The 141,401-nt window shown below is 39.5% G+C and overlaps 5 protein-coding genes across 26 annotated transcripts in view; 4 read left to right on the top strand and 1 right to left on the bottom strand.

Moving 5' to 3' along the window:
• The window catches only part of coro2ba (coronin, actin binding protein, 2Ba), a 46,635-nt gene extending 37,936 nt beyond the window's left edge, over positions 1 to 8,699 (top strand). For all 8 annotated transcript variants that reach the window (XM_040136088.1, XM_040136072.1, XM_040136080.1 and 5 more), the window contains 8 exons: positions 652 to 816; positions 2,201 to 2,317; positions 2,433 to 2,537; positions 3,373 to 3,469; positions 3,562 to 3,674; positions 4,179 to 4,269; positions 5,899 to 6,038; positions 6,689 to 8,699. In XM_040136088.1, the coding sequence (XP_039992022.1) occupies positions 652 to 816; positions 2,201 to 2,317; positions 2,433 to 2,537; positions 3,373 to 3,469; positions 3,562 to 3,674; positions 4,179 to 4,269; positions 5,899 to 6,038; positions 6,689 to 6,823 (963 nt within the window). In that variant the 3' untranslated portion in view covers positions 6,824 to 8,699. The remainder of the gene's footprint in view (positions 1 to 651; positions 817 to 2,200; positions 2,318 to 2,432; positions 2,538 to 3,372; positions 3,470 to 3,561; positions 3,675 to 4,178; positions 4,270 to 5,898; positions 6,039 to 6,688) is intronic.
• Positions 8,700 to 9,802: 1,103 nt separating this feature from the next.
• anp32a (acidic (leucine-rich) nuclear phosphoprotein 32 family, member A) lies at positions 9,803 to 16,171 on the bottom strand. Of its 3 annotated transcripts, none has more exons than XM_040158566.1 (7): positions 15,992 to 16,171; positions 12,288 to 12,437; positions 12,080 to 12,202; positions 11,780 to 11,978; positions 11,527 to 11,642; positions 11,371 to 11,425; positions 9,803 to 10,334 (listed from the first exon to the last, which is right to left on the bottom strand). In XM_040158566.1, the coding sequence occupies exons 1-7, from the start codon at positions 16,043 to 16,045 to the stop codon at positions 10,267 to 10,269; spliced, it is 765 nt and encodes a 254-aa protein (XP_040014500.1). In that variant the 5' UTR covers positions 16,046 to 16,171; the 3' UTR covers positions 9,803 to 10,266. The 3 variants fall into 3 exon arrangements, with proteins under 3 accessions (XP_040014500.1, XP_040012812.1, XP_040013686.1); XM_040156878.1 differs by lacking the exon at positions 15,992 to 16,171 and adding an exon at positions 13,284 to 13,364; XM_040157752.1 differs by lacking the exon at positions 15,992 to 16,171 and adding an exon at positions 13,284 to 13,364 and having other exon boundaries at positions 9,803 to 10,331.
• A 19,724-nt stretch (positions 16,172 to 35,895) lies between these two features.
• On the top strand, positions 35,896 to 88,801 carry glceb (glucuronic acid epimerase b). Of its 2 annotated transcripts, XM_040140588.1 has the most exons (6): positions 35,896 to 36,070; positions 63,601 to 63,715; positions 72,998 to 73,527; positions 79,225 to 79,470; positions 86,835 to 87,127; positions 87,823 to 88,801. In XM_040140588.1, exons 3-6 carry the CDS (start codon positions 73,011 to 73,013, stop codon positions 88,552 to 88,554), a joined length of 1,788 nt encoding a protein of 595 aa, XP_039996522.1. In that variant the 5' UTR covers positions 35,896 to 36,070; positions 63,601 to 63,715; positions 72,998 to 73,010; the 3' UTR covers positions 88,555 to 88,801. The 2 variants fall into 2 exon arrangements, with proteins under 2 accessions (XP_039996522.1, XP_039996609.1); XM_040140675.1 differs by lacking the exon at positions 63,601 to 63,715.
• Positions 88,802 to 100,581: 11,780 nt separating this feature from the next.
• paqr5b (progestin and adipoQ receptor family member Vb) lies at positions 100,582 to 110,355 on the top strand. Of its 2 annotated transcripts, none has more exons than XM_040133743.1 (8): positions 100,582 to 100,690; positions 101,294 to 101,421; positions 104,388 to 104,593; positions 105,132 to 105,258; positions 106,010 to 106,054; positions 106,883 to 106,979; positions 107,965 to 108,109; positions 109,298 to 110,355. In XM_040133743.1, exons 1-8 carry the CDS (start codon positions 100,637 to 100,639, stop codon positions 109,576 to 109,578), a joined length of 1,083 nt encoding a protein of 360 aa, XP_039989677.1. In that variant the 5' UTR covers positions 100,582 to 100,636; the 3' UTR covers positions 109,579 to 110,355. The 2 variants fall into 2 exon arrangements, with proteins under 2 accessions (XP_039989677.1, XP_039989758.1); XM_040133824.1 differs by having other exon boundaries at positions 100,611 to 100,690; positions 101,196 to 101,421.
• A 1,978-nt stretch (positions 110,356 to 112,333) lies between these two features.
• LOC120795364 (kinesin-like protein KIF23) lies at positions 112,334 to 126,457 on the top strand. Of its 11 annotated transcripts, none has more exons than XM_040137254.1 (24): positions 112,334 to 112,447; positions 114,257 to 114,323; positions 114,693 to 114,821; positions 115,641 to 115,746; positions 116,100 to 116,236; positions 116,337 to 116,449; positions 116,600 to 116,770; positions 117,137 to 117,178; positions 117,606 to 117,718; positions 118,114 to 118,235; positions 118,477 to 118,579; positions 118,719 to 118,798; positions 118,957 to 119,076; positions 119,413 to 119,572; positions 119,732 to 119,893; positions 120,159 to 120,325; positions 120,473 to 120,646; positions 121,484 to 121,696; positions 121,941 to 122,258; positions 123,846 to 124,079; positions 124,282 to 124,370; positions 125,069 to 125,129; positions 125,342 to 125,376; positions 125,509 to 126,457. In XM_040137254.1, the coding sequence occupies exons 1-24, from the start codon at positions 112,434 to 112,436 to the stop codon at positions 125,522 to 125,524; spliced, it is 2,946 nt and encodes a 981-aa protein (XP_039993188.1). In that variant the 5' UTR covers positions 112,334 to 112,433; the 3' UTR covers positions 125,525 to 126,457. The 11 variants fall into 11 exon arrangements, with proteins under 11 accessions (XP_039993188.1, XP_039993180.1, XP_039993206.1 ...); XM_040137246.1 differs by having other exon boundaries at positions 119,729 to 119,893; XM_040137272.1 differs by lacking the exon at positions 117,137 to 117,178.
• The last annotated feature ends 14,944 nt before the right edge of the window (positions 126,458 to 141,401 follow it).

Here is a 141,401-nt window from a genome sequence, read left to right as displayed (position 1 = left end):
TTAGCTCATCTCAGGTAGTTACTTTGTCATATTGAAAGTATTTTTAGTGATATACCATTGCGCTGGATTAGTCAGTTAGTTGATCTGAGGAAAATTAAACTAACAATTTTGTTAGTCGATAAATTGTTTACATCATTTATCAAGCAGCGGGGGCAACTAATTGCTGGTTCTAGCATCTTGAATGTGAGGACCTGGCACCTTTCTTTTCTCTTTAACATTGTAAATTGAATATTGCCGGGTTTTTGTCAGACCCAACACGAACCGTAAAGATGACACTTTGGGCTCTAACACTAAATATTTATGGATCAATAGATTTACCAAAACACTAATGTACACTAATATTAGTCAGTAATGAATATAATAATTTGTTGGAGCCTGTGTATCGACTTTCTCTCAACAGACGTGCATACTTAAATTAGTGATTTCCAAAGAACAGAGTTGGGATATATAGAACCCAGTTACTACTTAGGCTCTTTTGCAACGATGAGGCATTCTTCCTATTTCCCCTTTCACCTTATTCCACTGTTTGCAGCAGTAGCACACAAAAACAAAGCCCAATTTCACTCACAACCTCACTACATCATCACACCAGTGATCCACCAAAGCCATCCAACACCTCCGCCCCAACAATCTTTTACCTGACCGTGTCAGATCCTGATCTGGAACCTGGAGACCGGAGAGCCGGTGAAGATGATCGACTGTCACACTGACGTCATCCTCAGCATGTCCTTCAACACCGACGGCAGCCTGCTGGCCACCAGCTGCAAAGACAAGAAGCTGCGAGTCATCGAGCCACGCTCTGGGAGAGTCCTTCAGGTTAGAGGGAGGCGGCTGATATTTTTGTGTGGAGTGTGCATGGACAAATGATCTATTCACTGGCCATACGGACAGTATTCAGTTTGAATATTTATAATGCATTTTACTTCTACTGAACCTCTCATTCGCCACAGGAATTTAAAATAATGACCATATATTAGCTGTTAGCAAGTACACTACATGGCCAAACACTATAAAGTATGTGGACATGCCATTTGTGTACTTCTGGAATTTCTTTTCATTGATAAGGCCACGCACCGTAGTTCCAGTTAAAGAAAATCTTACTTTCACTCCCAATGCTGCAGCTTACAGGGATATTTTAGACAGTTTGCTTCCAACGTTGTGGTTTGTTTAGGACCCTTTTTTTGTTTTAACAAATAACGCCCTGGTGCACAAAGCAGAATCGAAAAACAAATGGTTTTTCTATGTTCGGGGAGCACAAACTTTTCTGGCCTGCACAGATCCCTGACCTCAAGCCCTCCAACACCTTTGGAACAAATTGATTCTTCCAATGTCAGTGACTGACCTCACTAATGCTCTTGTGAATGTACTGGGAGCAAATTTCTGCTTCCCCAGAAGAGCGAAGGCTGTTACAGCAGCAGATTAATGCCCATTCTGTCGGAGTGAGATATTAACCGTCACCTAATGTGTAATGTCAGGGTGACGGCATAAATACAATTTCACCATACTGTGAACTGTGTACAGACATTGGTTCTTGACCCCTAGAGGGCGATAGATAAATTGAAGCTCTATTAAATTTTCCCACTAATTCGATTTGTAAATCCAATATTTTTATTACATTCATTTCAAATTTACTCAGGAACTTTTAAGATATTCCCAGCTACTATAAAAAGCAAAAACTGGTCTGCCACCTCTTCTTAACCTCTAAATGTTTGACTTTGGTGATCCTGCCGCCTGATCCGCGTGCCGCTCCCCTGCTGCACCAAGTGGAGGTGATTGAGACAAGGCAGCAGGAGTGGGAAGAGAAAGAGGGACAAATCTTAAAAAAGTTCTGTTCCTGAAATACAGATTTACATTTAAAGATTCCAACAGAGCCATATTGTTGACTGTGGGATTAGTAAACGAGATATGATTATAATTATGCTCAATTGCAACACTCTCAGACTTACTGTATAAAAACTGGAAGCAGTCATACCATACTTCATGCCATTAATTTATGAGGGACCCCTGAGTAATTATAAAAATGAAACTGAAATTTTTCAAACGACTCTCAGCGGCTCAGTGTGAGTTTTCATGTCTTTATTCTCCACCGTCACAAGAATATCCTGAATAAATGCTCTTAACACATTACAGAAATAGCTCTTCCTGGCAGGTGTATGTAGCATTAAAGCGTCGCTCTGTCTTTTACCCACTGCTCCACCAGCAAACCAGTTGTAAGAACCACCGTGTAAACCGAGTGGTGTTCCTTGGCAACATGAAGCGGCTGCTCACCACAGGGGTTTCTCGCTGGAACACCCGGCAGATCGCTCTCTGGGATCAGGTCAGACAACACCTCCATATGGCTCATGCCTATAATGCCAGAGTGGGTGGAGCAAATTTGTGTGTGTGTGTGTGTGTGTGTGAGATTAATTCCCTGTGTGTGTTGCTCTTCCCAGGAGGATTTGTCCATGCCAATTGTGGAAGAGGACATAGACGGCCTCTCAGGACTGTTGTTTCCCTTCTATGATGCTGACACACACATGTTGTACCTGGCAGGCAAGGTTAGAACTGCCTTACTGCATCGCAGCATTGATTTTATTTTTGACTGCAGTAATATTTCCCTGATTTAATGTTGTTTACTACGTGTGAAAAGTACTATTTTTGATTGACAAAAATAGTGCACTGCCTTTATTTGCAGAAAATGTATTACCGGTAAACACTTCCGGTCTTTTGTCCCTCATCAAGTTATTGATATAGAATGTAAAAGGACCTGGAGAGACAGGTGGTCATTTGTGTAGGTAACAGTTTTCAGGCACTCAGTACAACATCAGTGTGGCAACTACGTAAACAAGTTATAAGCCGTTTCAAAGTCCAACAGTTAACACCAATAAATAATCAGATGAACTAAACTAAAGCTGCAAAATAAAGTAATAATTGTAATTTTCCATCTAAATAACACAAAATATTTGTCACTACCCAGCTCAAGGCTGGACAGAGAACGGCAGACCACACATCGTTGTGACTAAAATTAAGTTTATTTTACACAACTAAAAGGAAAATTAACCTATAGACAAACTAAACGCAACAAAACGAAATGGAGCAGAAAGGAAGGATTGGCTGACTGCCATCAGCTTTATATAGTGCAGCCAGACCAGGTGAGTAGGTGTCATTGCTTTACAATAGATGGAGCTTTGCATCTTCATCTACGGTATATTTACACAAAATCGAAAAACAGCACAGTTTTGCTTTGGGAATCGGAGCATTACAAGGCCACACAACACTATTGTGACCTTTTGAGCATTAAAATGCCTAATGTAAGAAGAAAGAAAAAAAAACGTCTTTCAAGAGCTACTATTTTGGTTGTAATGTAATAGCCACACTCTGGTGCCTTGGCAGGGGGACGGCAACATCCGTTACTTTGAGATTACCACGGAAAAGCCGTACATCCAATACCTAATGGAATTCCGGTCCCCGGCCCCTCAGAAAGGACTAGGTGAGTCATATGTCGTATGCTCTCACCCACTGAGATGATTCCATGTTGTCAAAGCGGTCCTGTCATCGCGAGCTTACTGTTCTTGGCTGCAGGTGTGATGCCAAAGCATGGGCTGGACGTGGCAGCCTGCGAGGTGTACCGCTTCTACAAGCTAGTCACCCTGAAGGGTTTGATTGAGCCCATTTCAATGATTGTGCCAAGGAGGGTGAGTGGGAATGAAACAATGGAATATAACTGATTCTACGCTATTCTCTCATTATTACTCATTTCTGCAATATAAACCATTATTCCAGCACTTAATGAGTTAAAAAACTGTTCATTTTTTGACTGAATTGAATCAACCTCTCTCGGCAACACTTTGACGCTATAGTATTGCGGCACGTAATAAAAAGAAATGTACGTGAGTAAGCGAGATAATAAAAAAGCTAACAGCAAACAAGGACAGGGGTGATAATGATAAGCTGAAAATTGGTTTGACTTGTCAACAGACATGTTGGTCGCTGGTAGCAAAACCCAAACAAGAGGCCAGCAAATGATAACATGATCACCGAGGCATTGATGTGGCTGAAGAATATTTTCAAACCCATGCAGAGAGGTTACATTTTATGCTTTGAGAAGAATAAATCTTGTTTAGGACACCATAAAATGACCCCCGCCCCCCAAACCAGACTTTAAAACGAGAATGTATGTGCTGTTTCCTGTTTTACAGTCAGACACATACCAGGAGGACATCTACCCCATGACAGCAGGAACAGAACCTGCGCTGTCCGCCAGCGAATGGCTGAGCGGCATTGATAGAGGTAAACTACACTTAAGACACGCACTGGATTGGCTAACGCTCCTTTGGTGGTTCATGAAAAAAAACGTTTTACCAGAGGCCACGTGTTACCAAATATAAACCCACGTTACGCAAAGATCTTAATCGAATACCAGAAAACCATCACATTTGACTTTGTGAATAACATGCTTGCATGCGAGACTGATGCGATGTGCTGGAACTCATTTCTTAGGCATGACAGATATTTCAAAATAAAGCTGCAGTAAAGCAGGGTAATGAAAGGTCACCTTCAATCACTGTGTCTTTTATTTTGTTCACTTCTTCTTCGTTGCCAACTCTTCACACCGCGTCAGGCGTGTCTTGTATTGTCACCAACATGGTGCAAACTGCCACAGATATTTTCTTTTAACCAGCATCATACAACTTGAACTGGGCTCTGATTTGCATTTCATTTGGGTCTTTAAATTACAGCATCATCCAATTGGGCATTAAATCCAGGAGGTAGTCTGTTTTGTTTCGCCTGATCACCTCAAATCGTCAGTGTCGGTCTGCACTCAACATGTGTGTATCTCATAACAAAGGCCTACGTCAAACTGCCTTTTTTTTCAAGTTTTTCTAATAGATAAGAAACATAATCTAACACAAGACAACATAATACAGTAAGTATGAAAAACAAAGATAAAAAAGGGGGCACAAAGTATGAATAAAATACCACATAATACAACATACATTGGGTAGCATGTTCTCATTATAAAAAAGTATGAATATTTATTGGGTTATGTTTCTTTCTTTATTAACTTTAAAAACTGAGACCAAACTTCATAAAACTTCCATTGATAATTATTAGTCGTTGCGATTGAAGATTCAAACGAGGCAACGTCCATCGTTCATTTTAACCGATCAGCAAAAACCGGCTTTGTCTGACTCTTCCAATGGTGGAGAACAGTCCTTGAAGCGCCAATAAAGCCTGCCAGCACAAGTCCAAATTTTTGTTTGGATACACCTGGTGCTAGGAGAGAGAAACTCCTAATAGACACAGCTGGGGGAGATTTATAAAACCCCTGTTTCCAAAAAGGAGAAACAAAAGAACGGTCCCACAATAAATTACGAAAGGTACCTGCTACCTTGTTTTAATTTTAACTGGTGTATATTTATAACTGTGTATAATTTGGTTGAGTGCGAATTTGCCCACGGCATCCCTAACTGACCGACCGCCATCAGCCTTTATTTTTTCCCACATACCTTCTTCTATGTTTGAATTAAGACTGCTTTCCAAAATTCCCAAAACAATTAAATGTTCACAGATGTCATACCACCTAGGCAAATTAAAACAGGCCTTCTGCCTTTTAATCGTTCTCCGGTGTCACCCCCTTGGAAATAATTTAATGCTTACCGAACTTTCGAAAACCCACGGAAGGATTCAATGAGATAAACTACAGATTCTTGTATGCAGACCAGTTTTTAGATGACCAAAAGACATATGGATGTCCATGGGCTAAAAAGATGTCATAGTTATCGGGGTTAGACACACCAAGTACAACACGGAGCAACAATAGATTCCCTGTGGTGGCCTGTGAAGGACTGAAGCCTCTTTGTGCATTGTGTTGGTTTTCATACGCTGAGGAGTGTTTTTGCTCCTTTGTGCAAACAGACCCAGTCTTGATGTCCCTGAAGGACGGTTACCGACGGCCCAACCAGTTAGTGTTCAAGGCCCCAGTGAAGGAAAAGAAGAGTGTGGTGGTGAATGGGATCGACCTGCTTGAGAACGTACCACCCAGGACAGAGAACGAGGTGTTTGAAGAACTAATGCTGTGAATGAGACTGTTATCTCTCAACTCTGCTCTTCCTCTATTAGAAAAGTACCAAATAAAACTAGTATTAAAAACCAGTGGCAAGGGCTCTGAAGGAGTCAGAATATTACAAATAATAAAGCAGTAAATAATCTCCAATAGCATATTGAATCATGAAGTTATGGCACTGATATACTATATATTATATTGGTATTTGTTTTTGTTGTACAACTGTGTGTGTGTGTGTGTATATATATATATATATATATATATATATATGTATATGTGTGTGTGTGTGTGTGTGTGTGTGTGTGTGTGTGTGTGTGTGTGTGTGTGTATGTATATGTACACACACAATATAAAAAATCTGCTAAATGGACCTTGAGGTGAGATTGATTTGTCAACCAACAGACTGTTTTCAAAAATAGAGAAGAGTTTATTCTATATAGTGGGTGCAGATCTGTTGTGAGGTGGCGTGTGAGTAATGTAAACCTGCCACGACTCTCTGTGGTGCCAACACATTTTACATCATGCAAATCTCCTCTGGCTTTTCATATTTTGCTCTTTTTTTCTAGCTCTTGATGCTTGTGTGAAAGTATATTCGTTACATGCATGTTCTTCCGTGTGTGTTTTGTCTTTTTGGTTACGAAGCTCCTGCGGATGTTCTTCCGGCAGCAGGATGAGCTCCGGCGGCTGAAGGAGGAGCTGACCACAAAGGATGTGCGAATACGCCAACTGGAGCTGGAGCTCAACAACCTGAAGAACGTTAGCCCCAACAACGTCTGACCTCTTAGCCTCCTGGACTGGCAAAGCTGCTTCCTTTGCCCCCAGTTCTGACCTCCAACAAGCTTCTGAGCCCTCGCCCTCCGCTTTTTTGATATATCATGTTATATCATAACTTCATTCCTACTGCCCCGCATAGTGCACACAATAATATGATAACTGTTGGATAATGTCTTAGCTGGTGCAATTACTGGAATATTGTAATAATGACAAATATGATACGTAAAGGGAGGCAAGGCAGTGTTCATGGATCGCCAGTTTAACATGAAATCAATGATAGGGAAAGTTTGAGATCCAGTCAGTTTTGGTATTGTCTGTTTTTACAAATGAATATTCTTGATCTATCATAGTCTCAAGTGTTTTGTTCAGTTATTGCATATTTTCGGCCAGACCGCCTAGTTTTTTTTGTCTCACTATGCCTTTTTGTTGAGGCAAAACTGAAATATATTAAGACTGTCACTGGCTCCTATTTTTTCTTCCCCAAGGCCTTAGACCCTGCTGCAGACACAGTTTGGAGCGAGCTGCAACATCATCTCAAAATGGCTGACATGAAGTAGTTTTGCACCAAACAGACAAAAAGAGCATTTCGAGACATGGATCGTGTTTTCCACAGAGCTGCTTTATCACGTTACTTCTTTTCTCATCTACAAACGTTGGCTATATATTTACTTCACAACACTGACACATAGAGTAGCTACCCAAATGCCGTATTATCCCAAGGAGTGGACACTTCATTCACTTAAAGAATTTTTATTCTTTATTTAGACAGTGGGAAAAGCAGCTGGGGAGACATGTTCCAGAGGTGGTGGACTTGCGTAACTACTCAAATATAGTCTCAAGGGAAGCTTTGCAGGTTTTTTTTGTTTTGTTTTGTTTTTAGGGCTAATTTTGAGGATGGGCGATAATGTATATATTGGCTTTTATTTATTTGTCACATTGTACCTCTTTAGCTAATAACATGTATAAATTGTTTAATCCCATTTGTCTTTGTATGATGTGGCTGCGCAAGTATTGATTGTGATGCTTGACAGATTTTGCTGAATGTCTCCAGTTGAAATGGTGCAAGATTTGTGTGAAACTGCACCGTAAATGGTATTAGTTTAACTCCAACAACGTAACTTGAGATAAGGTGTGAATATATATTCTTGCCTGTTCATAACAGTTTAGAAAACTGTAATAATAACCATCCTTTTACTTTTAATCTAAGTATATTACTATTACTGAGACGTGTTTACCGTAGATGTGTATTTTGCTCCAGACTCAAGGTCATTTGTCTCTCCTCTTCCACGTATATCATCAATACACTTAGGCTAGATTGGATTCAAATGCTTGTACCATCAAACAGGTTTTTTTTTCCTACACTCTGAAATTGAAGAGAATTGGGTACTGGATTAACATTTGATTGGCTCTATTATACCGGCCAGGTTCAAGCAGTTACCAAAAAGATTCTGCTAAACAGGCCGCGTGTTTTGTAATCCAAGCCCAGTCACGTCCCGCGGGGTGTTATTACTTACTCTGCTCTTGGTGGACTAAGACAAGTAAAAATATGAATCCACTGCATGGAATTTTTACCCTGAGTAAGTAAAAATTAAGTTGAGGACTGAAGGTCACAAGTCTTCCTGATAGCATAACGGCAGGTGCACAAAAGGGTCTAAAGCTTTATAGCTTCAGTTAAAACCATCAGGAAAAAAAACCAAATGAACCCTTTAAAAGGTATAGACATTAATGGTAAATGTATGTTTCTTCCAGGAAAAATAAAAAGGCTACAGTGAAAGTGGACAGTGTGGGAAAAGGATCTACCTGAGACTGACGAGCTACATTCAGAGATGGGCGAAGCCGCAGCGGGAGTTTTCATTTTAGGGCCTCTCGTGTAGTTGTACTAAAGACTAAAAAATCAGCCACTTGACGGCTCATTTTTGGGAGGGTAGGATAACAAGGTCTTTGAGAAAATAGTGTTACCATCGCTCCAAATTTGTTTGACACTGAACCTGATAAACTCTTTGAGAAAACAAGTGAACCGCAGCTTATATTTGCTCGGCCTGGTCTTTGTTAATGCTGGAGGTCTTGTACATCTAATGTGGCGCTTACAGTGTCACATCTCAGTCTACTGGAAAATGTATCCTGGATTGGATTTCCATGTGGAGAGAAAAAAAAAAATGAAGACTGTCATCAATACCCGATGACTTGAAACTGGAATTCTGTATACACTTCACTGTGTCATTGTACAAGGACCACAAAATTCAAAACGTATATAAAAGGGATTTATTGAAGTGAATGGAGGGGAAAAGAAAGAGAATTTGGCTGATGACAGTGGATTTAACAGGGTGAAAAATCACTGAGGTAGGCCAATTTGACCATTGCGTATATTAGTGAAAACAAAGTCCAAATAACTGACCGTTTACACTTTGAAACAATACATTTTCAATGCACATAAGTTGCAGTTGTAACCTCCATTTATAATCAATTACTTCTCTACACTACCACCACAAATTCAAACATTGCCACCTGTGTGTCACAGAAAAGAACATGGGAAAAGCAATCATGAGTTCTGATGTTGAACATTTCTCTTTATGGAAAGATTATGCATACAAAGTTATCTTCAAATTCAAGAAATTTCACACTGCGTATTTTAGATAAAGCAGCATACATATTTAATATCTTATTACAATTCATAGTTTCACCTCGGTTGTCTGTTTCAATGTCTGCCGTCATCAAAGAGAATACAAAAAAATAGATTTGGTCATTATTTACAAGAACACGTAATTTCCGAACTATCAAAGCTGAGGGTTTAAGGAGGAGGAGCAGCTTTGACAAGGGCAGACATTTTTTTGCTATATGATTTAAAAATATGCCCTGTGAGGGTCACACTGTGCATGTTCAGACAGAAGTTTCACACCAGGACAGCAGAGAGTATTGGCATACTGGTGACACTACAAACACATAACTTACATTTAAAAAAAAAAAAAAAAAAAAAGTACAATGCAAAAATAAGTTTAAGACAAGGAGAGAACAGCCATACATGAAATCCAGTAGTTGACTTTAAAATGTATCGGACATGCACTCTTTTTTTTTTTTTTGTTTCGCTTTTTGTTTTTTTCTTTTGAAGGGGAGTCTTAAAATACACAAGTCATCAGAAACTGGTCTTACACAAACAGTGAGAAAACAAAAACAAGTCTTAAAAAGGTTCATCTTTGCTATCGTTTGATATTACAAAATTGGTGTCCACAAAGCAGTCAAAAGTGGACAGTAAAGACTGAAACACGGGAGCATCAAAGATACATAAATTTAACTTATTTCTCCAGACAACCCCATCTACCTGACTGGCCAATAACAAAAACCACTCCTACTGCAATATGAAACTGGGGGGAAAAAATACATGGGGCTGTTGGGAAGTGACTGGGAGATACAAGTTTAAAACAGTTCACAACTTAGCTTCATGAGGACTCTCAATCATCTTCATCCTCCTCCCCTTCTTCGTCCACTTCCCTTTTTCTCTTCTGACCTCGCTCTTCTTCTAGAAAACAGGAGTCACGTTTAAAAAGATGCAGCCGCCAGAATCGAGCAAATAAACTGTCAAACTTCTCTTTCAGGTGTTTTGCGTCACGGCGACAGCAACGCCGGCTCAAACTGTTGGCAATTTTCACGTTTCAAGACAGGTTTGCATCGCTTTGTGATGGACAATAAAGGTTTTCTGAATCAAGCGGGTTAAGAGTATGTAGTGTGTTGACACCAGAAAAATGACTAAATTACGTAATCCCAAAACAAAACGAAAAAAAAAACAACTAAGAAAACCCCTGTTTTCTGAGTGTTGAAGGACACTATTCTAACACAATGAAGTGCACAAAGAAAATGGAGGATCTCCCTGCAGCTGGAAAAACTGTAAGGTAAGGTTGGATGGTACGACCATCACCCAGGAACACTTCAAGAAATACTTTGCTGTCATTTTGTATTTAATTAGACTTTTCATTCTTTTGTCACAATTCCACTGACCTTTACAGGGCGCACGTATCGTACCACTGGTACTATAAAAACAGTTAAGGGTTTCCCGTTGCGGTTCTGAACCACTCGTAGCGCTACGGAGCAATGTTTTTTGTATCGCGCGCACGCTAGAGGACACAAATGCACGTGTTCAATTCTCATTCCATCCCGTACAATGCAATTTTTCTTTTCCCCCAATTAGGCAGAGAAAAATTCTCCCCGATGAGAACGCAAGGCGATACAAAGTCCTGGCACTGGTTTCATGCTATTCTGCTGTTGCTGCTCGGCACCTGGTCTAGGTAACAGGCAAAGAAACGTGGCCGCGAACCAGCAGAAGCAGTAAACTAGCTGGCTAACTTGGATGTGAACAATGTACGATTTGAAGTACTTTTTAAAATCAGGCTCTGTAAAGGTTTTGTGTGGAAGGAAATGCATTCAAAAGGCCTAGATCTCTTTTATACTAGCTGCAAAAAAAAACAGTTTACTATAAAAGTATATGCTGTATACATTTAGCATGTAGTGTGGAATTGGGAGAAAGCTTCTGCGTTAAAGTCAGCCACCATTTTACTCACCCTCGTCATCCTCATCGTCAACCTCCCTGTCATTCAAATCTTCCTCCTCTTCCTCCTTTTTAAAAAAAAAAAAAGATGAGGCAAGGTTAGTATGGTTATTTCCGACTCAACATTTTAACAATTACGGAACGCAAATCTCATTCATTCTCATCCCACCTCTCCACTGAGGTCCTCCTCTTCCTCCTCTTCGTTCTCCTCTTCATCTTCCTCTCCCTCTTCCTCCTCCTCGTCTCCTGGTGCTGCATCTTCATCATACTCCTCCTCATCTACATCTGGGCGAAATCGGTTGGTGGTTAATTAACCGCCAAATGTTCAAATGCCAAAGTTAGCAACGCTGAGAGACGCTAGAAAGAACACAGCCATCAACATGGGGGTATGTGAAGCTCCTTGGCTGTAGCCTCAAACTCACCATCTTCATCTTCCTCGTCATCGTCCAAGCCCTCGGCGTAAACCTCAGCGTCAGAATCTGGTGCCTCCTTGTCGTCTTTGTCATACCCATCCAGGTACGTGAGCTGCGGTAGTAGCTTGAATACGTTGTCTCTGTATTCGTTCAGGTTTGTCACTTCGCAGTTGAAGAGATCTAGGCTTTTCAGGGTCCCCAATTCTTTCTGTCGAAGGAACAATCACGTTTGACAAATAATAAGCCGGCTGCTTTGTATGTGCCCCCCCCCACCACCACCACCACCGAGTATTTTCAGGTCTCGCTTACCAATGGTTCTATTGTGCTGAGGTCTTTAATCTTGTTGCCACTGAGGTTGAGATGTGTTAGGTTGGGGCACTTCTCCGCCAGAACTTCCAACCCTCCTGAGATCCTGTTATCGCTGAGTTCAAGCTGTTGATCAATTAAGCAGTCAAAAAAAATATGCAACACGTCAAAGCCTAAATTATAGACTTGTTTTCCACGGAAAGACACCCACCTTTTTGAGTTTATTTAGCTTTGGCAAGTGGGCAACTGTCGTCAGTCCAACATTGATTGTGCTTAGGAATTCCAGCTCCTCAAATTCATCTGTTAGACCCTCGATCTTGCCTTCGTTTGAGCGACAGTTGTCTAGCACGAGTTCTTTGACCTGTAGAACAAACACATATACCTGGTTAAGCATCTGTCACATTTGAGCATTCAAATGAAAAATCGATAAGAATATGTAAAAGGTTATAATGTTCAAAATATGTTAAGTGTGTGTCCATTTTTCTGCCTGGATCGAAACTAAATTTTAAGTTTTTGCTATTTAAAAGGTTAAAAGTCTTCGGATAAAATCTTTGTTTCAGTTGTTTTATCTGGGAGGAAAGCACTTAAGACTTTTTGATTACTTCTCACTCTGATTCCCACTGAGGCTGACTGCGACTTTACTTCTTCCGAGTCGCTTTGGAAAAAAAAGTGTCTGCGAAAAAAATACAACTTAAAAATGTATTGTAGTATTTAGCACAGCAACACGGGATGATCTACAATTCAACCTTAAAACTCTATCCGCAGTCAAAGTGTCTCATGGTCAGTACATAGTACATTTACTCAAGTACGTGTATGTTACTTGAGTATTACCATTTTTTTTTTTTTTGACACATCTAACTTCTTACCTCACCCGGAGGGAGATATTGTACTTTTTAAAATTCCACTACATTTACTTGACCAGTATAGTTACTACCTACTTTGTAGTTGAAGTTTTTTTTCTTTTTACAAAAAATATATATGATCAGCTTGTAAAATATGGTCCATTACCATCTATTGAACTGCCCAGCAGTAGTAGCTAAAACTGGCTCCACATTGACAAAATACCAAAATGCTCAGTGATACATCAGCAATAACAATCCAATAATGTACATTAGGACTGTAACTCATGATTATTTTCCTTATTTTTTTTCAATTAATTTTGTCTAAAAAATGCCAGAGTATATTGAAAAATGATTTCTCCACACACCAAGGTGACATTTTCAAGTGTCTTGACTTTGTCCGACCAGCAGTCTAAATCCAGAGACATTCAGTATATGAAACAGTAGAGCATCAAATCCTCACATCTGAGGAGGGCTGGAAACAGAAAAAACGTTTGGCATTTTTGCTTTAAAAAAATGACTAAAACGATTGTTTGAATATCAAAATAGTTTCTGTGGATCAACGAATCAATTTAAGTTACTTTTACTTTTTAAGTACATTTTGCTGAAATTACTTATGTACTTTTGCTTAAGTAAACTTCTGAAAGCACGGCGTTGTAATTGTAAGGCAGTATTTTTACTGTATGGTATTGCTATTTTTACTCAGGTAAAAAAAAGGACCTATGTTTCTCCCACCACTGTTATGGTTTCGTAAGACTGATTACACGCCACTTTAATTGAAAAAGATAGAACGCAAGTGCTAGGTGCTGTCGAAGAGATGCAGAAATCTTCTTCCGCCAACATAGTCCCTCAAAAATAGATAAAACAATGTTGTATGCGAAATTTAAGGCAAATTACATATTTTGTTGATTTATGAGGTGAAAAGGAGCAAATACAACCTCTGCAGCAAAGACACTTTAAAAATTTGCCTCGTTTTCAAAGGTTAATGTGCTTCTTATTCAACACACTTAAAAAAAAAAACAAGAAATTAAACCGTAATTGGGCACCCTACTATGTCAGTACTTAGTAACCCCCCCTTTGGCAGATATCACGACTTGCAATCTAAGAGCACTTCTACTCTTGATTTGGGAGTTTTCGCCCACTCCTCTGCAGCCCACTTCAACTTCTGCTGTATTTTTAGGCCGTCGTGCACACAACAGTATTGTTTTTAGATCCACCCACAGGTTTCCAGCGATGTTCAGGTCAGGGGCCTGTGAAGGCCTGCGAGGGCCCACTCCGACAGTGGTTGCATGGGGGCCTCCCATCGGTCTCGCTTCCCCCGGCCGACTGCAGGGCATTCGCATCCAGCATTTGACGGTATTTAGAGGAACCCAATTTTCCTGCCACAGAACCCCAGAGTAAGGGGGGGGGTACTGGCTACCTCTTTTCACTTCAGAAATCAACAAATAAAAAAATTTGCCCATGGGTGTCCAAACTTTTGCATGCAGCAGGGCAGTATATACCACAGTATATTGGGGGGGGGGGGGGGGGGCTCGGCTCATTGTTATCTAAATAGCCTGATATGCGGTCACAGGTGCGCTGCTGTCAGGTATTTTATCTAACGTGACTCAGCCAATCGGCACCGCGGAGCGGGACTACAATAATCAATAATCTGTCGACTGCGCACAGTCCAACGCTCTAGGTATCGCGATGCACCGACTCTCCTCCCTTTGCGTGAATATCACATTCAGCTACTTTTTTTTCCCTTCTTTTTTTTTTTCCTCCCCCCTTCCCTCCCCCAGTAGAAACAGACATACCACGGCGGGTCGTCGGGGTTTTATTTTTTATTTTCATTTTTTTTTTTTTTTCCCCCACTGCTCACCGAGCTCAAGTGTAACACGAGACGTGTGCGCGAGCGGCGGAGATGCACATTAGTCAAAACAAGTCGGGAGCCAAACAGACCTACGAGTCGTGCACAGGGTCATTTGTGAGTAGGAGGGGCGGCTAAAGCCGATTAGATAGCTGCCAGGCAAACGTTTCATTGTCGCTCGTGCTAAACGGTAGCCGATCGGATTGATGGCGCGTGTAGACGTCTGTTAATGAGAAGGTATGATGAGTCGTAACGTCTTTTGTGTCGAATGAACGGGGGATGTTCGCTGTGTTTCGGTTTGCCTTTGTTTCTCGGTAAAATGGCGGCTTGTCCTAGTTCTGGAAAACTGGAGCGACGGCGCGGCTCGGCAGTTTGTTGTCGTTGAGGCAGGATCCCGCGGGCCGACGACGACGGCGGGGAGTCCGGGTGAAAACGGCCCGAGCGAACACGCGGCAGCTTAACGACGGCGCGGGGCTCGTTTGCGCCTCGCGTCTCCGCCCGGCCCGGTGGCCGGTAACGGTCCGCGCCGCCGCCGCTTTCTCTCGGCCGTCTGCGCGCACTGTGGCTGAGGGGCTGCGGCGGGCTCGCCGGCGCGAGCCGTTCTGAACGCCACTTCCCGCAGAAACGACCGAGTTCGGCGGGACCAAGCGGGCAACCGTGGGTCCGGGATGCCGTGGCACGGCGATGGGTCGAGGCTTTTACGCATCGCCGATAATTCCACGACTCTGAGTATCCGCATCCTTCACGCGCCAAGTGCGCGGCTCGAAAGGTGTCGGTAAATGCGTTTCCCAGCCAAAGCATGCAGATGGCACATCAGACAACGGGTGAATAACAATACCACGGGTTTTAAACGAAAAGGGGCGCGTTGGCAGATCAAAAGTTGCAAATATGGCTCCTCACACTGCTTGCCTCGGTTATACTGCTGGCATATATGTGTGTGTGTGTATATATATATTATTAAAAAAAAAAAAAAAAAAAAAAAGCCGTGCTGCATTCTCAAAACTGCACATCCCCAAAACGTGAGCTCGGAGCCGCACAAAAGTTGAACCGGCGTAGCCGCCGCACCTGCCAACTGTAAACACGATCGCGAAGCAACAATGTGACCCCGCGTCTCCATCATCCTTTAACTTGTAGGAAACTTTGTATCCCCACGCCAAGACATCGCACGAAAAGATTCTCCATTAGCCGAGTGCGAAACGTTACCAGCGACGTGTGAGGCCAACTTACATCCGAGGGAGTGCGGTTCCGCAACTCTAGGTGGATTCTTTTCTTCATGTCCATCCTCGATCAGCGCACCCGTGATATGATACACACTTTTAATAATTACTGCAAATGCAACTACCACCTCCAGAACAGACTGCTGTTGTTCATTCAAACTTGATCCGCTCGGTGGGCGGGAGCACGGCGCGGGATTGTCGTCACCGCCGACCAATGGCAGCGGCCAAATAAAGAGGGAACGGATTTACAGACACGCGGGCCAATGAAGCCGCCCTTGTAAAACTGGGTGGGGTTTTTGTTGTTGAAGTTTGGTTGTTTTTTTTTTTTTTTTTTATTTTTTTTTAAGTTAAGTTTACATGGATAATGCTGCACTTACGATGCCGAGCGGTGCTACGCGCCGAGATACGTGCCGCGGGAAAGGGATGCCGCACGTTTGTCTGCGCGTAATGAAGCTCCATCTCCCTGGAAGACCGTGTCCGGCCGGGACGCGGAGCTCTTTGATTTCGTTGGGGTTTTTCTTCTGTCAGAAAAACAACGTGCACACGAGATGCGCTCGCCCCGATATTCTCAAAACAAGAACCAAAAAAAAAAAAAAAAAAAAGGCAAGAAAAGAACCAAAACAATCACAAATCCCATCCCACATGGCACACGTAAAGAAAATAAAATGGGGGGGGGGGGGCAACAATACATAGTATGTAAGACAAACAAGGTGTTGTGACAGGAAAAGAAAACACAAAATACAAATTTACTCCTTTTTTTGTTTTGTTTCCCTATTTGTTTCTGGAAAAGGCTGATAACTGCCGTTGCATTCAATACTACAGAACAGGACCGAAATCAATTACAGTCACAAAGTTATTATGGAAAGTATAAAAATGGGGGGCTGGTGACGATGAAACTACATTTTCACGTGGAATATTTTGTCATTTCCTCTAAACCACATAATGCCAACAAACTGTAACGCATCCTGACTCATTGGATCAACGGGGATAGAGCTCCCCAAGCACCGTCAACCACCAAACGCCGCCCCCCCCCCGAGCACGGGAACAGGAAAACCGGCGCAGGGGCCGGTCATCGTGGGAAGCCGGACCTCCGCTGGCGAGGCAAAACACTCGCTGCGAGCGTCCCTCCCGCCGGTATTGGCGGGCAAGAGAGCTCGGTCCGGGGCCGCAAAGAGGTGTGTCCACAAGGGGGAAGCAAAGCCGCTGGTCTGGAGCCACCGGTCGCCAGCAGGGTGTGTGAATAGCCATTTTCAGTTGAACTCCTGATGCGAGTGTTTTTTTGGTCGTTTTTAAATAAAGAAATAATGGTTGCAACGGGGGGGGGGGCTCTAGTCCCGTCCCAGCCACAATCCACCGGGCGATCAACGGTAAACCGGTCTCACGAAGCCACAGGTGTTTTCCTTGCTGAATTAAAAACGCGATGTGATGAGCAGATGATGAAATGTACTGGATTCGTCGGAGAGGAGCGCAACCAGGCTGCCAAATAGAGACGCGTGCCAGTGGTTATCGGGAGGGAGCACGGCGGCACCCCGCGTCGCCGTCTCACTCCCTGTCCGCGCGACGCTATTAAAGTGATTAAATAATGTGCATATTCTTGATAAGAAGAGGCGCGTAACCGCCAGTAACGGCATTATTGGGACTTCTCGCCCGCCTGGGCTACGCGTCAGGGCCGCAACTAACAGCAGCTTCTAGTATCGATTAACCTGCTGGTTATTCTCTCAGTTAATCGCCGGAGTGCTTTTAATCGACTAGCCGGTTAATCGGCTAATCGTCGCAGCGCTCTGCCCCTTTAGCGTCAAATAAACTGCATCATGAGGGCAGCACACCTGCGTGATGCAGCCTTAACGAAGGGGCGGAGCACCAGCCGTCTTGACGGTTCAGTCTGTTACGAATTTGGTATAAATAATGGACAGGTAGCGACTGCAGTTCGGGCGAAATAGCCATAAACCGGGGCTTCGTCTGCTTCACCAAGACCATCAAAGTCGCCTAAGATCGACTGAGATCTAGTCCGAGGTTTTAAATACTAAGTGCAGACTTAAGCTCATCCAGTTTCCCCTGATGTTTCCCCTCGTGTAGCTTTAACACTGGAAAGAAAGATTTAATTGTCCATCAGTATCACACAATGAATTGTTTTCCAGTTTGCTCCTGCTTCTTCAATGAAGCTGTAGGACGGTTACACTCACTGAGTGAGGCGTGCAATCGTTCCATCGGACGCACATCGTTTTTACAAATACTCCCACGAAATCGGCCGGACATATTTAGTGTCTCGGGAAATGCAGGAATCTTAAGCAGGATTTAAAATGTTTGTCTGACGGCGCCGAACAAAGTGCGCGCAGCACAGCACGAGCTCGCACTGACTGACCCTCGGGTTGATTTGTGGGAGCCGAGGAGAGAAGGGGTCAGAACTCCGCCGCCAGAGGGCGACTCAGTCCTTTTCCACCATCAGATGTCACCCTGGGCCCCTATTTGTTTTTTGTTTTTTTTAGCAAACTGCTAAAAGTAAAAAAAAATTGGGCTGAAGTCGAAGATTAAAGGTAACAATTCCTCACTTTTACTCCCCACAAACTTAAGAAATAAAAAGCTATTAATTAAAAATCAATATGCTCCAGGGGTTTCTCAATAGTAAGAAAAATAATACACTGGCTGAATCACTGAGAATAGTGATTTGTCTGGGGTGTAAACAAACAAGTATAATCACCCTCATTGTCTGCACTTTGTCAGTGTGGTACTAAATTCTCCTCATTGTATGATTCTCTGACGTACCTCGTCTACCAACAGCTCAGCGTCTCGAAAGCAGAATTTAGTTTCCATTTCAACAAATTTTTATCCCTACGTATGTATTCATACAATATAAATGTATTACATTGTTGTTCAGTTTGCCACGTTAATTTTTCCTGGGGATTTAAAGAGTCCACACAAATAAAATGGAACTTTTTAAAGAGATGACTATTAAACATGTTCTTGCAGAATAACATACCACTGAATAAACTGGTAAGGCTTTTGTTTTTTGTTTTTGTTTTTGAGGAGAAAAATGTACAATATGGCAGATGTAGGGTCAGTCTGTGTCTCTGATTGGCCTATTCCGTCTCTGAGCATACCAGTGATCGTGCGAGTTGCTCTTGAGCGACTTTTACATCTTGCTGTAAGTCACCTGATAAATGTCGTGTTGGTCACACTTTTAAGTTGGTAGTTTAGAGCTTCCCAAAGTGCAGATGTCTTTTTAAGTTTGATAAATACAGGCCCTGGAAAACACCCGCTGAGAACTGACTGAGCCCTGATCAACAACTATTCACTAACTATTAGTGTTGCAAATATCCAATGAGTCACACGGGGCGGCTGGATGGCATATTTTTTTGCCTCTGAAACCAGTGTTGGTGGATAATTTGGGAAAAGTTGGACGACGTTTTCAGAACAACCATGAAAAGCAAGACCTTGACAACTCAGTGAAGTCGTCCAACCGGTTGTGGGGAGGCTTTATGTTTATTCTCTCATCAGCGCCATCGTTCTTGATTCACACAGACAGCCCTACATCTCCATACTGCAGTCACAGCGTGTCAGTGTAGAAACTCGTTTGTCGTGTATTGGACAGAGCTTTGTAAAGCCGGCCGCTGAACAACCTTGTCGGGAAACTTTTTTTTTAGTGCACCTGAAGCTTTCAGCTCAGAGTCAGACTAATAAAATACACAGCATAGAAACTTCAACAGATAAAAACAATCTATATTAAGCCTCAATTTTGAGGTGCCTGTGTAGTCTTCTTTATTCTTCAACTTGACTACAGTTCAGAGGGAAACGTTGTGCTTTTTATTCCACTGCATTGAATTGACAGCTTAGTTACTAGTTACTTTACAGATTAATATGTGACATAAAAAATAGTGCGTGATAATCTTATAAAGCAGGACGCGCTGTTTGTAGATCAAACTACCCGACAGTATATGAAATAGTTTAAATGAGCCCCACCTCGTTCAGCCGCAACAGTAAAATGCTACTTAGACATTAATGCATGCGTAATAATAGTGTATAATAGTAAACCAGGGTCATTTGTCAGAATGCTGTGTACTTTTATTTTTGATACAAAATGTACTGAAAGAACATACAAAGTCAGCAACAGACAATCGTGGTTCTCAGACTGTACATCCTAATAACTTTGGTGATGACCTTTCCTCATTTGTCTCAACAGCCCTGAAATTTGGTACAGACATTAATTTTCTCCACAGGAATAATCAGTACCACTTTCTGATGAGGCATCTTTTATGAAAGAGTTAAAATAGTTTTTTTTTTTTTTTTAATGGTTAATACATCATTTGCTAATCCTGTACAGGAACGTAGAAGAGCTTTTATGTTGCCAAATTGTGGAAAATCCTCCTCCAACACGACACTTTGCTAATCTTTTAGCTCTTTAATTCATTCAACTAACGGACTGGTTGACCACGTGTCTTCTGGAGAAGGTCTGCAGGGCACCTGGACCAAAATCAAGTCCTAAACATCCTATTAACATGTATAACTGCAGAGTTATAATATAGAATTTGACTAGGTGTTGATACGTTTGCAGAACTTGTAATATATGTAGAGAGAATAGTACGGTAAGTGTGAAATTTTTATGGTAAAAGCAGTTTTAATTACATTTTTAAGTTAAGAAATTCCCATTCTGTTGTTTGAATAAAGACCCCTCTGCATCAGTGTGTCCTGTTTAAATCAAATGTTTTGTTAATAACAAGGGTGTTTGTTTCTATTCAGTAACAATGCCGTTATAAATGTTGGTGAACCATTAGTGAGTACATAGGATTTCGCACTTTCTAATAAGTCATCGAGTTTGCAGTTATAAATGTCAGTATGGTATTAACTTGTCTGAAAGACAACTTTTGAGATCAACTACTCGTTACCACTTGACGCATACAGTAGCTGTGGAGTTTTCCGGCTGGAGTCTATACAACTCCCAGGATGAAAAACACAGGATTGTTCGTATAGGTCTTGGTTAACCTGCCAGAATGACAAAACACGTTCTGAGAGATGTTTTATGTGTATTTGCCAGACTGCTAGCCTCATCATGCTGCCTGGAATCAAAGATTATGTTAGGACACACATTAGAGTGGTCTGGCTTAAACTAAGTAACTTATCTTGAATACTGAAACACTACAAAATGCTTCTTTAACCTTATTACGCCTGGACACATAACAGAAATCCACTAATATCTGATTGCTTTGTTTCTAATATCAGTTGACTCACTACTTCCTCTGGTGTCTTATCATGTCAGAAATTGCTTCTGTGAAATCATTTTTAAAAGGGTTTCATAAGCCTGAGGCTCTTTGTTGTCACAGGAGAACAATTCTCGTTCAGACTGTTAACAAAATATGTAGCTCATACAAATCCAAATAACCCCAAATGTATTTAACTCATAAGCTGTTGCTGCTGAGTTACACACATAAACACACACTAAAAGTGTGTGCGCATGCAGTTTCTGTGAGGATATAGTATGTATCTATAATTCTGTTTGAGAAAAATTCTCTGATTTTCTATGCAGGCACTTTCAGACGAAGACGCTCGGCTGCTGGACTTTGATCAAAACAACTTGTTTAAGACAGGATCTTGAGACTTTTATTTTCAGGAAATGCCAGCGAGGCAAGGAATTTCTCGTTCAATCTTGGATCTTTCAAGCAAATTCAGCCCGAGGCATCAGCCACTTCTGTTTTTACCTTTGGCCCTCTGACTTGTGAATGCAGGCTGTTTCAGTGAAATTATCTGTGTTAGAAATGTAGTTTTTTTTTGTGAATTCCCAAACTTTGATGTCTTGCACCTTGGTGTTTAAATCCTGATACACGTGTCTCCTGTGTGGATAGTATAGGTAATATTTATTTACAGTATATGCGTTAGTTAATTAAACAGCAGTGCAGAGAGAGAAGCAATATACCAGATACAATGTACATTTGGCGTCAAGCTGAAGCTTATTTATTTCATGCCAGGCTTAAAATATCAGGCTCAGGTTTAAAACAACTAAATGAATAAGTGGAAAAAACAGATTCAGGATAAATAGAAAACAGAACCAACTGCATGTATTTGTTTCTGTGTGTATGTGTTATATACATGACTGTATGCATTAACATGTAGGCATGAAAGCGTGCATTTATGGGTGTAAGTCTGTATGCATACGTAGGTGTACATGTGTGTGACTGTGCTTTCAATTCAGGTGGCGAGGTGTTTGATAATCGTGAAACCTTTTACTGACAAAGATGACTAACCAAAACTTCTTTTGTGCCGCGGTCAGAGCCAAGCATGAATCAACCCAAAATTAAAAACGAAAAACAAAACCCTGCACACCAGCCACAGCACTGCCAGTTTAAGGTGCCGCTGCCTAATTTTCATGTTGTTTTACCCGAAATCCCCAGAGTACAGCCCAGACACACACACACACACACACACACACACACACACACACACACACACACACGCATGCACCCACACAAATGGAATGTGAAGCCTAAGACCTGTGCCTAATAGACCTTTTTCATAGGAGACATTTTGACACGTCACAGCAGGAAAAGCACTGGTGTAAATAATAAAAATGATGGTCAAATTCCTTTTTGCTGTTTCCATGTTCTGGTATTGTGCATGTGCTGCCACAACTTAGAATCTGTTTAACGATGTTTGTGATTGTCTCCGTATGTGCTTCTGTTAGGTCTTAATATGTTTGTTTTTTACTTTTTGTGTGCTGTGCTCAGGTCTCTCTTGCGAAAGAGATCTTCATCACAATGTGACTGCCTGAATACATAAAGGCTATATGACTTAGTGGGACACTTGAATACAACACAGCCATTGTTCGCGTTATTATTGACACCCTTACTTTCCCGACTATGACGAGTCAAAATGTCTGCTATCAAAAAAAGGTCTATTTTAACCTGACCCTTATCAGTCAGAATGAGTATCCAGTGCCTTTAATCACTTGTCCTGTTTTAAGATTAAAAGGTGTTCTTGAACCTGTTAATCAGGGTCAGAACCCACAAAATGCATGAGTAGCAAATCCTTGTAAGTTAAATCCTCAGTCCCTGACCAGCTGCCAAGGTTGTGTCATAGTGGTGAAGAAGACAAACAAAAAAGTAACATTATTAGTACCAATGTGGATGGCAACAAGTGTAAATGTAGCTGTGTATATGATATCATAGGTGACCGAAAATGGTTAATGGTCTAAAGAAAACATTCCTTCGATTGGGACGTGAAGCGTCCTCCACAAAATAGTGCTGAGGACTTGTTAAAAATGTGCTTGTGAAAGAGTTCGTGCACCACAAGAGGGTGATGTTTGTTAGGAAGAGATGGTATCGACTGGCTATGTAGAGCAGCTTTTTTCAAATGATGGAGATAGGTAATATCTATTGTTAATATTTGGAGGATTGTGGATTAAAAGAGGAAAAGCTACAAATGAATCTGCCAACAAAAAGCCTCATTGTAAAACTAAAGCTCATATGTAAAGATAATGTATTCAAATCTTCAGTTCTGTTTTTATTTCACCTTCAACACCTGCAGTTTTCTTTTGAATATCACAAAGCAACTTCTTTTAAACACAGTTTTTTCACCATGATTCAACAGGGACAATTAAAAAGTGAACACGCTGTTTGAACGGCACACTCATGAAAGGGAAGAGCGGCTGCTGCAGAAGTAATCACCCTCTTCCTTTTCTCCACATGGCATCACTTAATGCCTGTGGTATCCCCCAACTTAAGTGCTCACACACTGCAGATTTTGCATTAACTCTTTGTCATAACGTTGCTTTGTTGTGGGTTGTAATTTACTCCTCTCCCACCAGCAGCTGCCTACAAATTTAAAAATAAAACCTGAACAGGCTTGATAAGACTGAAGGTTTTCCTCTGTCGGAGTTTGGAACAATTTGACAGCTTTCCCGGGCAGCAACCAGATTTTCAGATGCAGAATTCAAGCACGTGGGTTTATACAGTATCTTATGTAAAGTCAAGAGAGCAGCTGCATTGTCTAAACATCATTTCACAGACTTGTACCACATGAAGCACAAGAAATCCTCCTCGTGTCAAAACAATACTGCATCAGGACACGGAAACTGGAAAATAATTCTTTGATGTTTTCAGCGGATTATTGAAAAATCCACACTGTTGGTCTGTCGGTATATAAGAGCTATATTCAAGAACAGAATGTGTGTCCTGGTGAGTTATAGAATAGATAAACTTTAACTAAAAGAGTCATTGAGGATCTGCCCTTGATCTTTTCCATGCTTAAATCTTCCGAGAGCATTACCATCTCACTTGTAAAATTTTCTTATGCACCCTAATAAACTTAATACTATTTGGAGCCCTTGGTTTGGCCCGATGCTGGATGTGTTTTTGCCAACTCGTTAACTGCTCATTGGCATAAAAGTCAATAATGGAAATGCTAATAGATCGATTTAGCTATAAGCGGCAGAGCCTCAAAAACAAAGCAGTATATTGTCCCGACGAGTCAATTCAAATGTTACAGTGCAGTTCACATTTAAACATGCTACCAGTGCTATGAATTTGGGAGAAATGACATATCAGCCCTTTATGAAATTTTACCTTTTTTCTCTGCTACTATTTATCTGCATTGAAAGTCTTTTTCATATACAGTACAATGACTTGCTTTTGAAGTCCTTGTAATCTTTGGATGCAGTTTTTTTTTTTTTCTTTTCGCAGAATTAAACCTGTTAAAGCTACTTACTTTCATTTCTCATAGAATCCAACAATGGATTGGATAAGCATGTTCTACATTGGCGGTCCTGCCGTACACTGAGCAGGAAATCAGCATTTGCAAGTATCTGCTGGTGCAATCAGTGGTTAGTGCCTGTTGACCTGGATAATACGTGTGAGGCTCCAGCTGTGGTTGCTGAAGTGTGTAAAGTGATCTTATTGGGGGGAGTAATGCCCTCGGTGTATCTTGATTTAACTCATTGGTGTCAGTCCATACGTGAGTTGAAATCACTCTCCATGAGAATTAGATCCTTCTTAACAGCCAGGATGTTTCATTATTGCGGTGCTGGGGAGTGCAGAGTTTGTGGTGTGAAGTTTGCTGAGGACATGTGGTACCTTTAAGCTTACACTTAATATTTTAGGACCTACCTTTTATCTATAAAAGGATTAGCTTCTTGTACCCTCTGCAAAATTAAACCACTCTGCATCTGCAAAAAAACAATGGGAGCTGGAACCAAATGAGCACTCGAGACCAACAGCGTCAGTAGGCATTCATTATTCATGTTAATTGATTCTGGCAGTTTGGAGACATTACCTTGTAATGCAACACCCATCCAGGACAGGAAAACGATAAACACACACTAATCTCCTGTAGCATTGCATACTGAACAGACTGCTTCCTGCTCACGGGACTCGTCCTTCTCACGTCAACCTGGAACTGTGAGGAACTGCGTGACTCAGGTTTTATTCTCGATGCTGGATTCTGATTTGTATTGTTAGAGAATCACACTGAAACGCAGTTAAAAAGGACGCAGTTTTTTATGTGAGTTTTTTTTTTTTTTTTTTTACATACCAGTGTACCTACACATGTTTTTTTCATATCTCAAGGACACTGGTCCCATATTTGTATATTTTGTAACGTACTGCAAGGCTACTGGCAGAATTTCTCATGCCTAACACATGTGCAACAGGATGCTGAACACCTTTGATGGTTTTCTCTGGTTCTTTTCCATCTAAATTGCGGGAATTAACTCAGTCCATGTTTTCTCCCACATCCTTTTCATTTAATTACCTGCTGCTGGGCTGACAAGAGGACGGATGAGATGTACACACTTACTTGGTAGATGTGATATGAGAAAAAAGAAGGTCAAATGCATCTTGATATAGATGGCAATGCACTCAGAATCGTGCTGCAATTAAAATTTAATGAGGGCTCTCCATTCTGCTCGGCTAGAACAGTCAGATGTTACTGTGCAGACTCCCCGCTCCTCAGCCTCTCCCGCTTGTGCTTATTGCTTCCAATCACCTACTAGCTTTTTTTTTTTTTTTTACACCGGCATGCAATTTCAAAACAACCCACATGAAATATAATATTCGGGCTACTTTAAAAAGAACTGCTGCTCAGATTCATCTTGATTTCTGGAGATGGTGCTCGTGTTTCATCTGCTAAAATGAGATTTCTTTAAATTATCAATGTGAGATCTAGTTCAGATAACAGAGGAAGATTTTTTTACTGTAGCTGAGACATATGAGGAAGTTAGCAGTATTAATCAGGCAAAAAAAAACATCCTCTCTTGTATTGCGCAGCTCCTGAACAGCTCCTGATACATTCACTTGTGCCTCTGAAATCCTCAATACATAACATATTCTGCTTCATCCCTTTCAAATACATGCCCATCTCTTATCTGTCTACTGTTTGCCTCGGTTCACCTCCCTGAGATTCCTTCAATCTACAGTGTACACATACAGACAGAACACACATATGTGATATATGTCCAATTTACACTCTGTCACTTCATCTGCGTCTCTCTGTCGGCCTGTCTCTCTTTCTCTCTCTCATACACATTCACACAAAACATCCTTGCCTGAGCCTAACCGTATTTCAACACGTCCGGTGACACCTAATTGCATATTTTCCGTGAGCTAATCTGAAACACAGTCCTCATGTTAATTACGAGGTGGAAGAAGATTTGACACAGATCTGATCATCTGTATCCGTATGCTGGAATGAGGCAAAGTGGCTCCGCAGTAGCATCTGAGTCGCGTTTTCATAAAGCAGATTGTTTTTGCAGACTCTGTAGTTATTTGTTTTTAACCATGCCAGCGGCTAGAGAGAAACTGTGGAGACGAATTCAGTAATCATTTTTCTGGAATCAAGAACTTTTGCAATTTGCATGACTTCTCCCATTGTTTATGTTTTTAAAGTCCAGACCTCATTTGCATAATTTCCATTATCCCGTAAGAAGTGGCCCCAGCTTCATGAAGCTGCTCTCTTTTTTCACTTGTACTCATCGGTTCCTACTCTCCTCTTGTAAAGAACAGGTCCGCTCACTTAGTTTTACGGGGAAAGCCGTAGGTGTACTCTTCAAGAGGGAAAATTCCATATTGATCAAAAATTAACAGCTCAAGATTGACACAGTAAAGTTGTTGTCTGTCCTGCAGTGTGTTGTGATTCTATACCCCTCTGAAACCTTTTCATGGGGAGAATCTACAGTGAATGTGATGTGTGGCTATTTTGGTTTTTTTTAGAAGGCAGTGCTTTGTAACGAGCTGTTTCATGGTAATTCCAGGTTATCTCCCTGTGTCAATCATAATCTTAAAAAAAATAAATAAAACTGTCTTTCAAAAAACAAACAAACAAAAAAAAAATTGATTATACTGTATTTGAGTCATGAGAAACCTACAATATCCTGCCAATGGACACACTATTGGAGACCTATTCTCTGGTGGCGTATTTTGACTCCTCCTAACCTCTTGCAGTCTTTTGACTTCTCGACTGTGGGAAGTCAAGGGACAAATTAACCAACTGCCTTCATTTTTTTGGCCCCGAACAAACGATCAAACCTGAGCAATTACCAAACATTGAGTCCGTCTGTCTAAAAGGAATAGTTCGACATTTTTTGGAAATACACCTTTTTGCTTTCTTGCTAAAAGTTTGATGGCAAGATCAATCCCGCTCTGGTAATGTCCATTAAATATGACTGTGGAACAGCATCTTGTTATCATAGCTTAGCATAAAAGAGGAGAAAACAGCTAACCCCGCTCTGTTCCAATGTGAATAAAATAGTCACCTAAGCCAAACTTTTTGCCTTTCCCAAATGTTCCTTCAGTATACGTAATAAAAGAGTTCTCCACCACAGTAGCTTTACATTGTCAATGACTCGTGATAAACAGTTTTAAAAAAAAGTTCAACATCAATGCTGCAGAACCAGAGATACCTTCTTTTTTATTCCACCCACTCTTCTTCCATGTCAAAACCTGGTGCCTACATCACCCACAACGCAACTCGGCCTCTAACAGTTCTGTCTTAGACTCGGGTGTGTCATGCTACTAATGGCTGATGCAGTATAGCTTTGAGTCATTAGTCTCAGTAGCAGAGGTAAGGAGCAGACTACAGAGGTGTGGTAATCTCACTTCTTTCTAACTCCACACACCCAGATTATTTACACCCAACCGATCCAGACTCAAGTGACACCACTTGAGGACATTTGACAGACTATTGTGCAGCTCCCTCTGGAACCAAAAAGGACTTTATACAGCACATGTTCACATATGCAGTACTACTCCCAGAGACCTGCTAACACACTTTGATGCGTAAAATCCATTTTAAAGTTCCCCTTTAAAATGGGATCATGAACAACTGCCCCTCCCCCTCGCTGCAAACAAAAAGTGGTAGAGGTAAAAAGTATGTGCATGTGAATGACTGATTCAAGCAGCTGTGTGTGTGTGTTCGGCTCTGTATACCATGAAAATGAAAGAAAAGTAAATGCAGTTCATAATCCAAGTCGCCAGTGTGTATCGACTGGCCTGTGAGGGAGGATGGGGCCTGGTGACGATAACCAATGGGCTGTGGTTATCTCCCTACCAACCAAATGCACCACCTACCTCAGTGTCCGACGTCTGGCCTTGAGATTATCAGGGGAACTGTGGCTGTTTTAATGTGCAGAACCACCCAGTCGCATCTCTGTTTCTTAAGATTATTATGTATTTTAATTTAGTGCTGAAGCAAGATGACACGTGGTGAGCAGAGTGATCGGCCCCTAAACATGACAGGTAGTCATCACTGAGTCTGGATTGGCACTTAAAACCAGATCACGACAGGTTTCCTGCTCGGTGAAACTGATACAAAATATGCATCCACTGAAAAGTGCACAGAATCAAATTTGTCAAAGCGCTCTTTACCTCAGTGATGGATTAGGAGTGAAAAAGCTGAGCTTTCACTCGGCGGTCAGGAGGAGCTGCCAGCTTCAGCAGTTCTACAACCTCTTAAAAAATGAGCAGCTTTATAGTGATTGCCAAAATAGTATTAAGGCAATAAATTAAAGAAATGAATTGTTGCAAGTGTTTTGACAAAAGCAATATACATATTAGCTTGTCTAACAGTTTAGTCACATTCTTGTTGAATTTTGCATTGACATAAATTTCTGTTAAATGAGTTGCGACTGTGACAGTGTTTTCACTCTTATGATAAACTATTACTTGTCTGAGGTGCTTTCTATTGGTATTTTATTATTGTACTAGTCTATCAAAATGGACATCATATCATAGTTCATTTCAAATTCAGATTATTACATTTTTCTCTATAATCTATAATCTCTGAATCTCTGTTATGGTTAGCTGCACCGGAGATGGCAAGGAATGCTGTGAACTTTCACAACTAGTGGGTTTTTCAACTAATTTAAAGTAAGAGCGGAGGGGGTGAATTTGCATATAAAGATATGAAACTGAGATCGCTCCTGGAATGCTTTGGTTTAAAAAGCCTGTTTTCCTCACTCATCAGCCATCTTTCTTTTCCATTTGCTCACTGGTTAGACAGACCTTTTTTCAGGGAAGGAGGATGGCTTAGAAGATGAACAGATCACTGTTTTCTCTTGGTGTCAGAGTAAAATCAAGTCAAGTCAAGTACAGTAAAGTAAAGTAAAACACACTGGAAGCCATAGGACATGAATATTTTATGACCTTGGTGGAATAGATAGTAGAGGACAGTGGAAGACAAAAGCAATGTTCATAGTGCATTCAGGACAGTCAGATCAATCAAATGTCGGTCGGACTCATCTCCGTGTTGAATCTTAATCTGAGCGTTCTGAGACTCAGCCAGGGGCTCTGAGGAGTTCATCAAGTGGTAAAGTGTCGTTGCTGCAAAGTCACAGTAATGACAATACATGACATATATTGTATAATATAATTCTATAATGAGTGTGATAAGTTGCTCTGCGGACCAGGAGAAATGTAGAGATATTATTCAACTGAAGCTGGGTTTAACAGTCACTTCCCTGCATGGAGTTTTGCTACAATGTCGTGTAAGTGAAAGGGATGACTCACAGATACATTAGGAATTGTCCTTTTCTCACAGACATAATGTCAATATGAACTGCATGGAAGCATGAAGTATAGACAAGCAGTCGGACAAAATGTGACTTGACTTTGGAACGGACTTGTCTGAAGAACGGCTCACTCGAAACATTTTCGAACGTTTTGCATGGACATAGAAGTCTTTATTTTTTATGATTATTTTTATTTTTCAAAACAGGTAACAATGTAATATTCATGATGCCTAGTGCAAATTGTTCCAGTATTATCAAAGGTGAGTTCATGTAATGTTATATGTAGGAAGTTGTATGTTTCACCACTGCAACAGTATTTTTCTTGTGTCTTACAAGTCCATGTGGGCTCGTCACTTGTATGTGAAAATAGTATGAATAACAAACTAACTTTAGTCACATAGATACTGTAGATCACATCCTGCTCAGTCTCTGGGCCCTGTCATGCACTCTTCCAAAAGTAACTAACTCCCAGTAAATACTTTAAGAAAAAAACGGTCTTACCTGTTGTTGATAATTCAATGCACCATCTAGAAGTATTTTAAAATAGGACAGCTTGCAGGCAATTAATTTGTTAAGCCAACTGCATCCAGGACTGTATCAGTTATGTCCCAGGATAGCATGTGTGAAAATTAGCATTTGATTATTTCCCTTTGCTCTCCTTCTTTTTCCATTTTCAACACAAATTTATCAGTCTCAAGCACTAAGAATGTAAATTAGCAGTCTAACTAACAAACTGTTATCAATCTGAATGGTCTCTGTGGGTGTTTGTGTATTTTATGAGGAAGTGAGGCCTATCTTCATTAGTGCAAATTATATTAAACGCAGCACAGCTCAGTCTGGTGCAAAATAAGATGTGGCAAACCATAAGTACGAAGGACACAAATCGCTGAGTGACAGCGCATAGTGTTGGAAAAGAAATGGTTAGACGTTGTCACATTGATATAGCTGTATGCGAGAGAAGTTTATTTTGAATGTCTCCATCCACAGTGAGACCTCCCGCTCTCCCCCTATCTCTGTCCACACAGGGCTGTCAGTCAGTTCATTTCTCTTTTCTTCTTGTGCCTGAGGTTGATATCAGATACAGAAAGCAGCACATTAAAGTGGCGCGCCTACTCTCCTTTTCCAAAAGTTAAAATGAGAAACAGACTTGGAATACAAATAGCCATAGATCAAATGAATGGTAGGGATTTCGAGCGCCTTATCTCACTCCGTCAGTCAGTTTGGAGTTGGCGCCTGTTACAAAGGCCCAGGGAGAGGACTAAGGTCTCAGAGATCCTCCTGGCTATCCCTCTGGCTGCAGTGGAAACGGGTAGCCTACAACTCACACACATATCACGTTAAATTTTGCCTCCAATATTTTATTTTATTTTTGATAGCTTATGTAAAGAATTTCTCTATTTCCTACTCAGTCATTTTGCTGTATTTGCCAATCCTCTGCTGTACTTTTTTTTTTTTTTAAGAAAAGCTGATCCATGAGACTATGGTTTATGCAGCATTTTTCAGAAGGGAATTTGATTTTAAGGAGAGACATTAAAACCCGCTAATCCCTATGTTATGCCACTGTTAGTCTAGAATGATTTTCTGACACTGTATTAAAAGTAGGACTGGTGTTTGAAGTTCTTTTTAAACAGCTTAGTCCACATTTTGAACTTGGAGGAACGTACAGACTTTGAGAGTTTGAGTCACAGAAAACACCCAAAAATCTCTTAAATTGCCTTCATCATCCAGTCATGTAAATTTTAAAAAGAGCCTGTTAATTTCCATAAAATATCAGTTTTGAGGGGTTTGATGGAGAGGGCTGCTACTGCTTGTCAACCAGAGATGTGATTAAGCTCTGAAATGTTCTCTGTTGATTGAGGAACCCTTGTTCAGTCTTAACCAAAAGCAGCTCACACATTCCCTTACTCGTTGTGCCTTCTGCAGTGGAAGAAATGAAGAGAGAAAAATATCTGCTTTGAAATGCCTCTGTTTAATCCCAAATTCAGATTCCTGAGTGTGCACTGTTGCTGGCATAACATCCTCGTTTCAACACTGATTGTGACTAATATTACTCTGCACAAAGGAAATGACTGGATTTGCACGCTGTACGCATGTTGAGTGGAGATATGAGTTTCAATCTGTTATCAGTCATCTCGTTTCGTTTCAACATATAGACATATGGTTCACCTAAATTGCAGTATAATGTCATAAATATACAGTACAGATTCAAATTACCTTTTGCAGGCCGTTTAAATCTGTTCGGTGAAAGCTTTCTTCATTGATTTGGGAACATAATTTCTCATTCTAAAGAATAGTCCAGTGCTTTTGGTGTCCTGTCCCTGTTAGGTAATTCCACTAAGAACTGTAAAAACAAACCAAACCAAAACAAAACAAAACAGAAAAACTCCGGGAACTAATATAGGGTTACCAGACAAGCTGTACATAATCAGTTCACAATGCTTCACACTGAAAATAAAGCTCCACATAACACTGTCCTCCCACAGTCATTTTCACACAATGCTTTTGGAAAAAAATATAGCCAAGGGATTCTTTTTTTTGTAATAGAGGAATATTAACCACTTATAGAGCAACAACATATTTAAAACAATGGAAAATCATGGAAATCATGGAAAGAGAAAATGTAACAGCTTGCAGATATGCCTAAACAGCTCAGTGAACATAATATGATCTGCAGCTCCCTGCTTAATTTTAATGATCATCATATTTTAGTCTACAGCCATTTTGGTCTAAAGCCATACCAGGCACAGCAGCACTTTCAGTTAGATACCAACATGTTCACAATGATGTTTAGCAAGTGCAATGTTTATTGTGTTCACCATCTTAGTGTTAGCATGCTAACATTTCCTAATATGCACCAACTTACAGCTGAGACTGATGGGAACGTCATTAGTTTTACAGGTATCTGCTCATGAACCAATGCATTGGACAAAATAAAGTTTTGAATTGATGGTGGTGTTAAATGAATAGTTATCTTGAGGGGGACACACATTTATGCCAAACCATTTAATAGTTGCCAAGACATTTCACACAAAATCTCGTGGCGGCACTAGATTAAAAGTAAGGAGTTCATCTTCCGAGGACCATGAATGTCTCCTCAAAATTTGGTGCCAATCCACAGAGTAGATGTTGAGATGGTTCTCAAAATAAGTGAAAACTCTGACCTGCTGGTGGCACGAGAGGAAAAATCAAAGTCGTCCTCTGCGGACCACGAATGTCCGTAAAATCCATGGCAAACCAACCAATATCTGTTGAGAAATCTCAGTCTGGGCCAAAGTGGTGGACTAACTGACAGACCAACACTGCCATCCCTAGGGCCATGCAGCTATATGACCAAAAACTCATTGGCATAGTCAACATCTTACCGAAAGTCTGTATAATACCTTAGTGTGACATTAGTTCCTCATAGCTGTGTCAGTGCTTTCTTTTGCAGCACACGTAGCACACGGATACAAGAAACCTTGATTCCCTCAAAGTTCACATGCATCTTTACCATCAAACTATTCCAAATAAAACAAAAACAGGCTGTTTTGAGTCTGTGCCCGTTGGGTTTTAATGAGGAATTCTATGGCTTCTGTAACAGCATTACTGCCAGTCAACTGTGGGGGTATGAGATACACTCAGAGAAAGTGGGAGAGTACTTACACAGTTTTTTCAAAGGCGAGATGTTGAATTCTTGCATCATGCACATACTTCACCCTGAGATCAGTGTGCCTGTGATGATGTCATCCTCCTTTACTCTTTCTCATGGCGTACTAAAAGACTTGGCATCAGCATATGAAAGGCGAATATCTCATTTAAGTCTTTTCTGAAATGCCCTCATGCAGCCTGATGCAAAAGACATTAGAGCGCAAAGAAGGATTGAAATTGCACTTTATGTAACACATTTGAACATTTCGACAATGTTTCCTCATTCCAGTCACAACTACTCAGCACACTCTACCTTAATCATTTGTAATAGCGTGGTACAGGTGCATTTATGCATTAGTTTGACTGCAGTTTCCGGTGGCCCTCAGTGTATTTACATCCAGTGCCAAGAACAAATTTACAGGGAGATACACAAACACATATGGCTAAAACAAGGAGAAGAAAAACTAAACAAATATAGGCGAGCATATAGTCTTTGGAAGGAGGAAACAAGACACTTCTGTGTGGGAGCCCAAACAGAAGTGTGAAAAACTCCGCACGGAAACGTTTCACCAAGTTAAGGATAATGAATTAAAGGGATGAACACTAGGGGATGGGATGAAATACACTGCAGGACAAGAATCAAAACCATACATCATCCGGGGGGCACGGTGAATGTTGGAAGCCAGGATCAGTCACAGTATACTACACTGCTTTTTTTTTTTTTAAAATGGTAATTTTGAAAAGGAAAAGTGACTGTTATGTTCACTACGTTGATCAAAGCTGCTCCCGATTGTTTCCTACCAAACCAAAAGAGAAGCAATGCTGCAACTTGGCAGAATTGTTTTGGTGAAGGGCCTAAAGATCTTCAACAGGTCCTGCGACAGGTATCTCTTCCCATCGCAGGATTTACAATTATGCAGCGTGATGCCATAAGCAACCTTGGCTTATCACCAAAGGTAGACACTTCCCTACTACACCAGAATCCAGATTTACACGTTGAGTCTTTTCAGCTGGGGAGATACAATGAGCGAGGCTTGGCCTGAACAAAGTGGTGAATAATGCATTAAAGTGAGAGACAGAAGTGAGATGTAAGGCAATACATGAATTAATGGTGTGTAAATCATATGATGCCCCCTGAGGTGCCTTAAGGAAATGAATGACTGGATTACAAAAAAGGAATGTTTTGATTAACTAATTAAACATTAGTTTTTGGACGCTTCATTCATTTTTAGTCTTTTTTAGAAGTCATGAAATTAATGTATCACTTAGCATCCTCATTAATCTCTATATGCCAGCCGATGCTATATTACGTGTTTTTGCTCTTACAGTCTGTTCATACAATCCATGTGATTGTCCAGAGAATAAGTAAGTGTAAGCCTGACGCAAGGTTAGGGGGATTTAAGTACATGAAACAACATTTCATGCACATGAACTGATATATTTCTCCTTTTCCTCCTTTCTGTAATTTGTCAAACACATTTCTGCAGACTGGCTCAGCAAGAGGTTCCAACAGTAAACACTGACATTGGGAGGTCTTCTTTCAGATTTTTTATTGCTCCTAGAATAAACATTTAATATGTACATGATTTGGTTATTATGATCTTGACAAAGACATTGATGCTTTTGTATGATATTTACAAATGAGGTTTTACTCTTATTACAGTTACGTTGACTGTACTCAACGTAACTGTCATGCACTCCGGTACTCCGGTCTTTAATTTATTGGTTATCTTACTTTTTTTATACTTCTTTTTACTTCTTGTTACCTTTTAAGGTTTATTTGTTGTTTTATGTATTCATTTGTCTTTTTTGCAAGATAGAACAAGAACAGACAGTTGTTACACTATCATGATAACAGCAGTCAGGCAGTACTGTAGAACATAAATCTTGGCACAACAATTATTTCTAAATAATTGTATTTCTTATTATCCTTGATAAAAAATATCAAATATACATTGAAAATAATACAATTTTTAAGTCTTTTTTATGATGTAGACATTATGATGTAAATTTTCTGCAAGCGGAATATGATTGTACACAAAAGACGCAATGTCTTGCTACCTTTATTCTAACATGATACAACGTTTTGCTCTGTTTACTTTGCTTTGTTTTGTTGTGTCTCGTTTTGCTTTATTTTACTTTGTTTTATTTTATTTGATTTTATTCGCACAGAGCACAATCTCTCCTCAGCGTTCTTCACAAAGCTCCAGCCAGCTAATTTGATTGGTTCATGGATATCTCGGCGCTCTCGCACTATCTCGCGATACTGAGGATCCTTCCCAGTCAAAAGCGGATCCCGAGCTGCACTCAGTCGCCGTTGTGGCTGAGAGGCAGCGCAGTCAGTCAGTCTCTTTGGTTGAACCGTGAGTCAGCCCGAGGTAAAACAGGACTCTTTTGAACTAAATGACCAACCGAAAACAATTACTACTGGCGTCCCTGAACAAATTCCTGCTCTGCACGACACCTTCAATCCTCCAGGTAAGATTGCTAACGTTACGTCTAGTTGTCTCCGTCTGTCCAGACACTCATATGCAGTGCTAGCTGATATTTTCACAGTTCACTTTCTCATCTGCAAAGAAACATTTTAATGTTTCCGTGTTAGTCTCCTCTTCTGTCACATCTTAACCTTGCGAAACACTTAACCGCTAAATCTTTAATTCAACCTTCAGCTTGTCGGCTTGTCTTAACGGAACCAGAGGGGGAGTGCAGGAACTTGGAATCTCACTGTTGACTGTCTCTGAAATGCATACCCATGTTAGCTTGAAGGCTAACGATACATCTGCTTAGTATAAAGTAGCTTTTGGCTGGCTCACTAGCTAGCTGACTATGTCGCCTGGCACTTCAACACAAATATATTTTACATTATTTTCCTGTTGGAGAGGTTGTGAATAGGTGGCTACGCGAGGAAGCCATGGCATGCTGCTTCTTCTTTTTTTTTTTTCTTTTTTTTGTTTTTGACAAACTGACAAACTTAACTTGTGCCGCTGGTCATTTTTGGTTTTAACGGCAATTTTGTTGTTGGTTTCTACTAAAGATGTGTTTTCAACGCAGACCGTTGCAAAAGAATAGCTACAGACTGTGCAAAAGTTTTTGACACTAAAAGTAAAGTGAGGCGGATGCTTTCAACTATAATGCAATTAATAATTTTTTATTCAAAAAGTGAAGTAAACAGAACTGACCTGAATCAAATAAAAGTATTCAGTCAATATTTGATGTGACCACAGCACCAGCTCTCCTCGGTACACTTGCACACAATTTTTCATGGTATTTGGCAGATAGGTTGTTCCAAGCATTTTGGAGAACTTGCCACAGTTCTTCTTTGGTTTTGGGCTGTCTCAGTTTCTTATGTCTCCATGTAACTCCAGATGGGATGTTGCACGACTCCTTGTTCTTCGTGTCGCTGCAGATAGTTGCTTATGACTCTGGCTGTATGTTTGGGAATATTGTCGTGCCGCAGAATGACCTTTAGGACCGATTTAATGGCCTCCCTGATTTAAAAGAATCTAAACATCTAATTTGCTTAACCTTTGCACAGCATTGTCCTTTTTTAATATCAAGTTTACTCCGGTCCTCCTCTTGTCTAACAACAGATAATGTCTTTTTAATGTGCAGTTACATTTCCATCCGCAAAGCTTTGTTTCCCCAACATACAATTTCTCCACCTACAAGCGGCACACATCCTGTTATTATAGACTGAAGGTAAAAGACCACTTACTGTATGTGCAATTGTGCTTCTGGGAACACAGTAATCAAAGATGCAATACAACTAACTTAACTTTTTAGTAGTCAATACTATCCTTAACTGCACATCTTAAATTGTCTGTCCAAACCAGTTCTTTACCCTCTCTGTTCCGGTAACTACACAGCTGTTAATGGTGTGCATTATTAAGGATCTTCTTTAGTTGGCATTAGGCAATTTGGAGGGTACTGACATGTGTCCATATCCTTCTAAATTTTCAACAAAAAAGATAAGATAGACCTGTATTCATGCTGCTGGAAGTTTTTGTGCCTATGAGCTAAATATACACAATGAAGTTAAGGTATACATAGTATAAGAGCTAGATCGATAAATTAGCCAGGCCAGTATATGAACTGATAGTAGCTTATCATATATCTTAGTCACAATTCTCCAATAACCAAATTTAAGGGATCTTATCAAAAATGTTTCATGTCTTGGGCATAGGTTAAAAAAAGAATATCGCCTGATTTTATAAACTCACATTGAAAATAAACCTCAAATTTCTAGTATCGATCAGGCCTTTTCAGATATACTAAAATCAAATAAGATATTACAAAATAAATGTTAAATCCGATTGTAATTTTAAACGTAAACACAAAGCATATGCAAACAATGTTGATACAGATCTGTTAGATTTTTCCTTTTAAATTATGGCCAAGATATGTTCTGTGCAAGACAGTTTACATTCATTTTATGTTTAAAAAATCAACTTGTCACCATTTTTAAATTGGCTCAAACCTAGTTTGCCATTTCTGCACCGCAATTTCTTGGTACATATAAGCCGACATATGCACTTTTACCGATTTATCTACAATATGCTAATATTGGCCGATATACAGTATTTGCTTGGCTGATTTATTGTTCTAGCTCTAGTCTTATTGATCTAGCAAGCAATCATACTTAGTTAATCCATTCATTTGTATGAAAATGAGGATTTTCCCAAAGGAAATTAAAGTCCACTGATATAAATGTAAATCACGCCGAAGGCCACAGAACGCTTTCCCCATATACTATGTGTATTCATGTAAAAGTTTTTTCATGATAAAGGCAATCAATTTTTTTTTTTTTTTTTTTTTCTTTCTCTTCAGCGAACTGGTAGTACTTATGCCTCTGCTGGTTTGCACGTTGCTCAGTGTACAATCTCTGAGTGAGTGAGTTCCTCACAGGGGACTGTATCAAAGAGTGTGTCTCCTCAACACAATAAATAACCACATGTCAATGCTAACAAATAGATAGTTGAATGAAAGGAGTAAGTACAACAGCTTTGCTTTTTTTGGCTGGTTTGGGGAGGTCAAGTTTCAAATTGTAATGACAGTTGTTGCACACTAGGTTTTTCTGCAGACTGCTACGGTTTGGGTGTCATATGTCAAACTACACCACAGGCTATACCAGGTAGTTTTTCATTATGGTGGCCGACTACCAAATCCTTTACATGCTTCACATTATGCTCAAGAGCCACCTGAAACATGTTTAAATGTTTCTTGAATTCCATTTCACTAATCACATGCCTACTTCTTGCCTTACACATGCCTCAGTATGTATATATGCAAAAAACTATATGCACAATAATAGTTAAGCCAGGACTCTTGACTAACTTTTTACATTGGTTGCGCTGGTGCACTTAACTTTTTCATTTAGGTATACTAGCACATAATTTGGGTGCATCCAAACTTTTTGCTAAAATTTTCATTAAATTGCATAATTTTATTAATTTTATCATCCTTCAATTTCTTATGCCTCACAAATGCATCCCTTTTAAACTGCATACATTCTGCCAGTTCTCTTGAGGCTTTCAATTAGGGTCTGATTTCAGTATTTAATCAAAATGAAATGCATAACTTTGGCTGTTTTTATTACATCTGACCCACGGAAATTGGATTAGCCATACTTTGCGAAAGGCAAATATTTGGCCTTGTCAGGCGCACTGGTGAAACCAATAAAAATGTTGCATGTGCGGAGCCATGTAAGGTAATACTAGCTTACACTCATAGACAGTGTAAGAACAACCTGATTAACCCAGCTGGATTTTTGATGAGTAGCTGAGTTTATTTTATCATCTATGCATATTTTCATCAAATGTCTGGTAGGGGTCAAGACTAACTTTCGCCAATTTTGAACCACATCATCCTTTTCATTTAGTCTGGTTGATGCTGTTGACAACCACCTTTTTTTTTTTTTTTTTTTTTTTTTTTTTTTTTTGTTAAAAAAACCTTTGAATCTCCCACTTAGGGTTTGGAATCTTTTACCTACACAAGTGAAAATATTGTTCTTAAGCTGATCTACTCTGTCAGATATAGTGAATACTTAACAAGCAAAGCAAATAAAGAAAAGCTGGTAGCTAGCTGAGAAAGATATGGATACAAGATGTCAGAGTGGACAGTGGACTCTACAGTTTACTATATGAACATGTCAGACAGACTCCTCTCAAAGCAAAAAAGCTTACTAAAAAAAAAAAAAAAAAAAAAAAAACCTTTCAACCTGCTACCACAAACAACATAAAAAATAAAAAAAAATAGGTAGGAATTAATTTATTTAATTACCATTCCAAGCTAAATTAAGGGGCTTTAATACATCTTTTTTCTTGTTTTTGTTGTGTTTGATTGCGGATAGCGGTGGTGGTGGGGTGGTGGTGGTGGTGGTGGTGGTGGTGGGTCGCCTTGGTGGTTGCATTTATATTTTAGCATTTAGAAGATAAGATAAGAGAATATGCCTTCTTCAGCCTATCATGTTAGGCTGCAGGGGCAGACTTGACACTACAGTTACTCGCTATTGGAAAATGATAAGACACATGCTGGCCAGGCCAGGGCTAGCGGGTTAGCATGCTTACTTCACTAGAAGAAAATATGTGATTAGAAATAGAAGCAAAACAAGGGTTAACATTTTGTTTGCTTTCAACCACTGGAGACCGCTCTTGGCAAGTAGAGGAATGAAGTTTGATGCTGAACTCACAATGTTTCTTCTAGACTGGTAAGTATTCAGTTGTTGACGCTAACGCTGGCCATGTAGCGATAGCAAAAACTAACATATAGCCCCATTAAGCTTAGTACGCTAATTTGAGTGCAAAAGGTTATGTAGTCAACCTCACCCTTTTTATTTTTAGTGTACTTTTAGTCGATGAAAATACTTCACATTTTACTCTAGGTTTAATATAATGTTCAAGAATGAACATTTATAGCCGAACTTCAGCAAACTGCTTTCAAAAAGGTTCCGTCCAACTGATTTTAAAAATTAATTCTGAATGAGTCAATCAGAAAGTAACCAGAAAAAAGAGAACCCTTCGCAAATAAAAATGAACATTGTACAGCAGCCCTGCAATAAATCCTACCCTTATGTGTAAATAAAACAAGTCGTTATAATAGGTTGTACACTACCATTTAAATACATTTTTTTTTTTTTAAGGGAAATATCTTGAACCTCTTTGCACACAAGGCAAGCTAAGTACTAGACAGCTAATTACTACCACTGAAGCCCAAAAGACTTTAGTCAAGCCGAAAACATCTCCTACATTATATGCTGTGCATTTAATTAACCAGTAGATGTCGCAAATAGACTACATTTAGTTATCAGGGACCCATTCAAAATTAAAAAAATACCTGAAATGTGTAATGCAATTACATTTTGCGTGCTTTAACATGTATAGCATGTTTAACACACCAAAATAAACTAACTTGTCTTAAGGAAAAGGTTAGCCAACGTAGCCGACTGGGCTACTGACTTTCAGTGGGACTAAATGCAGACGGCGTTGTGAGATGCTAATAGATAATGTTAAACCACTGCCTTTAGTAGTTGGCTTAATATGGCTAAATAAAGTAACGCTCCTTAACATCTTGACGTTAGGTGACCTCAATATCTGTGTAGCGCGCCTTCAGATGTCTCTCTGGGTTTTTGGTGTTTTCTTCCCAGTCATTTTGTAGCCGCAGGGCTTCCCTCCTGACAATACTACACACTCACTTTTTCTCTCGGCGGCATTATTTTTAAAGTGGGTCCAAATATCAACCCATTTTCATGCGTTCATCTTCTTTTCCCTTCACTGTATGTTATCCGATCATAGCTAGTTCCAGTCTAGCACTGTTGGCAGTGTGTTTATGGGTGCGCTGGTGTACAGCTGGTGTGCAGAATCAGCAGAAAGATGTTCCAAGCGCGCAGGAAAAGAAATGTGCAGCGCAGTCATTCAAAGGACATTTAGATGATGTTATTGTTTGGAAAAAAACGCCCTATTTAATTTTATCTCATTTATTTATTTTTTTTGGTCAATTTAAATATAGAGAGATTTTTGGTAAGGTTTTATTTTCTAACATTCATTTTAGTCTCGTCTTTTTTCAACAACAATTGCATGTTGATATAGTCACAGTTAGTGTTTAATGCAATGGTGCTGTCTTATCATCATCTCTTCTTAGTCATGGAAAAAAATGTCGCTGACAAACAAATTTAGCCATAGTTTTCATTAACAAAATGAACACTAGAATACACTATATCATACTACAAGATTTTGTAAATGTACTGAATTAGAACCCTGTGGAATAGATAAAGTTATAATACTTCATTAGGAAGAGAGGAGGTTCTAAGCGATACTTAAAATACCAACAACAAGTTTAGACTCAGAGAGCTTTGAAATCCATAAATCTTAGCACCTGACAAAGTAATCCTTTAATCACTGGTGGTGATCAGCAGCTCTCTGTCCCTCTTAGATGTATTAAGGCCATTTTCTGCAGTGATCTAAAATGTACCTCATCCAGCAGAAAACACCATACAGCATGATGATGTTTTTAATCCTCCTTTACACTACATTCTGTTCCATGTACTTAATTATATTATTCAATTACTGCCTATTTCGATTTTATGTTTGTGTTTTAAGACACGCATGACTTCAGTTTAGTTTTACAGCATCTCCCAGATAAAGAGTTGATGAATGTGCCTCTGACATTTTGGCTTTATGTGCGACTTTCATATACATACAGTTTTCACATACATATTATGTTTACGCTCATATGGACACTAAGTCAAAGACCTGTAGATGCAGCTCTGATCTCTGAGCATGTTGCTGTTTTGTTAATAGATTCTGGTGTCTTGGCAGAATCTATTAGCTCACTTTTAACAAATTCCCATGGCTCTGTGGTTTTAAACATGTTACAATTGTAGTCTTAAACCCATATTCCCCCATTTCCAGTAATTCCAGATTTCCAGATTTAATGTTGATGTATGTCCTTCAACAGCCATTTCAGCCTCTTCTCTGATGAGTGCCCTTAATCAGCACATTTCAACAACCTGCATGAAACAGTCAAGTGTCCTTGTGGCTAAAGTTCTCTCTTCTTGTTTCAAATGCGTGGGTTGTTTTAAACATTGAGGACCACAGGACAGAGAGCTGTCAAATGGTAACTGTGTTTTATATTGAGCTCTACTCTTTTTTTTCTTTTTCTTCTTTTTTTTTTCTTCTTTTTTCTGTGGTATTTGTACTGCAAAGTGGGACCAAAGTGGAAACCAGATATGCAGCTTGTAGTGTGTCCAGGTCTTTGCTGTTTACACCATAGTAATTACTATTCTTAAACCTGAGACCATTGCTAGTCTTTGATCTACCTGCTCTTTGAAGTATGCAGTTGTCTATGAAAGAATATCATTTCCTATTATTACATTGTTATGCTAAAGGTTTTTTTTTCTTTTTTGCCAAGTCTAAACATGTCTGTCTCAACAAGAATCCACAGGAAAAAGATCATACTTTAAAGTGGGCATGACAATCGTCTGCCAGTAGCTTGAATTTCTAAAACATTGGTCACTGTTTGACACTTAGATTAAAACGTGTCATCGGAGCAACAATTGATTTCAGCTGATGGGAACAATTTAGTAATTCTTATCATATTTTGTGCTTGGCTCTAGCAACTACCAGTGTGATAAGATGCAAGCGAGTACGTTCTTCATCCTTATTTTCTATTTTGTAGATTTCAAATTGTGCTACAAACCTTTTTTTTTTTTTTTTTTTAAACTGCAATTTTGTGTCTGTTATTATCGACTAATTATACATTTTGGATGATGATGATAACTTTTTTTTCTCATGTGAAGATAGAAAGCAAATGTAATATTTATTTCCATCTGTGTTTACAAGTCTTTTTTTTGGAGTGTGTTTATCATCCTAATCAAGCTTTAAAGAAAAGGTCTATGTGAGGCTTATTTTCCTCACACTCTTGAAGCTTTCCCATCTGTTTTTCAACTGGCAGCCCAAAAAGAGATAATGCTGCCAAATTATAAGCAGAGGACATTAAAATATCTTACATTATCCTTCTTTTTATTGTTATGTGATGTCCTCAGCTTTCAGTTTTAAGTCTATGAACTTTTGAGATTTGTATGCTAGTGCTGGGTACAGAACTTTGATACTTTTATGGCACCAACTGAATTACTTAGATACTATCAAGTATCGCATAGTGCCGTAAATCTCATCAGTGTCAGTGAACCATAAGCAATCAGAATGTTTGTACCAAGATCTAATAATGCTAGTGATTGGCTGTCTAATGTAACGTTACACAAACACATCACAGAGGCACGCAGGAGAAATGGCCAGAGATTGTGTGTGTGGTATTTTGAGAGGCTTGATTACAGTGTGAGTTGTACAGTAGGTGTAAAAATGTCTGAGATCAAAAGTGTGGCCCTATTTTATTAGGCTCGAAGCAATGTATGCAAAAAGGACATTGCTGCCAAGACCGGAATCGCATCAAATTTGATGAAGCACTCGAATGTGCATGGAATAAATTTAGGAGCAGAAAGTTGATCCATGTACGACTGCAAGAAGAACGGACCACAACAATCTTCCTCTCAACATTCAAGTCGACCTAACGTTACAGAGCCTCCATCGAAATCTCCACCACCAGATTCCCCTTAATCCAAGGTTACTGAGGACGTCGACTGGGATCTTTAGTAGGTAACGTTTAATAAACATAAAAATTCAGCTGGCTTGTAAATGGTTTTTTACTCAATTCACCTGTACCTCCTGCACGCTGGGAGAGGTTTACTGAGATTGTTATGTGGCAAAAAATATCATACCATGAGACAATCGAGATTTTGCAAGCCATTACAGATTTTACTATAAAGTTTCTACCAAAGAAGCTATTCCTTTAATATCTTTGTGTTAGGCCATTCTAGGCACTTTTGCAAATCAGCAAGCAGAACTACTTTATTCCAGTACTAGGCGTAGGGGATGTTTGCATCAGTTTGATGACTACCTTGATTTATCAGGTACTTCATCTACAGGATTAACCAAAAACAGACATTTCCATCTTGTTAGTTTTTTCATTTGAATTTCCAGAAAATTCCTATAGACTGTATAACCTGATATACAAAATGTTGCTATAAATCACATATATCCAGCATAAGATTGCATCCATATTGCCCACACCTAGCGGCAGAAGAGAGATTATCAGAGCCGGGCTGTTTGTACTGTTGTTGCTCCTTTTCTTGCGGATGTTTGACCAGAAAATCATCTTTAAATTATCAGTTTTTTCCTGTTCCTCAAAACCCACTTTCAGCATGGAAGCAGTCAGACTGTCATCCTTGTGCATGTTGGCTCTTCGAGCCCCCTTACTGCCATGATTCACTTGTGGTTTTTTTAGTCTAGCCTGCTCACTGGATGTTGAATATTAGTAAAACTGGCTAGCTTTATACCCATTTTACGCAAAGGACCTGTGTGTAACTGTTTTTCCTTAGCAGGGGCTGACCCATCTGGGGCTATTTAGTCCTCCTGATGACCTGTGCAAGGGGTACCCCAAAGTTTTTAGTAGCCAGTCAGATGAGGAAAATTGTCATCTATAGGATATTTGCAGCAGGAAGTGATGTATTCTCTTTCCAAATGGATTTAAAAACAGCTAAAATGTTTGTGAAAATATAATTTGAAAAGCATGATTGGCTATTCCATTCTTTTATCTTATAGAAAAATAAAATAGCTCCAATGCAGAAAAAGTAATATAGTATATAATTTAAGTCAAATGCACATCTTAATTGTTTAAATCTAAATTCCAAAGTAAAGGGGAAAAAGTGTTATACAGTCCTGGTTGACACCCCTGAATTTTAAGTACAGAAGTTAGACTATCCTCTAATAAATGCAAACTAACCAATTTTGTATGAATAAAATATTTGAATAAAATGTGGACGGTTACTGAACAAAAGAAAATAAAAAGACAAGACTTGCATTATAGTGAAATAATAGAAACACAAAATGTACCCCAGACACAATTATTGGCACCCTTCACTGATATTTAGTTGCAGAACCTTTTGGCAACAATGACGTCTTCTAAATGTTTCTTGTAGCCATCTAGAAGCTTCCTGCGCCTGTCTGCTGGCAGTTTCTGCCATTCTTCGATTGCTATCCATTGGCATCTTTTTTGCAATGGCAGATTCCTTCTCTCTCCAAAGGTTTTCAGTGGGATTTAGGTCTTTTCCTTTTCAACCCTTCCTTTGCTGCTGGATGTGTGTTTTGGGTCGTTGTCCTGCTGAAAGACCCAAGACCTTCGCCTGAAGCCTAGTTTTCTGACAGTGGGTAACACATTTCACTCTAAAATGCCTTGGTAATGTTCTTCTGATTTCATAATTCCTTTTGATATATTCATTGCCTCCAGTACCAGAAGCAGCGAGGCAGCAAAGCAGCCCCACTGCATCATAAAACCTCCATCATGTTTATTGTAGGTAGGGTGTTCTTTTCCTTTATGGGGGTCATTTCATCACCTATAAACAAACTGATGCACTGCTTTTCCAAATAGCTATACTTTGGTTTCATCTGTCCATAGAAAGACTGTGGCTTATCTGTTAAAGTTTTTGCAAACATTAGTCTTGCCTTTTTGTGCCTTTCCTTCAACTGCTGTCCTCCTTGGCCTTCGCTCATGGAGCCCTACTGGGTTTAATGTGCTGCGTATGGTACAGGCTGAATCCACCACACCAGATTAATCCAGGTCAGCCTGAAGCTCTCTAGATGTCTTGTGTGGTGTTTTTTTTTTTTTTTTTTCCACAATCCGCATCAATTTTCACAGACTTCTCTCATTGAGTTTCTTCGTAGCACCACGTCCTGGAAGCTGTTCTTTAACATTACGAATGTTGGAACTGGGATTTCAAGATCTTTGGGGATTGCCTTGTGGCCTTTGGAATTGTTATATTTAACATTTTTCATGTTCTCAGACAGCTCTATTTTCTTCACAGATGTTAAAAAGAAACTGGAAACAATCAGCCTCTGTTTGTGCAGTAAAACCATCATTCATTGGTTAATTCAGGTCATGTGAACACTGAAAATTAAGCAAAAGTGGGTTTTATTTGTTTGTTTTGTTTGAGGAACTAATTTAAATTCATCAAAAGGATGCCAATAATTGTGTTGTGTACATTTTATGTCTTTATTTTTTATTTCACTATATGAAAGCATTTTTGTTTTTGTTGTTGTTTGTTGTTGTTCAGTAATTTTGGACATTTTATTTAATATTCCGATTTATACAAAATTGGTTAATTTGCATTTAGAAAGATGATAAGAATTCTTTACCTAAAATCCAGGGCTACCAATAATTTCAACCAGGACTCTATGCAAGTTGTTCTACTGTCTTTGAGAGCCCACACTGTCATTGTCTGTACTATTAAGACCCTATAATAAGAATTGTTTGATGTTTTCTCTCTCACTGGGCACTTAAACACTCACAACTTGGACTTACTCGGTGTGAACTTCCTATTTCTCTCTCAACATTGGTCCTTCCATTGTGAATAAAGGGCTATATTAAATGTAATTCATGGCACATAGCCTCACTAATCCTACAAAGCAAATGTTTAATGTGTTGAGGAAATGCAGCAAAAGCAACTGAAGTGGAAAAGAAAAGAAGAATGTGGCCATGTATGTGTTGTTGTATTTAAGTTGCTTGCCACCAAAATAGCACCTATTTCAAAGAATAGATAAGAGCTATTGGGGATTGTAAGTTGCTGCTGCCAGTTTGTTATACTATATTCCTTCAGCTTGCCCAAATGATGTCTGATACTTACTTTGTGTCTGCACCACTGCTGTAGCTGCATGAGACTGCTAGTCATTAGGATTGTTACAGTGCCCCTGATAACTGTCTAACTAACATCAGTGTTAGTTAGTGGGCAGGTGGAGGATTGTCTCCTTTGAAGTTCATGTTTGGTTTTGCAAAAATTCAGTAATCAGATTAAACAATATATTTTTTTTTTCTCGAAATGCTCACTGTGTCAGATTAAGCGATCAATAATAAATTCTTAACGTGACTTGGCAGACTATGCAATGGACTGACCAATCATAGCTTGCCATCTTTCACGACTTTTCGATTGATGACCGGGAAAGAGTTGCCAGGGACTGATCTCACTTTCCCACCTGACAAAACCAACATCCTTCTTTTTTGCTTTGACATATTTACATTCGTACATGGAAGCTGCTTGGTGCTTTGTACTCTTTTCGGCCAACGTCATGAAACATTGTGTAGAATTTATCGAATCAGGCGGAAGAGGGCAAAAAGCTTGGACATGCTAGCGTTTTCTGTAGAGGCATCATGAGGTGTCCAGATGCTGCTCCATTTGTCTTCCACTATGACACACTACATGTGATAAAATGAGCTCCAACTACTCATTTCTGTTTCCGACTCCCCACATTTGTCGGGTCATGTGATTATCCTGCTGATATCACACAGTATGGTCTTGGTATTGGACTGCAGGTGTCAATGGTATAGTGTCTACCCTTGTGTAAGTGGGTTACAGGGCTTGAAGAGATTTTTTTTTTTTTTTTTTTTTTTTTTTTCTTCCTAACTGTAGCAAGTAACAGTTTGATGACCGAGTAAGGATATTGTCAGCACCCTCCCAGAATGTCCTCATGTTTTTAAAGACAGTTGCTTTGCCGTTACAAATATTGCATGTGGTCAATTGACTTAACAAATTTTGGGTGCCTTCTTGTGTTAATAGGTATTACAAAACTATTATAATAAACTTCATGACTATCAGCAGACCTTTGTTTCTTTACAGTAAATTCTATTTTAAATTTCTGAAGACTCAAAAGTTCACAACCCAACAAGCCCTTCATAATGGCTGCTATTGTTAGCATTTAGTCCCCATGTTTCTTGTTTTTCTAGCCTTCATTATTTGTTAAATATTGGCAGTGGGTTTAGGGGGTTGGATGAGTCCAGGCTCTCTGTGGGACACTGCTGTTCTAAACCCTGGCCCTGTGACCCCCACAGTACAACTAACCATGGCCTGCTTCAAAGGCAACATGCAGACAGCTTATGTCTGCATACTTTGGAGCCATAACCCTCCCCCAGGCACCCTCCTCTATACCCCTCCTCAGTGCTAAGCACCCACTGCCCCATACAACAAAAGAAAGTGGCCCCAGATGCCCTAAGGCACGCAGACAACAGATATGCTCCCATCTCATTATTCGCTAAACTTTTTGGCTTTCATTGAACAAGTCTTTCAGAAAAATGTGTCTAACACTGATTTTGTAATGTGGATGTAGCCAGGATTAAGAGCTGGTGGGTCCAGACAGGCTTTCCAAGGAATTGTACCCCCCTACAGGGAGTGAGATGCTCTGGTTAGCTGGCTCATGATCATGTGTGGATTTCTTGTGCCTTTGCCTTCTGTACTATCTGTCATGGTATCAGTACCCAAACCCAAGAACACCACTGCCCTTCCCCTTCATACACATGGGTTAACCACACATTTAAGCCAATAATGTAGTGCTGGTTTTCTTAGCCAGAATTGTCTTGCAGCAGTCTGACTTGCAAGTGTCTATTGAATGGCGGTGAATAGAGATGCCACTGTGTTGTCTCTCAGCTTATATTCTGTGCAACCAAAGTTAATAACGCCCCTTTTGTGATACCAAATGCTTCTCACTCCATTTTTTTTTTTTTTTTTTTAAAAACTCACTACAGACTTCTCTTGTCATTCACTTTTCCAAACAATTGCTGTCCATAATGGAACTGAGATTAAAACACCTAACTTGGCACCTACTACACAAACAGCATGTTTGTCTACCCTGTCTTTGGCTGTTGGTGTTTGTGCCAATGGAGTGGTGTGTATTGACTTTTCAGTTTTGTTTTGTTTTTTTTGTTGTTTTTTTCTGCTGCTTTCGAATTCATTATGTATTCAAAGTAAAATTCCTGTATTTTTCTACTGGAATATTATTCTGAAGGTTGCAGCCATTGTGACTGTGGATCATGCTAACTTCGCACTCACTACCTCTGCTGTAGAGATTTGGAAAACATGGACTCTGGCAAAACTATATACACAGTATATACATATATCTGGGCAGACCAAAGGTAATTCAGAAAGTAGCCTCCTGAATTAGCTAATCGAAGTAACGGTATTTTGTGCATAATATTCACAAGAAAGAATCAAATTACACTAAAATATCACAAGGAACAAAAATTGACAAGACATGAAGCAAGGACTTCATACTTGGAAGGCTTTTTATGAAGAAGCAGGCGCAAGAAGGGTTGTGTTTTTATTAATTTTTAGTGAATTGAAGTTTATCATAAAGCTGGAACTAAATTAAACTGCAAATTGGAAGACAATTTTGATACTTAGTTTTATTTTTTGAGCCATTTGTCAAGCTAAAATGCCAAACATTATCTGATTCCAGCTTCTCATATGTGAAGATTGGCTGTTTTTCCTTTGTTCTACATGATAGTAAACAGAATAGCTTTGCATTTTTGACTCTTGGTCAGAAAAAGCAAGTAGTTAAACCCACCACTTTGGACTCTGAAGTTATGATCGGTATTTTTCACAAATTTTTGGAATCTTTTGATTGAGAAAATATTTGAGAACAGAGGAGTAAAAGTCTCAAAACAGTGACTCCTGCTTCATGTAGGAGCTACAAAATTACTGAACATTTGCATATTAGAGCTGGCGACCAAGATGTTAGCACAGCTCATTTGAGGGCGGTCACGGTCCTGCTTTGGCCCTGCTCCCTAGCAGGATCTACAAAGTGTGTGTTGTACTGTACCATGATTTATTTATTTGTTTATTCTGTCCTTTTGTCAAAGCAGGAAAGTAGTTGGTAAGAACACTAATTTAAGCATACATATGATAATGTATTACTGAATGAGTTCTTTTCCTTCCAGCTTGATAATTGAAGGGCTAAGTGCATGAAGCTTCTGTAGTGAAATGTCCCTGGACTGCCATTTTGCACTCACTCTCATAAGAGCCATCTGCTCTTACTACCCAATGTGGGTAAAGGATGTCTTTATTGATTGTTTTAATATCCATCTTTCCAACTTCACACTTTCCAATAATGCAAAACTGGGAGACTCTGACACGGCCTCATTTTCTCTGAACAAAATTAGCCTTCCTCGACCTTCATTTGCTTTGGCTTTGTGACATTCACACTTGATTAGGCTTGCAAATTAAGTTTTCCTTCTTTTGAGGTGGGAGGCTCGACCTTGGCCTCAGAGACCTGTTAAGTCTTTATTGGATTGCTTGAACATACTAAGCTAGGAGGATACCCCAGCAGTGTTTTTTTTGCAGCCAGTGCACCTGCTTCATCAGCACTTGTAGCCTCATGTCTGGACTCTTGGTGGTATCCAAGTGCTTGAGATGAAGTTAAACTACCTGGGGTCAAAATAGTCCCAATTTGTCATTTGATTCACCTTAAAGCTACCCAATCTGTCAGCCATTTCAATTCATATACAGTGCATTCAGAAAGTAATTATAAAGTTATTTTACAGCCATATGGTAAAATCATTTTTTTCATCAATCTACACTCAGTACGCCATAATGACAAAGAGAAAACAGAATTTTAGAAATTTTTGCAAATTTTATTAAAAAGGAAAACAGAAATATCACATTGATGTAAGTATTCAGACCCTTTGCTATTACAATTGAAATTGAGCTAAGGTGCCTCCCATTACTCTTGATCATCGTTGAGATGTTTCTAGACCTTGATTGGAGTCCACCTGTGGTAAATTCAATTGGTTAGACATGATTTGCAGAGATATACACATGTCTATAAAAGGTCTCAAAGCTGACAATGCATATCAGACCAAAACCACGCCATGAGGTTGAATGAACTGCTTGCAGAGGCCAGAGACAGGATTGTGTCAAGATATAGAATTGGGGAAGGCTACAAAACAGGTTTCCAAGAGCACAGTGATCCCCAAAATTATTAAATGGAAGAAGTTTGGAACAAAAAGGACTCTTCCTAGAAGTGGGTGCCCAACCAAACTCAGCAATCGGGGGAGAGAGGCTTTGGTAAGAGAGGTGATCAAGAACGCAATGGTCATTCCCGCTGAGCTCCAGAGACTCTGTTTCGAGATCGGAAAAAACTTCTAGAATGACAACCATCACTGCAGCATTCCACTTATCTGGGCTATATGGCAGAGTGGCCAGACAGAAGCCTCTCCTTAGTGAAAGGCAAATGAAAGCCTGCTTGGAGTTTGAAAAAAAGCACTTTAAAAGACTCTCACTGTGAGAAACAAGATTCTCTGGTCTGATGAAACCGGGTTTGGAAACCAAGTTTAGCCTCAATTCTAAGCATCACGTGTGGAGGAACTGCTCATCACCTGCCCAATACCATCCCAATGGTGAAGCATGGTAGTGGCAGCATCATGCTGTGGGGGTGTTTTTCAGCTGCAGAGACAGAGTGGTCAGGGTTGAGGGAAAGCTGAATGGAGCAAGGTCCAGAGATATCCTTAATGCCAACCTGGTCCAGAGCGCTCATAACCTCAGACTAGTCTGAAGGTTTACTTTCCAACAGGACAATGACCCTTAACATACGGGCAAGACAATGCAGGGGTAGCCTAGGGGCAACTCTGTAAATGCCATTGAGTGGCTCATCCAGAGCCCTGATTTGAACCCAATCGCAAAAAATTTGTTTATTCTGTTTTCACTTTGTCATTATTGGCTATTGAGTGTAGATTGATCAAGGAAAAAAATAATTTAAAAAATTTTAGTATAGTATAGAATACTATAGAATACTTTCTGAATGCACTGTAGCCAACTGAAATAAGTAAATTTAATAGAACCATCATTGAAATTATTCATTACAACGGTGCCTTTTTTGGTTCTTTGCATGTTAATAGATATTTTCAATAATGTAAGTTGTTTGAATGTTTTAATGATATAATGCTCATTTTGAATATTTGAGATTATATTACCTGTTGTTAATGCCACCATAAGGACCAGGCACAAGACCAGGGTGCAAAATTGGATTCATATGCATGAGAAGACACTGTTAATAAAAAGATTAGTGTATAGAAAAATAGAAGAGCTTTGTTCCCTATAACTATTGCATCATGTCTGGTTAATTATGGCGTTGAGCTAAAATGACTGCTTACGTTACTATTTGGCCAAAAACGTAGCCTGCGCTAAGTATTTGACTTTTTAATGTTCCTTACAGAGAAAAATATCAGCAGCCTCTCTGCTAATGAGCTTCTGCTCAATCTGGCAGGTCAAAGAAGATTTAAGTTGGAGTTGACCAGTCAATTAAAGACAACTTTGTTCAAATATTACCACAAAATTAGAATGGCAACATGACAGGTAGTACAGTAGCTCAGTGGTGTGCACTGTTGCTTCACAACAAGATTTAAATCTGCTGGCCTCTGTGTGTGGAGTTTGCCTGTTTTCCCCATCAATGCGTTTCCTTTGGGTGCTCCAGTTTTCTCCCACAGTCCAAAGACCTGCAGGTTAGGTGAACTGGTAAGTCTAAATTGCCAATGGATGCCCATCACAAGTATCAAATATTCAGTGAGTTATTAAATGGTTATTCTGCTTGTCTTAGCAGATGATTGGTAAAAAGCTGTAAATCTCTTAATCGGTTTCCTTCAACGCAAAATATTTTATTTTCTGCCGCTATGGGGCCTGTCAATCAAAACAATAACAAAAATGAGAGCTTTTTGAAATTGTGAAGTAGCGGTGGCTCAGAAGTTGTTGTCCTCACCACCATTGCTATCATTGCAGTTAACATCTCTCAGTTAGGATTTCTTCACTGTTAATAGTTCAGGAGGTTTTTTCCAGGAGCCAAATTATCCGTAAGAGAACCAGGTGATTAAAACCGGTTAAAAACAATGAATAAAGCAGTTGCAAATCAACCTGGAGGGGCTGTGAGCCGAGCTGCCGCCAAGATTTGCTCAGCTTGTTTCTCTGATAACTTATGATTCAGCCCATCCTTCAAGTAGAAGCCACAAGTAGAAGTGTTATGCGTGAATAATTTCTGTCAGATAGCATATAACACCTCTATTTTCCCATTTATACTTGTCAAGCTAGGAGATAATATGAGTTGTTAACAATTATTTATTTCCGCAAGAGTTTTATGATTCCTGTTTTTTATTTTATATTTTTTTGACATCTGCCTTGTAATTATGAATACTTCTGAAGTCAATAAGCCCTGGGAATGCTGACTGCAGAATCAGGGGTGAATTTGTCTTCTCCACATATCGAAGAAGTGTAGCTGAATAAATAGGGTTTGCTTTACCATCAAAGTACAGGCATGTCTCCATTGCTTGTCACTGCCCATACCTACTACATACCCACACCAATAGCCGAGTAGCACATTTGCCATTCAGCTCAGCTCTGACAGCAGTGACAGATTTGATGGATCATTGCTATCTCAATGTCATATCTTCAACCCACTTTATCCATCTAATGTAAAAGAGACTGTGATTGTCCAACAAGGAGAATAGCCTTGTTTGTGCGGGATGACATATAATGGAATAACACTGTACATAAAGATGGGTTTTCATAGATATAGGTATCTATAAACAAGAAAAAAACAATCAAGCACAGTTCAAATTGAAATTAAGCTTTTTTTTCCTTTTCTTTTTTTTTTTAAAAGGACCTTTGGGTTCAATTCTTTGGTTTAGCATCATTTGCAACTACAGAGGCCGGTTTCTGTCTTCAGGTAGTGAATGCAGTAAAGGCAGGCATGCAGCAAAAGGCTGTTTATCTGTACCTACTCCACATATAATATACACTCAGTAGCGTTCTCCGAAGTGAGCAGTAAAATAGAGATTTCGGACACTCATGAATCATCGTTTTGCATAATTAGTGACAGGTGTACTGTTGCGTTACTGTAATGTTCACATCTATAAAAATCAATGCATTGCATTGTGGGATTGCAGAAGGCAGTGTGCACAATTGTTTTTTGTTGGACTGTGAGAATTTTTGATGCAACTTTGTACTGCATAATTTTCACACTTATAATTCAGACGCTCAAATAAAATGACATGAGTGTATATAGTGCACTCTTTAATAAATACGGAGTAATTTCAGACAGCCTTAGGTCTCTCCTCTGAAATCCAAAATAAAATCACACAATGCAGAACACTATTATTTGGCTAGCACTAACTTGTCTGAAATGTGTCAGTGTCACTTTCACTCAACTGAGATGTACCAGGCCCCAGATGTACAAATGATGAATACACACAGAAATCTTGCATGCGCCATTTCCGGCACATTAACTATTATATGTGAAAAGAGCATTTGCCTTGAGAATGTGGATAACTCGCACATACTTCAGACAATGCGTACACAGTTTTCAAGAGCAAGCCGCTGGTGAAATGATAAGTGGAAATAATTATATTTTAATTATAGGCACTTTGGAAAGTATTTTTTTGATATAAGCACTGTAAAGTAAGTCATTGATTACCTTTTGTTGTTTGACTGAAATACCACTGCATATAACGGTTTAAGGCTAGACATGATGATTTAATGATTATACAGGTGCTATAAATAGCCCGATTCATGCGCAATGACCATGGATGTATTAAGGAGAAGGTGATTGTGTATGGGAAAAATGTTTTTTGGGCCAGTGTGCATCACGTGATGAACGTGGAAGTTGTCGTAACGTGGTTTGGTTCCCGTGCCAAAATTGCTCCACAGTCCAGCACGTTCTTTGGGGCCTGGTAATGACAGCTGCTCTGGCAATGTTAAAGAACCTTGCTAATCTGACACAACTGCTAAACTTGCACTACTTATTTTGCTGTTCTTTTCATTTATTAAAAGATTGGTTGAGCAGGCAAACTATTGATGTGCAAACGTGATTAAGACCGTTTCTACATCTGATTATGGTTAAAAGTGGGACAAGAAATCTGGCCCCCAAACATGCAACTAGTTCCACCATGACTGACATTGATAAAACAGAAACATGCCTATGCACAGCTTTATAAATCTGATGAAAACGAATATATATGCGTACTTCTGTCATTTGAACGTACGCAGAATTTTACTCATGGACCTACAGAGTTTTAGTCCACCTGGCCCGTCATCTATTTTTACCAGTTTGGCTCACATTTTACAATTATTATGTATTATTACATTAAAGGTAACTAATCAGTGTGTTAACATACACACAGATAGAAAGAGACTTCTGTCATGGTCAAAGCCAAGCCACATGGACATTCTTGACTTACAAGCTGACAGACTTGTGAACATTGTCAAAGAATTGGCATGGCCTTGTACAATTTGTATAACTAGAAGAAGATTGTATTCCTGAATCACCAAAATTACAAGCAAACAGTAGTATGACAGCCTTAATTCCCTTAATATATTTCTGTGTGACCACAGAAACACACATCATGTAAGGATAAAGTGAAAGGGAAGGAAGTGGCCTAAGAGCTATAAAGAGAGGTTGAAGAGATTTATCCAAGACCAATTACAGGGAAGAGAGAAACCCGAAGATTGGCAGGACACTGCCGCCCTGACTGGAGTAATAATTTGTGTGGAAAGCTTCCTTATAGGTAACCTTGCAGAATATAGCAAAGACAAGGTCAGACAGATAGAGCCATTTTTTTTTTTTTTTTTTTACAGCATCTCAAGGCTTTACCTTTCCCTCTGAACAGCTCTTCATTCCATTACCAGACATGTTCAACTTTGTTGCTGGATGGCCTACAGACTCTTGACATTTCTGGTGAATTCTTTAGCTTGGTGAGACAAGGTGCTTTACATATTAAGTCTAACAGCAGACTCTGTCTTGATTATCTCTACTGTGACTCTATGTCTTGACCTTTTTTCTCAAGTTGAAAATGGAAAGTCTGAGTCTCTATTATAAACAAACACTAGATTAAAGCCTCCTTCAAGGGAAGCAACCTTTTTTGTTTCTGTGGTATAAGGAAGGACATATTGCAAGACATGTTATCAGGCTAAATCTAAGTGATGGTTAATTTTCTCACTGCAACAGGAGTGCTGCATTAAATCAACATGTCTTTAAAAACCTTTCAGCTAGATCTTGTTATGCCTTTGCACTGGCGACTGCCATAGCCAGAGGCATAATGTTTTTGGGTCGTCCGCTCGTACGTCCTTCAATACATGCGTCTGTCCATCCCATTTTCATGATCACGAGAAGGCCTTGGGGGGGATTTTTTTTTAAATTTGGATCAAATGTTTCTTTGGATTCAAGGATGAACTGATTTAGATTTTAGTGGTCAAAGGTCAAGTTTACTGTGACCTCACATCTGTCCCATTCTTGTGGTAGCAATACATCAGGAACGCCTGGATGGAATTTCATTACATTTGGCACAATTGTCAACTTGGACCCAAGAATGAACTGATTAGATTTTGGTGATCAAAGGTCAAGGTCAATGTGAACTCACAAAACATGTTTTTGGCCATATCTCAAGAATTCATAAGCTAATTATGATAAAATACACTTAATCCATTTTTTATTAAATACCTTCAAAGTCTTCACTACACATATTTTATGAGTCTTGACAGACATTGATGTAAACTGCCACTCAACTGGTTGGCAGAGGCATACAACCCGAGGCGGTATTCTAGTTGTCCCTGTAAGTATTCCTACAAATACCTCTGGTGATATAATCATTTCATTAGGAACCTGACTTTAAAATTCCTCTAGAGAAAATTGAATGACTCACTTCCTCTCCTATATAGAAATCATGGCAAGGATTTCTAATCTGCTTCCTGCTTTCATCCCCTCCTATTCTCACAGCAAAACAGTATCTTTCCATTGTCATACCCTCATTACTGTTCCCCGCCCCTCAGAGGAAAGACTGGAAACAGAATATGAATCTTGTGTCATCAAAAATTTCAATACATTTGGTTTTCTCTACATACAGTTGCTTCCTTTTCTATACCGAATAAAGAAGCAGTGGTGTTATGCATTATAGCACAGAGTAGCACGAACATGTAACTTATTAATGCTGTAAATGTGGTCTGCATTTGGACATTACTGGCAGTGAGACAACTGAGTTTGCCTTACTTGAGTGTGCCTGTTATGATCAATGACCTGAAACATTTTGGTGTCCCATTTTCCTCCCTTTTTCTATTTCTGTCTCTCTCGCGCTCTCTGTCTTTTCAGTCAGAAGTCGTGACATTTTAAGAGCAAGTCTCTCTGATTGAGGAATAATGATATATGCATATGCAGAATTTTGAGCGGAGAAGAAAACCTCCACCGCCCTCCTCTCTCAGAAGCCCTTTGTTCTCCTGTCTTTATTTTTCCATTCCGTCATATCTTCTGGAGATTGAGCGATATATACCATCAAAGCCTTTTTGAAGCTTCTCACTTTCTTCCAAAATCCTTTTGATTTCCGACAGCATGAGCTGCTTAATATTCCAAACTAGTCAGTGGCCTTTTCAGAGAACTAACAAGGTTCTGAGATGCAAGTCTTGTCTTCATATGAAAGGCAGCTGAGGCACAGCCCTCTTCTTTCTCCGAGCTCACACCGAGGTGTCTGTGCTACTAACAAGTTCAGAGCTGTTCGTCAGATAAACCAGGGGCCGAAAGGGAATGTTCTCATGTCATTTGTCTTTCTGTACTTGGTCTGCAATAGTGACCATCCTCTGTCCTTTCAAAGACAAAATATGTTTTCCTTGATATGGTTCTTTCTTTATTTTCTATTTTAATTTGAAGTAGAGAAAGTCAGGAAATACTAGTTTGTTTCTTTCGATCATTTAAAAATGTATGACATTCAGTTTAGGCGGATCTGCTCCATTTTAGAGCTGAAGCAATTAATTGATTAGATGGTCAGCAGGAAATAAATTGGCAACTATTTTGATAATTAATAATTTAATTCATTTTTCAAGCAAAAACGAAACATACTCACTGGTTCCAGTTTTTAAAATATGCAGATTTGCTGTCTTTCCATGCTTTATATTATTGTTAATTGAATGTGTTTTAGTTTTTGGAATGTTGGTTGGACAAAAGAAGCTATTTCAAGATGTCACGTTGGTTTCTGCAGAATTATAATGGCCTTTTGTTTGTTTTTTTGTTTTTGTTTTTTTTAAATTTTAAACTTTTTTTTGTCATTTCGTAGACTAAACAATTAATTGGTTATGCAATGAATGTGCAGATTAATTGGTAATGCATGTTATCGTGAGTTGCAGACCTACTCCATTCTATAAAGATAAAGATTAAACCGAACATTACATGATGAACTTCACCTTTGGGTTAGTAGTCACGATGAAATATCAGTGGTGAAGTCTCATATGGATGCTACTTTGGTGGCTGTAAGTTTACAATTGCAGCATTTTTACATACTTAATGTGATGATGAATAATTCATGTGCCTTAACAGCTTTATTGCTGTTGTGTGTGTATATTTATTTGCTCATTCTGTGGCTTATTGCGGGAATCTGATGGTATAGTCTTTCCATCACCAGCTTTTCCCTACAAGCATGAAAGCAGAGTTCACTACAGAGAGCAACACAGACGCTTGACAGGCACTAGGGTATTTACTCATCTTCCAAAAACTTCTAAACTCTTATTTACTTTCATCTTGGCTTACTCTTGCCTTTGCTGCCTCCCACTCAAAGTCTTATCCTCTCATCCTGTTTTCTTCAGTTTAGAGTTGGAGTGCAAAGCAGGAGAGGCTCCCAGTCACGCTTTGGTTTTCCAGTTTCTCTGTTTTGTACTGCACTTGCGCAATGACTCCATCTGCCTCCCCAGAGCCTGTTTGTTGTTGTTGCCTCAGCCTTTAATTGTGTCACTCTAATGCTGACATTACTGTGGTCCAATGACTTAATGCAAAAAGTAGCTTAGAGTATATGTTTATTAAAGGGTAGCTAATTTATGATGCTACAGGTAGTGTGGAAGTGTGTAGTTTTTTTTTTTTCAGGAATTCATAAATCAAGAATAGTTTTTGCATGGAAAAGAACAGAGCAAACAGCGGGTGAACAGCTGCACCCAATCTGGGTGTAAGCTGTGCAACAGATCTGCATTTTTTTCACAGGCACAAAAAGGGAGAGGCAGAGCCCCTAAATGTATGCAAAGCACCACTAAATAACATCAGAATTTACTGTCTATATCCCTGAACACTTGTGACAGCCACAACACATCTCTCAGCATGTGATGCAGGCCCAATGAAAACCCTTTTTGTTCACTAAATCCAGTGTGAAAATTACCCTAATGTTTTGAGAGTTGGGAGAGGTTGGCATGGGGCCAGTGCTTTGGGAGAATATGCCAAGCATTGGTGATTAGCTTGGGCCCTCAGGTTTTAAAGTTTTAAAGTGTGCTCATTAATTAAACTCTGGTTAAAAAAAAAAAAAAGAAAAAATGAATCACATTGAGAGGTTTATAAAGCAATGATTGGGGCTTGGCTTTTTGGGGGATTGAAGTAAAGATCTTTGTATTGGCAATGTCTTAATTTTTGGCCAATCCATAGTCCTTTTTGATTTAATTAGACCAGTAATAATGTAGAAGCATTATATTTTTCCATTGCAACCCATATTAAGATGTACTCCAGATTTTCAATTTTGACAGGTCATTATGAATAGTTAATAAGCAAGAGTTTCAATTACTTTTTCAAAGGTGCATTTGTTGTTTAACCTTTTGTATATAACATACATAATGTAAATTAGCCTGAAAAGAGACACCTTGTCTTTTTTACTCCTATCCGGTGACAGATTGAATCTATTCGTGTCTGCCTGCATGCGCAAAGGCAGAGTTGATGAAATGTTTGATAAGAAGTGATCACATTTAAGCAGTTCACTCCAACTTGCAAGCAGAAATCTCAATAAATTGAGCTCTTCACTTTGCAGACTCAGAATTCTTGGATATTGCTCTGGGCATCAGATGGTCAATGATATTTGGCACCATGGTGGCATCAGTGGTGCAATCATTCAATGTTTGGCCAGCCATTGACTCCCCAGAGAAAATATATGTATTATGAATGCCCAACAGATGGGTCTCTATCTCTCTCTTTTACCCCAACTACAAGTCCTGATAGATAACTGCTTGTGTCAGGATGGCAGCAAATGAGGAGCGACTAAAATTATTAATGACCTAATATCATTCTCAGTCAAGCTGCCGTAAAAGAACTATTCTCATCCTAATGTTCAAAATATATTCACAGGAGAGAGCCATAAAGTTGATGTTCATGATTCATATTCAAGATGTCAGCCCCTTGCTAAAGAGAGGTCATTTGAATGGGACAATATGTAAAGGCTATGAAAATAGTGTCAGTGCGGTGCTAAGCTTGGAGAGCGACATGCTAAGCCACCTTGAAGATGAGCTAGAGTGCAGCTTGGCTTTAACTACCCTTGATTATACATCCTTAAGAGATGATTTCTTTAACTCATACTTTGCCCTAGTTTAACTTCTTCGAGATTTAAAATAAAAAAAATCTCTTGAAATAAGCTCTTCGTCATCCAGTCTGATGTTATTGCAGTTTCTTTTATTATACTAACAAATAAGTAGAAGTAGCTTATACAATGGCCAAGGTGCTCATTTGTGATAAAATATGAGAACATTAAAAAATATCAGATTTTCAAGTAAATATCAGAATACCTTAAACATAGTCTTTCAGCTGCTTTTTCTTTGTGTGTTTTTTTGCAACACCCATTTTTAGATAAACAGTTTAGGAGATAAGGAATTTTTTGAATTAAAAAAAAAAAAAAAAAAGGCCAGACCAAAACCTATTTTAGATATATTGTCACAATTAAATAAAAATACAGTAAAACTGACCAAAATAAAAATCACTGTCATTTAAAAGTTGTTGTAAAAGATCTGTCTGTATGCAGGGTTTCCCACTTTTGTCACTTTATCAATGTTGATACTAGATGATGGTCTAAACAGTCACCTCACTAATTATGTGACCTTTGCTGTGCAATGCAGCGCCACTGCTCCTTTCCCATGAAGCTCTATGAGCTTAATATTATTTTTTATAAAGTTGTCACAATTTAGTCTGATGAAAGTGGAAACCTTTTTTTTGAGACAAGGTGGAGTTCCTCTACTATAAAACATGCAGAGAAAGCCAAATATGTTTGTGACACTTATTTTTATATTTCCAGGAAACAAAAGTGTGCTGAAAAATAACACCACTGTGCACCAATAGGCTACTAGTTTTTTTTCGTTTGTTCGTTTTTGTTTTTTTGTTTTTTCCCCAATTTGAGGCTTGACACATGTTCAGATTATCTAAGAAATTGATTTTGATAGTTATTGAAGAGATTTTATGTTGAGAAAGCTATAGGCACATCGACAATCAGCCCTTTTGACTTCTCAGTGTTTAGTGGAAAGCAAACAGAAGTGCCTGTGTGGTGGTCCTACTACGTTACTCCTGACCATCCAATTTTAATTCCAGCTGAACTGAGATTCTTCTTCACGCAGTACCAAGGCTATATCCAGATGTTCACAGAGAGGAGATACCTAGAATGGAATGTTGCCAAGAAAATGCCTAGATGGCTGTAGTGGTGCAGGATAAGCTCTGGGAAGAATGAGCTTGGGTGCCATTGACTCTCATTTTCTAATTCTCACCATCTGCCTGCATCACACCTGCCTCAAAAAAACATCAGTAAACCTATACAGTAATAGGTAAATACAGGGAATACTGATTTAAGACTGCTACTTCATTTTCACTCTGGCTCTGTACAATGTGCCATCTTTAAGATGAAGGCGGGTAACACACAAACAAATACAATCCTCCCTTTGTGTCATCAGAGCATAATTATGTCTGAAATATTTAAATAAAATTGAATTTTTTTTTCTCAAATCTTATAAAATATAGATTGTATAGGCAAAATGTAGTTACAGGATGTTCTTCAGATCTTTCCTTTACCTGTAGAGAGAAGACACTTAAGAATAAAAATAGCAAAAATGTGTATGAACATAAAGTTTCTGATATTGATTTGGGATTAATTTCAGTTAAAATGAGTGGTGCTTTGACTCATTTAACTTTCTGACTGGATTGTTTTTTAATGTAAGATGTTGATGTTTCAGACTGTTCACATTGTCTTATTCTTGACCCTCTCTCTGTCAATTTTCTCTTAAAGTATTGTAAAACTGCAGTGAGCCATGCAATTACAGAAGGGAGCCCAGCTGGTTTAATTTCAACAATATCTAATTTAAGTGCTTTGTCAATAAGCACATTTCATAAAAAAAATCAATATGCTCTCTTTGATTTGGCGACTTAGCACCTTATTTAGTTTAATAGCCTCTTTCAGCAGGCGCTAGAAATACATTGTTGAGATTGATTGCAGAGTAAAGTATCCATGTCATTCTCTGCATATTTGCACTGATTGATTGGTTGTACATTAATGACCCTGCTGTTGGAAAGCCCATAAATTCATCATGGCTGCAATTACAAATATGAATTTGTTTCCTCATCTTAATTTATAGTGCATCAGTGTCAAAGTCTATGGAGCATTAATGTAAGGTTATAATTAGCCAAAGTGAAATAAAATAAAGGTTATTTTTTTTCCCCTCAGAAAAAGTTTATATTGAAAAGCTGCTTAGTATGCAGGAGCAATCAGTCATAATTTAGCCCTAGAAACATTTAGCCTGTCAAGGGATTTCATGTGTAGAATGCAAAGCCTGCTTAAGTACTGAGGAATTCATTCTTCTGCATGATTATCAGCTGATCAGCAACTGTGACTAATGCTTTAAACCTTGCCAGTTGCCTGAACTGAAGCTGTGATCAGCAACCTGTCCAATGTTTTTTCCCTAACTTTCACTCAGTGCATGCTGAGATAGGCTCGGCCCAAACCTGCCATTCTTCCCCTCCATGTGAGAGGTACTAGGATTAAGTAACAAGCAACTGCAGTACCAGACTAGGTTTGAGGTATTTTAACAGTACCACCATTACATAGTTTGTCCAGCAGAGAGCTCTGAATAGTTTATTTTTCCAGCTGTAAATGTCCTGCACAATGCACGCAGTATCTTGATCATGAAAAAGGTCTTAACTCTTAAATATTGATACTGGTTTGGGTCTGAAAAAAAATAAAGTATTGGTTGGGCTCTTTTAAATACCCACACAAACAGTACATGCTCTTGCACGTCATGCATACAAAATTCCTGAATTGAATGCATGTTTATGTACCTTCATACATAACATTGAGCTACAATAGTGGAAATCCATTTCCTCCTATGTCATGTGTAGGTGCTGAGGAAACTGCAAGCAGAAAGTACCAGAAGAACCAGCTGTGTCAAGACTCGTTGGTGAACATCAAGAGGATGTCCAGCCAGTTGGCCTTTTCTTTGTGAATTGATTAGAGGTCAGTGTCCTTAAAGTCCTCACTGTCAATATTCGGGGTAAGATACAGTTATCTTTAAGGTCCTCAAGTTACCAGATGTCTTTTAGTGTAGATAGTTTGTTCATGCATACACTTTGATTATGACCTAGTTGTGACATTGGCTAGTTTTGTTTGATGAAATTAAATAACATGCTGTATGTGCAGTGTAACGCCTCTGCATGTAAATGTGTGCTAGACTTCATTACATGAACAAATTAAATTTTCCGCATACTCTTACATCCACTGTGATAAATGGCCTGGTCTTGCTAGTGTGATGAAATGAATAAGCATAGCTGTAGCAAGTCCCCCTAAGCCCTGCGTTCCTCCTCCTTGTCATCACTGAATCATTTTTGATCACATAAGGAAAGACGGAGCTCTTTGAACTGACTCAGGGTGAATTAGCTTGTATAACTCGGGTAATTGTGTGTCTGCATGAAGAGAAACTACTGGACTTGATGCTCACACACACTCGAATACAGCACTAGTATAAACACACAATTTCATGATATTTGATGCTGCTATGTGTCATGGTCAGTGTTTTATATGTGTTATAATTGCTCACAGGCGTTTAGAGGCACAAAGAACACAAATATGCCTTGGAAAGGCAGCTATTCTGGATTGCAACATGTTTCAAGTTTGGCGGTTTTCCTATGAGCTTGCTTTTATTCTACCTATTAAGAAAAAGATGAATAAATAATCTGTAAATTGCGTCTGATTGGAAGATACTTGAGTCCTTTGTCTTGTTTTTTTGTTTGTGTTACTGTGTGCTTTATAGTACTAAACTGGACTCAACTGCAAGCTTCGTGATTACTTCATTGACTGACAAAAATACGAGAAACCATTGTGTCATTAGGACATAGAAACCAGTAATATCTGACAATATCATATTGCACAAGCCCACAAACAATAAAGACATACTGTTACTCATTTTGGAAATGTAATGTTTGCTGATATTGGTCACAAGACACACACACAGAATACCAACTTTACCATTAAAATCAGCTTGTTGATTACACTTCAAAACTTTCAGTGTGAACCTGCTATAATACATTTTTATAAATATTGAGTGAACTGTTTCTTGCTTTCAAAAATTTGCACAAATATTGTGTGTACATACAATGTAACTGGAATGCAGTTGTTGTTCGTTTTGTTTTTGTTTTGTTTTGTTTTTGTTTTTTTGTTTTGTTTCTTGTTTTAGTCTGGGACAAAACAGTTAGCGTGCAAATACTATTAAACGGCAAATCCACAACTGATGTACAGTTCCAATTCCCCCCTTACTGCCAGATTATACAGTCCAGCTTCTTGTGCTGCAGGCACTTGTTGACCATGTGCACTAAATCCTACCATAGCATGATTTACATCCTTTCTTCTTTTCATAGCTTTTTAGCATCTTATGCCACACAGTGTGTGTTATGTTGTAGGGCAAACAGCTAGCACGACCTTCCTCTAAAATGATCCATATTTTTCTCTTGTATCCCCTCCATTTGATTAAGCGGTTTCTTAATCCCTCAGTAGTCCTCAGTTATAAGCTTTTTTTTGGTAATGACCTGCTTAATCCTCCAACTAGAGATAAAACACAGGCACATTAACTTCAAAGCAGTTTATTCACTTCTCGGCTGCCTCTAAACAAAGTTGTATTACTGAGCAGTGATGTAAGTTTACATGTTGGTCTGTTGTGTTGGTGTAGGTTTATTAGCTGAACTTCTGCCAATCTTTTGAGCGATGCAGGAAGAAATGTAGCCATACTTTATTTACAGACCTGGAGTAACAACAAGGTTTTTGTCTTCAGTGCATATTTTACAGTTTAATGGTAATCACACTTGAAACCACTATATCGTTACCAAAAACTGTGCCATTCAGAGCTGCAACAATGAATTGATTTGTCAGTTGACAGAAAATTAGCCTGCATCTATTTTCATAACAGGTTAATGATTTTAAGTCATTTTTCAATTTAAGGATATGCCAGTTTCGTTTTTTTTAGTTTATAGTAAACTGGATATTTTTGGGTTTGGGGCCATTTGGAGAAACAAGATGTGTACATTACATTGGGATTTAGGGAGTTGTGAATTTCCTCTATTTTCTAGGATTTTATAGACCAAATGATTAATCCGCCAATTGAGACGATATTCTGAACATTAATTTATACTGAAAATAATTGCTAGTTGCAGCCTTGTTGTTACTAGATATAGTAACTTTTAAGACCCTTTTAGCAACTTTATTTTAAAAAAGACCCTAACAACAAATCTAATGACTATTTGACAGACTTTAGCCTCTTTTAAATAGACATCCCTCTATATTGCCATTGAGAAGACCCCTCATTATTCCAGCTTTGCTTCTTTACACTGAATCAAACTAAGTCGGCATAATGCTGCCCCAGTGTGTGATTTTTAGATAGCATACCGGCGATTCAGAATCAGAGGCGTTACATGTAACACAAGTGTCAGCGTCTGTCGGCGCTCCCTATTACACAGACGTCAATTCAGTCCTGTGAATACCTCTGCTGACGACTTATTGCTGGAACAACAATGCCCCTCCATTCCGTGTTCGTATCTTTTTATACAGAATGGCGAGGTGGAATAAAGGCTCAACATTCCCGCCTTGAAAAGGCTTTATAAAAGGGAGCTATTAGTGACAGTACAGCCAGCAGTTTTCCATCAAGTGAGTCCCCAGTGCTGCCCCATGAATATGCAGACCTCTCTGCTCTCTCTGACTGTACCTCTGTGGTGTCAGCTGTTGTCCATGAGAGAGAGCGAGGGTCTACAGACACAATGGCCAGGCTGAAACGGGTAACTGCAGATTCTGCACAACATTTATAAAATTGCATTAGTTGACTTGTTCTGGTTACAAAGTGTACTTTACTAACAGTTAGGTCCAGTTAAACTGGCCTTCTTTTTTTTCTTACAGCCTTGACTTATTGTCAAATTACACAATATCAAGTGACTTAGCTGGACTTATAGTCGATGCAAGGGGTTAAAGGGAGTCCTGTAGATTGATTCATTCATTAGGTACAGCATAGCCCTTGATGCAAAATTATAAATCCACATTTACAGTTGCACCTCTTGAAAGGCTAAGATGCATCTTGAATATGACCACTCGATAAATGACCCCAGATCAGCGCCAACTTTGATATTGTTGACTCAATCTTGTAGTTTACGAACCCTCACAAAACGACCACGTGTAATGATTTTTGTAATCTTGTGTATCCATCTGTTGTTGAAATTTAGAAATCATTCGTGTTACATTTTGGTTTATGTTGTTGACCAACACTTTGAGGCGTTTCTTTCAATTACATAATGTATAATATTAAAAGAATGTGAGTGTTGCAACTGGTAGCAAGAGAGATTTATAGTAACTCAAATCACATATTAAATTGTTGTGGCATCAAGATGCAAGATTTTTTGTTTGTTTGTTTATTTTGTTTTTTTCCCGTCAGTTGTTGCCTTCAATTCACCATGATGCCCACACAATGTGATAATATGGCTCAGAACCACAGCAGACACCCACAATACATATGCACACACAAATGCAAAGACCCACACAAACCATCCCATTTTCACAGGAGCTAACATCCCTCACAGCTTCAGCGTGAGCTGATTTACACGCAGTCTCAAACCCCTACCTTACTTCCTCCATGGAGGAGAGCAGTGAAAATGTCAGGAGTTTAGTTAGGGCTACAACACCTGCACCTCACGCATACACCGGGCTTCTGCGCCGATAGGTCCCCAAGGGTGGCTCATGAGCACTCAGCTTTTATTGCTGTGATGACTGCTTGTGATTTTTACACCAGAGGACAGGAGGAGAAGAAAAACAACTCCATTCACCCATCCCTATTCCGAGTGCTGCAGCAGTTTTGACAGTGTTGTAAATGTTGTACATTCTGCACTAGGGACCAATAGAGATTAGCAGCTAGTTTGAATTGAAATGTATTGGACAAGGTCACAGTGTGATTTCATGCACTGCTCAAACTGAGATGTTTTTGAAAACACTTACTCATTATTAACAGTTTGTTGTATTAGGTGCCCGCTAGAATTTTCCCCGATTTATCACCAGGGATTTGGTGAATAAAGACATCTAAATATTTCCATGTGTTACAGTGTACCGTAGCCCCTTTTAAACTGAGAACCAGCAATGTTGGCAACAACAAATCTAATGACTGTTTTGGCAGACTGTAGCCTCTTTTAAATAGACATCCCTCTATATTGCCATTGAGAAGACCCGTCACGATGTTGGCTTTCTTGTTTACACTGAACCAAACAAAGCCGGCACAATGCTGCCTCAAAGTCTGATTTTAGATAGCATGGTGATGTGTCGAAGTCTGTTTCCCTTACCTAAATCTGAACCAAACTGTATCTGTATTTATATTGCTTAACCTGACCTCAACATTACCCTAACCAGTTATTTCTGCTTCGCCTAACCATAACCTAACCTAAGCCTTACTCCAACCGTAGAAATGGACGCAACAGGAGACACCATTTTAAAGGGAGGGAAACACTATCTGAAGGGGGAACAAATTTCGACACACCAGCTTTCTGCTTGTTTTTTTGTTAAAATAAACAAATAAAATAGAAGATTGCATTCTCCAGTATTGAATTGTCTCAACTATCCACGCTGACCTAACAGATTTTTTAGTTTTGCCACAATGCCACACAACGTCTTTCTTTACTACTGAGCAATGAAAGGTCCTTACTGTCACAACTGAAAAGGTTGCTTGTCAGGAAGACCTAAACATAAGTCATTCTAAGCTTTTGAAAAAACAGCCCATATTGTTGTCTTTCTGGTGAGAGCAGGCTCCTAACAGATGTAAGTGGATCTGGGTCAAAATACACCAGAGACAATGCAGCTACTGTGTGCGTAACTAGCTAAATGTTGTTTTATTTGCCTCGTAATTAACTTGTGCATAGCAGCAGATAAGATTTACATCTTCATTTGTGAAAACACAGTCGAGAGGACATCAATAAAAGTGTTCATATCAACTTAGTTTACAAGGCATAAAACAAAATATTACTCTTTATGTGGATTTAGAAAGACAGGACGAGTGTATTGGCTCTGCTGCCGAAGCAGGGATTCAGACCAAAAAGAGACTTGAAATAAAATGACACGGGGCTGCGTTGGTGGGGGGGCATGTTGTTTAAGGTCCAGAAAGTTCAGTTTGAGTAACAGATTAATGCGTTCAAAGATTTTATCAGATACCACAGCACTGCCGAAAGATTCTTAATAGTCATTCACGTTACAAAATAATCCACTAGAAATGTGCGCTTGCATGTATTTGTTTGGCCAGCACACTGCTTTGCCAGATGATGTAGTGTTGCAGCAACCATGGAGCTAGGTTCAGATTTTTTGCCGGACGACCCGCTGTGCTGATGGACTGGCTCCATTCAAATGAACGAGAGCACTGAACAAAGCTTAGCTCTGCATTCACACATAGAGATATAAGTCGCATGCAGTCTTCGGCCTCTCTTAAATTGTGGCACTGTGAGTGTGTTGCATTGAGCCTGTCATTTGCATACTCCACTCTGACAGAACACTGTACACAATAGCTTTTTTTGAAGTCGTTTTTACCTTGTGGTATGTGTTATTGAAACTGTTTAATACAACAGTGTTGCCAAAAAAAGCAAGCCTGCAGTCCTCTTTCTCAGCTGAAAGCGAACACCACTCCATTAGTGGAGCAGAGTCGTAATCAACTCCATGTTTCCATTTCTGTGAGAATCAAGACAACCCTGATTGGCTCTCACCTGGTTGTCACTCACCTAGCATCAGAGGACATTTGCATAAAGTTGAGCTTTTCTCAGTTTTCCCCTGTAGTGCCGCTGGGAACCTTTTTAATTCTCTGAAGTTCAGCTGGCAGTGCCGAGCTGCAGCGCAAGGTCCATTTCACAATGAATGCTTTCAGTGCTGTTCTTGAATTCATATTACATGTCCCCCCCAATAAACAGTATTAAATAAAACATGGAATCATTTAATAAGGATTAGCAAACAACAGAAAAAAAGCTACGACCCAAGTTTACAACCCAAGGCTGCATTTAAACTCACTGATTAAGAGCCAGAACCCATTTACAGACAGGCCTGGTTTAGGAGGGGTCTGAGATTGGCCCAGGTCAGATTAAACATTTGACAGGGCCCTGCCACCACCCTGGTGTGAGAAGGCTGACACATATTTCTGAGCATTGTTAACTGTGTCTAGATGGAATCCTATCCTAATAAAACATGCTTGATATTTGAAAGACTCCCTGCCAAATAAGTCACTTTTCTGACAAGTGAATATCCAAGTGTGTTGTGAATCTCAGTACTCTGTTTGAATGTTGCTGAGTTTTATCTGCTGTGGTTTTTAATTTATTGCAATGAAGTATTGAACAAATAAACTTCTGGTTCATTTTGAGTTCAGCTTTCTTGCTTGTACAGTCAGTATTTCTTTGTCTCTTTTCTGCACTCTCTTTCTTGGCCTTTTTCTTATTATTTTTTTTAATAATACATTTCCATGTCACCAGTTTCTAGTTAGTTTCAACCACTAGAACCAGTTTCAGCCACATAGCAAGATGGGAAATGCTTATTTGTGTGTGAAATGTGGATGAGATTGACTGTGTGATCACCTGAATCGGAACATTCATGATACTTGATCCATAAACCAACTGCATTTGTAATCTGCTGGCCCGCAACATTAACTCCTCTTCCAGTGTGTCTACTGTTCTGGCGTCAGGGTAAATTGCGTTCATGAAATGGGACATGGCTTTAGACAAATTGTCTCCTAGTCATTGCAAGGCATTAGGATACTCTCCATGCTGCAGTGCTTAAGCCCATGTCTATCCACCTTGAGCCTGAGCTCAACACTAGCGAAGAATCGCTATAAAAAGAGCCAATTATTTATAGTTGGTCTCCTGACAGGGCTGGTCCTTCTTATCTTTCAGGGTGCAGTCCTCAGGCCCTTCACCTCAAATTTTCAGCACAACTCCCCCCGGCCCAATCTTTCATCACTGCACCACGCTGACATTTCTCCAAATATCCATGATAGTTTTTATGTGCGGCAATAATTTATCAGGCGCAGAGATCCACCAAAGCTTTTTTTTTCCGCCGACGACTAGAAGACAACAGCGAAAAGTTTTAAACCAGGGCTTAGATGAAAGAAAGTGTTTAATTGTGCCATAAGAAATGAAGAAAATACGTTTTAATCAGATTTTAATCAAAATACGTTCTGTACCTATTTGAGTAAACACATCTCAACCCCTTTATTACACAAGAGAGCCTGAATTCAGTATTTGGCTTTTACAGTTTTACTTCTAAGTTTTAATTTAGAGGGAGCCTATTCTTTATCTTGTACATATTGCACTCCCTCAACACTTGCTTGTTAAAACACTCTGGAGGTCCACTTTCCTACTTGTTAAGAGTCATCTAAGACATTAACTTTGTTCAACAGACCGCTAGCACCATAATTTAACTCTGCAATGTTATAGCTGATTACTATTGTGTAATCAATGCACAATAATTGAGCTGACCTTTAGTAGTGTGTTGGTTTAATCTGAGATATTGAAATAAACTTGGAGAGTAATGATTTTCCTCCTCTCCCTCCTCTGTCATCAGAGGACCTGGCTCTGTTATCACTGTAATAGTAAATTCTATGAACTGTAATTAGTGTGGAGGAGGACACCTCAGCATGTATATTGATTTCTTGCTGGCATGGGGAAAACATCAGAGACATGCAGAGGACATGCAAATGTGAATCCAGACTGACTGGTCCGTTAATGTCAGGTCTGATTCACTTTTTGCGTTGTATGAGATCTCCATCCATATAAAATACATCCTTATAAAACATGAAATTTGGTGCATTATTCCATTCAGTGCTCTAAAATTAAACAAAAGAACCTTAAAATTTATTTTAGATTTGTCTAATAGCCACTGATGGGAGGCCAGTATCGGGAGAAAGTAAATACGCATTTTTCCCAAAATGTTGTACTATTTCTTTAATTGCTAATATACCAGATAGAGCAGTGTGTGAGTTTCGGTGAGGGGTAGAAAAAAGAAGTGAATATGAAAAAAGTATACCAAAAGACCTTTAAAATTTTATCCAATAGCAGACAGTAGTTGTTTGTTGGCTAGTAACTGAGACACAGTCAAAGCATAGTCCAGAGCTTCTTACTGGTCACAAACCTGCAATTTTGCATGTGTGACCACATGTCTTAACAGCAGACTCTACATTTACCAACACTGTCCTGCTTAGGTGCTTATGATTATCCACAGCCAGGCAGTCGCCCCCCCCCCCCCAAAAAAAAAAAAAGGGAGCAAAATAGTGCTTGATTCAAATTACAACTTGTCATCTATTTAGGCAAAGTTGTTCTAAGCAGCATTCATGAAAGAATGAGAGAAACACTGGATAACAGTTGTACTCTACTTTTTTTTTTTTTTTTTTTTTGGCTTTTTTTCTTTTCTTTTGCTTTAAACATTGTGTAAACCAGAAACCTGGTTTCGGTAATTAGGGTAGGGGATTAGAGATTTCTCCAGCTAAATTTCTCCTGGAAAAAGCTGGTTATCTTGGGCATGTATATGCCTAACAGTGTTTTTCTAATTAGCTTTTTATATCTACACATGTGCAAAATAAAGTGTTCAGACAGGGACTGCAGTAACAGAAGTGCTGTAGGATGAAAGATACGATCATTACACATAACAAAGCTTCCTTGTTTTCAAAATTATTTTATTTAATTAATTATTTATTACAATAATTATTTAATAAGTCTGACTAAAACCGAAACTGGTACTAAGTAGACTCTCGAAGTCTAGATGAGTCATTGTCCTGCTAAATGGGTAAATCCTGCATTCTACATTTGACTATTTGACACATTCTTGTGGGGGGGGGGATTTTGTTCTTCTCACTACAGAGCCTGTCCTTCTCACTGCATTGTCAGTACAGCCATGGCTCCAAGTCAGGGGAAGGGAGAAATCTGATTACTGATCTGCCGCATTGTAAAGGCAGATGTTACAGTAACTAGATTACTAGAGTGCATGAAAACGTGTCATCAGATTTCCTGCATAACCTTATTTCTCCTAGTAACCTGGTTTCTTGTATGCATGTAAATGTGCTAATTGCAGGATTTTTCTCTGCCAGTGAAAATTGTGTTAGATGTTATGGACTGCATTTAGGTCAGTGTATTTAGATATGCACCTTTTACACTTCATCCTTTGTTTTCTAATAATAATAATTCAGTAATAGATAATGACTTTCAACAAATTATCCGTCCTGTAAATGATTCCTATGTATCTCTTGTTTGTGTCATACAGGTGAGTTGTGACCATGCGCTGCCTGGCTGCTCGGGTGAACTACAAAACCCTCATCGTTATCTGCGCCCTCTTCACACTCATCACTGTGTTGCTGTGGAACCGATGCTCCAGCGACACCTCCCTACACTTCCTGCCCCGTGCCGCCTTAGTGGCTCCAAGTCCGAAGGTCGGGGATGCTAGCATCAGCAGCCAGCAACACCCTCCACAACCTCCAGAGCCCCCACCTGTTGTTGGGGTTGTTGGTGGGATCAAGTATGAAGAAATTGACTGTCTTATCAATGATGAATCGACTATCAAAGGGCGGCGAGAGGGCGGCGAGATCTACCTGCCCTTCAGTTGGATGGAAAAATACTTTGAGGTGTACGGCAAAGTAGTGCAGTATGACGGCTATGATCGTTTCGAGTTCCAGCACAGCTATTCAAAGGTTTACACACAGCGTGAGCCCTACCACCCCGATGGAGTCTTCATGTCATTTGAGGGGTACAATGTGGAGGTCCGTGACCGTGTCAAGTGTATAAGTGGAGTGGAAGGTAAGACTTTTTTCCTTGATGTTCACACAGTTGAACACAGTTGGCGGTACACAGAATCGAGTCACTATGCATCTGAATACCTATATATATAAGAACCACTATCTTCTGCTGTCTTACCATCAAGTAAACCACCAGGTTTCCACACTCATTCATTCAACATAAATTTAGTATATGGAGACCAAATACATACAATATAGAGTGTATTTGATGATAAACTTTGGTTAGTTTTTAGCTTTGTAATTAACCCCATGTCCCTGAGAAATATGTGATTTACTAAGAGGTCTGGTTCAGCAAAGTAAAGCATCGTAAATGCAGTGACTTGATTTGAAATCAGTTCATATTTCAAAAGCATCTACTCAATCTCTGCCACCCATTCCCAAATGCAATTAACTTTTCTTTACAACTAACACTATCAAACCAGATTTGTGGCAAGTGAATTAAAATGTTATCTTTTCCTCACTCGGACACTGTCTGGATTTCTTTGTACAGATACCTTGCTGGATCTCTGTTAAACAAATGTATCCTTCCCTGTTCCTGCCCACTTTGAGTCCATCCTCAAAGTTGTTTTCCCTTTAAGGTTCCTCTTAAAATAATTGCCAGGAAGGATGATAGCTCATTTTAAAAGGCTATTAGTTCAAACCACATGGACATCAATATATTTCCATGCCCCGCTAGCTTGAAAAAGTGGCCCTTCATACTTGCCTAAAATTACAAAATAGATATTCATGATCATTCCTTTATTGTCAGATAACTAAAGCTACAAGTAAAAGAGAAGAAATACTATCACACCAGGAGCTGAAAAAATAAAGCGGTTGTCCCCTAAAACCTTCTGTTATAAATTCAAACATATCGGTGTTATCATTGAGAATGACAGAAGTAGAAGGGGGTGCGATTCTTAGTTATTTGGCCGAAGTCCTGAGTCTTTTTCCACTCGAGAAGCAAGCTTTTGTTTTGATGGGGAGATGTAATACTTTACCATTGAATATATCATAATTTATCAGTTGCAGATGTTATCTTGATGAGTAATGATAGCCAGTTTATATAAGAGCAATATGCCAGCAATAATAGATATTTTTACTGAAATGGATGGTGCAGTTTCCCACATTGGCATTTTGACAGAAATCTGCTTTTCTGTTCATCACACAAACAGAACCACATACGGTAGTTTCCTTTTTATAGTACAATCTGCAACAACCATGTAATTCATTATGTCAAATACTCCTTTGGACCCAGTAATACTTGCACTGATGCAGAGAGAACTGAATTGTGAGTTAGGTCAGTAAACCTGAAAACACATTTGGTCGATTAGTTCCATTGACTTTGGATGTTTTGCAATAAACTGCATTTTTGTAGTTCTCAGTACTTTTTAAAAAAAATTTTTTTATCAGAACTGCAGTCCCACTACAGGATCTTTTTGGTTGACAAATTACGCTACTTTTAACATAGTTGTGCCCCACTACAACACATGTACAGGAGGGAACATATATAGTGGAAAATGGGTCAGACAGGAATGCAGCCAAATTTGTTGGTAGCTCTGGGCTGAGCAGCAGGGAGCCAAGTTATTCTCACCATCCAACTGCCTGCAGACCAGTTTCTTTTAGTACAGAACTGGGGAAACACATCTTTGCTTGCATACCCACACAGTTGCGTGCACATGCACATGCACGCACACACACACACACACACACACACACACACACACACACACACACACACACACACACAATTTCTCAAGGCCCATTAATTAAGCCTAAGGTTTTTTTGCTATGTAGCACTCCACATCTGCAAGCATACACACCTCTCTTCATCCTAGCATATTTTTATAGGTGAAAAAAGCAGTTCATTTATTAGCCTGTCACACTCAGAGGTGACACTCATTAAATGTCATAATAACCCTTGCACATTACCCTAACATTGTAGCATTGAACACCCACCTAAATTTTACTGATATCTCAAGCTCAAGCAGTCAGTTTTTTTTTTTTTTTTAAACTGTGATACTGTTAGCATGGAAAAAATATTTAAAGTCATGAAACACTTAAAATTAATTATTTAATTAATTAACAAAAACAGCCCTTTTATGTGTCATTGCTTGTCACATCTCCTGGAGGGCTTGTGGTTTTATAGTAGAGGGTTAGAAATTGAGGTCTTACTTTTCCTTACTTCACCAGAACCCTGATGAGACAAAGAACGGAAGTTGAGAAAAATGAAGCTCCAGCACCCAGGGTACTATCATTAGTGGAAGTGGTTAATCCTCTCTAACAACACCCTCTTAAATCACGATCTGTCTCATTTTTTGTGTCCCTTGCTTTTGCTTGGACTGCCTTTATCTGCTGTCCCTGTTCCATTGCAAACCACCGTAACTAGAGCATTTCCACAAACACACACAGTCTTAAAACACATATTATAGCCTTTCAAATGCTTAATAAAATGTTCACATTCTCATTTACACTCTTGGTGCAAACACGTACATGATGCCTGATCTCTCTAACTCCTGAGCACACTCAACCGGCTGACTGAGATAAATATAGCACTTTTGTACAGAAGACAGAAGGGGATTGGACCAATATTCTCTAGATAGAATCCAGGACACTGTTGCAAGCCGTTGTGGTTACGGGCATGAGTAATTTAAATAGACAACATTTTGATCTCAGTTCAGTCTGTTTATCAGGAAAAAAATAAATATAATTGTGGTTTTGAGTGTGTGTGCGCAGGCAGTATTTTTTTCATTTGTGCTTTTTCCAATAGGCTTGCTCCAACAGTGCATTTGATTTTCATATAATTACTCTTGTCTTATAGCTGGGTTACAGCCAGCTGCTGCAGTTTGTCAAGTGTTCAGTCCCTGTGTTTTGAGAAACACTTAGCAGCAGGAACGGTAATATTCAGCTAAATAAATATGGCATTAATCCCCCAAAGTGTTTCCAGCTGTAATGCAAATATTAAAGCTGCATTAAGCTGTTTTAGGCACTAGGAGGCAGAAAAACCTCAAAAACCCAGGGCAACACAGCCCTAGTAGACGATCAGTTGGTCAAGTTTGTTATTTAGGGCTATTGATTTAGCAAACAGTTGGGAACAATATATCCAAAATCACTGGTCTTTTAGCTCTGCTGTGGGCTCCACCATCTCCAGTAACTCGCTGAATTTTCTACACCAGTTTACTTTGGTTCTTCACAGTGAGATTGTCTGAACTTTTTCGCTCAAACAGTTTACCTGAAGGAAGCTACTGAGACGGGTCTTAATTCTCAGTTGGTTCAGCACAGTACTCGACCCTCTCATATAACACATCGCAGACATTTGCTTCAAAGTCAACATTGAACATATTGGTTAAAGGAGCTTCAGTGTCCACTCACATTTATCCACATGGTGAATGGTGTGATACTTTTTCTGCAATATTAACTTCAGTAGGCTCAGAACCTACTGTAATTGACATGTCTACTCTCTGGAGTCATGAAAATATGTGGAGGCTCAACAGTCAATTCCACATGGATTACTTAAAGTTATTCAGCGAGTAGCACAGATTTACAGTGTTAGAATTTTGACAGTCATTTGACTTAAGTTGTTAAGGGAGATGCCAGTAACAAGACAGGCATGGAGAAAAATCTGGCAGAGAATCGAAAGTATGTGTGTTTGTATGTGTGTATGCATTTCTTTCTTTTTTTTCTGCTCTTTTATGAGGACATTAATCAAATGTATCAGTTCTCAATCAGGAGATGTTTGTGTGACTTTACTACTTCAATGTGGTATGTGACATTGGTCCATGCTATGTACTTGTCCCTTTTTTTTTTTTTTTCTTTTTTTAAATTAAAATGAGACAGAAATTCATACTTCATGAGTAATGGTGATCAAACTGGATAAAATTCATATTACAGATACATTACTTGGGAATGCAATGAAACAAGCTTTGCTTTGATTGTTGCTAACCATTAAAAGTATTTTAATCAAGCATATCGTGCACCACAAACAGTCTAACCTCATGCGGAATAACACGGTCTATGTTGAGGAAAACTACTGTAATCAAGTGCATTGTGATAGATTCATTACAAAACAATAGTTAGTAATTGCCAAAAATGTATTTGAGCAAGCATTTGAGAACTTTGTTTTTAAAAAAACAGATAAAAAAAAATCAGTAATGGGTAAAAATCCTCTGATTCTGGACCATTCATTCATGCAACACATGCAATGGCTAAACATGCCAGTCATTCAAGTACATAGCAAGTAAAACAGGGTTACCCAAAGAGTGCAGAAGTAAAGACCACCCATGCACGACTTCAACAACCTGGGTTTAATCCTCAGCGATAGTGCTTATAGCTTTGGTTGGGCAGGCCATTGAATCAAGTTACCGGTGTTTGTTGATACGAAACCAGGAAAGGATCATGCCCTTGTCACTACATCGACTTCTACTGTAAGGGTTGTTTGGGAGTCCTGGGCAGAGGGGGGGATCAGTGGTGGATGCAGGGTTTTTGTTAATGCTACTGCTGACAGGTGAAAAGTGATGTCATGTTCTAACAATGACCAGAAGTAGATATTAGTCGTTCCGACTTGGTAGAAAACCCGGAAAATAGTAAAGTCATTTATAAGAACTTTGTTGTTTAACTATTACTATACTACTAAGACTGATGGCATCGTTTGACACTTTACCCTGCTTGTTCCTGCGTGACCAGCGTGTACATTTTTGTTTCACAGTCAAAAAATTTATTTAATTAACGTTTATTGCCTTTAATTTCCAATCATTGTTATTTTTAACTGTTCAAATTATTTATTTATTTTTTGTTTTTTGAACCAATTTTGAGTTGTATGTATGAAAGTTATTATATAAAAAAAGTTTATTATTATTATTATTACTACCTGAGGTGGGGTCGGACAACAGCAAATAATTAAATAGAGCCTTTTGCAAAATGCATTTGTTTATTAAAACAGCCTATATGGCAATTAAGGACAAGTGCTATATGAAGGCAGCTGGACTTGATTGCGGTTCTTGAAGACTTCTCACCTCTCATCCGAAAGGCTTCTTCAGTTCTAATAAAGAAAGTAGGAAAGTAGAACATGAGTGATCAGCTGTGTATGCACTGGTGATTAGTTTGACAGGAGGAGGCGCATTATCACCAGTGCTAATCTGAGCATTTTATGTTCTTCTCAGAAGCATGGGGTTTTGGCTGCACATGTGCTCTCTCCGTCACAAGGTGTTTAAGTGAACTATCTGTTATTCAGACTGATTCTCCTGCCTGAGCTATTTCTGGCTGTGTGAACAGTGAAGCTCGCCTCTGGTGAAATGCAGTAGATTAGCTTGAATTTCACCACTCCCTCCAAACATTTACCATAGCTGGTGTTTTCTTCTAAACTTTTGCTTTTTTTCAGTGACCATTTTCTGTTGTCTTCTATTTTCTGCCCAGATTTGAATCTTTGTTACTGCCATAGCCGTCATGGTTATGGTAATAACAGCTGCCATATAAAAATTAACATTTAAATAGACTGCAAAGGGCTTAAAATGCAAACCTTAACATAAACAAGATGATCATGTAAGCACAAGATTTAGAATTATTTAAAAACACAAACCAACAAAACACAAACCAAAACACAAACCACTACAGCAGCATAAGTATACAATGTCAGTGGTCTCTTGCATGTAAGAAGTCTTTTTCTTTATGTAATTTGACATTATTCTGATTATTTTCCATCTCTACTTCCCCCTTTTCCACCCAGGCGTGCCTCTGTCCACTCAGTGGGGCCCTCAAGGCTACTTCTATGCCATCCAGATTGCCCAATACGGTCTGAGCCATTACAGCAAAAACCTGACTGAGCGTCCTCCCCACGTGGAAGTCTACGATACAGCCGAGGAGAGAGAGAGCCGGGCCAGCACAGCGTCCTGGAGTGTGCCAAAAGGTTGCGGTCTCAGCCGTGTTCACGACAAGATCCGAGCTACCTTTGTGCGTCAGTTCAGTGCTCTAGGTATGTAAGCCTTCCATTGAGCTCAGATGGCCTCAGGGCATGCAGTTTGTGTTAACCCTTAACTGTGGCTGTAAGAGGCTCAATATGCAACTGCACCCTTAGGACAGGATGATAGTCATTGGTGAGTCACCACAACAGGTTGAGAATACTGGCAGACTGTGTTGATTACAATGGAAACACCACATAATGACAGATTCCTAAAAAATTATGATGATTTGAAGAAGCAAAAGACACAGCATCACACATTTCATCCCATTTTTTTGCTTCCCTGTCTAAATGCATTGTGAAAATTCCAACTGATTATTCACTATAGACTTCTCCTTTTTAGCCAGAGCATAAATATCAGAGTTTGAAATCACTGAAACTGTTGAAATTCAGTAATTTTGCCAAAAGACAAAAAGTCATTGTACTTAGATGTTCTGCTTTTCCATCTAGTTGATTATTTCACATTTTCAGACAGGTACTTAAGATAAAAATAGTATTACTAGAGAATAATACAAACAGTTTTATTAAAAAAAAAAAAAAAAAAAACTACGTAATTAACAGGCTTTCAGAAACTGGGGAGTTTAATCACTTCTAATAGCGCTGACTGACTTTGCACTGTTTCAACCCTAAGGAATCAGATTTAATTCACCTCACTCACATTGCATCCAAAGCTCATATGGTACTGAGGACATTCTGCTCCAGCGTGCCTCAGACTGTTTAGTCATTTGTTGTTGTGTGCAGTCTTCCCGCTTGTGTATCTAAAAATTGATCTATAAACAGGGAAAATACGAATAACCCTAGACTTTCATTTTACTTTTCATTATGCCCCAAATAGAATTGTATTCATGGTTGCAGTATGAGTATGTGGTGGGAAGGATACAGTCTGACTCAGAATCTGTGGATTTTTGAGTTGGTAGGAGTTTAATTCTCACTGACTGACTGATTTAGAAGAGATAAAGCAAAGTTTAGGGGGGCTGATTATCCAAGAATTTCATTGCTGTTATATTTACATTAAATTCAGTTTGGGAGAATGTAGGCCTGACCAATTAAACATTTTTTGATCTGATTGTGATTTGATAAAGTGCAGTTTTCAAATGACTAGATCAGTGACTTAGATTATAGTTTACGTAATATAATAAAGTGTCATAACCAGCTGTAGCTTGTTAAAGTTTGAATCGGTGACGGTTGGTTTCACCAGCTGCTATTACAACCGTCTGTGGCAAATTTACTCCGCTGCTGTCAGTTAATGTTAATTCTGTGATTTGGCCAAAAAAAGAAATCTTGACTGCTGCCAAGTTAGTATGCTCATGCTAAGCATGCCAGTGTCTACGCATTTACACTTCGATAAAGATGGTTTTGTGGAAGAATACACACCACTCTGTGACATTTTTATCTTTTGAAAAAATAATGATTAGGTTGCGTCTTTTTTCTGTTCATAAAAGGAACAGGTTTTTTTCTACCTTTACTATCTAGGTGAGTACCTCACGTTAACTTCAGGCTAGCTAACAGGTAGCTCAGCAGTTGTCAAGCGCAATGTTTAATTACAAACAGCTAGTGAACTGATTTGTTGGAATTTCCCAGTTTAAAATGTTAAGCTTATCACTTTAAAGGTCCTATAAACATTCTAATGAATTTTTAATAATGTCTGTAAAATTCGGCCAAATTTATTTATTTATTTTTTTTAAACAGCTAACTTTACATAGAAGTTGACTGTTCTCTAAATTACTGATGTAAATAAGAACATGAGAGGACCTAAATAACAAGCAACAGCAATATTTTTTGACTATGGATGTGGATAACAGCAAGTTTTTAATAACGCGTGTGATATCTTGTTTAATACTATGCAGACCCAATATATAGGCGTGTAGCTAAGTCTATGGAAAATAATTGCAATTTAATTAGCAACCTCACTATTGGTCAGAAAAATTGCAATTAAATATTTCCCTTAAGTTGCTCAGCCCTACTGACTCACTCACTTACTCATCTGCTGATTCTCCATGGTTGGAACGTTGAGGCAAGCATGCATTTCCTCCAGGCCGTACGGTTCTTGGCCAAGCTCCAGGCTTTGCTGTAGTCCTAACCCTCTGAGGTCCCCCTCCAGGAGAGCGGTCCAGGGTCTCCTGGGGGTCTGGACCATCCTCGGGGTGGCAGCTCCCAGAGCAGTTGAGCAGGTTCAATGAAAGGATCGGACCTGGTGGTGTGGCCAAACAGCCCCACCCTTCTGACCCTGATGATTGCTGAGACTGGCGGCTGTGCAGTGAGCTTCCGCAGTCTACTACTGGAGACCCTGTGGTACCACCTCAGGCCTTCTATCCTGCACAGATAGCTGGCGATGAAGGCATCCAGATGTCTATTCAGGTCCGAGGTCAATGTGCAAGTCTTGGTAGCATACAGGAGGACAGACAGGACCAGGCTGTTGTACAGCCTCAGTTTGATAGAACAGTTGTCTATCCCTCCAATATTGTCAACACTTGCTGAAGTATTAGGGGCACAACCCATCCTGCGCTTCAAATCCTGGTCACTTCTGCATCTTTCCAGGTAACAAAAGGAGATCACGGCCTTGACATCTTGGTCAGCAATAATGACCAGTGAGAAAGTTGGGAGGAGGTCACTAAAGCACTAAACCTTGGTTTTACACCAGTTGATCGAGAGGCATAGAGGCTGGGTATCCTCATTCAGAACATCCAGCGCTCCCCCAGAGTCTCAGCAGCAGAGCAACATCCTCAGTGTAAACAAGGACTGTCATACAGACCATGCTGAATGGCTCCAACTAGTCCTTGAGCATGAAGCTTGAGCATGTCAACCAGAACTCTTTGGACCTCAAGGTTTGTCAGAACCTACCACAAGGGCTAGTGATCCTTGGCGTCAAAAGGTCTAACTCAGGTCCAAAAAGGCTGTAAACATTAGTTGCTGGAACTGTCACATTTGCCTTAGGATAATGTATGGATGTGTTCTGTAGTGCTTTTATATTGTGAAACCTAAGGCATGCGGTGACAGTGCATATCCTTGGTCTAAATATCTAAACTATGAATAAAATCTCACTGGCTGTTATAATGGAGATTGGAAATCTGGCCTAGTTTTACAGCTGTAAAATGACCTAGGCCACAAGATAGTTTGCAAAGTTATTTTTGGAATTGGGAGTAGTCAAAATCTTCTACTCAGTGCTGACTGTGAGCTGTCTTTAGTCTCATCTGATCTCCTGCTGATATTTCCGTGACACCCTCTCTCTCTCTCTTTCTCTCTATTGAGCGGTTGTCTCTACTGTAATTTTCCCCTCCTCCTAATTCCTCATCCTTCAGCCTCTGATCATCAACAATTACTTTCATTTCACAGCTCTACACATTTTTTCCCCCTCTGTTCTGCTCCATGCTCACCTTGCCTTACAGCTTCAACTCACCATCACAGCTCACTCTTTCCTTGACATCACCATGTTTTCATCATCACTCCTCAGCCCTCCCTCAGCAGTCGTCATTCTCCATTAATCTTCCCTGTGTATCCCCAGATTTCAGTCTTCCACTTCTATTTACTTATTTCCACCCACTTATCACCCCTCAGCCCTCTTGCGCTTCCTAAACGTTGCAATCATATTTGCCTGATCCATTTTAATGCATTATTCTGCTCTCTCATCCAAACTTTTATTGTTTTCTTCCTCTGCTGTCAGTTTCTCTTTGTCTTTGTCTCCCTCCATTTCTCCTCCTACTCCTTTCTTTCTGTTTGGGTCTTTTTTTACTCCTTACTGTATCTAGGGCACTGGTGTTGATCAGCCTCTCAAAGCCTCTGACAAGTGGATCAATCATCTGTCCCCTGATAATAACCTATCATCTGCACAGTGCTGCACGAACACTGTCCTCCACTGAGAACCTTTATTTTCTGAATTCCCTCGTGGTCGGTTGATAGTTCAGAAATGCAGTTTGTACAAATCAGTCCCTGTTAGAATTAGCAAGATGTTCACTGTATGCAGAGTAACAGTTACACTGTAACTAAGGGCAATGTAACTGTCACCAGTTACATTGCCTTTTAGGAAGTTTTCCCCGAGCCTGGAAGTTTTAAGATTTTTTTATTGTCTTAAAGCATTAAATCAGAGTAGATTCAATGTGTTGTTTTTTTGACACTGATAAACATAAAAAGTCTCTTTAAAATTGTAATCCCAAAGATTTTAGCCCACGTTGACCTTGAGCAGCAATAATTGCATTTTCGATCTGATTTCATGCTGCACAGATAACAGGTAGTTTTCCACAGTTTCCAGGGCATATTAAAGTTGGTTAACAGTTCACTGTGGCTGCTGCTTCATGTTCCATTGTTCTCTTGCAAAAATTTATGATCCACTGGCAGAAAATGTGAAAAATTACCGTAGTCTTGTTTTGTACACTTGTTTTTGATGAATGATCGTGGACTAACCGCAGTGTCACATACATTGCGTTTCCTGTGACTGCCTCGTGTTTGTTTTTGTTTTTTTTTGTTGTTTTTTTTTTTTAATGTGAAGCAGCAGAAGTAGGAAATGTTACATTTGCATTAGCAGTAACTTAATTCAGCTCTGATACGGCTGTAGGAGAGTGAACAGTAAACAGTGAGGCTGAACTCAGTGTCAAGATGTGCAAAGATGTGCATATAGAGACATATCCACACAGACATAAGGGTGAAATTGCTGTCAAATGTGCATCTACTAAATACTGACTTTTGGGGGGGGGGAATACTTATGCATTCATGTATTTTGTATTTTATATTTAAAATTGATTTAGATCACTTTTAAAGAGTCTTTTTTTTCTGTTAATCAGTATCAAAAAGCCAAATTAAATCTACTTTGATTCAGTTTCTTAAGACAGTGAAACATGTAGCGCTGAAACAATAAGTCGATTTGAATTGATTAGTCAAGCAACGGAAAAATAATCGTTTTAATCGTTTCAGTCATTTTTCCAGTAAAAGAGGCCAACAATTAGATGGTTTTAGCTTCTTAAATGTGGCGACATGTTTTTCTTTGTGATATTTGATAATACAGTAGATTGAATATATATCAAATATTATAATTGAATATATTCATTATATATTTTATATTTTGACTCTTGGCTGTATGAAATACGCAATTTGAATTTTTCTTCTTGGCCTCTGGGAAATTATAACGGACGGTTTTTCAATATTTTCCAATATTTAATGGGAAAAAAAAATTTAATAGAGAAAATAATCAATAAATCAATAATAAAAAAAATTATTGATTGCAATCCTAAAAACATTCAAACTTCCCAAGGGGGTGAATACTTTTTATAGGCACTATGGCGTAGTGCGCACGTACACAGGTATTTTTTTAAGACGTAGCTTCTTCTATGCGTTTTGGCCTTTTGTTCAAACACAACTGCGTTCCAGGTCACTGAAAACTGTCCTTTTGAAAAACTACTTCCAGGGTGAAGATTTTCAGTTTTCAGTGTTGAAAGTAGACGAAACAGAGTTTTTTGGTTTGTGACTTTAGAGTGTTCCCCGTTATCTCCTTTTGTTTACATCAGGCAAATTTGTGCAATGTCGGACACAGCCACGATAGGGCTGGTTTTAACCTTGCTTTTAACCAGGACTTTTTACATGTTTACACATAAATGTACAGTACACTTCCCCCCTCTCTCTACGTGCCATTGTTAGCCTACCAGAACTGGTAATAACTTTTTTTCAGGCTTCGGATTGTCCAACATGGCTTAACAGTTAGGATTATCTCGCTGCCTGTTGGTGTGGCATGCTCAATTGTGTTTTCATGTGGATGGAAATTTTTTTTAAACAGTGCTTGTGTGGATGGGATTTTTTTTATTTTTTATTTTTTTTATTATTATTATTATTATTATTATTATAAAGAATGAAGGAGGAAAAACCCCATTTTAATAAGTACCCGTGTAAATGTGGACCAGGCCTTAATCTCTTGTATGTGTCTGGAGAATGTGGTAGAATAATCACACGTGCATTGACTGTTGTCGCTTGGATCTTTTGTATCCACTCACGCACAACACATACTGCACATGTTTTCAAGTGCTTGTTACAAGCATGATTTACGCTGACATATTTCTAGCTGCATGTCATCTCTGTCTCCTGCCTTATTGCTAAACAGCCAGAGAGCAGAGCAGAGGAGGTGGAATCTCGTCTATATTCCCTGCCCATCCTTTATTGATGGCAGAGTAATCACAGGGCCAGAGTACAAATCCACTTACTCTCTGCATTGCCTTAAGTAATGGATTTATGAGTGCATTAAAGAGCCGTAGTCATCCAGAGGCCCCTGCCAGACTGGCTCTCTCCTTCATTCTCCTTGATCGACTGTCTCTGTGTCTCAGTTGGCCTCGTCTACTTCTGCTTTTTCAGCTCATGTCGTGTGAGATCTCTCTGTCTCTGATTCTCAATTGTCCTCTCACAATAGGCTCATTTTCACTCTCTCCGCTCTCGGGCTGCTTTAAGGGCACTTCATTCCATTACCATCCTTTTCTTGACTCTTACACACTTTCCTCCCTTCAGCCTTTGGGGAACCTTGATTGGAAAAGTTTTTTTTACTGTTTAGACCAAATAACAAGGCCAAAAGAGACATCATTCAAGGAGCTGGTATAGCTTTGGTGGGTGTTGAAATTAATCCAGAACAGCAACTGAAACTAAACTGGCAGAACGTTGATAAGTGTAAGAGGAGCAGGTGTCATGTGGAAACTGAATATAATCTGAGTTTGTACCTTTTGAGTTTTGTAGGGAGGAGATGTGGGCTTCTCTGTTCTTTTCCTCAGTTTTATCCCTATATTCTCTCCCTCCTGCTCTCCTAATTAAGCTCAGTGTGCAGTGACACATCTGTACTCTACATCCCATGAGAACCTTGTCTCTGTGTGTCTGCATCTACTCTCTCATACACACACACACACACACACACACACACACACACACACACACACACACACACACACACACACACACACGCACAGCAAGGCACTTTACACAATATAATAATGATACAAGCCCCTGGTAATAAAAAAGCAGGGCTTTGACCGCAGATTATTTCTAAAGTTGTCTGAATGTTATTGATTTGATAACGTGACTACTGAGTGGATATTGGGAACATGAGTAAAAAGATAAGCTATCATTGAAACATACCATCAAAGGAGAGAGTATTAAGGGAGATAGACCCAATGCCAAAGACTTCCAGTCAGTGTTCTAAAAATAGCCCATTATCATCCAGTAATCAGAAGTCAGAAGTTCTTAAATTTAGTCAAATGAGGTAAGGCTTTTATTTTTGACGAAATGCACTTGAATCCACACAATAAAATATATTTTCTCCCACCATTCATTACATTATACATCCATTACTTGATATGTACATCATACACATTTTTTTTTCTTCTGCACCCATTCCCACCCTGCTCACCTTACCCCAGACTCCTCAGAAGGCGTATCCCTCCAACTGGGAAACTCTAAAGACTTCATCCTCAGCTTGGACATCAAGTTCATCTCCAACGGCAGCGTGTCAGTGATCCTTGAAACCACAGAGAAGGGCCCGCCTTTCACTATTCGCTACGTGACAAGCACGCAGCTCATCACCTTCAAAGATCATGAAATCACCTACGGAATTGGGCCACGAATCATCTGGAGCACTCTGACCCGAGATCTGCTCACCGACCTCAGGAAGGGCGTCGGGCTGTCCAACACCAAGGCTGTGAAGGCCACAAAGGTTGGTCTGTGTCAAATGTTTGCTGTTGAAAGTACCTTTTGATAAAACACCTGTGTTCTAACAACTATGTAACTGAACTAGAGCCGAAACAATTTGTGGATTAATTGATTAATAGAAAATGAATCCACAACAAGGCTGATAATTTAGTCAGCATTTAAGTGATTTTTTTTTAAGGTTCTCAGATGTGAGGATTTGCTGCTTTTCTTTTTCTTACGTTTTGGTAAACTTTGAAGACTTAGCATGGGCTTTCAGAAATTATGATAGATATTTTTCACTATTTTCTAGACTTTTTATAGACAAAACCAATTAATTAAGAAAATAATCAACAGATTAATCAATAATGAAAAAATCATTAGTTGCCCTCAATTAGACCATACATAATTAATTTTACATCTCAAAAGCTATATTTAAATAGTGGTACAAACAAATCTAATTACATATTGACTATTGCGTCTTTGTTTTTGAAAGATTTTTGAAAAATTTGAGATGTAGATAAAATGTAGGTGTAGATTTCTGTAAAATTTAAGTTATGGTATATTTTGTCATGAGAACTTTGAACCAGGTTATCTCATTGTGGGAACTTTGACAATAAATAATTACCTAAAGAGATGATAAACAGCATTTTTGAATTAATGCCAAATCTTAATTCCACTCATTAATTAATTTGTCCGCCTTTGCTCTGATTTGCTTATCAGATCATGCCAAGACGGGTGGTGCGGGTAGTTCTACATGGGCGGGGCTTTGTTGACAACATCACCATCTCCACCACTGCCCACATGGCCGCCTTCTTCGCTGCCAGCGACTGGCTGGTGCGAAACCAGGACGAACGAGGTGGGTGGCCCATCATGGTCACTCGTAAACTGGGTGAAGGCTTCCGGCCCCTTGAGCCCGGCTGGTACTCGGCCATGGCTCAGGGCCAGGCCATGTCCACCCTGGTGAGAGCCTACCTCCTCACCAAGGACCAGGTTTACCTCAACGCTGCCCTTAAGGCAGTTGGACCATACAAGGTGCCTTCAGCGCAGCACGGGGTCAAAGCTGTGTTCATGAACAAATACGACTGGTACGAAGAATACCCCACCACACCCAGTTCCTTTGTCCTCAACGGCTTCATCTACTCCCTGTTGGGACTCTATGACTTGACTGAAACAGCCGGAGAGAAACTTGGCAGGGAGGCAGGGCAGCTGTTCAGCCGCGGCATGGAGTCACTGAAGGCCATGCTGCCTCTCTTTGACACAGGTTCTGGGAGCATCTATGACCTGCGTCACTTCATGTTGGGTACTGCCCCCAACCTGGCGCGCTGGGACTATCACACCACGCACATTAACCAGCTACAGCTGCTGGCATCCATAGACAGTTCTCCCATCTTCAAAGATGTAGTCAAGCGCTGGAAAAACTACTTAAAAGGGATTCGTGCCAAGCACAACTAGGCAAACTGTAACCCACGTATAGTATACAGCTGAGATGACTGATGACTGTGTGAGAACTAAATGGATTATTGAATATGTGGCGGGTGCTCATATGTATGTCTCTGCGTGTCCCAGTTTTGGTTGAGGTTCATAATATAAAAGATAAGTTTAGTCAGCTGCAGCTCTCAACTCAAAAACTTTCTTGTGTGCTCTGTTGCAGGTCTTATATTTTCTGCAACACTGACTGTAGCTCTCCTCTCATGTCCTCCTCTCCTCCCCCCCCCCCCCCCTTAAGCTAGTGTTTGTATTTATGCACAGACCTAGTTTCAGAGTGTGAGTGTTTGCGTTCAGGAAGAATACGCATGTGTGTGTGTGTGTGTGTGTCTGTGTGTTGTTTAAAAAAACACTATGATATTAGAGAAAGATGAAACTCCTTGAAGTGTTTAAACTGAATCACATGTCCTACATCCACCATCCACCCTGAGTCTCTTCTCAAACTGTATTTTTTTACCATTTCACCCCAGATTTGCAAAGTTTATTGAAACAAATAAACTGTAAATAATAGAATATATTATAAATTATTGGGAGGAAGAAGAATCTTATCAATATAAAATACTTTTATTTTATTGGATTTTATTTCTCCACCACAACATTGTTTTATATCTTAACCTTCAAAACTTACAAGTTTTAAATCGGGAAGGTTGTTTTTTGAGTTTACCGTATTTAAGTTGTCAGGTGGGATGCATTTATTTGGCATCATCCCTTTACAGAAAAGCTGAAGTCGTGCACAGTGATTCAAATGCTTTGTTCTTCCAAACCGGTAGCTTCCAGGTCTATTCTGAAGCCCTTTTCTCTAAAATACAGATTAATAATGACAAATGATATTAGGGGGATTATGTTGTTTTGTGCTTAGTGATCTTAACTCCTCTAAATATTTTTTGTGTTTAATATAAACATTAATTCATAGATAACGTGTCTGTCAAGGTGCTTGAAGTCAGCTCTGAGGGATAAATACCTCAAACCACCATATTTGATTTCCAAAGAGTTAAACCGCTACCAGTCACTCTCCTTGTTTCCTACCCATAATTCCATTGTGCTGAGCTGTCGTGTAGGCGCATTCGGTCAGAGTTGCCTGTGCATGACTGCATCCCAGCTCATGAGACATAGAAGAGTACATTCCCGTCATAAAACCCATCAAGGCTGCAGTAATCTTAAAAAAATCGTAATTAATCATTTTTCCTAATTAGTCCTTAGTGCTCTAGCCACTGTAATGATGGTATCTACAGTAAATTTAATGTTTTAAAATGACACGCTGTTTGCTAACATTCTTAGCTGTAACTAAAACCCACTCAAGTCTGTTGGTTGGTCACAAAAAATAATTAATAATTCATGTGCCGCTGTAGAAGCTACAAGTAATTAGTTCTGCATCACTTCGAGTTCAGCTCAGGTAGTAAAACATAAGTTTCCCATATCAGAGCCCCTGGCTGTGAATCCCAATTGAGTAAATTTAACACCAACGTGATCGCACCTGATCACGAATCACGATATTTACTTAAAAAAGGCGGCGGCTGAGAAATGAAGACCTAGATCCACTGATCAAGAGTCACTGTCACTCTCCTCTCATTTGCAGGGTTTGGGTAAAGCTAGAAAATAGTTGGGATTTAAAGCTAGATATATTTAACGACTTCATGGGTGTGTTGTCTTGAAGTGGACATGTAATATGCAGACTATACTACACATATAAGCCGTCTTAGATAATATTATCAATAATTTATTCGGATCCTTACAGCTATTTTTTTACTGTTCTGACAAGGAACTACAGATGTAAATGAGTCGCTTTTGATTAATGGCGATTCATATGCACTGTCCCGGATTTAAAAAAAAAAAAAAAAAGACATTCAAATAGAAAAGTCCACTAAGCCTTCTTGCAGACCAGTCTAAATAGGGCGCAGCAGTGTCATTTTTAAACTCCTTCATCCCCATAAGAAATGTACATAGGACATACTGTGGCGATGACTTTAAACTAACACTTCTATTTCCATTCAAGTTTTTTAAATATCAAACTTTAGCTTCAGATGAATCCCTTGACGTTCATTGTTAAGGATTAAAGTATTGATATCCTTTTATTTTCCTCGTTTTGAACACCAGCAATATTAGTTGTAGCTACATTGTGATTCATTTTCACATGACCCTGTTTGACCTTTTTAGATTGTTGCTTACTTGGAATCTTGTTCTATAATTTAAATTTACAGATGATAATTGCAGGATACAAGTGTAGCTGGTGTAGATATTTGCTGTATATTCGAGTAGATAGAAATGTGGGCAGCAGAGGCACAGCTGCATCTCACTACCATGTCAATTTATAACACTTAAATAGACAAAGCGAAGGATACTGAAGCTGGTGGTAAATTCTTGACAAACATAAAGAGGCTGCCAGTCCCAGCAGGCTCTCATTTCTCCTTTCAGCTGTTGTGGGTGCATGAACTCAGCGTTTTTAATCTGAGCACTGTCCTGTTGACCGCTGAACGAGGAGAAATAGGTTCGCCAGGACACTAACAATTCACCCGGCTAATAGGCTGGAAAGCCTGCACACAGTGCAGTCACTAGTCGGGGATGAGTCAGCATTCACTGGCATCTCACTCACAAACAAAACAAAGTGGAGCCCTCAGCCTCAATGAGGCTTTCATCGATCTACCTTAAAGATTATTAATGAAACAGGCGGGTTTGTTTATCTGAAAGTGGTGATGGTGAATTTTCTTTGGTCATTTTCATAAAACTGGCGTAAACTTTGAGATAAATGCATTCTCCCACACAGTCTGATTTCAGGTTGTCATAGTATGAGCTATTAAGACTAAATCAAAGAAGCTTGTGATTCATTTCAACGTAACATTAGGTAGAAAAGAGTTGCTTTGGTACAAACATCTTCCTGACTTTACAGCTTCATCTGTAACTTAACTACTTGCTTTCAGAACAAGGTGAGGATTAGGGCCACTGTTAACAAAAAATAGTCTTAGATTTCGAGAATAAAGTCATAATATTAAGGAAAAAGATATATAAAGGAAAATGACAAATCTTTTGAAATGAAAAATAGTAACTCTACAATACAGTGTGTGTGTATGTTTGTGTTTCTGTTTATGTGTGCGTGTGTGTGTGTATATATATATATATATGTGTATATATATGTGTATATATGTATATATATATATAATTTTTTTTTTTTCCCCTTTCAAAAGATTTGTCATACAAATTTCTTCTTAAAGGAGCCTTTTCCATGAAATACTATGATTTTATTCTAATATGACTTTTCTTCCTTTTTCTTTATGATATTGCAACTTATTTTTTCAAAATATGACAAAATATTTCACAAAATATAAGGACTTAATTCTTGAAACATTACTTTTTCTAATATGACTTTTCTTCTAAAAATATTTTATGATTTATTCTCAAAATCAAATTCTTCTTCTTATTATTCTTCTTAAAACTGGCCCTAATCTTCCACCGTAGAGGTTTTATATTGGGGATGGAGACAATTATATTGCAGTTCTTCTGTCTTTAAAGTTACAAGATAAAATGTTATCCCAGAGAAGAGGTATGAGTGCACATTTTGATAATCTGTGGTTTTTTGGATGCTTGCTGATCCTTGTTTTGTTCATTTCCTGGTGGAATTTTCTTCTCATGAATACTTTGCATAATTCATACTTTGCCATTTTAACAGGACAAGTAGATATATGTAGTTTAAAGGGAACATTCAAGAATCGAAGTTTTGTGTGTGGATACCTGGCACCATTTTGTTTATACCAAAGTCATTGATTCACGTACATTTGAATTTGTATATTTTTGTGCAAACCGATTTCCATTCAGCATTTAATGGTAAATCTCCTTGGAGATGGACACGGAGAGACACTGCCTTTTAAGAAATGCTAGTTTTTCAAATGTAGGTTGAATAGATTATAGCAAAAACAAGATATGTAAAATTTGCTTATCGTAAAGGGGATGTGTGCAACTAGAGATTAGCATTTAGTCAGTTACTGTTTCAAAGGGAAATGAGCCAATTGCTGCAAATTCTCCTTGAAAGTTTTTTGCTTGTTAGGTTGGTTAGGTTTGGATTTTTTTGAGTGTTTTTTTTTTTTTTTTTTTTTTTTCATCATTTGTTGGAATCATTTGCATCGGATGTTTTCCTAGCTAGACGAAAGCACAACTGCCGTTTATTATCACATTATTTTGGTTGTATTTCTTTTGGATTACTTGTTTGTTTTTTTTTCTTTTCAGGACAATGTGCAACGCCTTCATTATGAAAGCTGCTATTATTGTTCACTGTGTAATAGGTATGAGAACTTCCTTGTCCTCATTTTAGTGGCATTTGTTTCTGTCTTTCCAATATCCATTTAAAGACTTCAGCATATGACCACTGAGGTCAAATGTGATTTATGCAATAAAATGTTTACTGGGGTCGTGATACCACAGGAGACCCAGGGCAGTTGTATAGACTTTGCAATCCAAGCACAATGTGCAAATGCTACCATTTTTTTAGTCCAAGGAATAGAGGTGTTTATATACAGAGTAAATCTTTGTGCTTTAAAATGTTGGTTTTTAAAGGTGTAAAAGAATAAAAAAGCGTTTTTCTTAAACCTCTGGTCTAATCTCTTCTTCTCTTACGTTGAACAGGGCCTCGGCAGTTTAATGAAGATCTCCATACTGGTAGGGACTGGTATTGGACTCGAATGACTGGTTTATTATCCTTCCTTGTCCATTGTAAAGCAGATACAATCAGTTGAGTAATCAATCAACAGAATATTCATCTGCAACTATTTTGAGAATTGATTTTTGGTTTTATCCATTTTTGAAGACACTGCAAAACATTTGTTTTTGTTTTTTCCTGCTTCTCAGTTGTGAGGATTTCCAGCTTATCTTTGTCTTTTTGATCCAAAAACTGAGTGTCTTTGTGTTTTGGGCTGTTGGTCGGACAAAACAAGTAATGTGGGGATGGCACCGTGGGTGTATGGAAATCATATACATTTTTCACTATTTAATAGACAAAACAGTCAGTGAGTTAATAGTGACAGCAATCAGATTATTCAGTGCTGAAAATTATGGTTGGAATAAATCAAACCATTTACCCTTTCATCTTTGGTGTAAGGTCTCTCTCTGAAATTTTAACTTGCATTGCAGAACTTTTGTCTCCCCCTTTCAGTGTTCATCAGAAACTTCTCTCGGACGCTTCCTAGGCTTTTCTGTCATAGGCTCTGCTATACTCCTAGTTGCTGTAGCCGCCTCCGTCTCCGTCGCTACGGTCGCTCCCCTCTTCAGCTCTGGCAAAACTGGTTGGTGGGCGTGAAAAGCATCGCCACCGGTGGGCAGCGCGGGGATGCTGCCACAGACACCAGATTTAAGACAGAGCCAGTCTAGCTGTTTCCCCATTTTTGGCAGGGGCTTGAATTTAACAAACGTTCCTTTATATTAAAAGTCCCACAATGCAGCTTTAATTTATTCCTAACTACAAATTTTGAAGAAAGGGTTGAGTCTTAACAGCTTCCTAGCTGTTTGTTGTCGTCTCCGCGATTCTGATGACTCTAAACAGATACTGGTCTGTTTCCAGAGTTGATTCAGGTGGTGTTATACCTAAGAATAATAAGTTTTTGTTGAGCTGCTTTTGTCCATTGTGGAGCTGCTCTGACTCCGCAATGGAGAGACAGTTTGTTCATACTGAACGTCCTCTCTGTGAAACTGCTGAGAAGAAAAACAATCCTGATTAATAATTTATCCTAATTAGGCTATTCTGATCCAGTGAGAAGCGCAGACACCTGAGAATGACTGTATCTCCTGCCACCCGCTTGCATTTTTCATTGCCTTCTGGCATTTATACAATCCAGCAATTTATTTCTCCCTCACAGACACACACTTCATCCCACGCATCTCATTCCTCCTCTTTACCCGTCGTTAATGATATTACAGTCCCTCCTGACAGTGAGTCTGTCTCCCAGTCCTGTAATTAACCCTACATAAACCTAATAAGCTCATTCTCTTCACAGCCTTTGTGCTGGCCCCTTCTGCCTCCTCTGCCGCCATTCAGATGCCTTTGAGATGGCCGTGATAACATTACAGTGAATCCTTGGCATTCCAGCGTCTGGAGGCCAGAGCCTTTATGGTGTCCATAAATTTACCCACTTGATGAAATTAACACACCGCTGAACCCTGCATTGTTGGATTTGCTTCTGTGTTGTGTGGGGGTCTCAGAAGAGGTGCAAAAAGAGAAAGTGGATGTGGAGGCATCCAGCCAAAAGTAAAGAGAAATAAAATTACCCTTACTGCATTCTTGGAAGTTAAGTTTGACAGGTCAAGTCCCAGAGGGTTTTTGATCTTTTCGCCTTGATGAGTGTCCTTCTCCCAGTTTTTTTAATCTCGAGTTTGATATTTTGGGAAATATGCTGTTTTGCTTTCCGGCAGTGAGTTAGAGATGAGAAAATCAACATCTCTCTCACATCTGTCCATTAAATATATTCCTAAGGCTACAGCCAGCGGCCGCTTTGGTACGCTGAACACAAAAACTGGAAGGAAAGGTTAGACAGCTAGCCTGGCTCTGTCTAAAGTTTACAAATTACACCCACCAACGCGTTATACCTCACTGGACGACTTCTCAACGTGGTTGGTGGTTGCCACCAGAAAGAATTGTTGATTTTATACTTTGGTTTTTGGAAGGATTAAAGGAAGGAAATATAACATGTTAATAAACGAGCTTTAGAGGTTGCTGGTAGGTGGATTTCGTTACCTTTGGACAGAGCCAGTCTAGCTGTTTCCCCATTTCTTGCCCTTATGCTAACCTAAGCTAACGGCTGCTGGCTTTAGCTTCATATTTAATGGACAGATGTGAGGAATGGTATCCATGTTCTCATCTAATTCTCCGCAAGAAAGAGAAGTCTTCCTTTAAAACTCTGCTCTGTTATTAGCAGCTACCTGAGCAGTCTGCTGTAAAGCTTCTCTAAGTCATTAGAGAATCTGTTTCTCCCCATGCTCCGCCAAATCATTTTCAAACTTCACTTCATTTCTTGTTTCGTTTATGCTATTGAGTAGACAGTGTTGTCAAATGCAGCTCAGTCTCGGTCTCTCCACTGAATAATCACCCGAGACAGAGCAATGGTCATTACACTAAAATGAAATAAATCTCCTGTCTCTTTTTCCAAACCTGGTAATTGCTATATTTTGTTCATTTAGGAGCAGCTGGCGCTCTTTGGTTTACGTGATAGAGAGAATAACGGTCTTCAACAGTGCAATCACCAGCCGAGATGGCTTTGGTGCTGGGAGAGAACACCGAGGAGACAGAGCAGCAGTGGGGGGTACATGAAAGAGAAAAATGATATAGAGATGTGCTGGAGAGAAAGCGAGTGTGAGGTAGGGGGATTTCTAGATTGAGCAAAGGAGAAAAATGTCTGAGATTCAACAGAGGAAAAAGAGCGCCTGGAGTCTAACAACTATTAATAATGTATCAGAAGGGCGTCTGCCACACATGCTTCTCATTTGGAGATTCAAACTACACCTCATCAACCAAAACACCAGGGAGGCACCAACTCTTCGAGCAGCTGCACTGCAGTCTAACGCCCATCTGTCCCTCTGTAACCCCACGCAGCCACAACGCAAAGTCAGCGGATCATTATCATTATTATTATTACTATTATTAAAAATGGTAAATGTAAAGAAGGAAGATTATTGTGAATTGAAGTAATTCAGAGAAAAGATGGAAAATGTACTGTGTACATTTACTGTATTTTTATGATCACTTAAACTCACTGAGCACTTTATTAGGAACACCATTCCAATACTGGGTGGGGCCTCCCTTTGCTCTCAACAGTCTCAGCTCTTCATGGCACGGACTCCACAAGATGCTGGAAACTTTCCTTTCAGATTCTGGCCCATGTCAACATGATTGCATCACATCATTTCTGCAGATTCATGCTACCAATCTCCCGTTCTACCACATCCCAGATGTGTTCGGCTGGATTCAGATCTGGTGACTTGGGAGGCCGCTGAAGTCGACTGAACTCATTGTCATTTTCAGGAAACCAGGTTGAGGCGACCTTTGCTTTGTGACATGGTGCGTTATCATGCTGGAAGTAGCCATTAGAAGATGGTACATCGTGGCCATAAAGGGATGCACATGGTCAGCAACAACACTCAGATAGGCTGTGGCATTCAAACCATGAGTAATTGGTATTAAGGGTCCCAAAGTGTGCCAAGAAATCATTCCCCACACCATTACACCACCACCAGCCTGAACTGTCAACACAAGGCAGGTTGGGTCCATGGATTCATGCCGCTGAAGCCAAATTCTGACCCTACCATCTGCGTGCCTCGGCGGAAATCCAGATTCATTAGATCATGCTACGTTTTTCCAGTCTTCAACCGTTTTGGTGAGCCTGTGCCCACTGCAGCCTCAGGTTTCTGTCCTTGGCTGACAGGAGTGGAACCTGACATGGTCGTCAGCTGTTGTGGCCCATCCACCTCCTCTGACCTCTGTCATCAACAAGACATTTCTTTCTGAAGAACTGCCGCTCACTGGATGTTTTTTTTTATTTTTGCACCATTATGAGTGAATTCTGAGAGACTGTTGTGTGTGAAAATCCCAGGAGATCAAGAGTTTCAGAAATACTCCACCCATGTGAGGATTAACTGAAGCTCTGACCTGTATCTGCATAATTTTATGCACTGCACTGCTGTTACATGATCAGCTGATTGGATAATTGCATAAATAAGCAGGTGTATAGTTGTTCCTAATAAAGTGCTAAAGTGCTCAGTGAGCGTATATGCAGTGACGGACTGCAACTAACTACATTTACTCAACTGCTTTACTTAAGCATGAATTTGATGTACTTGTTAGCGCTGTGGCTGTTCACGAGTCTAATGGCTACTGGAAAAAAAAAAAAACTTCCTCCTATTTGTTTTACATACAGAGGATCTAAAACACATTTCTGCTGGCATTAGCTCAAAAATATTCATAGAGATCTTATATGTATCTTTGAGGACTTGTTCAGTATTAAGCTGTGCTAGGGATCTTTGTGTTTTGCAAGTAATTTTCGAGATGAGCCAAGAACACCTTGTAACTGGTTCTTGTTCTCTTGACGAAGGGAAGTAAACCAGTGTTTTAATAAAAAAATTTAAATACTTTCAATAACAGAGGAACAAATGTTGTCAGTATTCCCTGATCTGCTCCAAAGAAGTTTAGTTTACAAGCATATAAGTATATTTTTTTAATAATACTTCTGCACTTTTAATTCGACTGACATTTTCACTCCACGACTCTACCTGTATATTTATTTGCAGTATTACTACTTTTGACGCAGTAACATCCAAGGAGCACTTTAATTTTGTAGTTGGCCAAAGTGAAGCAATTTTTAACTCATTTATATACTGTTAGGTAGTTTAACCTCTAACCGGGCAGCCGATTTTGTGAACTCATCCTGTGTTTTGTCAGGCAAATCTCAATCTGCCAACTAGTGGCTGTCAAATAACTGTAAGAAGTACAATATTCCCATAATCATAGTAAGATTTGAAAAAAAAAAAAGTGTTATAAGCCATTGGACCATCTTAGACTCATCTGAAGTAAACAAAAACAAAGTTCTTTCCAAACTAATGTTTGTATCAGCCACAATGACTCAATGAATGCTTAACGTGAGAAGCTACTTAAGAGTTGTGCTGATGTTACACAAACATTCAGGGCTTGCCACAGGAGGCTCAGCTTGGCTTGCATGGGAGAGAGAGGAGTGGGGGGGGGGCTTTGGCCTGAAGCGAACTTGTTCCTTTTTCTCATTAACAGTCAATAAAAGAAGCAAGCCGTGCTCCAAGACCTCTGTGTCCTTTCAGTGATGCACTTTAATTCCCTGTGATGTAGCTTCGTGGTCTAAGGTCACTGACTGATGAATGAATTCATAAAAAAGACAAACAAAGGCAAAACTAAAATCTATAAAATCCAAGGACAGAGTCTGAGGAACCTGAGATCCTTTTTTAAGAAAACCTTTAGTTCAGAATGAACTTTTACCTTTCGGGGGTTTTGCCCCCCATGCGTCCTCACAATCAACCGCCGTACCTGTTCACACCAAAACCGGTGCAGCTTCCGTTTGATCGCGCTGACACCTTGTGGAGAGACGGGACGATGCAAGTGTCAGCGGTTTTTTTTTTTTGGAGCGTTCTCATGTGGCACATTCCTGACCCCACTCAACCACACCCATCAGCACAGCAACAGTCTGGAAACACCGTGTTTCAGCCTGTTGGCCTGGTGCTAAGTGGCTCGTCAAAGGAAGTGTGGTTAGTAGAAGTGCCACCACCGCATTCAGAAAACAAACAAAACTGTTCCTCTCCGCTCAACGGAGACGCCTGTGATTTCCCTCTCAGTGTGGTCGCCATAGTCCTGCAAATAACTTTGTTTTGATCACTTGACCTTGTTTTTCTCTCCCCTGGCTCTCTTGGAGCAGAACCCCCAGCACTTGACTTTGTTTATATTGTTGCCACTAAAAGTCTTGCTGACTTACATATTAACTTCACTAACCGACTCCAAGCCAAACCAAACTGACTTCCAGTCAGACATTCCTATCCAGGTGGCTTATTTATTTATTACTTTTTTTTGTTTTGTTCCTGAACCTGTAGTGTTGCTCTGGCTCTGACTGCTGCTCTTCTCCTCTGAGAGAAAGTGGAATGAGATCCCCAAGGTGCTCCACTGCGGGCCTGTATTGGTTTCTCAACACTGAGCTGGTGTGATTGCAGCTTACAACACAACATTGGTGGATTACTGAAAGGGGTTTTAATGAAAGCCTGGCTGGTGGCTTGGAGACTGCCCTTAGCACTGGAGCTGACCACTTTGGCTCAACAAAATTAGCGAGTTTAAAGGAACAGCATGATAAAATGTGTATGCTTTAAACATATTTGGTCTGGAATGATTTGAATGGACTTTTAACCGGAACCCTTATACTGAGGATTAGACATTTAAAGCCAGAATAGTTTGGGTTTTCCATCAATCTTCTGAGATAAAGCATTAACCTGTCGTTTGTGTTTAAACTTAAGCAAGCATGACGTTTTGTTGGGGGTTACTGATTGCTGTGGATTTACCTCAAAACAAAAGAAGTGATAAAGTGACCAAAGCAAAAATATATATAAATAAAAATGTTATCCAGTAAACCCTTTTTTCTCTGTGTAACACGAGCGAAACTATCAAACAAACTAATAATTAATAACATCTACACCTACTTTCTATTTCCGAATTGTGCGGTGGCACTGAGATATGTTTGCTTTAATTGCCTCAGAGTTTGAACAAGATAAGAGACTTGGGGAGGTCCGCCTGGGCTCGGCCAAATCTGCTGGGTGTGACAGCTGCCGGCAGATAGTGACGTTTCAGTTTAACCCAGAAGACGAGCAAGAAAGTGGCGTGAGAGGAACTCTCTAGACTTTTCTGACAGGCCGATGCATACCCTTCATTCACTTCAATGTCGCCCTTATCGGCACCGGCTGAAACTCAGATAGCACGTGTTCATTTCAGCGCTGAGCTGAGCTGAGCTGAGCTTCTCGTCCGGTGCACTTGTTGTGAGTTTCTGGCAGGAAAATAACAAAAAATTCTTCAATCACAGCTGATTTTTTTTTTTTTTGGTCACTGAAGGGAGATATATCACTGAAACCTGCTCTACTGGCTTGCCTGTCGTCTCTTTGTGAGAGGAGGATAATGCAGTTACAAAAAGGAGACCTTTGTTTTCATGTTAAGATTGTTGTGATTAGATGTCAGAGTAGTGGCCATGACTTTAATCTTGAAAAACTCGTTTTCCTTTTACGGAGAAATATTTGTCTTCTCTGGGCCAAACATTAGTTGTGTGTGCGCGTGTGTTTACAGGCCTTTGTGTGTGTGTGAGCATACACCTGTGTGCACATACCCTCCACCTCCAGGGAGACAGCGGGAGGAGGAGTGGCCCAGGTATACTGGATATTCTCGCTGGGTTTTGAAGAGGGCGGAGATGAAGGGGGGAGCGTTGAGGACGGCATGGCAACACAAACCTTATAAAGACGGAGGCACACCCCTGTTGGCGGCCTCAGTTCAGCTCGACTCCCAGACCGCAGAAGCACCTTGATAATCATGCTCAGCCTCATCAGGTTCCCACGCGTCTTCACCATCAATCAAGTACCCAAAGTAAGTTCATCTTCAGTGCGTCTTTACATGTAGGACATTTCGGCTTTCACGCAGTCAGACTGAGCTGGACTCAAAATCTGCCATTTAATGAAATGTAAAGAAGCGCTCTTAAATCAGTGGTTCCTAACTTTTCAAAACAAATCAACGTCTCATGTCCAACGCAGTTTAGCACGGACATTAGCAGAGAGTAGTTTGACCAAAGGATGATTTGTCCTGCTCAGATTGATTGGAAGGATTATTAGAGGCCTAAAAAATGGTGAAAGTGTCCTGTATTTCACAAGAAAAAAGCCCAAACTTTATCTTAATCAGCATCAAGAGTATGTGTTGTGACCCTTCAGATTTATCTCGGGCCGCCTCGGGAGGGGATCCTGTTCCCTGGTTTGGGAACCGCTGAGTTAATTGACCACTGTGATATTTTGTATGGGTTTTTGCATTAAACATGCAACACTTGGTCCACTGATAATTTCCTAGTCTTGTGTATTTTGCCTCACTCTGCTTAAAACAGATTTCAGAGACTCCTGCTTCTGCCAGAGTAATCGAAAAACAGATTTATCGAAGTTGTCAAAACCGACTGAGGAATAACCAAGAGATTTCGTTTTCGAGGTTTTCCACGAGGACAGTATCATCTCCGGGTACCGACACCCCCGCAGCTCAGCCACTGACTGCATCCTGAGCCTGTTCCAGCTGACCAATGAGACACTCAACATCTGGACCCACTTTTTGCCCACCTGGTACAGTGGATAAATGTTATTTTTGCCTGCAATGTGTTACGGTTTTAAGATTCATTAACAAGTGCCACCTGCCACCACCTTATTTGCTTGTTAGATTGGTACATATTGTAAAGTTTTACTTCATTCAGAAAAGGAAAAGGATTATTAGAGGGATTCCCTTCAGCATAGGTAGTAACATAAGGTTAATTCTGTGAGGAATCAGGAAGCATTCTGTCATGAAAAAGGAATCCTGCACAGCTTTTAAAGCTGGCAGGTCAGAGACGGATCAAAAATGTTCCTACATAATTTCATCATGTGGTTTTACAAACTGACAATTTCTGAACCTATCTTATCTATCAGATAGGTCACATGGTCTTCTCTCGGATCACCATGATAAAGATAAGACTCAACCATTCCCTGCACTCTTTCTTTGTCACACATTTAAGTTTCAGATTTCGAACCAGTATCCATTAGATGGATTCTAGTTTCCATCCAAATGCGGCACAAAGTTTAACCGAATTTCGAGAAAACTGGTAAAAGAAAATGCAAATTAATGTGTGTTCCCACCCACGACTGCTACACAAATATTAAGAGCTGGTTCATCGCGATAAATATCTGGTGGTGCTAATTTTCCAGTCGGGTGCCATTAAACCATTGCAGAGGAAGAGGACTCAATGAGACAGAGTAGTTTAAAGAGCTCCGCTCAGATCTCAAAGTGTGGGGAAAAAAAAATAAATGTAGAAAATATGATGGAAATGTGTCATTTCTATTTGTTTCATGTAGTCATTTGAGGAACATTACAGTTTCCTTATCGCTCCACACAGATCTGTTTTCCATTTGCCGCTTATTTTTTTAGTTTTTTAAGTGGATGTTTAAGTGACATGATTCATGTGCATCATAATTTCTTCACTAGGTCTGTTTCCGTTGTACTTCGTAGCATTTCGTTTTGTACCAACTTTTCCACCTCAGCCAAGCGTAAGAACTTTTTTCTGACATTTCGAGATTTTTGCAAAGTTCTGGTGTTAATGTGCAAATTGAAAAAGCATTCAAACAAAGGCGGGTGTTGAGCTGGCCCTTAAATTTTGTAAACTCAAAGACTTGGCAGCTTGTTGCCTTATGTCTGTCTGAGTTTTCCCAGCTTCTACCATCTTTCTGAGTGAAGACGGGACGCCAGATGCAACGTCTTTAGGTGCAGGCAGACAGACTGAAAAGCTAAAGAAGAGAAAAAAGAAAGATAGATGCTGAGTGGGAGATAGAAAGAGGATGAGAATGAGGACAACTCTCCGTATCCCTCTACTATACATCTCTACACAGTGTGTTCATTTTAACTGGGGCTCAATAAAAGCAGAATTATGGCTCCTCAGCTTCCTCCCCGAGTTTGGCAAACATTACACTACTGCACAGCATCTAGGTAAAATCCATGACTTGTGGCAGCTATGTAACTAATATCCTGATGCAATTATTGTGTGTGTGTGTGTGTGTGTGTGTGTGTGTGTGTGTGTGTGTGTGTGTGTGTGTGTGTGTGTGTGTGTGTGTGTGTGTGTGTGTGTGTTCATATGAGCATGTTTTAGCATTTGAAATTACTACAGAGACTCCTTCGCCCACTAGCCACCCTGCACTTCCTCCCTGCTGAGATGCCAGTTGCTTTGACTGCATAAGTCCACAGAGAAATTGCACATGTATTTGTGTGTGTGTGTGTGTGTGTGTGTGGGTGTGGGTGTTTGTGAGTGGAGGATATACTGAGGGCACATGAGTATTTTGTATCATGGGGCACGGCGTGGAGACCTGCAGGCCGGCCGCTAATGAGTAGATCTGTGCTCAAGGCTTCCATATGAGTTGCCGCAATTAGTTAACTGCTCAGTGACGGGGAAAAGCACAAATAATGTTGATTTGTTAATGAGGTGCACTGAGACGTGGAAACAGTGGCCGCGGTAGACAAGGCAAACTATAGCCTCCTGATAAGATTAAGCATTTTGTACAGAACTGGTAGCTGTTGTGTAACTGACAGTTGCTGACGAAGGCATGATTTAACTGAGTAAAAAATGAACATGTTACTTAATTATGAACTTATTGTTTTTCCTGACACTGACAGGTACTCTGACTGTGATGACAAGCCCAGTATGCCTTTTTTTTTTTCCCCAGTACCGTGACCGTGGCTAATTAAATGTCTTTGTCTCTGTTGTCATAATGTGGGCATTCTGCTGAAGTCTGCTACAGAAGGTAATTGGACATTAGATAGGTGGTGCACACTTTTCTGCTTTTTGTAGCTCTGCTCGCTAATGAGCCTCTCTCTCTCCGACCAGCTTATTGGCTCAGGGTTTACTGGAACCTCACAGCAAGGAGCTGTTTAAATATTTAAATCCAATTTTTTAAAAAAAATTGGGAACATTTGGGGAAATCTACTTTTACACCCTTGCTGAGGGTGAGATGCTAAGATGGACACCACTCTCATCTTTGTGCATGAAATATGGAGGGACAGCTGGGAGGAAGTTAGCTTCTCTTAGCATAAAAACTGGACACGGGAGGGGTACAGCTAGCAGCTAGCTCTCTCCGCGGGTCATCAGTACGCCTGCCGACACTTCTGGAGCTGAGACACACTTGTTCTGTTTGATCCTTAAACAGACAGAAATGTAAAATTGACAAGTTGTGGGTCTACGCGAAGTTACGTGCCGTATCTGTTCCCGTGTCAGCACGGAAGTCTGAAAGGAATAGTCTGTTTACACTGTGCTTACGCCCACATTCGGCGTATGATTTACAAATATCATACGCCGAATGTTCAGCTACTCCTTTATTATCTCATATATGTGCAAATATTCCAGCGATACTACTTAACTGCTACCGATACTTTCACAGTGCGACGGAAGGTATTGAGCAATGACTCCGGCATAATCGTTCATGTAATAACAGCCTTCTTTTATTAAAAAAAACCGTGCTGCTGCATCCATTCCAATTCATGTAACTTTGCTGTGACCTGTTTCTTCTGACAGGTACTTCCTATGGAAACTAGTGACAGTGGTGCTGATGCAGACAGCATGGCAGGACTCCTTCACCTGGCCCCTGGTGATCTTCCTGTTCTCGTGCTGCATGTATCCGCTGGCATCCAGCTGCGCTCACACTTTCAGCAGCATGTCGGCGCGGGCACGCCACATCTGCTTCTTTTTCGACTACGGGGCCCTCAGTTTCTACAGCCTGGGTAGGTGTCCGTGGTCGACCGCCAGATGGTTCGGTAGAGCCCGGAGAAAATGGCATTAGCGGTGGCATTAAGTGGTTCTGTTTTAGGCACCGAACTCTCCACGTGCACAGTCTTGTTACCGAACTGGCTTCGGTGACTTAACAACTTACAGTATCAGTAACTCTATCAGATATGGTGTGTGAAAGCATGGCACGATTCATGGAATTCAGTGTATCTTAAAATGTCGTGTTTTCTTACGCGGAACAGTGCACGCCCTGTCAGAGAGACATCAGATAAGCTGCCTTTGTAAGCAGTTCAGAGGTAGCAGAGGTCAGCGAGTAATTTGGTAAAAGTGCAGAAACAGAGTTACTCTAACACACTGCATGTCACAAACGTTATATTGAAAGCTGTCTCCCTTGTGTATGTAAACGGTGCTGAACACAACACCATAAATGATAAATCCCTCAGAGTGGAGTGTACAGATACTTTTTTCCCCCTGATACTAAACGTGCAGTGCTGAAAGCTTACAATTTTGCACTGTTGTTGTGTGCTCCTGCAGGGTCAGCAATCATCTACTCGGCTTACGTTTTCCCGGACAAGTGGGTGAACAGCTTCCTCCACCAGTGCTACGTCCCCATGGCTATGCTCAACACGGTCATCTGCACCGGCCTGGCCTGCTACTCCAGGTACGGTGAGAGGATTAACTTGGCACAGCTACCAGCTGACGCGGTTCCTATCTTAGCAATTATGGTTTTCATGTGGGAAAAGGAGAAGAGCAACACGTCGCGAAGGGTTAACACGCTAGCAGGCTAAACATTACCAGGCTGAACAAATGTTGTGATGCTGTGTGCCAAGCATTCATTTTCTGAAAGACAAAAATTCCCGGTGATCTTTGAAAAACCCCAGAAAGTTGTTCTACAACACCTACCACAGGTTGCAACAATAGTTCCAAAGCCGGCTGAAAACCTCCTTGCACATTTTATTTAACATGAGTATAAACACCTTACTGTGTATGGAAAGAGAAAACAATGTGTTACAATGACATACATAACTGACTATAAAACTTTTCATTTTGATTCAAATTGCACAGATTGAACAAGGACACACTGCATGTCATTATGAAATAGAGTTGCAACTCAGTTAAAGTTAAAAATCCCTGAGCAGTGGGTGGAATTTTTATGATTATTTTTTGAATCTAGATGGTGAGAGGCGTCTTTTCAAAACTGTGGTAAGTGCAGCGAACAACCTTATGGGTTCCTCACAGATCGATCGCCAAAATCAGAATTATTCAGGGACCTTTGTCATTGAGGAGAGAGAGCACTGTTCCACCTCTTGCATTTTCAGCAATTATCACATTGTTAGCACTGTTGTCTTCTTCATGTACCGGATTAATGTTGTTGCTTGTTCTTCTTTCACTCATCTCTCCCCACTGCTAAGGCTGGGCTTCCCATTTCTACAATATAATAGTGACGTCGTCAAGAGGTAAAGACCATGCATTTGCCTAAAAATCTGCTCCTCCTCTCTCTCCACTATTCTGCCCAAAAATATTGTTGCTGTGCCTCAAATCATGTTAGCGACGGATAAATGCAGTTCATAAATGCTCGACTATCTCTTTACAATACTGACATGTCTTCAGAATGACTTCATCCCACAGACATTATTGACTGGGATTTAAACAGGAGCACTGAGCAACTCACCGTTCAATACAATGGGTGTGACATAGTGACTATAGGGACCAACCCTAAACGGTGATTAACTCCCAGTGTAGTTTCAGCTGAACAGGTTAGAGGGACTGACAGAGCCAACAGCGAATGTTGTTCTGCAACAACATTGGCTCGCTGGTTTTAATTCTAAGAAAATCAAAGGTGGTTAAAGTTTTCTGGTTATCATATGGAATAGAACAATTCTTAAATCTGTCACAGTCTCTCACAAATTAATTTATGAATTGATTCCTTTCAGGCTCTTTGATTTAAATTTCTAGAGTAAAAATGTATTTTCTCTAATGGATTCCTTTACTTATATGGGAATTTCTAGCCACTAGCTAGAGAAGCACACCATTCTGCTTAAGAATGACGTAAAATTCAAACTGTACCCATGTGGATTACTATATTTTATGTCCTTCAGTGTTTCAATATTATGGTATTAAATTATTAACAAATTCTCATACAATTAAGGCATTACCATTAGCAAAGCGGTGCAAGATGTTTGCACATAGCTTCCTCCACATCTGTAACACAGCGTAAACATTAGGAATATTCCATGAATGAAAGTGCTGTTTCTCATTACTGAAAATAACGTGTCTCATTGCAGATTCCCCGAGTGCCAGAGTCCAAAGTTCAGCAAATGTCTTCGCGTTGTTGCCTTTGCCTACCCCTACCTGTTCGACAACATTCCTCTGTTCTACAGGGTACGGTCACGTCTGTGCACTTCACACATCTGTTTCCTCACACAAGACACATCTAAAAAGACATAGACGAGTGCGTGTTGTAGCTTATAGGGTCCTGGGTCTGGAGCATAAACTACTTTGTGTTGATCAGGACAAGTGTTTTTTCAGACGTGATATGATTTAAAGTAATAATCGACACCAGCTGAGCAGTTTATTTTCAAATGCACATAAAGTTATGATGTGATGTATGATGAATGGTTTCTGTAGGAGGGGAATGTGATGGGCAGTTAGCGCACGTAAACATACAAAACCACTAAACAGTTGACGCAGTGAGGACTCTTCACCTGAAATAGTCACAAAAATGGCGGCTACCCGATATATTATGTTAGATTTCTGAACATACATGCTTTGTAATAATAATAACACAAAGGTCAGTTTTCCTCTTGTATTGGATATGAAGCTGATACAATGGAGCATAGGAGCAAAAAAATCACGGTTCGGATCTTTGGGGGACAACAAGCCAAACGCCCAGTGTTTCCTCCTGTAACGCCATAAATCTTACCAAAGCTCTTTAATTGGAAATGAAGTACGTCAGGTTAAAATGATCAGTGCTGATGAAATCCTAAAGTATCTGTTTCAGCTCGTCTTTCGGATGAATGGTTAGAGCCGCTCCCATTTTACACTAAGATAAAAGTGTAAACATTTCTTTTCTGACATGGATATATGCAGAGATGTATTGCCAAACTGTCGATTTTCTTTTTTATTTTATTTTTTTGTAAAATCCAGCCTCATAAAATTTTACACTTTCGCCTTTGTGACTAAAATCTTACTCTTCTACGGCAAGTTACCCGGCAGCTCCTCTGGCAGATGCTTACTAAAGGAGTTTAAGCTTCCTCAGTGAATTTGAAGGTGATATAAGTGGTTTTCTGTTTCATGAATAATGTTGACATTAGTGTTATCTGTTAAATCTGATGTGTGTGTGCGTGCGTGCGTGCTGCGTTCACAGGTTTTCCTGTGCGTAGGGGAGGGCTGTACAGACAACGATACCAACATCCTCCACTACAACCACGTCGCCTTGGCTTTCCTAACAGGCTTCCTGTTTGCCACACATTTACCTGAGCGCCTGGCACCTGGCAGCTTCGACTACATAGGTGAGGTTGATCTGGGGCGTAGTTGTTGTTGTCTTTAGTACGTTGTCTGCTCAGCGATCCCTGCAGAGAATCATCACCGTACTCTGCGCTTCCCCTCTGCTCTATGTTGTGTTTCAGCGTCTTTTTGGTTTTCTGCTTCACAATTTACCGTTTTGGTTCATTAACGCCGCTTTCATCAGTGTCGTGTTCAGCAGCAGGAGGCCACTGTCTGCAGTGAAAAAGCTCTAAAAATCCACCTTTTACTCCCCGCGCAGCTCCAAATGACAAACATTCAAAGTTAGCGACCAGCTGGTGAACGTAGTGGAGCATTTAGGAGCTAAAGAGCCAGATGTTTCCTTCGGGAATTGGTGACAACCAAAACAGAGTTAACAGAAAAGTGGCAAAAAATAAAATGCTAATGTTGCATCACGTATAATGGATGTGTACATAAGCAACTGTTTGCCAACAAGCTTGCCATATCAACTTAAAAGGGGAAGTACTTTCATGGCTTTTCTCACAAGCATGCCTTAATTGAATTTACACACAAAAAAATTTCCTATATCTAACAAATCAATGATCAATTATTGAACACAATGACATTATACAATATGCAATGTAAGAGCAGAGCACAAGATGCAGAGGAATATGTCAGAGGGGGACTGAAGGGTCATTATATGCAGGGAAAAGTTCTCAAAACCACCTGGGCAAAATGGAGAGAAACCTTGAATAGTACAAGCTAGAGATTGCTGAGAAATGACGATATCAAAATGCTTACATAAAAAGGTGTGAATTACACTTGCATCATTCTTTATAGAAGTATGAAACAAATTAAAAAACTAGCTGGAGTGAAACGTCATAATGCCATAATGATGCATTCATGTGTACCTATAGTATAGGAAGAATCGGTTTCCTGATCATGAGGTTAGCTTGTGAATGCAGTAGTTTATACAACTCACATTCAAATTTCACATTTCAGAACTCAGATCACTACAAAGAAATTCTCAAATTTTGTGAAACACCGGTTTCACATTGTTAAATGTTAAACATTGTAGAATAATGCTAATGCAAAACAGCTGTCGATTTTCTTCATTCTTAAGAAAACAGTTGACAGTGTGAATTTTTTGCTCAGTAGTAAGGCTTGAGCTTACTCCTTATCTGAACACTGTGACATGTCTGAGCTCAAACACGACTCGACCGCTCCCTCTGCAGGTCACAGCCATCAACTCTTCCACGTGTGCGGCATCCTCGGCACCCACTTCCAGATGAAGGCAATCGAACAGGACATGGCGACGCGACGCCCCTGGCTCCTCGAACACTCCATTCCCATCACATTTTCCAACTCAGTGGGTGCAGCACTGCTTTGTGTGCTGCTGAATTTGACCATTATCTTCCTCTACAGTCTACCCCTACTGTCTGCACCAGTCTGCCGGGAAAAGAAATGTGGCAAATGTCCAAAGAAAGCCTCAGCCAAGGTCTGCCCCTGCTGCTAAATCTCCAGTCATAAGTCACGGCTTAGGGGTTCCCAGCTGGTCACGAGACACACGGACATGTGCGAAGTGTGCATTATGGGTGATATAAGAAGCTTGTAAAGAGCACTCTGGAGCTCAGAGGAGCTGGTGTAATGTTTAAGGGAATGATAGATTGCAGTCTGCACTAAAGTCACGGTGGTGTTTGGTCTTCAGACGTCGCCGTGATGACTGCTCTTAGATGTGGTGTGTGAAGGGAAAATAAGGGCATCATTTGCCCGGACAGGCAACGGAAATTTAACAAAAACATTTGTTACCATAATATGTAATGAATCTAAATGTTTCTGAGGAAACTTGTTCCAATAAAGAGCTACAAATGTAGTGGGTCAGCTACATTATGAGGCAGTGCTTTATATGCTATAAAACTGTGTAAAATTCAAAATGTGCTGTAAATGTAACCTTCATTTTCAGATTGCAGTGCCGCATTTAGACACTGTACCTTTTCATACTTCTAGTGCGTGTGTTTGTACGCAACCTATTGGATTGTACTGAGTAAAAGCAGTCAGACTATCACTCACATAAAAACATGAGGTTAAAAGAGGCAACTATGGCAAGGAAAGGCAAATATTTTGCCTTGAACTGCCTGCAAAGTAGCAACTTAATAAATTAAAGGTTTAGCTGCCAATAATGTAAGATAATTTAAACAGAATAAATGTTTTCAGAGAAGTTTATTTTCCTCAAATGATTATCCGTTTCTTTCCCAGTAGACATTGTCAAATTGTTCCTTTTTGTAAAACTGAAAGTATTTAAGTACTGTGTTATTTATTATGATTTTTTTCAATAAACTATAAACCAAACTGACTGTGTGTCATTGTGATTCAAGAAGAGTGTGCTGCGTAACATATCCATCAATTGTCACAGCTTTATTTATTTTTCCTGCTACCTTTAATGCTCTATATATTAAAACATCTTTTTTTAAATTTATATCAATCAAGCCAAGTTGTTTCTGTTTTGTCATGTCAGATTGTACCAATTCATTTTTTTCTTTCACTGAAAACAACCAGAAAAAAATTCCAGGAAAATGAAATTATGAAATTACATAATTAACCAATGTAGATAGAAGCATAATGCAGGGACGCTGTTGACATCCAGTAACAATGAATTTATGAATTGATTGGTGCGTTGAACCCCCCAGTCTATGGGCATGTTAAAAGCACAGTGGGGACAAGATTTGAATGAGGCTTGGAAAGCAATCTTTGAACAAGTACATGACTCGTCTCCCTGTCGTCGACAAATACTCGTGAAATTCAAGGTTGTTCACGGTGTCCGTTTAATAAAAAGCCAAATTAACCAAAAATATATCCAAATATAGATCCGGCTTTTGACAGATGTAAAGTGTCTGCAGCTACTCTGATTCACATGCTTTGATTGAGCCCTGATCTGCATGATTTCTGGGGCACGATGTTCAGCTCGACACGGAAAAAATCCAAAACGCCCTTCTCATGCCGGGTGGTTGAGAGATGACATATTTCATTTAAAACTACAGGAAAAATGGAATTTACCACGAGAGAAAAATCTGATGATTTCAGGAAAATATGGATGCCTTTTATATCCTGTTTTCCCACTGGGATAAAAAATTGGCTTGACTAATAGTATCCCTAATGTGCAGGTATTTAAGGTCCTGTGAATGATTTGTAAATCAAATGATAGGGTTCACATTAAGTTTAAAACAGGCGGCTACATGATATAGTCCAGGTAAAATGTACAGTAGGTACAGTCGGCCCGGCTGATCCAGGACCAGCAAACATGGGGTCAGGTGACTTAAGTGGGACACACAACGGAATAGCAAATGTGTCAGTGTTGGTTGAAGACACACTTCAAACTGTACCAATAATAATGCTTCAGTTCATACCGGTGGACCTAAAGATGATAATACGGGAAGAACAGGATTTTCATTCACTATTAAGTCGCTATTTATCGAAGAACATCGGATCACCTTGCAGTTTCATACAGTTGAGATGCTAGCAATTGCTACAGTAGTAGCAGACAGGACCTTATAAATGAAACATGGGTTGCAGCTCACGGGGGAAATAAAGGGAATGAGTTGGCAAAGGAGGCAGTCAAACAGGAAGATACCCTGAAAATTTAGTGTAACAAAGCAGAAGCAAAAAGGAACAATAAGGAAAGACTCGCAACATACTGTAACTGGGATAAGGCAAAAACAGGGTGACATCTTTATGCAGTTCAGAGGGACGTGGGCACTATGCCGTGATTAGGAAGAAACACACGATCATAACATGAGACATAATCACAAGGCTGAGATTGGGACACACAAGACTACATAAAACATCAAATGTAACAGGTAAACATCCATCTAGTCTGTCAGAGCGCTGTCACAGGAGTCTGGGGTTTATGTCAGTGCCAAAAAGTATTGGAAGAATATTGTATTTAAACAGAAGTGTCAAGTTTATATTAATACACAAGCAGTCTTGGTGTAGAGACTTGTAACAGTTTAGTAGTTTACTTGAAAGAAACTGGATTAATAAATATATATATATATATATATATATATATATATATATATATATATATATATATATATATATATATATATGTATTTTTTTAGGGGTAAGTAACGCTGGTCAACACTCCAGCATTGCAGGTGGCAGTAATGCGCCTTAACGCTGGTTGCCACCCGCCATTAAAAAAAGACGAAGAAGATGCATTAAACCGGAGGAGGGGGGGGACTTCCGTTACAAAATGCTCTGTCTGTGCTGTGATTGGCTGAAACATCTGACTGTCGGACCGACGTTTCACAAGAGGGAATTTTTCAAATCGAGAAGAGGCGCACTCTGTGAGAGAGTTTAACAATAACCACAATGCAGAGACCAGGGTGAGTACTACCATCTGTTTACCACAGTATTTACCTCGATAAACAGGCAATAGTCTACAACTAGGCAGTGTGTTAAAGATTATCCAGGTAGCTAACGTAACCGGCTAGCGGTCGTTCTCTAGATAAAGAGAAGTCAGGGTAATGAGGAGGATTAGCTCCGTACCGTTAGCATAGCTCGCCGTCTAGCCAACAGAGGCTGGTTGACTGACAACCGGTCGATGTTGGAGTACGAGCTCAGGATTAACTATTCAGCTAATTTAACGCTGCAGGTACGCCAATGAGCCCCAAGGGCACAGACTTGTAAAAGCCCCCTCTCTGACAGAGGAGTACATCCAGAGTAAAATTGAAGTTGTAGCTGTTTATGTCTGTGGTTATTTTGCGTCTCTTATGTTGTCCTTTTGCATCCGTGTTGTCCTTTTGCATCTCTTTGTGGTGCTTTTGCGCCTCTTTGCAGTTGTTTGTTCGACTTTCCTACAAGAAATGTCAACAGTCGCTTCAAACGGAGGCTCTGGCGCCGGGGCCCCCTGACTCCTTGAGCCTCTGGGCGTGTGCTCCGGGGAGGCCCATTCAGCAATCCATCCACCCATAAACTGCGCCAACACTGATTCATAAATGTTTCTCCACTAAAACAGCGAAACTTCCTGACACTTAAGTTAGTTTGACATGGCAAATGTAATGTTTACGTTACGTATTTTTGCTGACCATCAACTGTGAACTGTCACTACCATGTGACAGGTGAGCTTAACCTAAGATCCTCCCCAGGCATGTTAAAATATATGTTAAAAAAATAGTCTGCTTTGAATAATAATTGTATCTGATATAATTTTTCTCCATTAAAAAATGTACCTGCTTAGAAATTCTTCAAATGACATCTATGCCTCGTCCATCATTGAAAAAGTCCAGAATCTGAGTATGCAAATATTTTTCATTATTTTTCAACTCCTGGATACAAGACATTTCCTATTTCACTGAAAGACCGTTCGTAATATATGTACAACGCAGGCTTCAAATTTCACCATCACACTTGTGTAAGTTGCCTATTCCACCATTACTGGGTTTCAAACCAGTTGTGTCGCAAATCATGCGTACAGGTTAAAGCCCCTAAACTCAGATTTTAGGTGAGCACGGAGAAACTTTCCACTTTCAGCAGATGAATGTGTCAACCTCTGAAATCACATCTTTCTGCACAGTCAGGGTCAAACATCCAAGAAAAGTAACTATGATCAAACACATTTTTGTGTGGAGGTGGACTTTAACAAATTAACAAAATTTATAAGAAGTTACAGTTAAATGAAACGGGGGATTAGGCATATTTCACAGAATGTTCCACTATATGGCCAAAAGTATGGGGCCACTTTTGCCCTCCACATTCCTGTGTACATATGTCTACTTTCTGTCCGGTTTGGTTTCTTCTGAGGTTTTCCTTGGCCCTTCACTTCCAATTTAGGAGCATCTTAATGTTAAAGACGGTCTGTTTAAGACAATAGTGTGTTCTCAATTTTGTGGAAAGCCCTTTTCTGTGTCTACATGATAATGCAAAAAGCCATAAAGAAGTATTTTTCTGAGTTTCGTGTGGAAGAGCTTGACTGCCTTGCACAGAGCTCTGACCACAACCGCACCCAACACCTTGAGGATGAATTGGACCTAAGAGTATGAGCCAAGTAATGTTCAGGTGCCCCCGTGCTTTTGGCCACGTAGTGTAAATTACTTAAGTGAATTATCTGGATTATTAACTAGCCAAACAATAAGTTTAATGTAGCATACTTTTTTTTTTTTTTGACATTGATTCTGAATTTTCATCACCTACAGCAAATTCAGGACTCCCCGGAGGCCTGGCCCAAAGAAGGCATCCAACATAGAAAAAGATCCTGTTGGAGTAAGTTAATCCTCAGGCTGAAACACTATCACACCACAGTCACAGTAAAATGGAAGATTGCTTACCTAAACCCTTAATAGAAATTAAGGAAAATTTACCATTTTCATAAAACTGAATTTACTTTGAGCTAATCTAGTCATTGTTGAAGTTGGTCTACTTACACAGAATTAGTGACTGACGTTTTAGGCTTATAGAGCCTTTGAGATATTATGTTCAAATTAGGTTTATTATATTTATTTGTTTTTCCAGCCGTGATGTTTTTCTCTGCTGTTCAACGAATGGATAGACTTCAAATCCAGATATAAAAAATGAGCCGTACAGAAGTGGCCCGGAACTTCTTTCAAAATATATCTATTGTTCTGTATGTAGGTATACTGCCGTATACGACCACTTGGAGCAGAAGATGAGGAATGTTGTATTGAGATGATCAGCAGCTCCACTATTCAGCTGCATGCTCCTGATGGTCTTAAAGCCAACCGCAATGGGGAATACAAAGAGGTAAGTGTGTTGCTGTCCTCTCTGCATGGAAGGTTAACCTGAGTGGGTAAAGAAAAGTGACCATCTATACCAGTTTTTTTCCTCTGTTGACATCTCAGTCAAGAGCTATTGTCTAAACCGCCAGGTGAAAAGAAAAAATGACACCAGTAATATATTTCAGTTTACCTCAAAAATATCTGCGTTGTGGCTGGTGCGACTCATCCATGCAGCCAGTGTCATCGATTAGACAACAGCACATTTCAAAGATGGCTGCACCCTGTCAAATCATCGATTCCCCACAAAATACAAGATACAGCTACAAAACCTCGCGCAGGATCATCTAAAGTGTGGGACTATTTTAGACCGAAACTCTGCAAATTAGAAATGGCCCATCACAGCAGTACAACTGCTATGCACAGTCAATTGAAGCAGAGTATCCCAGAGTGCTTTGTTTAAGACGCAGCTGTACTGGGATATCCTGAGAGGTGTTCCTAATATTTTGTCAACCGTAATTCATATAAATGGGTTGGACAAAATATTAGGAACACCCCTCAGGATAACCCAGTACAGTTCAACAGCACCAAAAATTAAAATTGGCAAGTGAGTGTACGTGTCACAGCAGTCCTCTTGAATTTGTGGTCCAGTATTTTCTGATCAGGTATCTGACAAATAAGGTCTGTTGTTGTTGTTGTCAATAATAACAACAACGACAATAACACAGCAGTGACGTGGAAATTAGATGAACAGGCACTGCACTAATGATGATGATGATAATAATAATAATGGCTCTCTGTCGAACGCCAGTCATGTGTGCTGAATGTTCTTTCTTTGTTTATATAGACACAGTACTCGTTTAAAAAAGTGTTTGGTATCAATACCACTCAAATGGAGCTGTTTGAGGATGTTGCCAAGCCACTGATCGAGGACCTCATTCACTGTAAGAATGGTAAGTTTATGGAAAGGTTTTTTTGAGGCATGAAACGGATGACAGGCACTGTGCAGAATCCCATAAACTGACTATTTATCCTCTCTAGTGCTGAAAGGATTAGTTGATCAGCAGAAAATTGGTTGAAAACAGTTTTTAGCTTTGATTAATCGTTGAAGTATATTAAGCAGAAATATTTGAAACATTTGAAAATTCCAAATTCACACATGAATCTTATTTTTATTTATTTTTTAATTTTAAATTTAAGACCTTTGGTCAGATAAAACATCTGACCGTATAAATACCGTATAAAATAACACAGACCACCCTAATCCTTTCTTTGGTTATTTAATTGTGATATTCCATGTTCGTAGGTCTGCTGTTTACGTATGGTGTTACTGGAAGTGGTAAGACCTTCACCATGACCGGCTCACCAGGGGAAGGTGGACTCCTCCCCCGTTCTTTAGACATGCTCTTCAACAGCATCGGTCCCTTTCAGGCCAAAAGATTTGTACGTCTTTAATTCATTAATGTTTTGTGCAGCTGGTTTAAAAAAAAATAAAGGGAGAGGGGGTGTTGACATTTACTTGACATGTTTTAATCTTCGTCAGGTGTTCAGACCGGACGAAAAAAATGGGATGGAGATTCAGAGTCAAGTTGATGCTCTCCTGGAGAGACAGAAGCGAGACAGTCAGCAGTCAGTGCCCAAAACACCATCTTCCAGGTAGCTATGAGTAATATTATATCTTTTACTTTCTATACTAACTTATGGTTTTCACGAGCCCTGATAAAATTAGAGAGAACTGAATTTAAAGTTCATGTTGACTGCTGTTTATGATGCTATTTTCTTCGGTTTATTTTTTTTTTTCTTTAGGCATAAGGTTGACCCAGAGTTTGCAGATATGATCAGCTCAGAGGAGGCATGTAAATCTGAGAATGTGGATGAAGACTGCTGTTACAGCGTTTTTGTGTCCTACATCGAGATCTACAACAACTATATCTATGATCTCCTCGAAGATGCCCCGTTAGACCCAATCAGACCAAAGTAAGAGACCGGCTTTCAAATCAGTGTGTGCTTTTTTTTTTTTTTTTTTTTTTTTCTTTCCCTAAACACAATGTCATATTGAAAGGGGTGTATACACAAATCCTATTTGTATTCAGGCTATTTGTGGAACTTTTCATGCCTGAAATGGTGTTTCTGTCCACAAACTGAGTTTCACAGCTACCCAACTGCACCCACACAGTTACACCCTACTAATGTGCACTATAAATGTTTTTCTAGTAGTTGTGCAGCCGTGCGTGTCTGCATTACAACCACTTTGACTGTGTTCCCTGTATATGCTAAGTAAGTTTGTTGGTTTTTAATTTTATGTTGACAAGATGCACTTTTTAAAAATCCTGTTTTTGTTAGGTGGCTCGGCGGAGGCACGCCTGTACGGAACAATGAGGGCATGTATGTGGCCAGTAAAAAAAAAAAAACATTACACAGTACACAGTTTATTTGTAGTTGTAACTTGGCTGTAGCTGATATGTCGCAAAGGTGATCATTGTATTTCCATCCCATTAATCCAGAGCCTTGTAAATAGCATTAGGTGTAGCTTATTAGCTTTGTATGATTTTGGTGGCTGTTGTTTATAAGGATCTGTTCTCTGCTGTTGCTGTTAGTGTGGAGCCACAAAACGTCCCCGAATGGCTTGAGCTTGTGTGTAAACCAGTTGTGCATGTGTCTGTATCCCTGAATATGTTTGTGTCTCCAGATTGTTGTTGACACTAACATCAAGTCTTTGTCATTTTAGCTTTTGCTGCTTGTCTTACTAAAGCCACACATCATTGTGACACATTGTTGGTGTGTGATGATTCATTTCATTAACTTGTTTCAGACCGCCACAATCCAAGATTCTCCGTGAAGATCAGAATCATAACATGTATGTGGCTGGCTGCACAGAAGTTGAGGTAAAATCTACAGAAGAGGCTTTTGAAGTCTTTTGGAAGGGTGAGTGATAATACCTGAATTACATGGTTTGACACTGCAAGATTTTAAACTTATTTTAGACTGTGTTTTTATTCTTAGCCGTTATATCGTCTCATGATGGAAACCAAAATATTCTGACCAAGTAGTTATTAAAGAGTTTTTCAAACTTCTGTATTGCATATTTGGTGGCAGCCAAGACTTTTCTTTGTTAATGTCCATACAGAGCTGACATTGCTGATATGCAGCAGGGCAACTTTGAGCTATAGCTTCCAGTGGCCATCATCAACATTCATATTCAATTTACCAATCAAATCAGCAGGAATGCGTTGACAAAGCAACACATTGTTTATTTGACCTCTACTGCTACTGCTGTTGTTAATGTCACATGTTGAATTAATGATCTGCTCTGTGTCCAGGACAAAAGAAAAGGAGGATAGCCAACACTCAGCTCAACCGTGAATCCAGTCGCTCCCACAGTGTGTTCACGGTAAAGCTGGCTCAGGCACCACTTGATGCTGATGGGGACCACATTCTACAGGTTGTATGAAGCTCCAAAGATACATATTGAAAAATTTGTTTCTTTTTTTTGTATGTAAAAAAAAATGTATAATCTGTTTTTATGATAAATGTTTATACAAAGAAAGCCAGCGAATCCTTTCTGATTTTCAATTTAAGCTAATCAGGCTGTACCAAAAAACGGGCCAAATAAGTGCACATCCTGTGTCACGAAGGATTCGGCTGATCTTTGGTGACGCTAACAGTGTGTTGTTGAAATACAGGACAAAAACCAGGTGAATGTGAGCCAGCTGTGTCTGGTTGACCTGGCAGGCAGTGAGCGCACCAACAGAACCAGAGCAGAGGGAAGTCGTCTCCGAGAAGCAGGTCAGTTCATTCCTCACTGTGCGCTCTTCTCTAAAGCCAGCACATTTTCCCAGTACTTGGAGATTTTGTGAAGTTATATCAATGTATTTAGTAATAGTGTTTGTTTAGACACCAAGCGTCAATGATGTCTCATTTACAGGTAATATTAACCAGTCATTGATGACACTGCGGACATGTATGGAAGTCCTGCGAGAGAACCAAATGTGTGGAACTAATAAGGTTGGTATTTTATCATCCGTTCATCATTGTATCAGTTTTTTTTTTTTTTAAACAATTGTTCTGTTTTATTCTATGTAGAGAAATGTTATTCATCTTTATTCTTGTCGTTGGTAATTTTACAGTAGATGCAGTTTCACACAAACTTTATTTTCTTCCAGATGGTGCCATACAGGGACTCTAAAGTCACACATCTCTTTAAAAACTACTTTGATGGAGAAGGAAAAGTCAGGATGATTGTGTGTGTCAACCCAAAGGCTGATGATTATGAAGAAACTATGGTAGGACGTTGTTTTTGTTTTGCAGAATGGCTTGAATATCTTGTCTCTTTAATCTCACTTGCTTTCCCAAAAGAACATGATGTTATCCTTTGCAAGTCTTAACTTGCAAAGGCGCCATTGCAACTGCTGGCTGGTTTGCCATCAAACCACAATGAAATTTTGACAAGATTGCTAAAGATATAATCCCTGGTTTTGTTGCTTTGCCCAGTACTGCCCCAAATATGCAGATTTCCTCAGTTGGGTTTCAAAACATCACATTTAATTTGGAACACTTCTAGGTGACTTAAGGAAATTAGGGATTGTATTTCTAATAGTATCCCATTGTATGCGCTGCAGCTGGTGATGCGCTTTGCAGAGATGACCCAGGAGGTGGAGGTGGCGCGACCGGTTGACCGACCAATCTGCGGACTTGCTGCAGGACGCAGACACAGAAACCAGGCTTTCAGAGATGAGTTGTCACGTCGCCTGGAGGAGCGAGGAGGTCCCAGTAATGCCGGTACATTGCCCTCAAGTCTGTACGACCAGCTCACTGTGCTCATGTCAATCTTAAATCTTACACAATAGATATGCATTTCAGGAATTTAGCTGTTTTATTCACTGTATGTTACTAATTCTACACAAACTTGTCCATGACATATTCTTATTCACACAGTAGATGACCCTCTTCTAGTGAATCAGCTAATAGAAAGCCTTCCAGCCCTGCCTCCTTGTGAGCTGGTGGACCCAGCTGATGATCAGACACTGCCCCGTCTGATTGAAGTCCTGGAAAGGAGGCATCGTATCCGTCAGATGATGACAGAGCAGTTCAACAAAACTGGTACAGGCCCATTTTCTACACCACAGAGGGCCTACTTCATAGTTGATTTTAAGCAGCAATGAATGAATGAATTTACTCAGTACAGCAATGATGCATCAGTAGTTTTTCTAGGTTAGCCACGGAGGTGGGATAGGAGGTATTTCTGGTCACTGAGAGTATTTTTTGTTGTCTGCATGTAAGAGCGACATTGTAACTTTTGAAGTAGAGTTTAAAGCATTTCAAGCCAAATGGTTGACAGCTTACAATAATGTGTTTTCTCCTACAGCCAATACACTGAATTCCATGCTTCAGCAGTTTGACAGTCAGCTCAATGCGAAGGAGACCTTCCTGCATGATCAACAAAGCAAACTGAGCGAGAAAGACAAGGTTATCGTCAACCAGAGGACAGAGATGGAACGATTAGAGAAAAAATCCAAAACGCTGGAATACAAGGTGTTGTCTCTGTCACATGGAACATTATCTTATTCTTCTCTTTTCTGCATTTCGTTTGCAACGTTCTTAAAATGCTTATAAAAGCAAGGGTGCGTGTGTTTATGGGTTTTTTTGTTTGTTTTTTTTTTTTTTTTTTGGTCTCTTCAGATTGATATCCTGCAAAAGACAACAGACATGTATGAGCAGGATAAACGCTCACTTCAGCAGGAGCTGGAGACCCGGGAGCAAAGGCTTCAGAGAGAGCTGTCAGAGAGGAGGCGCATGGAGCATCGTATGCAAGGCATGGTGACAGACACCAGACTCAAGTGGGAGAAGGAGTGTGTAAGTGGCATTATTTACAGTATGCCTAATATACTATTTTTTTAACATTTCTTGTGTATATTGAGTCTTTCACATGCTTCTGAATAATTTACATCAAAGGAGCTGTATAGGTATGTTCTTGCAATGCTATACATTTCATATTTTAGCTAAATAGAGATAAATAATTTACTTTCCTTACTCTTCCATATGCATGGAAAAAAAGAATTTAAAAGAATGTAGAATATGGACCACATGGAGCAAAACCACGGCAGATGCCGTTAAAAAGTAAATTATGACCTGTGCTTAAAGCAAACCACATGACTAATGGGTAATGTTATAAAATCCCAATCTACTTCAATCTAATTACTCACCAAAGCTGGTCTTAAGAAGTACGGGGTAATACACAAAACAATGGGTGATAATTATGCCTTTTACCAAACAATAGAAAACTCTGCCAACATAGATATTAATTTATCCTAACTGATGTAAGGTTAATTTAAGAGGACAGAGGTAATATAATACAGGTAATATATTCTCTTTTTTTAATACAGCAAAAAGAAAAAGGCTTTGGTGCTGTAACAGATTTTGGTAAAATCCAACTTTCAAAGAACAAAAAAATCCAAGATTCTGTCGATCACTCATACACACTTTGCTAGCTTGCTTTGTTTTGCTCCTCAAGACTTCATCAAGTAAAATCCATATACTGTCTTGAGGGCAAGGACTTGGTATTTGGTAAAATTCAACTTACCATTCATCTAGAAAACGAGAACTGTGAGCCGCAGTCTCAGAATTTTGTCATGTAGGATTAAAAATTGAGACTGCTCCTTCAATTGTTTCCTGCTGGTGTTTTCTCATTAGGAGAGACGAGTGAACGCCAAGCAGCTGGAGATGCAGAACAAGTTGTGGGTGAAGGATGAAAAGTTGAAGCAGCTCAAAGCCATAGTGACAGAGAGCAGCAGTGGCGGCGGCAGTGGTGGCTGTACAACTGAGCGTCCAGAGAAGCCTGAGAGGCCCGCAAGGGAGAGAGACCACAACATCACCCAGAAGAGATCTGCCTCACCATCACGTCCTGTGAGTTATTTACTCTGTGACACTGTCTGTTCCATCAGTGTACACTTGATTACTCTATGAAACCTATTTAACGTTGAAATTTTCTAATTATTATTGTGATGATCTTAAACCCGAATTCTAAGATTTCTATGCTAACTGTACACAGCAGCTTCTATACTACATGTTACCCTGTTGTGTATTTGTGTCAGTCTGGAGGCACTGCTAACATCCACGATGCCTGGCCGTATTTCCTCATCACTTTCAGGACTTGAGCCAAACCCCTTCCCACCAAAACCGAGCCAATGTTAGGGCAGCTCAGGACTGTTACCCCCCCCCTTCTTCCACCACCCCCGATACCTCCTCCTCAGCTTGTCGTTCAGTGGCCTCCTGCGTCTCCGAGTGGGAGCAGAGGTTCCCTATAGACTCAAGCAGCCAGGCTAGGCACCCCGGGACTCCCCAGTACAGGAGCCGGACACCCGCCCCATGTCACGGCACCAGCAGTGTGGGTCGCAGGAGATGCCAGCGCTGGGCCCCAGACACTGTGGCCCCTGTCTATGGGCTAGACCTAGAGGCAGGCACAAGGGTTAGTGTGTGTTAGAACCTAGGTTTCGTAAAGAATGTTTAGTTTTTCTGTGCGAGCCTGTTACTTAAGCCTTTCCTTGGTGTGGAACTTCACCTGCAATGTTACCAGTAGACGTCTGCTTGTTTAGAAAAGCATCAAGTAGAACCGCTGCATCCGTGTAGTTCCTATCCAGAGTATAAGGCAGACTGATCTGTCATGCTTGTAAATCCTCTTGACTTGCATCTTAAGCCATACGAGTAGTTACACCATGTTTGTAGTTCTTTCTGTTGCCAACTGCCCTCTAGAAACTGCTTTTTCCTTGTACTGTAGCATCACACATTTCAGTAGCAGCACTTAAAATGACAAAAACTGACTCGCCACTAAGACAAACACACACAAATACCTGCGTCACATAGCAGCAGTGCAGTATTGCACACTCTAAGAGACTGATGTGGAAAGTTGCACATATATTAACCCAGGTATTCATAAGAAGTAAGCCAAAAATGGGTAAGGAAAAAGACACATAACGAAAACCCAAAACATCAGTGGACACGTAACATACAACTGCAATATTAGTGCTTGATTAGTCTGCGGATTGAGTGATTTGGTGTAGCACTCAACATTTATGATTTTGGGTGTACTCTGCTTGCAAAACCTCTTTTTGAGTGTTGCTGAGGCGTTGCTATGGATATTTCTGGCTTTTAAAATGTATTAAACAGCTGGGATTGAAAGCCACATTGCTGGGTTTGGGTGCCCACTTATGTTACTGTACAAATGAACTACAACCTTTACCTGACTTAACGGACCAGAGTTTGACATAGCACGACTGTACACATGGGGGGGTTCCCGCTCGCCAAGCTAAAACGTGCCACTGTTCTATACAGAGATGTTCAAATAGTTGCTGAGAAAAATGGAGAATAATAATGATATAATGGTGAGTTCTTGGGGTTTATATTGTTCTGTCACACCATAAATCACTTCACATTCACACAATTATTTGAACACAACATTGAACATTAATGTTATACTTATATATTATATAACCGTTTCTTTATAGGAATAAGTTTTTTGCCATTCCTTAAGACTATACCGTAGTTAAAGGCTTCACTGTATCAGTCTATTTTAAAACGGGGATCTAAATGCTGCCTCAGTCATCTGTGCTTTAGCATACATCTCGCCCCCAATCTAAAAAACATTCCTGTTTTAGTCTTTGCATGTACTTTTGCATTTCTAGACCAATTTTGTGCTGCTTTGCATGCTAATTCTTACGGACTCCACTGGGCTATTTTCAATGCAGTGGGAGTTAGTTTGAAAAAAATATATTGCTGGAAGACCATGGTATTTTTTGTTTGGATTGGGATTTGAGTTTACTTGTGGGAGGGTTACAGTATTTTTTTTGGGGGGGGGGGTTCCCCGTATGAAATGGAAAAAATGTATTTCTAAATAAATTCTATCCCATGACTTCCAGTAATACGTTTATTTTCAGTACAAGCTAACACCCTCTAATGATCAGGCTTCACTGCTAACCCCGACAAATTTTAAGGGGTCACTGCCGGTGTCACATGTGAATAACTTTCTGGTTTGTCTTTCTCACACTGGGATCCCCAGACGGCCCCTCCAGTTCATCCAATGCACAGGCGCTCACACTCTGCGGGTGGGGAGAAATGGGTAGACCACAAACCACCTTCTAATTTGGACCTAGACACTTTCATGCAGCCAATCATACCCAATGCAATCAAAGTGTCGACCCCTAACGAGAAAGCTCTGTCTAAATGCCAAAGGTATGTGCTTAGACATCAAGAGCTTGCCTCTGACGGGGAGATCGAGACCAAACTGATCAAGGTAAAATCACTTAATTACTTAATTTGAGACTTGATTAATATCTTGCCTGTCTTTGACTTTAATCACATTGTGTTTGATTTCACAGTAGGGTCCTGTTTTACATAATGATGGGAAACTGTTGCCTTTTTCACTGTTGATTTTGAATATATGTTTCCTGCTATATTCTGCCCCAGACATTTGAGTTTTTTTTAAACTTCCACAGGGTAATGTTTTTAAGACCAGAGGTGGAGGACAAGCTGTGCAGTTTACTGATGTTGAGACACTAAAACAAGAGTGCCCAACAGCACCTAGGTACAGTATTTCCCCAAGTACAACAGGTTGTGATACTTCTATGTTTGCGCACAGAGCAATATGACATTATCTGTCATACAGTGACATAAAACACTTGTTAATACTGGTACTAAATGCTTGACATCTTGATATCGTGTATTTGACGGCATCATGTCATGATTTCAGGTCCAACCGTCTCTTAAGACGTAAAGTTAAAAGTAACATTTATATTTTATCTTTATATTTCATCTGTTGGGTGCCACATGCATTTAACCCATGTAGCAAGAATTTTCACACCTTACACATTAATACAGAGGGATTTTTGCAGGAAAAAGTTGGAAGGTAACTGTGACAACTCCGCCACAGAGCCAGTGGAGCGGCCTTAGCAGGGCTGTCTAGCTGAGTTTTTTTTTTTTTTATGCCCATTAAAAAAAGAAATACAAGTTTCACATAGCCCTCAAACAGTCTTCACACAAATACCTACAATATATATTTTAGGTATTTTGTTTATCAAACCAACAGTTTAAAAGTCGTTAGGTTCATGTTGGTGCCCAGAGATTTTAGTGTTAGTAACTCATCTGGCTTATTTTTTTATGTTATTCATCAACAAATGCTGTTTACATCTATTGTTAGTCAAATTTGTAGAATGATGTTCAAGTTGGGCGAAAGCCTTTTTATATGTTTTGTTCAGAGAACTGACAAAGATCCTTTTGTTTCAGTCGCAAGAGGCGATCGGGGTCTGGAGAAGGACCAGCTCAAATAGAAGACATCGAAAACAGAGTAAGATCTTAATTATACAGCAAACAATTTAAATTTCCCTTTAACTATGCTTATTCTCTCTGGTCATGTTAGTACGCAAGTAACACATTTCTTTAGGTATCAATAATTAAGACCTTCAGACCATTTTTAATTAAATATATATTGGATAATTTGATGGATTCATGTGCAGTTAACTTATGTGCCAACCCTTTTCAACTGTTTCCTCCCATTAGGCTCCAGTGGCAAGTTCAAGCCATGGCTATCAAAAGTAAGCAAATAAAAGTGTTTGTGCGTGCATGTGCAGTGTTTACCATATTATATAGACACCATTCCAGCTGTCATCTTGGATTTTATGTTAGTGTTATTAATGTTTTGGACTTTTTTGTTTTCTTTCTTCCAGACGCAGGAAGCCTTAAGTTGCTGTACATAAGAAGGAACCTTTTTTTAAATTATTATTCTTGAAAACATGCAAGATATGTTGCATTACTGTTGGAACATTGAAGGGACCGCAATGTAAAACTATGCATTTTTTTTTTTTTTTGAGAGTCTGAGCTTTTTTCAATTGTATCTGATCTTATTACAAACTGTTAGCGTGCACTTATGATTTAATCATAGCCAAGACATTGTTTAAACAGTGCAGAACATTTCAGTTGTAATTTGCTAGATATCTGCTTTTTCCTTTTTGGAATGCTACAATTATTACTACATAAAGACATGGAAGTATCAAATAGCCCAATATGAATATTTTGTGATAAATTTAAGGGTTTTTTTTAATTATTTAATCTTTTCACTGCCTTTTACTGCTGCCCAAAGATTAGAATATATGAGCTTCATAACCATTGAAAATGTGTTTGTTTGTTTTTTTTGTTTTACTTTATTGTGTCACTGCTTGCTTTTGGTTAAAAGGGCGATTCATTAGATAACACAAATGGCTGATTATAAAAAACAGAGTACAGAACACAGATGTTTTTAGAATTTCAATGCGTAGAGCTTCAGCAGTAAACGTAGAGCTGTTAAGTAGGTTTTGCTGAAATCAATCTCTGACCACCTATTAAATAAGTATTAATAACATTTTACTTCTGTATATTGAAACAACTCCTAAGATGTGTAGGGCACTGCTCTTTTTGGTGGCATTAAATTTATTCGAACACCAAGTCTCGTAATAATGATTTCCTAATGCATGAAGACAGAAGAGTTTCCATCTTAAAGCCTGGGACATATCCAAAAGACATCATTTGTTTTCTCTTACCAAGCTCTGAGGGTTTGTTTCAGTTAATCTTTGATTTTTAAGCAGCTGTCAATTAAGCATTGGTATTGGAAGGTTCTCCACATATTTGCTCAGGGTAGAAGAATAAAAAAGCAAACTAAATAAATGCTATGTATTTATTATATTATCTGTTTTACTTTGACTAACTGAAAGCGATATGCATTTTTAGAAGCACTTGCGTCATAGAATCCGAAAGAAATTAATTCCATACGTTTTTGTGCTGTAAATGATACCTATTATTAATCTTAATGGCAGGGGGACTTCCTGTCAGTAAGTTGTCTAAAGAGAGACTAAACTCCACAAGCAAGAGGTCAGACACACATTTCCTTTTTGTCAAAGCCACATTGACTCACTCAGCCAAAGTCAAAGTCTCACTTTTAGGCTAAGCGCACAGTTTGCCTTGCTGAAAAGTAGATGCTTTATGCCTGTTTGTGCAACATATTCGGCCTGTCAACAGGCGAGAAATGTCAAAACAAACTACACAACCATGTAGAAGCATACACTAGCAAGTCTGTATTTTTTAATTTTTTTTTCTCTCTCATCGCTGCTAAAATCCTGTGGACCTGTGGGAGCAGTGAGCATCTACCTTTGAATTTGTGTCCTCCTAATGCAAAGGGCCAATTCTTTCATCCTTGTCTCCTGCTTATAGTATTTCTTTATTGCTCTGTTTATTTTTTTAAGTTTCACAAAGGCTCGCTGGTACCAATGTGCTGCGTGATACTTGATGAATACGCAAGAGAGCAAGACCATGTTTTACAAATCTGAGCTTTCTATTAGAAATGTAAGGTAAATTAAGTATAAGTACCTTGGACCCAATGGATCTTTATCCAGAAACTCCACATTCCACAGTGAATTGGCTAGGCTTTATTAATATTGTGATGAACGGAGCAACACAGTATGTATGCAGTGACTTTATTAACATTGATATGTGTGTATACGGTCACGTAAAAGAGAATGTGCCACGCACGTTCGTCAGAGGGGACAAAAAACTTGTAGTTTACATTGTGAACAGCAGGTGGAACTAAATACACTTAGAAAACATACTGCATTTCTAAATGTGGATCACTGAGAAATCTGATCTGCTTCAAATCCCCAAGATTATTGCATGTTATCGAGGCTAATCTTTATTTTTAGGTTTAATGTTGCCTGCTCTGTCGCTGCCACTGACTTCAGACAGCTCGTACTTCCCAGGACGTCCCGATGCCTCATTGGTATCATTTCACAGTGACATCCGCGATGATGAGGGTCGCTGATTTGCTGAACGGCTTTTCTGCCTGGATGATGAGCTGTCATTAATGTCTCCTTAAGACTGAAACTGCCACATTTTCACTTCGACGCAAATGAAGCTGAAAAGTTTGTGTGGTAATGGCCTATGCGCACTTAGCAAACTGATTAAGGAAGGCAATTTGTTATTGGAACTGGTTGATCTAATATGAGCTTTTATTTATTTTTTTAAAGGCCATTGAACATGAGGTCTTTCACTGCCTGCTCACATAAAAGTGGTTTTTGAAAGGTGACAATTTCATGGGGGCCTAAAATCTCAGATTTTATGTAACCAACACCAGGTGTGTTATTATTGAATTGCATTTGTTTGTTTTTTCTGTTTTGTTTTGTTTTCCTTTATGGACCTCTGAGACTTTTATAGGTCTTATTCAAGTATTAAATGGGACACTCTTCACAGGGGCGATTTTACAAGGTATTCCAGTGATACTGGGATTTCGTGTCTGGTTACATATTGGTGAGGATCCTGCAGTTTTTTAGGTGTAGTAACCGAATGTGTTTCAAATCAGAATCAAGTATGTTTACGGATACAGTTTGGCTTTGGTACCGAGTAGCTTTCAATGTGTACAAAGAAGAAGGAGAAATTAAATAGATGCAGACATAAATATATAAAAACAACACAGGCTAACAAACAAATAAACAAGTATACCAATAGGGCAAGGGTGAGTGTGAGTGCAATGACTGCTGGAATAAATACCTAATGATAATATAATATTTATCATACAGTATTTAAATAGGGGGAAAAGATTTTTGGGCTTTTTTTGTCAATTTTTTGTTTAGTTTTTTCTCCTTTTCTTCAGCCTTGGGTTATGTGACAGATTCTTATTAATTATTATTATTATTATTATTATTGTTTTACTCAATAGAATGATATAGTTGTAACAAACACACCAAACAAAACCAATTAATATCTTAATTCCCAAGCTGAGAGTACTGTTCATTTAGACTAATAATTCTATTGACAGATAGACCTATTAATCCTTGGATCACAGTATGTCAAAGGGGCTTTTGACATGCAGTACCACTGTAAAAACTGCAATTTAAGGAAAACTGGTGACAAAGCTAATTTACTCCATTGCTTTCCACCAAAAACGTCATTTTAACATGTGGTGATTTCTGTTGTCCGCAGGATGTCCAGCCTGTCTTGCGGCCCAACCACTTTGAACACTGGTTGGAAGTGGTGAGAACGTGGCAAACGGATATCAGCCAATCTCAACCCTTGTGTCTCCATCTTGTCTGTGAAAATATTGACCCTTCCTTCCCTGCTTGTTTAACTAGTCAGCCTTTAAGCAGTGTTGGAGCAAATACCACATGACAGCACTGCTTTACTAAATGGCTTCTTTAACTCAAACACTGGCTAATGGCTGCTTAAATACAGCCCCTCTTATCTGCTGTAGACTTTGTGTTTGCTTTGGTGCATTGTATTAGATCGGTCACCTTTTTGTGTATTGCTGAGTGTGAAAGTGAGAGATTACAAAGCACTGTATTTGATGTTTGAGACTTTTAATTTCAGGGTAATTTTTCTTTCAGGTGCGCGAAAAATATGATGTGGATACACAGGGCTTGGTGGGTGCTGTTTAAGGTCATTATTGTGTATACAGTTCTTTATAGAAGTGAAAATTGCAAAACAAAAGACCTGTGGCATGATTTTACATCAGCAGTGATACAGTACTGAGTAGATGGTGTGACTGGGTAAGTTTTGCCAAACTCCAGAGGGATTTTTCCCTACTGTAAATTCCTATTTCAAGGTTTTCTTTCAATGACATGCTCAATTTGTTTCAGTGAAATCTCTTGGAGAGTTTAAGAATTATGTTATTTTAACATCTGGTTGACAAACAACATGCTAAGAACTAGCCGACATGCAACTTCTGTGAATTCCTTCACGAAACATCTTATCTTCTAAGTCTTTAAGCCTTGCCGCTTTTTGTTGAATCTCACAGATATGTAATTATTTATTTATTTATCTTTACTTTGAGCTGCATATCAAATGCTCAGGGTTTGTACAAATTAAGTTTCTTATTATTGCACCTTAGATGGAGTTTGCGGAGTTAGACTCTGCAAACTGAAGACTACGAGATGCAGTTGAAAGCTCCGGTGTGGATTATGTGTTCAGGTATCCGCGCTCAATATTTTAACTTTGTTAGTGAGAAACAGTGCTTTAAATAGGCAACTGCAGTACGTGCAGTATTTGCCACGGAGAAGCCAGTCGGAGGCACCAATCAGAGCAGCAAAAACTACACTTTGTCGGTGCAGCTGGAAACACCACAGATTAGTCAGTTCTGGTTCTGGGTCGTGAATTTGGCTACTGTGGTGAGGAGTTTTTTTTTTCCAGCTGCAAAGTGTTCTGAATTTCAATGAAACACATCCCACTTCGAAACTGGATTTCTGAAGTGACACAGGCAATTCATTATAGAAAAATTCATTCTGTTTTCTGAATACAACAGGGCCCCAGATGCGGAGGTTCCATGTAGGGACCCCATTTTTTACAAAAGACTTTTTTGATCAAAATAAGTTTCCATTTCATCATCGTCCAAGTATTTAAAAACTGTAAGTGGAAATTACAATCACGTCTAATGAAAGGAAAAACTAAATAGACAAGGACAATGACACTAAAAATAAAAATAAATTAAAAGTAAATAAAGTAAATACAATAAAATGTAGGTCAACATTTTTGTGTAGTTATAATAATTGATTGTGCCTATACTAATATTGCTTTTGATTACATTTTTAGAGAGTTTATAAATTATGTAAAATCTTTAAGGAAAATTTTAGAATAAAATATATGTAAATAAAATGTAGTTATCTTTTGGAAAAAACAACATTTGTGAATACAAATGTTTCCATTATTATTACCACATTTACAATAAAATCAATCTTGGGGTCTTAACATTCAAAATGTATTAATAATATCTTTAACAGAAAGTTTAAGTGTAAAGTTGTGTTTCTAATGTTGGAGATTACACCCAAAAGTTCCTCAAGGATCTGTTCTGGGACCTGTTTAATTCTCTCTGTACATGCTCCCTTTAGTTTAGCTGTGTATCTTATCATTGCTAATGCTGCTGATGATGCCCGAATGTATGTATTTGTGAAATTTGGTGAATTTTAAGATTTTCTTAATGACTACAGAGCCTGGATGTCTCATAATTTCCTGCAGTTTCAGTCATAGCAAAACTGCAGTCCCGGTCTTTGCACAAAATCAGTCCTTTGACAGTTTAAAGCAGCACTTGGGTTCCTTGGCTTCGAACTCAACGTTGGCTTCCAGAAACCTCAGAGTCATTTTTGATTCCCAGTTAAACTTTTAGGAAACATTTTAATTCAGTGACTCAGTCCTCCTATGTTCATTAAAGAAACATTTCCAAACTGTATCCCCTCTTATCCTTCCAACACGATGAACAAATCATCCACTGCTTTATCTCCTCGCGTCTATATTGTAATGCTATGTATTCCTGTTTGAGCCAAGGTGCCATGGTGCGTCCACAGTTGGTCCAAAACTCTTTGGCACCACCATATACATCCTTTACAGATCCACTAGGCCTATCAGGTCATCAGGACATGGACTCCTGAAAACTCTTTTCAAAACCTATTTGTTCTCAAAGGCCACTTTGATTTGTTCCTTTTTCTTGTTTGTTTGTTTTTTTTAATTTTTAATTTTTTTGGTATCATATTTATGCAATTGCTTTATCATCTGTTGTGTCTGTAAACCTGGTTTTGAAATGTGCTCCATCAATGAAGTTTTACTTACTTACTTACTAAAATCTGAACAAAAACATTTCTCCATGAAATCGAAAAAAGAGACGAGTGTTTCAGTTTCTTTTGTACAAATAGTACAGTTAAGGTCAACACCAGCAAAGCCTGAAACAAAGACATTCATGGTGTATGTGTGTCCGATTTTTAAATGTTTTTATATCCAGCCTTTATAATGCTGAGGTCTCTCTTGGAGTTATCTTTATTTGTTTGTACATTGCATTTTGAATATATTTCGTATTGCATTAATTCAGTAATAAGATCAGTGATATCTGCCTAGGACCCCCCCCGAAAAAAAACAAAAACAAACCACCCCCCACCCGCAGTGTGACGCCAATGGTTCATTCCACACCTGCATGAGTTTGATTAACAGTCAAGACCACGGTTGACACGACTAATTCCTGTAAAAAAATAAGTAAATAAATAATAATAAATTTTTTTTTTTTTTAAATTGAAAGACTAAAGCCAAGTCGAGTTAGTTAGGTGACTATGAGAGAATACGGTAGGAAGAGAGAAAGAAAAAGTTCAGGAGAAACAACACAAGACACATTTCTGGCAGAGAAAAGGTGAGCTTGCTAATGTAACGGTTGACCGGTTTGCTAATGTAACGGTTGGCCGGTTAACGTGAGTACCTCTATCTTTTGTCGGGTCTCTGGCTATCGTCAGTAAATCCCATGATTGTCGAACTAAATGCGTTTCTTGCAGTTCGGGTACAGGCCGGCTTGAGGACATTTAGTGGACGCTCTTGGTAAATAAAATGCAAAGTTAAGTCAGCAGTCTGACTAGCTGTTTGGCTAGCAGCGGAGGAGGGATTCAGACCCCGGTAGTTTCTATCTTTCTCTGGGACGAATTAAATGCAAAGCCGACAAATGCGGCAGAGGCAGGGCGAATAATCATTTGACATTATTATGTGTACATTTCAGGCCAAGTGCACAAACTGTTTGGAAACGCAGAGCCTTCAGATACAATCCCAGACTGAAGCACAGGGACGGCAGACAAGGTGAGTGCAGAAAAGATACACACTCAGCTGGCAGTTCATTAGGCTCACGTAGCTAAAAGCTAATGCAGTCTAATACGACAGTCCCGCATTAAAGCCTACCTCCATGAAAGTTAAAATGTTCATTTTTTTTATTGAAACTTTTTAGAGAGGTGTCGATTCAACTGTGTGGTCATGTTGGAGGATGTAGTTTGTGGTGCTGTTGAATTGTATATGGACAGGTGCTTCTGTCATTTTTGTCCACCCCATTCATACCAATGGGGGTAGGCTTTATATTTGCGACAGTCATAAGCAGTTAATATACTGCATCTTACATACTGATTTGGAACAGTGATTAAACTGTTGTTCAGAACCATTTGAGGCTCATGTTAATGGAGCTTAATAAACAAACACAGGCTGTAAAGACTGGTTTTCTGTGGCCATGGTGCATGTACTAGTTGAGACTAGTTGAGCTGTCCTTAGCTGGGAATGTAGTAAGTCTAAATCCTACGTAGGAGTAGTTGAACCACTTTTGTAGGTTTTCAAGTGACGGGAGTAGGTCCTCCAAGACCGAATTTGCAGAGGGCCTTCACCTCCAAAAAAGATCAATTTAAAAATAATTATCACCCTGTGTCATTAGCAAACTTACCACAGTTAAATATAGTTTGAGGATGTTTTATTTTTAATTTTTATTTTTAGATCTATGTGTGCATTTTCTGTGAGTTGTTCACACACAAGGCGTCCGACAGTCAGGAGGCACGAATGTCTGGTTTCCTGATGGAGCCATGGGTCACATTCAGAGTCACTTAGTTGTCAGTTATACCTGGTTCTTGGTTTGCTGTATGGCTACATTTAGACGAACAATAGCACTTCAAAAATACTTGGCTTGCTAATTCATTTCAATGAGGACACTGCTGGGGGTGCTGTCTTAGAGGACTCCAGCAAAAAAAAAAATGGCACCTGACCCAGCACAATGTGGCAATATCTCGCAATGATGGCCAATCAAGTACATGCAAGAGCGCAAACCTCGGAGATTACTTTGTAATGCGTGCAGCATAATTCTGCTGTTTAGGTTGCAGTCATAGCAACAGAGGATAAAAGGATTGTTTCCTTTTGCACAATCCTGACTCATAGTTTTATAAACCACCGAGCATTGTTTTGGTGTCTTATAAAACTCAAAACACATAAATGTCAGACTCAAACTGGACTTTCTGGATTGTATTTCATCTACTCACAGGTAAACTTAGCAACATGCCTGCACCAGTGTATATTTTTTAAAGGAGGGCTATTTTTGATCTGAATGCTTGTCCAGGGATTGAAAGGCTTTCCTTTGATTCCTGGCTTGTCAGTCATTCTATATTGTGCTTTACTTTTGTCTCAAGTGAACACAATGGTGAGGTTAAATTATGTAGCTGAGGCTTATAGGTACTCCGCTTAGTTTTTTTTTTACCATAATAAAAAAATCAGTGTCATGGCTAAATATATTGATTTAACCCTCTACTCTTTCTACATTACACTCTCTGCCACCATTGTCTTAGAAATATATGGCAGCTCTCTTTGACATCAACCCCCCTTCTTTCCACCTACCTACTGTGTCTCCTCTCAAGTCAACAAACAGTGTTTGTACAGCCGTTTGTTTGTGTGTGTGTGTGTGTGTGTGTGTGTGTGTGTGTGTGTGTGTGTGTGTGTGTGTGTGTGTGTGTGTGTGTGTGAGTGTTCAGAGTACACGATGGTGGTTTGAAGCTGTACTCGGTTCCCATTTAATTTTAAGGTTGCACCTCAATTGTCCATACCTATTGTCTCAGACCTTACTTGGTTGAAGTGCTACATTTTGTACTGCGCAGTAGGGTTTTCAGCCAATATTCTAAATTTGATTATATATTGGAATTGTAAAAAAAAAAAAAAAAAAAACAACAGACATTTGATTGTGGAAAAAAAAAAGTAGCACTACCGTGGCCGTTTGCCTCGCGAGTTCTGGCGTGGGCCTGAGCCGCTGCACTGAACGCACTTGCATGCGAGTCACACAACGTCACTTTCACTGATTGAAAATGAAATGTAGGTCAAGCTGAAATGAGCAAATAATTAATTAACAACTGTGTGGTAATGATGGCAGAGAGTTCACAATGCAGCTCGGCTGCAGAGAGAGTGATTTGCACTCCGAGCAATCTAAAAAGCTCCGTTTGGAAATACTTTGGATTTTGGCCAGTAGACGGCAAAATTGTGGAACCTTTGTGGATAAAGTGTGCAAGCTATGTAAGCTACAGTTAGCCTACGATTCCTGCACTAGTAACTTGAGGGCACATCTCGTGTCTCTTGTACTATTGGTCTGCCTTCTTATGGACATAATGTGCAAAAATAAATATTCGAATGGTTTGAATCTATGTTTTTTTTAGAAGGAATAATTGAATGTCATTTTTTACCATTTTTCAAAGCACTACTGCACAGAAGTAGTAGGGAGATATTGAACTAAGGTGATGATCTTCCCCTAAGTTTAACCTAGAGCTTTGAGTTGCATAAATAACCATTAAAATGTTAATCAGGCTTTAGTTACCATTAGTGTAAAGATAAAGATGAAAAGACATTGCTGTCAGCATTGTACTGATATGTTTAGCATGAACAATTGGTGACCTTGTAGAACCTCCCTTCAAAATATTTCCTTTTGTTGATAAAAAAAACATAATCTGCGCACTGTTACATTTCTTTAAAAATTTTTTAGCTGTTGATAAATATAAGAATATAAATGTAAGTTGTTTTTTCAAGAAACAGTCGGTAATAGTTGTTAGTGTAAGTTTTCCTTTCTGACATACTGTAAATAATCATTACAAGTGTTTTGTTGAAAAGCTGAGAATTTACAGATGAAGGATTTACTGATTAAGGTAACGACAGCATTATTCCAGTTTAGCATCAGATAGTTCGGAATTATTTCCAACTTCCATAAATTGTCTAACTGAGAGTGGTTATACAAATCAGAAGCAGCAGCACACAAGCTTTTACACATTTTGGGTTATCACAGCAAAACTCTTTTTAGACAGAATGATACCTAAAAAAAAAAAAGTCTGTAGGAACAATTTAAAAAATCACCAATGTTTCTCTATGAGCTGAGGTTTTTAGTTTCCTGTCTGACACTCATGCAGATTTGATATCACTGTCTCTGATTGGAAAAAAAACAGAATCATTGTTAATGTAAAAACTGTGTACACTCCAGCTTGTGACTGAGAATATTTTTGTGTCTGAGTGGTTGTGACTGCAGCGAGAGATAAGGCTTTATGTGGCCTGTGAAAATCCCCTAATATCTTGCTTTCATAGTTTGAAAGTTAAAGGCAGAGCTTGTGTGCTTGATAAAGCTATAACATCCTCCACAGGTTATAGCCACTGTTGAGCCTGTTTACCCGCTTTGCCCTGTTGATCTTGCTAAAAGCCTCTCACACCCCCTTGATACATACACACTCTCGCACACACACACACAAAACATGAGTGTATGTACCTAGTTTAAACACACACATTAATAACAACTGTAATGCCATTCTTTGTCGAGTGCTTTTACAGGTTCAACATTGACCTTAGTGTTTAATCTTCCTGCACAAACGACCGTCACTTGATATGCAAACAAATCTTTAGTCACTGTCAGCCAACTCCCATGTTCCTCTGAGAAGGTGAACACAAGGACAAAGCTGAGACCATTCTGTGTCCTAAGATAATTAAAATATTAGACTCTAAATCCAGTATAAGTTAATGTCAGTGCTTTGATGCCATTATAGGTCAACTAAAGTGGGGCAGTTCTAACATTCAAGTTTATTTTAAAATCATTTACATTTTTTCCACCAAATGTTACAACATTTTAACACAATCTACCTCTGTCATTCAGAATTGAGACCATTTACATATATGAGCGCTATGAGCAACGGAGAGGTTGTGAGCCTTTTTAGTTTGAATATGCTGTCGGCACCTTTGAATCTCTTCACAGTGTGTTTTCCATAGAAACAAGCAAAGTTGACATCTCTCTTTCTTAAATAGATACATATCTGTCTACCATTTCCTTTTAAAAATACCTGTAGATTCGAACCATCCCATGATTTACTTAGATACCTTTTGATTGCCCTTTTAATGTAACACACACAAAGCTGAAAGCAAATGCAAATTAATGAATGAATGCCTTCCTGAGTCATTGATTAATTGGTTTAACATGAATTGAAGTCTATACATGCATACATCATCCACATCCTCCCCTGTCTTATCAGCTGCTGCCATAAGATGTCACTGTGGACTGTTCATTCATGTATTTCCCTTTTCTCCTTCCCCCTCCAAACTGTTGACTCCCTTTCCAATAGGAAACAGATGGGAGACCTTTGCTGCGGGCTACTGCCAAATGGAGCAAATTCTCATTACAACGTCTGCAAGCTCTGTTTATTCTCTCCAAGCTTCACCTCCACCCCTTGCACCATTTTGCCATCTGATGTGTTCAACACTTGTTTCCGATGCAGACGTGTCATTTTGATATGCCTTGTTTTGGTGATTACAGGATATTTATCATCCTTAGCACAAAATGGGAAACATACATAATCTTTCTGTCAGGCTGCTTACAGCGACCTCTTACCACCTTGCCACACAAACTATGTTGTTTTCAGCTTTGTGGCCATGCATTTCTCATATAATCCATTGTAAGAAGAATGTAGTAATTTGCAAGATAATAGGCAAGGTAGGAAATAAGAAAAGACTACATTTTGCTGCACAAAGTTATGTTTGCTTTTCAGACTTTTCCCTAATCTTTGATTCTTTCTTATGTATACTGTAGTATTACCTGTCAGATAATAAAAATGATAGAGATGAAACAATCCAAGAGCGGAAAATCTTTCTTTGATTCATATACTCACATAAACATGCAGGGAGATATTACTTCATACCAAGATGTCAAGACCATGAGAGGTTGGGAGTCACTGCTGATTCTTTAGTTAATGTGAAGAATTTTAAATCAGCAAATTTGGTACAGTGATGGTACATAGATTTGTGTCTAGGATAAATACTACAGCCAACAAAAATTCAGGGATCTACAGAAATACAGTATTTGAAGTCGTTGACCATTTGCTCAACACATTATTTCATCTTATTGAATGTTGTAAATAGGCCTCTTGTATTATGGTATGATTTTATAATGGTAGGTTTCTGGTCATACAGTCTATTTATACTTTAAACATTTTTAGTTTACAGGCCTTTACATCTCAAGTCAGACACATTCAGATATAGTGAGATGGACACGTCTTTTCACTATAACACTCTGTGCTCATCTTCGTTGTTTTGCATGCCGTCTATACCCACAAACTTTTTCTCTCCCTATTACTCTCTATCACAGACAAATCCCCTGCTCTGTTTGAGTCCCCAGTCTGGGAAGCTAGCACTTCGAACCGAATATAAATGACATCATTACGTAATATTCAATCTGTTGCTGCAGCAATATTCTATTCCACAGATAGCCCCCTTCACCACCCACCCCATATGCTTCGGACTCGCTGGTCTCCTGTTCTTTTTCATGGAGAATATTAAAGAGTTATTAAATTAATCTTTGCTCGCTGGCGCATGTTATTGCAGTGCAGAGATTTGTGGGGCGAATGAAGCCATTAGGCTGCACCCTAAGCTGATTTATTAAGGGTGCCAGGGAATCACCAAATAGACCTGATAACCTGTTTTATTTTGCATAAGTGAACACTTTGCCTCAAATCCGCTTATGTCGCTGCCCCCCCCCCCTTTTTTTTTAAGTTTAGCTTTTTCTTGTATTTTTTGGGGATCTAAGGCTGTGCAGTATTATCATCAAATTCTCATTTTTAATACTGTTATGAGAACTAATAATTTACAAAGGGGTGAATGGCACAAGTCCTGCTCGTACAGAGTATTTCATAAGATGTGATACTGCTCATACAGTGGACTTGTACTTTAGCTAGTCTTTACTTTGGTTTTGCTTTTCTACTGAAAATTGTTCATTTGTCTTGCTTGGTGGACCTTGGGCTGATGGCAGGCGATGATTGACTTCATTATTGTGTGCTTTATTAAAATCTGTAAAGTCTGCGTTGGCTGTGTGGGGAAAAACAAGGTATCTGACGCTCTTCTCCTTCAGTCACAGTACATTCCCTTGTCAGTGTCTCACTGCTCACATCAGCAGTACTGCTGGATGTTTTCAGTAGTGAGATGGGAAGTGTACGCTATCTATTACAAAACATAAAATGCAACCACAGAGTATGTTCAGTCGCATTTAATTAACCATACAGAAGACAGTTAATTTGAATTTCAGGCAGGTGGTCTTGCATTCAGTCTTTTCCCTTGTCTATCTAACCTTGTCTAATCTTTTTCCTTGTCTAACTTGTCATTTTACAATGTAACTTGACAGTTCCAGTGTGTAAAATACTCAAAGTGGTAAAAAGATAACTGGGGGATGTGGGATGGCAACAAGTGCATGTGTTATGTGCACAGCCAGGCATTTGTGTGTTCTCTTGCCCTGACAGAATCAGCAGTTTTAACACCCATTGATTCCACCCCAGATTCCAAACCTCATTTATCAGAGTGTATGCCAGCAGTGTAAACATTTAATCCGGCGTGAGATTTTTGGGCTCCTTTGGGTCAACAGTTTAGCTGTTGCTTTTTTTTCCAAGCCTCGAGTCAAAGTCTGCTTTCAATTATTTCTGCAAAATTGCTTTACAGGGTCCATGCATGATTAAATATTCATTATGTTAAACTAAGCACTTTCTTTGTATATAAATCCATATTAGATTTGGCTGGCAGGCTGTCTGAAGCCACATGAGAAGGATTTCTGGTGCAAAAAAACAAAAAAACAGCATTGAACCTCCTTAGCAGCTCCTTTCTCCTGGGTTTGTTTGTTTTTGTTCTGATGTAAATGATGACTTGTTGATATTTTCCAACCTTTTTTGTCCTCATGGACAGGCACACACAGGCCTTTTCATTTTGGGGGGGAAAAGTTGGAATTTAAAGTAGGCATGGGAAAAATAAACAGGCGTGTCAGTTGGTCTGGCAGCAGGGGAGCAGCACTGATCACTCCAAAAAAATTTGACGGCGTCTAAAGAAAAGCTGTTTGTGTCTGTATCTGTGTCTCCAGCACAACTTTGTGTGTATGTTCAGAATGGAGGTGTGTGTTTGCATGTGCACACTGTATGTGTTTGGAAAATGGAGGGCAGGGGGTGAAGAGGGAAGCCATTCCATTTCAAATATGACCAGCTTCCCTGAAAATATTTACCTAATATTTTTCTCTTTCCAAGCAAAATTGACCTCTTTGATTGCAAAGATTGCTCCAAAGACCTCATGGAAAATAAATTCGGGAGTATTTGAAATTCTTGAGTGGATTCGCCAGGGCTGCCTAGCGTGAGCCCGTGTTTATTTGTTTTCCAACTGCAGGAGGGATCAGGGTTGTGTTGACTCAGAAGGTATTTGGTTTGTCTTCTGTTACAGACATCATGAAGGGGCCCTTGCTGCAGATGGTCAGAAATAGGACAAACCTGAAGCAGCTGTGTACTCTTGTTTCCTCAGAAAGATAAAAAAAAAAATGTACTTGTCTCTCTGCCAAGTAATATGTTTTATAATTTGCTACTGTGGTATTCTGTCTTATATGGCTTTTTTTTATCATTATTTTTGCTAAACCAGTGTCCAATAAGTGCAGCCACTTTACTGGCCATCTTGCCTTTGGCAGTGCAACCTGCCCCCGCTTGGCTCTGAGCTGTTGGAGTGTGGCTAGTTGTAAGTGGCTGAGGAATGCATATCATTCTTGAATGAATTGGACAGGCACTGACCGCAGAAAAGAGAGCCTGGTGTTCTGAAGAATAACATCTGAAGAAAAGGAAAATTTAATAGTAGAAGCTTCATTCCCAGCCTCTACTCCATAGCGCTCCATAGGAGGGATGGGTGCCAGGCCTTGAGAAGCAGTGTAAGAAGGTGTAGGACTAAAGGACTACTATGCTGATATTCTGGGTGGCCTAACACACAGAGCCCCATAGAAGGTGTGTGTGTGTAGTGCTTGTAATTTAACACTTTCCCTCAGTCTCACACTGAAGGAAAAGAAAGCTCTAGGAACTAGCATGACAGAATTAGTTCTCCTCCCAGCAAAACACACACACACACACACACACACACACACACACACACACACACACACACACACACACACACACACACACACACACACACACACAGTTCATATTAGGAAGATAATGACCTTCCACCCACACAGGCCATGATTAACTCTTCGTACCCTGATCGCATCACTAGAAACAGGATGCACATAAATGTAAGACATAAAATGAGTCAGATTCACCACATCCACCACACCCTTTAATTTTTGCATCGTTTACTTGATGCTTGTGTAAGGCAATGCTGAGCACTGAGATAAGCAGTCGATAAATATTATCAGGATACGGGTTAGTATTGCTAGAGTCAGTAGAAATAAAGCAAACAGTTATAGTATATATAACTATTTAAGTTAATAAGTGACACCTAGGAAATATAGTTTTTTTCATAGCTGGTGAATCAACCACATAGTCTGTTCATTAACTTTGCACAATCCAACTTTATTATCATTATTATACCTGGCTCTTGCTAAATCATTAAACCAGCACAGCCTTTAAGTTAGCACTGATACTTGTCAAAAGTGGAGAGACAACTTTTATAGTATTCTTTTTAGGCAGGATACCTTAAAATAAATAGACCTTTAGTTAAATGACCCTTGTGTGTGTAAGGGAAACCCTTTTTTTAGTGTTTTTTATCCTTGCCAAACAGGAACTTGACATTCCTGCCACCTCCATCACCACAGACTTAAGTAATAGTGCTTGTTTTCCTACTCAATAATAAAATGTAAACATAGCAGTTAAGAGTTGGGAAAGGTGATTTTGTATCCATTAAGTCTTATCATGCCTATCTGAGGTTATTGCTCCCCTTGAAAGATGTTGTTGTTGTTGTTTTATTAGATGTCGAAATCCTTTTTTTTGACTAATTTGATAGGATCCTAAAATCCATCGTTTTTCAATTGTGGGAA

Source organism: Xiphias gladius, chromosome 1 (assembly GCF_016859285.1).
Source record: "Xiphias gladius isolate SHS-SW01 ecotype Sanya breed wild chromosome 1, ASM1685928v1, whole genome shotgun sequence".
NCBI classification, from domain to species: Eukaryota; Metazoa; Chordata; class Actinopteri; order Istiophoriformes; family Xiphiidae; genus Xiphias; species Xiphias gladius.
Note: the sequence above shows the minus strand (reverse complement) of the source record. Positions and strands in the feature narration are given on the sequence as shown.

What these genes read in the sequence shown, in the direction of transcription:
- anp32a (XM_040156878.1), bottom strand. Translation starts at nt 13,343, where the DNA reads ATGTCTCTGGATTTAGACTGCTGGTCGGACAAAGTCAAGACACTTGAA. An exon ending in CACTTGAAAATGTCACCTTG is followed by an intron (nt 12,438 to 13,283) that starts GTGTGTGGAGAA and finishes TTTGTTCTACAG; the next exon opens with GTCAAAGAACTCGTGCTAGA. An exon ending in TGACGATGAGGATGACGAGG is followed by an intron (nt 10,335 to 11,370) that starts GTGAGTAAAATG and finishes CCTGTTTTCTAG; the next exon opens with AAGAAGAGCGAGGTCAGAAG.
- glceb (XM_040140675.1), top strand. Translation starts at nt 73,011, where the DNA reads ATGCGCTGCCTGGCTGCTCGGGTGAACTACAAAACCCTCATCGTTATC. An exon ending in GTGTATAAGTGGAGTGGAAG is followed by an intron (nt 73,528 to 79,224) that starts GTAAGACTTTTT and finishes TTTTCCACCCAG; the next exon opens with GCGTGCCTCTGTCCACTCAG. An exon ending in GCGTCAGTTCAGTGCTCTAG is followed by an intron (nt 79,471 to 86,834) that starts GTATGTAAGCCT and finishes ACCTTACCCCAG; the next exon opens with ACTCCTCAGAAGGCGTATCC.
- paqr5b (XM_040133743.1), top strand. Translation starts at nt 100,637, where the DNA reads ATGCTCAGCCTCATCAGGTTCCCACGCGTCTTCACCATCAATCAAGTA. An exon ending in ACATTCCTCTGTTCTACAGG is followed by an intron (nt 106,980 to 107,964) that starts GTACGGTCACGT and finishes CTGCGTTCACAG; the next exon opens with GTTTTCCTGTGCGTAGGGGA. An exon ending in TGGCAGCTTCGACTACATAG is followed by an intron (nt 108,110 to 109,297) that starts GTGAGGTTGATC and finishes CTCCCTCTGCAG; the next exon opens with GTCACAGCCATCAACTCTTC.
- LOC120795364 (XM_040137246.1), top strand. An exon ending in CCCAAAACACCATCTTCCAG is followed by an intron (nt 116,450 to 116,599) that starts GTAGCTATGAGT and finishes TTTTTTCTTTAG; the next exon opens with GCATAAGGTTGACCCAGAGT. An exon ending in TTAGACCCAATCAGACCAAA is followed by an intron (nt 116,771 to 117,136) that starts GTAAGAGACCGG and finishes TGTTTTTGTTAG; the next exon opens with GTGGCTCGGCGGAGGCACGC.